This window comes from Delphinapterus leucas, chromosome 3 (genome assembly GCF_059928025.1).
Source record: "Delphinapterus leucas isolate spDelLeu-1000000601 "Yukka" chromosome 3, BTC_Dleu_Yukka2, whole genome shotgun sequence".
In the NCBI taxonomy this organism is placed as follows: Eukaryota; Metazoa; Chordata; class Mammalia; order Artiodactyla; family Monodontidae; genus Delphinapterus; species Delphinapterus leucas.
The window spans coordinates 150,664,634-150,769,446 of NC_143131.1; the positions used below are offsets into that span (position 1 = coordinate 150,664,634).

General features: G+C 42.9%; 1 protein-coding gene and 3 pseudogenes across 1 annotated transcript; 2 read left to right on the top strand and 2 right to left on the bottom strand.

Annotated features, from left to right (window-relative positions):
* Nucleotides 1-37,544: 37,544 nt before the first annotated feature.
* On the bottom strand, nt 37,545-58,632 carry LOC149749740 (2'-5'-oligoadenylate synthase-like protein 2). Its single transcript, XM_089908504.1, has 2 exons — nt 55,895-58,632; nt 37,545-41,288 (listed from the first exon to the last, which is right to left on the bottom strand). Exons 1-2 carry the CDS (start codon nt 55,987-55,989, stop codon nt 41,093-41,095), a joined length of 291 nt encoding a protein of 96 aa, XP_089764630.1. The 5' UTR covers nt 55,990-58,632; the 3' UTR covers nt 37,545-41,092.
* Nucleotides 50,256-52,057, top strand: LOC149749741 (putative POM121-like protein 1; annotated as a pseudogene).
* LOC149749742 (U2 spliceosomal RNA) lies at nt 51,660-51,765 on the top strand (annotated as a pseudogene).
* A 353-nt stretch (nt 58,633-58,985) lies between the features above and the next one.
* Nucleotides 58,986-101,631, bottom strand: LOC149749743 (UDP-N-acetylglucosamine--peptide N-acetylglucosaminyltransferase 110 kDa subunit pseudogene; annotated as a pseudogene).
* Between the last annotated feature and the right edge of the window lie 3,182 nt (nt 101,632-104,813).

The following is a 104,813-nucleotide window of genomic DNA, read 5'->3' on the forward strand; positions in this document are numbered from 1 at the left end:
TGGCCAATGTGTTCCGCGGCATAGGAAGAGGGAAATTGTGAATGTGACTTTCTAAATTGTGGAGGAACTAACCACTGTAAATGTGCCTTGAACTATGTTGTTTAATTTGACCAGTCAGATCAATGACTTTCCCCTTGAATGAAATGCTGCTACGTATATGAGCAGAAAAACAAAACTGGTATAAGGAAGAGATAGCTAGTGGGAAGCAGCCGCATAGCACAGGGAGATGCGCTCGGTGCTTTGTGACCACCTAGAGGGGTGGGATAGGGAGGGTGGGAGGGAGGGAGATGCAAGAGGGAGGAGATATGGGGACATATGTATAACTGATTTACTTTGTTATAAAGCAGAAACTAACACACCATTGTAAAGCAATTATACTCCAATGAAGATGTTTAAAAAAAAAACTGGTATAAGGAGATGGAGAGACTGGGAGTCTTATTTTCCCACCAATTAACTTTGCCTCTGACCATGACCTTCCCTTTGAGTCTCCTAGACCTTGGGGATGATCGCAGCCCCTTGGGTTGGGTGACGGCAACCCCATCTTCACTAGAACCTCTATAGTTAACTTTGATTTTTCCCACTCCGTCTATCCATCCCATGTATGCAGTCAGACATTTGATCTTGGACTTTTCCTGACAAAATATGCTTGAATATAACCATTTCTTTTCACTCCCACTGCTACTGCTATTGTCACTGCCTTAACTAGGGCTTTATCTTTAAGTTCTTTATATAAATATATAAATATCTATATGTAAATATAACATACAAATAAATAAAATATAATATTAATTCTGATGATTTTGAAGTCTTTTCTTGATAAAGACTTTTCCTGATAAAGATACACAATATCTTATATAAATATTTTTGTATTATCTGTTCTTTTCTTAGAATTTTAGCCATATGATTCTATCTCTTGGTTTGTCTAGAACTTTTTGATTGAATGCTGGCTATTTCATTTGGCTTTTTTTGTTTTTCTCAGTGGAAACGTTGTTTTGCTTCAAAATATTTTATTCTACCTGGAAGTAGCAAATCTTCAAATTACAATTTTTTAAATGCTTTCAAATATCAATACTATAGGTGTCACAAAATCTAGAAAAATGACATTTAAAAATTAACTACTGCCAGATGTGTCTCTATAAAACTTTTCCCCCACTCTTTTAGCTATATATTCTTTAACTGCCTCCTCATACGACAGTTTATGTATTTTCGAAATAAAATTTTAAGAAATAAACTTTGCAGTTTTTAGACATAGGTTTCTTGTAACATGGTTGATTAGAATTTGCTTCTAGTTATGAATAGTTTAGAAAAGTTTATTTCAGCTTCACAATTTATTATTGATAATGTCACATTAATTTTCATTGTTAACTTTGAGAAAACCTCTATGGATTACTTCCTCATAAGTATTTACTATTATAAATGCATTACTGATTTCAGTACTGCTATAGGTCTGTGCATTACAGGGATTCTGATAAAATACACCATTCCATTACACACATTGTTGATGGAGTATATTCATTTATTTATTTATTTTTGGCTGTGTTGGGTCTTCGTTGCTGTGCGCAGGCTTTCTCTACTTGCAGGGACTGGGGGCCACTCTTCGTTGCGGTGCACAGGCTTCTCACTGCGGTGGCTTCTCTTGTTGCAGAGCACGGGTGCTAGGCACGGAGGCTTCAGTAGTTGTGGCTCGCAGGCTCAATAGTCGTGGCTCACGGGCTCTAGAGCGCAGGTTCCGTAGTTGTGGCACACCGGCTTAGTTGCTCCGTGGCATGTGGGATCTTCCCGGACCAGGGCTCGAACCCTTGTCCCCTGCATTGGCAGGTGGCTTCTTAACCACTGCGCCATCGGGGAAGCCCCTGGAGTATATTCCTGACAGAAGAAAATTTCCGTTTTGACTAAGCATTGATGAGAGCTGAATCTTTGACTTATCTTTCACATGCCTGATGATTGAAATAATTTTCCACAGAATAGCTTCTGGTTTTGTACTTTTCAGTTGTTTTTTTCTTCTTCAAACGCACATGCTTTGAGAGCTGTGAAGTGCAAGACATGGCTATATTGTAAGGTGGTTTTTGTCCTTATGCTTCTGTGTCTTGTGCTAGGTTAAGTCAGTAGAGTAGTCAGTATGAGTACTGGAAGTTATTCCTGTAATGGGATAGTATATAGTCAATTACATACGGCGGTGTCTGAAAATCACATAATAGCCTCACTTAAAACATCTCCTTAGGGCTTCCCTGGTGGCGCAGCGGTTGAGAGTCCACCTGCCGACGCAGGGGACACGGGTTCGTGTCCCGGTCCGGGAAGATCCCACATGCCGCGGAGCGGCTAGGCCCGTGAGCCATGGCCGCTGAGCCTGTGCGTCCAGAGCCTGTGCTCCACAACGGGAGAGGCCACAACAGTGAGAGGCCCGCGTACCACAGAAAAAAGAAAATCTCCTTAGCCAGATTTCAAAAAAGCCTGTGGCCATTCCAATATGATCCAACATAGCGGAATATGATAGAAGGAAAATTGGCAAAGAAAGAGACGCTGGTCTTACCTGATGGAAGTTAAAATATCTCACTTTTGACAAGTTTGCAAAAACTTATAATTCCATGAACTAATTCCTAGGGTTCTTCATAGGAACTAAAAAGGAACCCATAGAGTTGTGGAACAACAATAGAAGCTGCTGTGATGAGAAGCCCGGGCACCGCAACAAAGAGTAGCCCCCGCTCGCCGCAACTAGAGAAAGTCTGCACGCAGCATTGAAGACCCAACGCAGCCAAAATAAAAATAAATAAAGATAAATAGATTTATTTTTAAAAAAGTAATACTCGGGTTTGAGGCATGAGAAATGTGATGAGGAGAAATTAGCTAATCCTTTCAGAACTTTTAAAATATCAAACTCAGTCTCTAAGATTTGAGCATTATATACAACGTTGGTTACTTATTAGTGGTTTGGGAAGGCCAATTTAAAATTTTCTGATCTTACTGTATTGAAATACACGGCCCTAATGTTTTCCACATTGACTACGTGAATGATGAAGTAAAGTCAATCATGTATTTCCTTTCCAACTGGACAGAAAACAAAAATTTAAAAAGTGTTTGGACTACTGACTTTTGATTTCTTCTAAGGCAAGTGTATAGGTAATTTTTATTCCCTGATTAGGAGAAAAATGGTGGAAGAGGGCAGGGTTAAGAATTAAGATTTCAAGAGCGTGAGAGGTAGATGGCCAACCAGAGTTCCTAAGGTTCGGTGCCTGTAACTGTTGCCGCCGCTTAAGCCTGCCAAAGCAGTGGTACGGCTGCTGCCCTCGTATTTGCTACCTCTGGAAACATTCTTGCCAGTAGTGGCGGCAGCGGGACTCAATTACCCCCTTTTCTCACTCTCTCCAGAAGCTCCAGATGGCGTCTTCTGTGGGCAACGTGGCTGACAGCACAGAACCAACGAAACGTATGCTTTCCTTCCAAGGGTTAGCTGAGTTGGCACATCGAGAATATCAGGCAGGAGATTTTGAGGCAGCTGAGAGACGCTGCATGCAGCTGTGGAGACAAGAGCCTGACAATACTGGAGTACTTTTATTACTTTCATCTCTACACTTCCAGTGTCGAAGGCTGGACAGATCTGCCCACTTTAGTACTCTGGCAATTAAACAGAACCCTCTTCTGGCAGAAGCCTATTCGAATTTGGGGAATGTGTACAAGGAAAGAGGGCAGTTGCAGGAAGCAATGGAGCATTACCGGCATGCATTGCATCTCAAGCCAGATTTCATCGACGGTTATGTTAACCTGGCAGCCGCTTTGGTAGCAGCAGGCGACATGCAAGGGGCAGTACAAGCTTACGTCTCTGCTCTTCAGTGCAATCCTGATTTGTACTGTGTTCGCAGTGACCTGGGGAACCTGCTCAAAGCCCTGGGTCGCTTGGAAGGAGCCAAGGCATGTTATTTGAAAGCAGTGGAGACGCAACCGAACTTTGCAGTAGCTTGGAGTAATCTTGGCTGTGTTTTCAATGCACAAGGGGAGATTTGGCTTGCAATTCATCACTTTGAAAAGGCTGTCACCCTTGACCCCAATTTTCTGGATGCTTATATCAATTTAGGAAATGTCTTGAAAGAGGCACGGATTTTTGACAGAGCTGTGGCAGCTTACCTTTGTGCCCTAAGCTTGAGCCCAAATCATGCAGTGGTACGTGCCAACCTGGCTTGTGTATACTATGAGCAAGGCCTGATGGATCTGGCAATAGACACCTACAGGCGAGCTATTGAATTGCAACCACATTTCCCTGATGCTTACTGCAACCTAGCCAACGCTCTGGAAGAGAAGGGCCGTGTTGCCGAAGCAGAAGATTGTTATAATACAGCTCTGCGGCTGTGCCCCACCCATGCAGACTCTCTGAATAACCTGGCCAATATCAAAGGAGACCAGGGAAACATTGAAGAGGCAGTTCGCTTGTATCGTAAAGCATTAGAAGTCTTCCCAGAGTTTGCTGTTGCCCATTCAAATTTAGCAAGTGTATTGGAGCAGCAGGGAAAACTGCAGGAAGCTCTGATGCATTATAAGGAGGCTGTTCGAATCAGTCCTACCTTTGCTGACGCCTACTGTAACATGGGAAACACTCTAAAGGAGATGCAGGATGTTCAGGGAGCCTTGCAGTGTTATACTCGTGCCATTCAGATTAACCCTGCACTTGCGGATGCCCACAGCAATCTGGCTTCCATTCACAAGGATTCAGGGAATATTCCAGAAGCAATTGCTTCTTATCGCACTGCTCTGAAGCTTGAACCTGACTTTCCTGACGCTTATTGTGATTTGGCTCATTGCCTGCAGATTGTCTGTGATTGGACAGACTATGATGAGCGAATGAAGAAGTTGGTCAGCATTGTGGCTGACCAGCTGGAGAAGAATAGGTTGCCTTCTGTGCAGCCTCATCATAGTATGCTGTATCCTCTTTCTCATGGCTTCAGGAAGGCTATTGCTGAGAGCCATGGGAACCTCTGCTTGGATGAGATCAGTGTCCTTCATAAACCACCGTACGAACATCCAAAAGACTTGAAGCTCAGTGATGGTCGACTGCGTGTAGGATACGTGAGTTCTGACTTTGGGAATCACCCTACTTCTCACCTTATGCAGTCTATTCCAGGCACGCACAATCCTGATAAATTTGAGGTCTTCTGTTATGCCCTGAGCCCAGATGATGGCACAAACTTCCGAGCGAAGGTGATGGCAGAAGCCCATCATTTCATTGATCTTTCTCAGATTCCATGCAATGGGAAAGCAGCTGATCGCATCCATCAAGATGGTATACACATCCTTGTAAATATGAATGGTTATACCAGGGGTGCTCGAAATGAACTCTTTGCTCTCAGGCCAGCTCCTATTCAGGCAATGTGGCTGGGCTACCCTGGGACCAGTGGCGTGCTTTTCATGGATTATATCATCACTGATCAGGAAACTTCACCTGCTGAAGTTGCTGAGCAGTATTCTGAGAAACTGGCTTATATGCCCCATACTTTCTTTATTGGTGATCATGCCAATATGTTCCCCCACCTGAAGAAGAAAGCAGTCATCGATTTTAAGTCCAATGGGCACATTTATGACAATCGGATTGTGCTGAATGGCATCGACCTCAAAGCATTTCTTGATAGTCTCCCAGATGTGCAAATTGTCAAGATGAAATGTCCTGATGGAGGAGACACCGCAGACAGCAGTAATACAGCTCTTAATATGCCTGTCATTCCTATGAATACTATTGCAGAGGCAGTTATTGAAATGATTAACAGAGGACAAATTCAGATAACAATTAATGGATTCAGTCTTAGCAATGGACTGGCAACTACCCAGATCAACATTAAGGCTGCCACTGGAGAGGAGGTTCCCCGTACCATTATTGTAACCACACGTTCTCAGTACGGGTTACCGGAAGATGCCATTGTGTACTGTAACTTCAATCAGTTATATAAAATTGACCCATCTACTTTGCAGATGTGGGCAAATATTCTGAAGCGTGTTCCCAATAGTGTACTGTGGCTGTTGCGTTTTCCAGCAGTAGGAGAACCTAATATTCAACAGCACGCACAAAATATGGGCCTTCCCCAGAACCGTATCATTTTTTCACCTGTTGCTCCTAAAGAGGAACATGTTCGGCGAGGCCAGCTGGCTGATGTCTGCTTGGACACTCCACTCTGTAATGGACACACCACAGGGATGGATGTCCTTTGGTCAGGGACACCCATGGTGACTATGCCAGGAGAGACTCTTGCTTCCCGAGTTGCAGCTTCCCAGCTCACTTGTTTAGGCTGTCTTGAGCTTATTGCTAAAAATAGTCAAGAATATGAAGACATAGCTGTGAAACTGGGAACTGATCTAGAATACCTGAAGAAAATTCGTGGCAAAGTCTGGAAGCAGAGAACATCTAGCCCTCTGTTCAACACCAAACGATACACAATGGACCTAGAGCGGCTCTATCTACAGATGTGGGAGCATTACGCAGCTGGCAACAAACCTGATCACATGATTAAGCCTGTTGAAGTCACTGAGTCGGCCTAAATAATGACTGTGTGCACAGGAGAATTACCCTGTACCTGAGCCTCAACCTTCTGGGGGAAAGGGAACTACTTTTTCCTTATCCGTACAATACCATGTTGCAGATGGGTGACAGACAATGATAAGAAATAGCACAGCCAGACTTGCTTCCTGCATGATCATGATCGTGATAGGGAGAGACACAAGAGATGGGAAACTGCTGTTCCACAAGGAGTCTCCATAGAATTTTGCAGCAGCCAGGTGTCTGGAAGGTCTGGAAGGTAAGTCTGGAAGGTCTGATCTCCCTTGGTCTTCCATGGGATGGATGGTTAGTGTGGAAGGGAGATAGAGATTGCCCAGCCGTTTTGTGATTATCATGGATTGATTGAGTCTTCTGGATTAATATTTTTCTTTATATTTTGGGTATTGGAGCTTTTAAAAATGTTTGGTTTCAGGTATTTTTATTCATGTGAAGTGTATATGATTCTCTTGAGATAAGGTTTTAAGCTAAAATATTCCTTGTTTTAGTTTCTGAACTCTACAGATAAATGGGGACTTTGCTGCTGTAGTCTTTTTATAGGTTTTATAAACCACTTGAGCCTACATCAGTCATTTTAGTTTGTGACATAATGTTTGGAACTATCAGTGCTTTGTTGGTTTATAGATGATGGCTTAAATTCTTTTCCTGGTCCGTTTCCTTCTTCCCTTCCCCCCACTTTAAAAATTCTCCTGTAACTTGGCGAAGAAAAAACCAAGTCTGATTCAAAACCTCCCAGAGTGTTTCTCTTAAACACATCTTCTGATGCCAAATGAAGTTTCTTAGGAGCGATTATTAATTCTGAAGGGCACAGTTGTGGTACTGTCACTGATGATAATAATAATGGATTTTTGGCCTAGAGTTTTGACCTATTTCACCAGTGTTTTACCGTTGACTGCCCCTCTATGCTGCTTCCAAAAGTGATAGTGTGTGTTAAGATTTTTACTTTCATTGCTAAAGTTTGTTTTTTTTTTTAGTGGGTCCTGTCCTTCCTTTTTCTTTCAGCAGAAATGAAATCCCAGGTAAGTATAAGTATTCAAATATTTGATCAGTAAGTCACAGTTATCTCCAGTACATTAAATAACTTTCATCAAAAAACATGTTATAGGTAAAAAGCTCTGAAGGACCAGCTATGTATATGATAATTATGTTTCAGACCTTCTAGGGTATTATATATAATAACTTGTCTTCTGGACGTGGTCTTGAAGTCTTTATGGATTCAGCCTCAGTAGTAGCGAACTGCACTGCTACTTGGTTTGGAGTACAAATTAGACTTTAGCCCTCCTGGAGGCTGAGTTTTTGGTACTGAAAACCATAGGAATGAAATTATTGTATTTCAACAAAGGATCGAGGGCTTGAGGCTTAAACAAGGCAACATATGTTTGGGAAGCAGTCAGCCTTGAGAGCAGGTAAGGACATGCCAGGCATGCGGCCGCTGCTCGAAGGGACTGTCCCTACTTGTTCCCCTCCTTGTTCCATTCCATGGGAGATAAATCACCAGGGCCCAGAGATCAGAAAGAATGTAAAATGAGACAAACAAAGCTGTCTCCCCCCTGCACATGCAGGTTATTTTTGATGCTTCTGGTTTTATGGGTTTTCTCCCAGGGAATTTAACCTTGAGCCGAGACAGTCTGTAGATAATGTAAACCACCATCTGGCCACCTTCCGATTTCTAGTCTATATAATCTGCAACTGTAGCATAATAAAATTTGCCTTGCAACCATCAGTTGTCTTGGTCCTTCTGACCCCATCCGTCGGTGCTACTTCAGTTCCTTACCCCTTCCCTTCTGACCCTGGGCGGTGAGATCCTCTTTCTCCGGCTGGTCCGCGGCAAGTGGCACTCGAACAGGGACCTGAAGCGTGAAGGCAATTAAAAGAAAAAGAAAGTGCAGGTAAGAGAACCCTTATGCAAAATATGTGTGGCCACCAGTAAAAGTGAAACTAATAGAGGCATAAGGCAATAGTCAGAAGTAAAATAAGATGGGGCAGAAGGGCTCAAAGGAGTGTGAATTATTTGCTCAGGTTTTACTTTCGATGCTTAAAGCTCGGGGTAATAAAGTTTCTACCTCACAGTTGACTGAATTTTTACAGCATATCCATGGTGTATCTCCCTGGTTTCCTGATGGCAGCTCTGTTGACATAGAAATCTGGCAGAAAGTTGGAGAAGATTTAAAAAATTATTATGAGTCTCGAGGGCCTACTCATACTCCTGTTGTTACATATAGTTTGTGGACTCTGATAAAAATATGTTTAGATTCTTCTCATGATAGTGTTGATTTGAATGTAAAGTCAGAAAGACATAAGCCTCTGACAGAAGGAGAGACTGTATTATCAGCTACTGTGTCGCCACTTCCTAAACCGAAAGAGCTAATTAATTTAAATATTTTAGATGAAAAGGAACATTTGGACTTAACAGATGAGGCTTTTAAACATAAAAGAGAGAAATATCCTGAGGATGATTTTCTAATGGCTATGATAGATAAGTCAGTGAAAAAGCTGCAGGTTAATAAGGACTGTCTTCCTCAAAAATCTACATCTGTAAAAATGCTCAGTCCCTTGCAGCGCGCTGTACGAGGAGCAATAAAACGAGGAGAAGATCCTATTTTCCGTTGTCCCGTCATAGAAAGACCTGATTCTAATAATCCTCAACAAGCTACTAAGGAGCATCAGTCTCTCCCTTTTAAAGTTTTGAAAGATTGAAAATCTGCCTGTGCTCAATATGGGCCCACTGCTCCTTTTCCTACTGCTATGGTTGACAGGAGAAGCTCTTCCCCCCCGCCGATTGGAAGTCTATTGCACGAGCTTGTTTAAATGGTGGAGATTATTTAATATGGAAGTTTGATTTTTATGAACGGGCTGCTGAACAAGCAGAAAAGAATGCTGCCCATAATATTCCAGTTGATTATCATATGCTGATTGGGGAAGGACAATATCTTTCTTTACAAGATCAATTAACTTATCCCTTTGTTGCTTATCCTCAAATAAATCATTTGGCATTACAAGCCTGGAGGAAATGACCTTCTACACACAAAACTGAGGATCTTTCAACAATTAGACAGGGACCTGATGAACCATATGCTGATTTTGTAGATAGATTGTCACAGGCGGTGGGGAGACTCATTGTGGACGGACTCACTGGTACAATTGTAGTTAAGCAGCTTGCTTTTGAGAATGCTAATAATGCATGTCAGGCTGCGATTCGACCTTGGAGAAAACGGGGAACATTGGAGGATTATATTCGCCTTTGTGCAGACATTGGGCCTACTTACATACAGGGTGCTGCTGTGGCTGCAGCATTAACTAAAGTGGGGTTTAAAAACAGTCAAAAGAAAACAAAGACTTGTTTTAAATGCGGAAAGGCAGGTCATTTTGCTAGAGAATGTAGATCTTTTAATTCTAACCCTAGTCCTTCCTTCCCTACTCAAAAACCTCCAGATGGTCAGAAAATCCCTGGTTTATGCCCTAAATGCAACAGGGGAAAACATTGGGCACAAGATGGTTGCTCAGTGGCCCACAAGGATGGGCCACCACTGTCGGGGAACTCCTCCCGGGGCCTTCCCCGGCCCCAACAAATAATAAGGGCAATGTCTGTGTATCCTCCTCAAATTATCAATCAGACATTAACCAAAAACAAAAACATACAATATCCTCGCTCTCCAGAGCAACACCAGGAAGCGCAGGACTGGAGCTCAGTACCTCCGCCCGATATGTATTAACTCCTGAAATGGGTCCTCAGGCCCTCTCTACGGGCATCTGTGGACCTTTACCCAAGGGTTTGATGGGACTGTTATTGGGAAGAAGTAGTGTCACCATGAAAGGTTTAACTATTATGCCAGGAGTCACAGATTCTGACTACGAAGGAGAAATAAAAGTCATGGCACAAACTATTAAAAATATAATAACTATTTCTCCTGGTGATAAAATTGCACAATTGCTACTTTTGCCCTTTGTACCTCATGGACAAATTTGACAACATCAAAAGAGAGAAACAAAGGCTTTTGGATCGTCTAATGCTGCCTACTGGATTCAGAAGATAGGGAAAGAACGTCCAGAAATGAAATGAACCATTAATGGAAAGGTTTTTTCAGGTTTGTTAGACACTGGAGCTGATGTCTCTGTTATGACGCAGATACACTGGCCTAAACATTGGCCCATTAGTCCTACTATTACAGAACTTCACGTAATAGGACAAAGCTCTTCTCCTATGCAAAGTAGTCAGTTTTTATTATGGCAAGATAGTGAGGGCCATTCAGGATACTTCCAGCCTTATGTTTTGCCTGGGCTGCCTTTAAACCTCTGGGGCCGAGATATATTAAAAGAAATGGGAGTATTACTTTATAGTCCAAACTTTCAAGTCTCTAATATGATGTTGGATCAAGGATTTCTTCCCACAAAAGGGCTGGGAACAAATCAACAAGGAACTGTCTATCCTATTGATGTGATAATAAAAAATGATAGACTAGGTCTGGGTTTTTCTTAGGAGCCTTGGATTCTCCTCCACTCACTGCTGATCCAATTACTTGGCTGACTGATGACCCTGTATGGGTGGACCAGTGGCTCCTCACAAAGGAGAAATTAGAAGCTGCAGAACAATTAGTACTGGAACAATTAGGGCATTTAGAAATTTCCAGTAGTCCTTGGAATACTCCTATTTTTATTATCAAGAAAAAATCTGGAAAATATAGGTTATTACAGGATCTAAGAGCTGTTAATAAAACTATGCTAATAATGGGAGCTCTTCAACCAGGCCTACCCTCTCCAACAGCCATACCACACAATTATCATCTTTTAGTTATAGATTTAAAAGATTGTTTTTTCACTATTCCTTTGTTTCCTGAAGATAGAAAACATTTTGCTTTTAGCTTGCCTTCCTTAAATTTTAAGGAAGCCATGAGGAGATTTCAATGGGAAGTATTGCCTCAGGGCATGGCAAATAGTCCTACATTATGCCAAAAATATGTGGCTCAGGCCTTGACTCCTGTGAGAAAAAGGTTTCCATCGTTATATCTCATACATTATATGGATGATATACTTTTAGCCACTGATAATATTTCTTTATTAGAGACTGCTTTTCAGTTTTTACAACAGTCCTTGCAATCATTTGGCTTGGTCATTGCCTCAAAAAAAATTCAAAGACAATCTCCATTTTTATATTTGGGAAAATACATTGATAAGACTACTATTAGGCCTCAAAAACTGCAAATTCGAGTTGATAATTTAAAAACATTAAATGATTTTCAAAAATTACTTGGAGATATTAATTGGCTAAGGCCTTCCTTAAAACTTACTACTGCTCAATTACAGCCTTTCTTTGATGTTCTTAAAGGTGACTCAGATCCTTCTTCTTCACGCTCTATGACTCCAGAAGGATTTCAAGCTTTACAGATAGTCAATAGATCTATCAGTTCTACACAATTAACTAGGATTCATACTCACCTTCCAATTTTCTTCATAATTTGTCCAACTCCTCATGTGCCTACTGCCGTCTTATGGCAAACTGTTGGAATTATTGAATAGATTCATATGAAAACTACACCCTCTAAAGTTATTAACCCTTATTATGAACTTATTAGTAATTTAATAATGCAAGGTAGAACTAGATGCTTACAACCTATAAGTATAGAACCTTCTCAAATTATTATCCCTTATTCAGTTAGTCAACAAAATTGCCTTTTTCAACATAGTAATGAATGGGGTCTTGCTCTTGCAGGATTTTCAGGTACCTTGGAATGCCATGACCCTGCTGATAAATTGATCCAATTCAGCAAACTTAACTCATATCTTTCCTTCTATAATTAGGCAACAGCCTGTTCCTCATGTACCTTTGGTTTTTACGGACGGTTCTTCTTCAGGAGTGGCTACTGTAATCATTGACGACGGAGCAAACCTCATTAAAGAAACTTCCTTGACTTCAGCTCCACGTGTTGAACTGTATGCTGTCATTATGGCTTTTAAACATTTGCCTTCTATATCTTTTCATTTGTTTTCTGATAGTAAATATCTTATTAGCTTATGATTTCTTCTGGAGACTGCGACATAGGACATACTAATAACCCTGAATTATCATCCTCTTTTCGTTTGCTTCAACAGCTTATTCGTTCCCACGATGGTCCTGTTGCAGGTCTGTATATCCGTGCTCATTCTAACTTGCCTGGTCCATTGACTAAACTTAATGCGACTGCAGATGTTTTAACTCGATGTAAACGTGATCTTTATCCTGTACATTTTCCTCCCAAGAATAGAGTTGAAGTTACTCCTCCTCCTCAATCTCTTTTCCCTAAAGCAGGACATGTCCCAATTTACTGTACTCCTCCTTTCCGTTCGTCATGCTGTCAAGAATGGCTAATGTACTGCATTCATTATCTTCATACTGTTGATACTCATGGTCCATGTCCTGGACACCCTCATATTACGGTAAGTTATGATCAGACTGCTTCCCAAGCAGCACAGCCGTTGCACGCTCTACACCGTCAGTCGACGGCTACATTACACACACAATCTTCCCTTACTCGTGAAGCCGCCCGACAAATTGTTAAGCAATGCCCACAATGCTTACCTCACCTTCCTGTTCCACATTATGTTGTTAATCCTCGTGGATTATTACCTAGACATTTATGGCAAATGGATGTTACTCATATCCCGTCTTTTGGGAAATGACAGTTTGTTCATGTCACTATCGATACTTACTCTGATTTCCTCTGTGCTACAGCACAGACCGGAGGAGCTACTAAACATGTTATCACTCATTTATTACACTGTTTTGCTTTCATGAACCTTCCCAAAATTATTCAAACAGATAATGGGCCCGCTGCTTTTGCAACATTTTGTAATTCATTACAAAATTACCCATATTACAGGCATTCCATATAACCCTCAAGGACAAGGTATTATAGAACGTGCAAATAGATCTTTAAAGCTAACTATTGAAAAAATAAAAAGGGGGGAATTGTCTAGAACAACACCACGTAACCTTATAAATCATGCTCTGTTTATTTTAAATGTTCTCACTGTTGACAAATTTGGCTGCTCTGCAGGGGGAAGGTTTGTGGCTGAGCCAAGATTGGCCTCTTAATCTCCGGAGGTCCTCTGGAAAGATCCGTTAACCAGCACTTGGCGTGGTCCTGATCCTGTGTTGATTTGGGGACGTGGTCACGTGTGTATCTTATCCCAGATCAGCGCCTGGACCTTGCTGGCTTCCTGAGCACTTAGTCAAGCAAATAGATGGCTCGCCACAGCTCACCTAGTTCAGAAGATGAAGAAGCTCTGCACCTCTCCGGAAAATTTGACAGTGTTGATTCAGAAAAAGAAGAAGAAGAGGAGACCACTTGCCAGGACGACTCAAAGGAGTGATGTTCCAACTTGGGGACAAATTAAACAACTGGTTTCACGAGCTCAAGAGTCAGTGAAACAACAGAATAATCCTGTTACACCTGTAACTTTATTTTTGGTTCTGTTGGCAACCATTTCATGTGTTCCCTCTGTTAATGCAGCAACTTACTGGGCCTATGTACCTGATCCTCCACTATTACAACCCATATCTTGGTCTGAAGCACAGTTTCCTGTATTTTACAATGATAACTGTTTATGGGCCTCTTATTGGGAATATAAAACAAATCAATATGTAAATTATACTAACTGGTTTAGTACCTATCCTGTCTGTCTTAGCCCATTGCATCTGGAAACTGGATGTGTAAAGGCTATTAGTTATGAGCATACAGATGTTTATGAGGGAACGGATCAATCAATTAGTTTGTCAGGCTCTCCAGGCATCCTTCGTTTTACAGGAACCAACATTACTCTTACATGCCCGGCTACCAGCCGACGAGAGGATCTTAAGGATACCATCATTTGGTATAAAATGGGCAAGCTATTAATATTAGAGGTCAAATCTCATACGCCTCACCACTTAGGGATTCCGCTATTACTATAGCCAAGGTTACAGGTGAAGATTCAGGAAATTATTTCTGTATGAAGCGTTTACTTGGAGGACAAGGGATACTTATAGCTGGACATAAGGTTACTATGCTTAACAGAAAATCAAAAAACCAATTGCCTCCTTTTATGACTGTTAACTTTCCTGGATCCAGTTTTGAACGTTGCAATGCATCTTGGAATAATAACCAAATATGGTATACTATAGATTATACCAAGGTGTCAATTCTTATCTCTTCTTTTCCCATCATAGATAGGTTTATCACATTTCAAAAGAACAGGGATATATGGAAACTAGCTCTAACTTATTCCAGTACACCTGTTAAAACTTGTGTTGCTCCTCCATATACACGTTTGTGTGGTTCTATTAACATTGGTAATTCTTCCAAAGGAGGATATAATATTAGCTGTGTTAATTGTACTTTTAGCAGTTGTATGTTCCCTTCTGCAGGAACGCAATCTGTGCTTATACTAAAGCAACCCATGTATGTTATGGTGCCTGTACATCTGAGAGAACCTTGGTATGAAGATACTGGAGTACAGGCATGGGTGGAACTCTCTAAAGCCTTGCAGAGAAGGAGACGCTTTCTTGGGTGGCTAATAGTAAGTTTACTTGCCTCGGCTGCTCTGTCTGCTACCGTGGCTACTGCCGGTCTTGCTCTTTCACAGAGTATTCATCATGCTCACTTTGCTAATCCGTTATCTCAACATACCAGTCTTGCTTTATCTTTACAAAGTCACATAGATTTACAGATTAATAACAAGTTAGGTGAATTTAAAAAGGCAATTTTGGGGATTGGAGATCAGATGGCAGCATTAAAATTGAGGATGCGTGTAGCTTGTCATGCAAAGTATACATGGATGTGTGTTACTCCTTAAAAGTACAGTGACTGTATTTGGGAATGGGAAAAAGTAAAAATGCATCTGCTGAGTGTTTGGTCAGATAATAATATTAGTCTTGATCTTAAGAAATTAAATGCTGAAATTCAGGATATACAAAATACACATCTTGTTGATGTTTCGCCAGAAGATGTAATTCAAACTTTACTGGATCATTTAAAGTGGTTAAACCCTCAGTCTTGGATTACCGGAAGGTTGTCAGGATTTATTACCCTGGCCATAATTTGCCTATTATTGATAATAATCTTCTCATGGCTGTTTCGTATCCTCATGCAACAGTATACTACTCTCGGCACTAAACTTCATGGAATTATTTTGCAGCAAAAGTTAAAACATAAAAAAGGGGGACCTGTGGGAAGCAGTCAGCCTTGAGAGCAGGTAAGGACATGCCAGGCATGCGGCCGCCGCTCGAAGGGACTGTCCCTACTTGTTCCCCTCCTTGTTCCATTCCATGGGAGATAAATCACCAGGGCCCAGAGATCAGAAAGAATGTAAAATGAGACAAACAAAGCTGTCTCCCCCCTGCACATGCAGGTTATTTTTGATGATTCTGGGTTTATGGGTTTTCTCCCAGGGAAGTTAACCTTGAGCCGAGACAGTCTGTAGATAATGTAAACCACCATCTGGCAACCTTCCTTTTTCTAGTCTATATTATCTGCAACTGTAGCATAATAAAATTTGCCTTGCAACCGTCAGTTGTCTTGGTCCTTCTGACCCCATTCGTCGGTGCTACTTCAGTTCCTTACCCCTTCCCTTCTGACCCTGGGCGGTGAGATCCTCTTTCTCCGGCTGGTCCGCGGCACACATGAATATATGGTTTTGTCTTGCTGTACTGCACCTGTGCTGTCTAGTAACAGATGTTTTGTCTGCTAGTAGCGTTCTGGATTATGTCTCTCCACAGCGCTGAGGCAGTGCACCTATTCTGTAGTTGCAGCTGATGCCTGAATGTATCCTAGCTGACAAATTATTGATTAATAAGAACTTGAATTTCTGAAAGATTTGTACTGTTAACCAAAATCTGAGCAAGGAGTCTCAAATGTAATTCTTAGCCAGAATTACATGTTAATGAACCATTTAACAGTGTGAATCAAGGAACATCAGTGTAAGGATTTCTTTTAATTTATTTTTTACCTGCTTGAAATATCAGTTAAAGTTTGCCAGCTTGGTTGCAGATGAACGGACGTTTGAAGTTCACCAAACTACTTAATGTGGGATAGGATAATAGACTTCCAGCGCCCTCAAGGCTGTGACCTTGCAGCCATTTTACATAGCACATCCTCCTCCTATAGGGATGAACCTTTCCCTGGCCCGAAAAGTAGCAGCTCTGTTGAAGCTTTGCTTATTGTAACAGGCTTTTGTTTCCAGGTTACATGTCTGTGGAAGACTTAATTCTGCATAGAGATATAGATATTACTGGAAACTAATTGTTTTCTCTATTATACTCTGATTTATCAAAAAAGTAAAACATTTAAATTGTGCTACATAAATTCAGAAGTTGTCTTGCAATCTTTAAACAATAAATGAATGAGTTGCCCTTAAAAAAAAAAAAAGAATTAAGCAGTTAGGCTTTGTGGGCCTTATACAGTTTCTGTAACTTCTACGCTTTTTTCTTCAGCAACCTTTCTAAACGTGAGAACCATTATTAGCTCACAGTCCCACAGATCCAGGCTGAGAGCCTGATTTGATTTGTGGCCATTTTTTGCCGATTTCTGCTCTGCGTCCTTACTGATGCAGAGGAGGGGGACCATGTTTGAGTAATCACTTCTTTGAATCAACTATTGGTCTTCTGGGGCTTGTCCTTACTCTCCTACAGTCTCTAATCAACATGGCGTCCAGAGAAATCTTGTTAAAACATAAGTGAGATCATGTCACTTAAGTCTCTTCAATGGCTCCTTCACAGGAAAAGCAAAGTCCTCAAAGTGCGTCCACAGCCCTAGAAATGTGGGCCTCTGTTTCCTGTCTGACTGTTTCCTTCTCCTCTCCACTTTGCTCCCTCTGTTTTCCACACACTGACATCCTTTCTGCTCCTTGGATACTCCAAACCCACTCTTGCCTCATTGCCTTTCCATCTGACTGTTCCCTCTGCTTGTACTATTCACTTCCCAGATATGCACCTTGCTCCCTCTCACAACCTTAAGTTCCCTCTTATATTTTATCTTCCCCAGAAAGCCCTCATCGACCACTTAGTTTCAGATTGCAGCCTCCTCCTACCAGCTAACAATCTCCATCTCCCTTCCCTGCTTGCTGTTTTTCTCCAACACTTACCTGATATACTATTCTATCCATTTATTTAATTTTTATTTACATATTTATACTTATGATTTTTTTTTTTTTTTTTTTTTTTTTTGCGGTACGCAGGCCTCTCACTGTTGTGGCCTCTCCCATTGTGGAGCACAGGCTCCGGACACACAGGCTCAGCGGCCATGGCTCACGGGGCTAGCCGCTCCGCGGCATGTGGGATCTACCAGGACCGGGGCACGAACCCGTGTCCCCTGCATCGGCAGGGGGAATTTCAACCACTGTGCCACCAGGGAAGCCCTATACTTACGATTTTATATTTGCTTATTTACTTTTCTCTCCCCTCTCAGCTCAAGAGAGACTATATTCATCTGTGTTAATCACTGCTGTGTTTCCTGAATATGCCTATAAATCATACTGAAGAATGGTGCCTGAAATTTGGTAAGGGATCAATCAATTTTCTTGGCTGGATGAAGAAATGTGTTCATAAATTAATGAACAGATCTTCGGGGCTTCTGACTTGAGGACTAATGGGAAGAGGATGGCAAATGGTTGGGACAGGGTACTGCAAGAAGTAATATTTGGAGTACTCTGATAGCTATCCTAACAGATAAGATTGTGTTCATTTAAGTAGTTTTAATGAGAGAGCTGGGAACTAGGGACACACAGCATTAAGGTTTTTATAATGCATTCTGTAGAGTTCTTTTTAAGTCTGTACAAATATCATTGAAAATATATGCATACATATACACCGCTGTTACTTTACTTAGTGCTTTACGAGAGCCCCTCAAGGAAGGGGTAGTAGCAACTCTCAGCATCCTTCCTTTATGATGAGCTTAATTTATTCAAAGTTACATCATAATTTATTTGTAACTGTGAAACTAGACTTAGTTATTTAATAGACCCTCCCTTGAAACGTATGACATTAATAAAACCAACAAAACTTTGTTCTGTTTCCAATGATAGACACACTACAGACTCAATTATGGGCCATCCAGTTTAATGAAGGGAAGAAGTGATTTAACAAATATAGAGCAAACAGAATATGAAGTTTTATCCTCCATTAATATTAGTAATGGATAGTGTGGGCTCCAATGCCTTCAAGATAGCGTGAGACCATCATCTCTGTGTCATGGGCAGGGGGATGTTCAGCCAGGATGTCTTTCACTGTCACTGAGAAAAATTTCCATAGTATATAATGATACCTACTGAAACTGATATGGGGCATTTGGGTAATAAGGAATCCATTAGCATATTTTTCCGGAAGCGTTGACTACAAAATGAAGACAGTAGATTTGGACACTTTCAGCCATGAAGAAGTTGTTTGGATATTCATCTTTATGCCTAGTGAAATAAGCTTATTTCATCTCTGCAGCTTCCCGTATTCCATTTTCCCACCTCTGTTTTATGTTTGGCAAGACTTTTAGAAATTGAAAGTCAAGTTAAAAAGTGAGTGACAACTTAAATGATATATGGAATATTTTGCTGACTTACAAGAGCATGCAGAATTAAATATGACCCAGTTCAAATGTTTATTTTAACGTGTATGTTGAGGTGGAGTTTTCAAGGTGCCAGAAAACGAGAATTCACCTTCCAGTGTGTGTTACCAGTTCTGTTCATTGCACAGAATCATCTTCATAAAACATACTGTTTTCTATGTACCTGGTATATATCTCAATTAGTTTGAAGAATTTCTCAGATACCTCTTAATATGTAGTGCTCCAATTCCAATCTTGCCATGCCCTGTACCAGTGACACAGCACACAGGAGTTTTGTTTCTCTTTATTTCTCTGGGTTGTTCAGAACCCAATGAAAGAACAATGGAATGGGATCCAAGAGATCAGGGTTCGTGTCCCAGATTTACCATAAAATAATTGTGTCCTCTTGGGAAAATTATAGTCATTCTAGGTCCCTTTTCTTTACTTTGACAGAGCTGCACTAGATGACCCCAAATAATATAGCACTCTTTCAGTAGTAGCTTAGATGTCATTGGTATTCTGAAACAAAGGAAGACAATGACACATGGAGCTGTGCAACATCTCTGTAACTCTGTTGTCTTAGAGTTGCCTCCATTTTACAGATGATAAGATGACTGTGCATAGAAGTAGATGTTTGGAACCAGCGGTTCCAAAGTAAGTGGAGGTAAACCACAAATTTCCTTCCTTCCTGAAGCTCACTTAGCCAAAACATAGGCTTCTGAATATTAAGCTGTAAAGCATATTATCAGTACATTTTAAAAGAAGCTATTCTTCTAGAATTTCCAATTAATAGCAGGAGGTTTTGAAATTATTAAAAGATCATTTAATTTTGTGAGATTTACGGTTCTATTTTCCTGTCAGGCAAGTTGTATTAGTGCCAGACAATCATCTGAGCTTCTGGATGCTTCTCTGAACCTCTTGAAGTTTTCTTCTTGCTATCTGAAATTCATGCCAGATAAGCCTTTTTCTAGAGCGTATGTACAGACTTGTGTATTTTTATATAGGAAAGCGATGCAGTGAGTCAAGTCGGGGGTTCAGCCCTCATTCTCAGAGTGGTATTGAGCTCCTGGTGAAATATCATCATCATTTCGTCAGAATCGAAAAGCAGTTATCTCAGGTGTATAATCCCATTAACTAGTTATACATTTACGTATGACACATGTATTCATTGTACCTACGAGGTGTGTTCTCTCTGGGAAGTACAAAGCTCTTAGAGACATAGGTTGTTCATTTTTTGGTTTCCCACAAATATTGTGACCCTTTGAGCAGGAAGGTCTATATTTTACTAACATCTAGAACCAGCAGTTAACACGGTGTCTAAGATGTAGTCAATAAATATGAAATAGATAAATGAACACATTTTTATGTAAGGGCCAGGACATGGACAAATAGAAATTTTTCATTTTCAGTCACAAAGCAACAACAGACATAAAAACGATACAGACAACAAGTGCTACGGTCGTTCAAAGAAGGCATAGAACAGATAGAAGGATCTCCTCTATGGCACAGGGAACTATACTCAATATTTTGTAATAACATCTGTATGGGGCACCTGCTCCCCACCAGGCCCTATGACAGGTGCTTACATACTTTCCCTCTCCCCCATCCTATGGGGAAAGTACCTCTGCTATAGATTTAACATTTCCCTCCCCCAAAATCCATATGTTGAAATCCTAACCCCCAAAGTGATGGTACCAGGAGGTGTGGCATTTGGGAGGTGATAAGGTCATGAGGGTAGAGCCCTCATGCACAAAATTAGTGCCCTCATAAAAGAGACCCCGCAGAGGTCCCTCGACTTTTCTGCCATGGGAGGTTACAGAGAAAACACGCCAACTGTGACCCAGGAAGAGGATACTCACCGGACTGTGAATCTGCTCGCACCCTGATCTTAGACTTCCAACCTCCAGAACTATGAGAAATAAACTTCTGTTGTTCATAAGCTACCCAGACTCTGGTATTTTGTTATAGCAGCCCAAATGGATTACGATAACCTCTGTCCTTCGGTTTCAGACCCAGAAACTCAACACTGTAGAGGTTAGGAGGACTCTAAAGCCACTCAACCAGGCAGAGGCAGATTTGAAATTTAAGCCTCCAATTCCACATGTAAGTCTATCAGACCCTGTCTCCAGACATGATGTCATGAACAAGAGCTAATGCAACAAAGAGTTTACATGCAGCAAAACAATTAGCAAACAAAGTAAGAATATAGTAGACCGACTGTTTTGGTCACCCAATAGCCATTCACCACTCTTCCAGTTGAACAGAAGCCATGCCCCGTGGGCACATTCAGCCCTGCTGTTTTCACTTCCCAGATTTGAGGGGTAGGAAATTATTATCCCTCCTGGCCATCAGCACCCTGACCTCTACCACCCACCGGGCCAGCTTCAAGAACAGCTGGATCCACCTGTTCAAATGAAACAGGTCTGCTCTCTGTGGTGTTGGCTTCTAGTTCAAGCAGCTCTCCCCACATGATAGCAAAGCTGGCTCCCAGCGGTTGCAAGCATGAATCCTACCAGCCTAGCAGTCCCAAAGCTCCAGTTAAAAGTCCTAGGCTGATTCCAATTTGATCTGCTCTGGACATTTTCTTTAGAACCTAGAAGGCTGCCAGACAAAACACAGGATGCCCGCCTCGTTAAAGCTGAACTTCAGATAAACAGTAATTTTTTTTATAGAAGTATGTTGCATGCAATGTTGAAGACACCCTAAAAAGTCGTGGTTTTCACCTAAGGTTCAGCTTTAACTGAGCGCCCCGTGTGGGCTTTGCCGGCTGTGGTGGGCGCCGAGCGGGGTCGGCGGGGACGGGGGTGTGGGGGTGGGGTGGGGGTGGGGGGACTGTGGCCCGAGCCGTGTTGCACACCCAGCCCACAGCGTGCAGGGAGAGAGGGGCAGCCTCGTCTCCGCTGCAGGAGCTGAGACGGGGAGAAGGGGAGCGCCCCAAAAGGAAACCAGCTGCCCCTCCCAGGAGAGAGGAGATGGCTGTTAAGCAGCCAGAAACAGCAGAGGAGCCCGAGCACCGAAGCGGCGGCCTCTGAGGACGCGGCGCACATATTTCAGGTGGGCGAGCGGCACGCGGGCCGGTCCGTGGGAAAGAGGGGAGCCCGCGCCGGCCCCTCCGCCTCCCGAGCCTGTGCGTTTCCCTAAAAGAGCAGCAGCTGTGCAAGCTGACGGTTCACAGTTGTGATAAATCTCCTTAGGAAAGCACTTCGATTAAAGTCACATCTAACTAGAACGCAAGAAGTCACCCCTGAACAAATCAATTGCGAGAGGGGCAGCTCTGGGCGCGCACCCACCCCGCTGCTGTTTTGCTTTCCCCGCAGGACGAGGGCCGCTCACTGGGTCGCGGGGACAGCGCGCTGTCTCAGCTGGGGAAGAGGCGCTTTCTCAGGACACATGCAAAACCCAAAGTGTGAAAGGAGGCCTTTATTCCATTCCTTTGGGGGATTTCTTAATGATGTAAAGCCCAACTTGGTTTCAGATCTGCCTGTCGTTTCCGTGACAGGACCTTCCTGGGGCGTCCACCAGCAGCGGGGTGGCCAGGCGCCACAGGGCTGTGCTCTCCTTCCCAAGCCAGTTCATCTCCATCTGTAGCATTTTCAGAGAAACTCTCGGATAGGTTTTCTCCAACAGGTTCTTTTTCCTTCACTTTATGAAGTCATTCTCCTGCACAAAATGAACGGCCTGAAGACATCACTGAGCCTCTTTTTCTCCCAGGGTCAGGGCCAGCACGGCCCCCAGACCACAGGGGCGCAGGACCTCACAATGGGCTTCAGGCCTTCCCCTCCCCTCCCGCCCCTCCCACCCTGCCCTACCCCTCCCCTCCTCCCCTGCAGAAATCACATCCCTTTCTCCAGACTCCCCACTTCAGCTTGAATTCCAGCAGATCTTTACCCTGCCAGTTAGTAATTCAGGACTAATTAGGTGATTGCTTTCATTTATGGTTGCAGTTGGGGCGGGGGGGGGGGGATGAAATGGCTTTGCCCCTATTCTTGTTGGAAAAATAAATCACACCCACTGTCACTTGAGATCTTATTTTTGCCCCCAATCAAGCAAATTAGCAGCGTGGTTCATTTTCCCAGCATTCACTCCTGAACAGACGGCAGTGCCCTGGAACGTGGCTTAGAGCTGTGTGGTCAGTGCAATTGTTTGGGGCTGTTTGTGCCGACAATGACAGGAGACGCCTGCCTCCCAAAAGTAGAGTGGCCCTTGTCTTGATCAGGCCAACGAGCTGCCCGGAGCGCTGCCCGCCCGGCTTCTGAGGAAGATGTACTCCGCCATCTAGTGGACATGGGGGCTCACTGCAGTGTGCTCTCTCTCCCGCCTTTCCTTCTGGCCGGTAAGGACAAGCAATAATGCTTCTTGTAAATTCCTAAAAATAGGGAGGTCTCATTATATCACCAGGAGTGAAATGTTTGCCTCAACGTCTGTAATGAAAGTGCAACCCCATGCTTGCACAACGTCTGTCTTGTCAGTAGCCCTCTTTCATCCCGATGTTTAGGTCCAAGACAGGATCGTCATTGTCTGAGCAATGGCTATCTCTGTGAAGCTGGGTAATTCTTCCCTGTCCCAAGTAGTGTGGGAGGAGACAGTGAGCACCTTCAGAGGCGCCTTCATCTCTGCAGCCTCGCCATCACTCCTCATCTCGCCCACAGCAAGCCCGATTCCAAAGTGCACAGGGTAGAGGCGTTCGAAAGTTGGCTTGTTCAACCAGGGGCATTGCCACTTCCCAGCCGGAGCCACAAACACACCCACATCCTAAGACTCTTTTCACTCTTGGCGTTGAGGAGGTTCCCACTCTGTCCCCTGACTACACGCAAGTCAGTGTCTTTTTCCTTTCCGCTCATTCTACCTACATGAAGAGCACGTTGATCTCCCCAGTTTTAACACAGGAACCATGATTTTCTTGGGTTTTGTGTACTGGGGAGGGGGGGAAGAGATTGGGAGAGAGAGCAAGTACATCCCAATATGCAAGGGCTTGGGGCCGTGGTTCTCAACCAGGGGCAATTTTGCACCCAGGAGACATTTGAAAGTGTCTTGGGACACTTTGGATGGTCACAGCTTACGCGAGGCTAAATGTTCTTCCATCACAGGACAGGCCCACAGCAAAGAAGCATCCAACCCCACCCAGCAGTCGTGCTGAGGCTGAGAAAGCCTGGTTTAGGCTCTCAGATATCACCCTCCAGCAAGCCGGTGAGAGCACTGATTGTCCTCAAATGGGCCACACTGCAGAGGCTGTGGATAGATAATTCATCCTCTCCCAAGTCAGTACTGACCACCGTTTTTCTTCTTTTAGACTCTTCCATTTTAAACATAATTTAGCTGTCTCTTTTTTGTCCCTCTGCTCTGCTGGGAAGAGAAAGGATTGGAAAGGGAGAGGGGAAGGTGACAGAAAAGGGGGATTAGAGGCCTCACCTGTTTCTCCTGGAGAAGCTGGGCACATTCCTCCCTCACAAGCTTTGTGACACAGCAGGGTACAATTAAAAGCACAACAATTTGCTTGTTATTCAAGTCAGGCATTAGTCTGGGTAATGGCATGCTTGGTAGAGAGATGGATTTCCTTGTTTGGAGCTAAGCACAGGACTAGCTGAATTCTCCATGGAGAAATCTTGATTTGTTCAGGTCTTTCATGTTTTCTACAGAGAAGGGATTATGTCTTCCTAAAGAGGGGCCTTGCTTAAAAAGCTACAAAAGTATAAGAAAAGGATTTAGGGCAGAGGGGGCTGTGGTTACGTAGCTGAGGGTTTTTTTAAAGCCAAGGATTATTTAAAGCCATAAAGTTAAAAAAATAATTGGTTTAGGGACTCCCCTGGTGGTGCAGTTGTTAAGAATCCACCTGCCAGTGCAGGGGACATCGGCTCGAGCCCTGGTCCGGGAAGATCCCACATGCCACGGAGCAACTAAGCCCGTGCGCCACAACTACGGAGCTTGCACTCTAGAGCCCGCGAGCTACAACTACTGAGCCCAAGTGTCACAACTACTGAAGCCCACGCGCCTAAAGCCCGTGCTCTGCAACAAGAGAAGCCACCCAATGAGAAGCCCGCGAACCGCAACGAAGAGTAGCCCCCGCTCACCGCAACTAGAGAAAGCCCGCGCGCAGCAGCAAAGACCTAAGGCAGGCAAAAATAAAAATAAATAATTTTTTTTAATTTATTAAAAAAATTAGTTTAGCACTACTGCATCCGTGCTGGCGAGTACGCTGTAAAGGCAATTAAGCATGAGCTAAAATTCATTTTACTTTGGCTAATTACTGCATGGATCCAGGAGAGGGAGCGGCAAGAAAACATGCCCCCTCCCTGGCAATCAGGGAGGACGTTGGTTTTGGTTTCTTTGCCTTATAGGCACGCTTATTAGTTGGGGTGCCCAGAATCCAGCCATCACAAGGGCCTTATTAGTTAAAACACAGGAAAATTGTTCTCTCAAGGCAGAACAGTGAATGCTCTGCTGTCCCAGTGACCAAGCAGAAGCCACTACTAGTTTTAACTCCATCAATTATTGTTAGCCAGAGAGGACATGACATACACAGTCCAGACTTCACCCATGTGCCTGCTGAGCCTGGGTCAGGGGCTCTCAACCCAGAGCAACTCTGCCCCCCTCCCCCCAGCTCCCCGCCCCCCGGACAATTGACAAGTTCAGGAGGCATTTCTGCTGTCACAGCTGGGGAAGGACTGCTGGCGTCCGCTGGGCAGAGGCCAGGGATACTGTAGGAGCATCCCACAATGCCCAGGACAGCCCACAGCAAAGAATTATCGGACACAAAATGTCACCAGTGGCAAAAGTAAGAGGTCCTGGTGTAGACAGAGGCAATTTCCTCTCCTTGAGTAGGTGAAGGTCTTCAGAATCTCCACTTCCTCAAATACATAATGGACAAGTCATCAGATGACCATATTTCATGCTAACACGCTTTTCTTCCCCCTTTTCTACACTGGGTATTCATTCTCCCACTTCAGGAAATCGAGTGACACTAAGAAAAACTTGCCCTGGAAGGATGGTCCGCGGGGGCGAACCGACACCCAAGTCGCTGCCTGCCCTCTCCTTCTCCGATTCACACACACACAGCCAAGAGAAAAGACAGCGAGCTTCTCTGCAATCCCCTGGTTCGGAGTTTTGAGAAGTTTTATTCCCTTCTCTGAGATTACCCATTCTTCCCTGCATGAAGCATGTTCAGCGAAGTCATTTGTCCTGCAGCTTTACAGGAGTTCAGATCCCGCAGCAGTGAGATATCAATTTCCTCCCTGGAGAATGAGGACTCCCCCTGAGGGAGGTTAATGCTCAGGACAGGAGCATCCCTGGAGCTGGTGACAGCCAAGGGGCTGTGACTCAGGACTGTCCCAGGCAGGCCATCAACTCTCTGGGAGAGCCTCAAGGATGTACTTAGCCTCCCTTTACAGGAGGTGAGGAGGGCAGAGTGCTGCAGACGGGAGCGGGGCGGCCACACCCAGACTAAACCCTAGCTGGCACCCTGCAAGAGACAGAAAACCTCTCTCCTCAGGTCCCACCAGCCCTGCTCTCCCCTTCTGTGCACCCCTTTCAAATGCGTTTTCCTGCGTTGCCCCCTCCCATTCAATCCGTTCTAGGTACAGCAGTCAGGGTGATCCTGGTGAGTCCCAAGTCAGATCGTGTTGCTCAGAGCTCAAAACCCTTCAGAGGCTCCCATCTGGATTCGAACAAAAGCAGTCTTCTCCCCCTCTCCCCCTCCCCATTCCTCTCTCTCTCTGTCTCTCTGTCTCTGTCTCTCTGTCTCTCTGACACACACACACACACACACACACACACACACACACACACACACCGTCCCTCCCCTTCCCTCAAGCCCTTCCAGACACACTGGCACGCTGACCTTGGCTGTTCCTAGCAGCTCCCTCCCCATAGCCTCCTGCACTTACTATTCTCTCTGCCTAGAATGTTCTTTCTCTCCATAACTACAGGGGCTGCTCTCTCCGGTCTGTCCACATGTCCCCTTCAAATTAGGGCAGCCCTCTTTCCCTTTGATGCTTTATTGTTCCCGTAACCTACATCATCTGGTAACATGCTAAAAACTTCCATGCTTTTATTTGCGGGTCCTTCCCTACCCCACCTCTCACTCCCAGATTGCAAGGATCTCTGTATAATTTTTTCACAGCCGTCTATCTCGAGGACCAAGTACAGTGCCCGGCTCCAGCAAGCACTCAGATATTCGCTAAAGAAATTAGGAAATGGACCAGGCTACTTAGCTTCAGAAGCTCTTTCATGGAAGTTCCCATCCCCTCCGTACCAGTTCTCAGCTAGTTGACTGAAGACTAGCACCCTGACAATGAGGCAGCTCTAAACTGTGAACGACAAAAATATTTACTGTGTCTCCGAGGGGCACTTTTGTTTGGTATTTTAGTTTTTAAATAATTTTGTAAATTAATTGTTAAATTTATTTATTTATTTATTTATTTTTGGCTGTGTTGGGTCTTCGTTGCTGTGCGCGGGCTTTCTCTAGTTGCGGCGAGCGGGGGCTACTCCTCGTCGCGGTGTGCGGGCTTCTCACAGTGGTGGCTTCTCTTGTTGCGGAGCACGGGCTCTAGGTGCATGCAGTTCAGTAGTTGTGGCACACGGGCTTCAGTAGCTGTGGCTCGCAGGCTCTAGAGTGCAGGCTCAGTAGTTGTGGTGCACGGGCTTAGTTGTTCCGCGGCATGTGGGATCTTCTCGGACCAGGGCTCGAACCCGTGTCTCCTGCATTGGCAGGCGGATTCTTAACCACTGCGCCACCAGGGAAGTCCATGTTTGGTTTTTATTTGTAGTGAAATGCACATAAAATTGTATCATCGTATCACTTATGAGTGTAGAGTTTAGACACGTTCAGGACATTCACGTTGTGCGGCAGCCAAACTCCAGAACTCTTTTCTTCTGGAAAAACTGGAACTCTCTGCCCTCCAGCAACCGCTACCCCCAGCCCCTGGCACCCACCATTCGACTTTCTGTCCGTATGAACTTGACCACTCTAGGTGCCTCATACAAGTGGAATTGACAGCATTTGTCTTTCTGTGACTGGTAGATTAGCATCATGTCCTCAAGATTCATCCATGTTGTAGCCTGTGTCAGAACTTCCTCTTCAAGGCTGAATAATATTCTGTTGTGTATATACCCCGTTTTGCTCATCTATTCATCTGTCAGTGGGCAGTTGGGTTCCTTCCACATTTTAGTTATTGTGAACAATGCTGCTATGAACAGAGGTATACAAAGTATCTTGCAAAACCTGCTTTCAGTTATGTTGGGTATATACCCAGAAGTGGAATTGGACCATATGGTAATCCTACTTTTAATTTTGAGGAACCACCATGATATTTTGCACAATGGCTGTACCATTTTACATTCTCACCAGTAGTGCACAGGGTTCCAATTTCCTACATCCTCATTAACCCTTGTTATTTTTTGTTTTCACAGTAGCCACCCTAATGTGTGTAAGGTGGTATCTCACTGTAGTCTTGACTTGTACTCTCCTAATGATCGCTGATGCTGAGCATCTTTTGAGGTGTTTATGGGCCATTTATGTATCTTCTTAGCAGAAATGTCTAATCAAGTCCTTTGCCCGTTTTCTAGCCAGGTTGTTTGCTTTGTGGTTGAGTTTTAGGAGTTCTCTGTACACTCTAGATATTAATCCCTTATCAGATATGTGATTTCCAAACATCTCCTCTCATTCTGCGATTGCCCTTTTCCTCTGTTGATAGGGTCTGGATGCACAGATTTTTTAAAATTTTCATGAAGTCCAATTTCTCTATTTTCCTTTTGTTGCCTGTGCCTTCGGTGTCATATTCAAGAAATCATTGCCAAAATCTAATGCCATTAAACTTTGGGGCACTTGTGCTTTTTAAAAGACCTTTTAATGACAAGTTCCCCAGTTTGGGGAGTTCAGAGCCCTGAAACCTAACTATAAGTGTTCCCAATGCAGAAAGTACATAAGAACCAGAGTGCTTAATCAACATTTCTGTTGGCAAGCGAGGTCCCAAGGAGCCTGTGGAAGCACAGCAGAAGTAACATGGAGGAATTTTAGGCATGTTCTCTGCCACCTTAGTTTCCTCCCTCTTTCTCCATATATCCCTCCCATTTTTCATTCCTTCCTTCCTTTCAGATAACATGTCTGGGGAAGGATATGGTGAGGAAAATGCTTTTACCTCACTCCCCTATAACAACACTGACCACCCCATGAGCCTTGGAGAAACAATTTGCCTAATTTGGAGAGAAAAACTCCATTCAAGCCCTGCTGGGATGCACGTTCAAATCTGCGTGACCACAAAACCCACGTTCATGGACCCACTTGCCTCTATTGCTTTTTTAAGCTATAGGAATGCTGGATGAGGAATGTTGTCTGTTATTAACTAGCAAAACACGATCCCCCTTTGAGCCTTCATGTCATTATCTATAAGATGAAAATGGACAAGAACATCTCCAGTGTTACTTTTGAAATTTTCAGTGCTATCTTACATGAAAATAACATGAAGACACAGAAGCAAACCTGCCTTATTCCCCCTTATGCCTTGACTTCTTGGCCTGCAGAGAGGCCTCCAAGACCCTCCTTGGACGATCCAGGGTTCAGCCCAGCACTGAGCTAGACGACCATGGGCTCCCCTTCCGTGAGTGAGTCTTTGCATGACTGTTTTGGGTTTCTTTCCCTAGACTCCCATTTCTTAAACGTTTAACAGGAGAGCCAGTCACAGATCTCCCTTTCACCCGAGGGCTGGCAGGTCACGAGGTCGCCAATATTTGTTTTATGTACTGCTAAGAGATTAAGGGGCAGTATAATTTCAGAGAAAAGTTAGGTTCTCTGGAAGTCAGGAACCCCAGCATCCTGCCCTTAAACACTCGAATGACCTTGAGCAATGAAAGGTCCCCAGACCTTCATTTCTCATCTTCAAATGAGAAGACAAATTGGACAACATCACTGTTTCCTGAAGTGTGGTGTGGACACCGCTGTGGAAAGTAAGCAATAGGTAGAAACAAGTTAGGTGCTTTTATCTTATGTATATATCTATAAATACTTAAATAGCCTCTCAGCTCTACAGTATCTTAGCTATTATTGCTACAGCAAGGCTGAAGTCGGTGACACACACACAAGCAAGACCCAATGCTAGTACATGCGGTGAAGGTATCGCACCTTCAGGAATTGTCCTTTCCACCCAAACTCTCCAAAAAGATTGACACCGATGAAATGGATCGCTATTGTGGATCCTCATGTACCAAATTCCCATGAGCTTTGCTGAGAAGACCTCAGCAGTGCATCAAAGCATCCCTTTGATGCAATGTGAATAAGGTTTAAAAAAGTTATTAATGTGGTTAGTAACTGACTGCAGTTTGGGAAATCCTACACTTGATTTCTTGGTTTCTTCCACGTCTAGCTGTCTTTGACGTGTGACGTGCTTAGACAAAAGTCAGTGTGCTCTCTTCAGGTCAGTCTTAATCTATAACCTGTGTTATACATGTGCCTCATTAAGGACAAATTTCTAGTTCCAGATGGGGAATTTGGAGCGGGCTCTTTTTTCTCTAAATGAATGGGGCTCTACTCCAAGAACACAGACTTCACATATATGGGTATAAACACATACATACACCAGTCAAGTCACTTTCTATCCCTCTATTCACTGTTTAGGCCCTGAAGGTATTGTTTACAGCCGGACACTTGGCTTGCAGGGAAGAATCTCATCCACCTGAGATCTTAGGCCCAGTGCTTCCAATCCCCTCCTCTCTTTCTGTTAAATTTCTGCAAAGGCAGGAAGTACCAGAGTGATGCAGAGGTTGGCTGGAAGGTTGAGAAGAGGCCACAAAGATGTAAGGCTTAGGATGACCCTGAAGAACAGATGGGGTTTGGGCAGTCGGCATGGAAGCTAGAGAAAATTCCAACTGGGCAAGGAAGGAGTGGGCACTATAAATGGGGGACAGGGAAAAGACTGGAACACAGGGTTTGGACTGGGAAGTAAAGAGGATGCTATAAGGCAGGTTCGAGGGGTGGGTTAGAGAGAGCATGATGGCCTGCTAAATCTTTTAAGCTCCACTCTGTGCCACTCACGTGCTACAAAAGGATTTATTTCAGTGTGAGGTAAGATGTAAGTGCTACTTTAAGAATTTAACTGAACCAAAATGACCTGGGGACCAGGATGCCAGTCTACTGTTCTAGGTACCGTTCTCCTGGGGAAAAAAGCCAACGTACAATGGTGCATTAGTCTGTTTGGGCTGCCATAATAGAATACTAGAGACTGGAGGCTTAAACAACAGAAATTTCCTTTCTCGCAGTTCTGGAATTCTGCAGTCTAAAATCAAGATGCCAGCAGAGTTGCTTCCTTCTGAGGCCTCTCTTCCTGGCTTGCAGGCAGCTGCCTTCTCACTGAGTCCTCACATGGTCTTACCTGTGTGTGTGCATGGACAGAGAGAGGCCGCTGATGTCTCTATCTTCTTATAAGGACACGAGTCCAGTCTGATTAGGGCTTCACCATTATGACTTTATTTAACCTTAATTACCTCCTTAAAGACCCTATTTCCTAATACAGTCACATTAGAGGTGAGGGCTTTAACTCAGGAATTGGCGGGGGTGGGGCGTTTCTGCCCTATGTGAGAGGGCTGGGAATGGCACAGAGCACATCCCGCTGAAGGCTGTGCCTGTGCTGCCCTTCCCACCTTTTCCAGTGGTAAGATATAGGCAGAGAGGGAAGAGCGTTCTAGAACAGGCTTCATGACTTGCTTCAGTTCAAACCTATTCAAACCCAAGGACAAGCATTCACTCTTATGGACCAGCACAGCTTACCAGATTTTCAGGGGTTGGGGGAGAGTTTAAAGCCCAAATAAAGTGTTAATTTCTCGTTGGCCGGGGCCACAAGCCGCCCACACAGTGTGGGCAGGTAGCTCCCTCAGCATCCAAACTCCCTCTGTGGGGAAATGAAACCCCCGGGGTCATTTGGAGGAAAGGTGCAGTTTCAATACACCCATACAAAGGGAGTAGAGTCATAAGATTTATTACTTTCAAAAATAGATAACTAATGAGAACCTACTGTATAGCACAGGGAACTCTACTCAATGCTCTGTGGTGGCCTAAATGAGAAAGAAATCTAAAAAGGAGGGGATATACGTACACGTGTAACTGATTCACTCTGCTGTACAGCAGAGACTAACGCAACACTGTAAAGCGGCTGTGCTCCAACAAAAATTAATTAAAAAAAAATGATTTCTTACTTATATATCCCAGAAGCAAAGGGACACAGTGAGCCGGGGGAAGGGCAGTCTTCCGCCCCAGGTCACAAGCCAGCAGGAGATAGAGCAGGGTAGCAAGCACCTAGTCCTTACAAGGTGATTGGGGCAGAGGCTACTAACTTTTCACAGGCTTAACTCTAAGTGGTTATTTTTTTTTTAACATCTTTATTGGAGTATAATTGCTTTACAATGGTGTGTTAGTTTCTGCTTTATAACAAAGTGAATCAGTTATACATATACATATGTTCCCATATCTCTTCTCTCTTGCGTCTCCCTCCCGCCCTCCGTATCCCACCCCTCTAGAGGGTCACAAAGCCCCGAGCTGATCTCCCTGTGCTATGCGGCTGCTTCCCACTAGCTAGTTTACGTTTGGTAGTGTATATACGTCCATGCCACTCTCTCACTTTGTCACAGCTTACCCTTCCCCCTCCCCATATCCTCAAGTCCATTCTCTAGTAGGTTTGTGTCTTTATTCCTGTCTTACCCCTACGTTCTTCATGACCTTCTTTTTTTTTCCCTTAGATTCCATATATATGTGTTAGCATACGGTATTTGTTTTTCTCTTTCTGACTTACTTCACACTGTATGACAGACTCTAGGTCCATCCACCTCACTACAAATAACTCAATTTCGTTTCTTTTTATGGCTGAGTAATACTCCATTGTATATATGTGCCACATCTTCTTTATCCATTCATCTGTTGATGGACACTTAGGTTGCTTCCATGTCTTGGCTATTGTAAATAGAGCTGCAATGAACATTTTGGTACATGACTCTTTTTGAATTATGGTTTTCTCAGGGTATATGCCCAGTAGTGGGATTGCTGGGTCGTATGGTAGTTCTATCTGTAGTTTTTTAAGGAACCTCCATACTGTTCTCCATAGTGGCTGTATCAATTTACATTAAAAAATTTTATTTTATACCCGCTTAGCTCTAAATGTTTTTAAACTTTTATTTATTTATGTTTTCTGGCCACACAGTGTGGCATGCAGAACTTCCCTGACCAGGGGTCAAACCCATGCCCGCTGCAGTGGAAGCTCAGAGTCTTAACCACTGGACCACCAGGGAAGCCCACTCAGTGGTTATATTAAAAGGTTCCACCAGGGAAGGCAAAGCAGGAACCTGTGGGGATACCCTAAACCTATCTAAAAGTCCAGACTCTGAACTTTTGGTGTTAGTAGGGTCACCATACTGTAAAATGCCTAGGCAGCCACTCAGAAAAACAAAATCGTTTTCCTCAAAGTTGTTTTCCTCATCACCCCTTTCTAGTTTTGACCCTCTTGCATTATGATCCCAGCTAGGACAGCAGGTGACATGACGCAGCTGCAGGAAGGGCTTGGGGAAAAAAGCTCAGTGAGGGCAGCCTGGAGTGGAGTAAGATAGATCCTGGGTGAAATCCCAGCTTCACCACTAGCTGTGTGACCTTGGGCAAGTGACCTCACCTCTCTGAGCTTCCATTAAAAAAAAATTTCCATTATCAAAAATTTTAAACAGAAAAATAGAAAGAGAATACAATGAACACTTATACATCCGCCCAGATTCAACAAGTCTAAACTCTGCCATATTTGCTTCAACTAAGCCACTTTAAAGTAAATTACAAACGCTAAGGACCATCGTCCCTAAATACTTTAGCATTTGTGTCCAACGAAAGAGAACATTTCCCCCCATAACCACAAAACTATTACGCCTCAATAAAACAGTTCCCTGGGGCTTCCCTGGTGGTCCGGTGGTAAAGAATCCACCTTCCAATGCAGGGGACTCGGGTTCGATCCCTGGTCAGGGAACGAAGATCCCACATGCTGCAGGGCAACTAAGTCCACGTGCCACAACTACTGAGCTCCCACGCCTCAACTAGAGAGCCCGTGTGCCGCAAACTACAAAGCCCACACACCCTGGAACCCACGCGCCACAACTAGGGAGAGAAAATCCGCACGCCACAACTAGAGAGAAGCCCGAGCCCGCACGCTGCAACAAAAGATCCCGCATTGCCACAACTAAGACCTGACGCAGCCAAGAAAATAAATAAATATTAAAAAAACAATTCCCTTATATATATATATTATTTAATATTCTGGCCACATTGAAATTTCCGCAACTGTTCCCAAATTATATTTTACAGATGGTCCATTCACACCAAGATCCAATCAGAGACCTTGCATTGCATTTGGTCATTATGGATCTTAAATCACTGAGTTTCCATTCTGCTCATCTGCAAAATGGGAAAAGAATAATACATACCTCACAGGGTACACAAATTAGACATAATACATGTTAAGGGGTTAGGCTAGTGCATCCAAAAATGTACACTATTATTATTAGCTTCCTTACTGGACTTGCTCTGCTCAAGGCAGCAGTGCATTGGGATGGAGTGTCTTGAGATGTCAGTAGCATGGGCTAGAGATAATGAGGCAACAGGTCCCAGCATCCTCAGGGATGTAGACCCACAAGCTGCATTTTGCCCAGCCCTGGCCTGGGGATGGAGGGAACCAGTCTCACCTTGACCACCTTCAGCACCCCCGATTCCTGGTCCAGCCCATGCTCCCCCTGGAAGCTCTGCTCCCTCAGGAACTGCTCCACAGCCTGCACAGTCTCCAACACCTCTTTTTTCCACTTCTGGCTGGGATGCAGGCAGTGAGCCACGAAGGAGTTCAGCCTGGAAGCTGGGGTGACAAAGAGCTTCGGGGGCACTGCCATCTCTGTCTTGAGAGTACCACTGGTGGCTAGATATATACCCACACACCTACCCAGCTCCTGGCACACACACTCTTCTTTAAGGGGACTCCTCCTCAGCTGACCTCCAGCACCCTGTGGAATAAAGGACCAGAGTGCAGAGGAAACAAGGGGTGTCTGGCTGACCAGGGGATCCTCTTCCTGGAGGCCATTCACTGCAGCTGGGGTATCGAGGGACACTGGGTGAAACCACATTAACAGGCGGGGCTTTTAGTCACCCTTTCTGCTGTAGGTTTCATTTCTCACCTCTTAATTTTCCTTTTACAACTTGGAAACTGAAACTGGCTTGAGGATGGCTCTGGGAAAGGCAACTCCCCCAGGAGATGGGAGCTGGATGGTATCCACCAATCCCATCCCCACAACCTTGTCACCCAAAACAGGCTCAGTAAGAGCAGGCACTCGCTGGAGGTTGGGCTGAACAGTGGGAATTCTAGGGTTCCGCAGAACAAACTCTGGAATTCCAGTCTGCCCTTTGCCAGACTCTTAACCTCTCTGACCCTCACAGAAATAATCCTTAAAATGGGTTTAAGAATAATACCTACCCCATAGGTTGTGTGGATTAAGCAAGAGACCATTTAGCAGAGAAAACATTAAGTAAATGCAAGTATTGTTATTCGTTCACTGGACATCTATTGAGTGCTGGCTGGGTGCCAGACATTGTGCTAAGAAGACAATGTAAGACGTGGTTCCTGCCCCAGGGGCTCCCAGAGCAGTGGGGGAGACGCAGGAGACACAGAGAGTCCAGTGTCCTGTGTACTAGGAGAAAAGAGGGCACAGAAACTTGGTGGAAATTCAGGCAGAAGAGTTTCTTTGGGGTCACCTGTGGTGTCAGTGAACACCTGCTTGAGATGAGTCTTAAAAGACTGGGAACGCGGCCAGGAGACAGAGGGCACAAGACAGGATAAGGCTGAGAAGTGTGAATCATCCTGGTATGTGCCAGGACTCGGCTGTCAGATCCACGTTGGCATGGAGGGCAGGGAGGGGAGAGGTGAGAGCTGTGCCTGGACAGGTGGGCAGGGATTGAAACTCGGAATGCCATTCATTCATTCATTCAACAAACATTTGTTGCGTGCCTGCTATGTGCCAGGCAGGTGTCCTGGGGATACGGCAGTGAATAGGCAAAATTCTCGGACTGCAGAGAGCTAACCCTCTAATGGTGGAGACAGATAATAAACAGGATAAATAAGTAACATTATAATAATTAAGACGGTGATAAGTGCTAATCAGGAAAATAAAGCAGGGAAAGAGGTTAAAAGATACTGACTACGTGTGTGGGGGGGGTGAGAAGTGGCAATGTTCAGGGGTTCAGTCTCAAGAAAGGTGGCTAGGGAAGGTCTGAAAAGGAGACATTTGAGCAAAGACATGAAGGAGGCGAAGAGTGAGCGGTATGTATGTCAGAGGGAAGAATGAGAGAAAGTGGGACTTCCCTGGTGGTCCAGTGGGTAAGATTCCACTCTCCCAATGCAGGGGGCCCAGGTTCGATCCCCGATCGGGGAACTAAATTCCACACGCATGCCGCAGCTAAGAGTCTGTATGCGGCAACTAAGAAGTCCACACGCCCCAACGAAAGATCCCGTGTGCCGTGACTGAGAGCCGGCTCAGCCAAAAATTAAAAAAAAATAAAATAAATTAAAAAAATTAAAGAAGAATGGGAGAAGGAACAGCAAGTGCAAAGGCCCTGTGGCAGCAGTATGCCTGGTGGGATTGAGGAATAGCAGTGTGACTGGAATGGAATGATCAAAGGGGGAGAGTGGGAGGGGATGAGGTTTGAGTACAAGTGTAGGGGGCAAATTGTGTAGGATCTTGAAGACTACTAAGACTTTGGCTTTTACTCTGATTGAAATGGGGAACCACTGGGGAGTTCCAAGCAGAAGAGGGACATGGATGGACTTTCATTTTAACGGTATCACACTGGCTGTTCGTGGGAAGATTGGATTAAAAGCAGAGGGTGGGGAGTGGAGGTGAGAGCAGAAGCAGGAATTCAGTTAAGAAGCTACTACAACAGTCCAGGCAAGAGATGTGGCGCCTTGGATCAGAATGGTAGCAGTGAAAGGTAGGGAGAAGTGGTATGATTCAATTTTCTTATTATGGAAAATTTCAAACAGGAACAAAAGTAGAATAATACAATGAACCTCCATGTACCATCCCCCATCTTCAACAATTATCAACCTGTAGACAGTTTTTTAAATGTTTATTCAGGTCTTCTGCCCATTTTTATTTTTATTGGCCACCCGGCACGCGGGATCTTAGTTCCCCAACCAGGGATTGAACCCATGCCCCCTGCAGTAGAAGCACAGAGTCCTAACCACTGGACCACCAGGGAAGTCCCAACCTACAGACAATCTTGTTTCAATGATATCTCCATCCACATCTCCCCTCCTGTATTATTTGGAAGTGAATCCCAGACCTCATATCATTTCACTGGCTATATTTTGAGTATAAACAGGTCTTGCTAAAGGATAGAGTGTGATGTGAGAGAAAAATTAGAGTCAAGGACCACTCTAAGGCTTTTGGCCTTAGCACTGGAAGGATAGAATTGTCCTTAACTGAGAAGGGAAAGACTGGGCCAGGGCACAGTGTAGGCATGAAGGTCGGGAGCTCGGCTTTGGAAGCAAACTTGAGTGTCTAGTGAGAGAGATCCAAGTTGGCTAGGGAGTTGCATATTTGAGTCTGGATTTCAGGGACGAAGTCTGGGGTTGAGATACAAATTACCAGCATAGATATATTTAAAGCCATGAGGCTGGATGGGTTCACCAAGGGAGTGAGTATAGAGCAAGACAAGAAAAGGACCAGTGACTGGGCCCTGAAACACTTAATAGTATTAAGTGATTGGGGAGAGGCAAGCATCCGGCAAACAAGAATGCGAAGGAGTAGCCAGGGAGGTGGAAGAAAAATCAGCAGTGTGTTTTGATAGCCAAGTGGAAACATTGTTCTAGGAAAGAGAAAGTGATCCACTGGGTCACATATCAGGTGAATCTGCGCTGACTTTGTCCTGAGGGCAGTGGCAAATCAGAGGAGCGACCAGAGGTGAAATGACCATTCTGGAAAGATTGGTCTGGCTGCTTCTGTGGGGAGGATGGATTGCAGGGGCCAGGGGTAGATATGTAGGGAAACGTGTCAGGACACTGTACAGTGATCCAGGTGAGAGGGAAGGTGACCCGGACTTGGCCGGAGAAGGGATGGGATTCTAGGTCTACCTTGGGGGGAGGGTGAACAGGACTTGGTGACTACAGGTAGGAGGTGAGGGAAAAGACAGGATGGCTATCAGCTCTCTGGCTTGGGTACCTGGGTAATGGATGGAGGGTACTGTTAACAAAGGGAGGAGGATAAAAGGAGGAGTGGGAAGTGGGGAGGTCTACAAGGGTAGCTGTTTAAGCCAGAGAGCTTAAAAAAGTTGTCCACATTGCCTAATGCTTCCGATAAGTTCAGGAATATAGGTCTGAGAAGCACCCAAGAGGCTACTGGTGATCATTGTGGGTGAAATGTAAGGGAGAGCTGGGAGCAGAAGCCAGATTTTAGGTGCGGGGTTGAAGAGTAAGTTGGGTGAGGAGGATGGAGACCAGGAGTGTAGATAACACTTTCAAGAACTTTGTCGTGAAAGGGAGGAGAAAGACCAGGTGTTAGCTGGAGGAAGTGGTGGGGTGGAGGGTGTTTGTTGTCTTAAATACCATTTGGGGGAAAAAAAAAACCCTCAATCATGACACGTTTCAATTTAAACTTTCCAACTGGCTAACCCCAAACGGAAAGAATCACATTTTTAATTACATAAATTCTAAAAGTCTCCATATTTTCAAAGTTTGGTAGTGCCTGGTCCTTAAACAGTCCTATATTATAACTGTTTAAAGAGCAGTGGCAATTTCGCAAACCAAAGTCAACAATAAAGTGAGATTCCAAACATTTGTCCTATGTTTATAATGACAGATAATGAGCTTCAAGGCAATATAAAAGTTATTCAAACAAACGTTATTCAAACATTCAGACCTTACGTCTTAGTTTAAAACTTTTTTTGAAGTATAATTGATTTACAACACTATATCGGTTTCAGGTGTACAACATAGTTATTCAATATTTTTACAGGTTGTACTCCATTTGAAGTTATTATAGGCACTTCCCTGGTGATCCAGTGGTAAAGAATCTGCCTTCCAATTCAGGGGACACAGGTCTGATCCCTGGTCGGGGAACTAAGATCCTACAGGCGGCAGGGCAACTAAGCCCGCGTGCCACAACTACTGAGCCCATGTGCCCTGAAGCATGCAGGCCACAACTAGAGAGAAACCTCCACACCCCAACGAAGAGCCCACGTCCTGCAATGAAAGATCCCGCACGCCTCAGTGAAGATCCTGCGTCTCGCAACTAAGACCCAATGCAGCCAAAAATAAATTAAATAAATAATAAACCTTTGAAAAACTAAAGTTATTATAATATATTGGCTCTATTCCCTGTGCTGTACAATATGTCCTTGTAGCTTATCTATTTTATACACAGTAGTTTGTACCTCTTAATCCCGTCCTCCTATTTTGCCTCTCCCCACTGGTAGCCACCACTTTGCTCAATAGACTTTACATATTAGTTTTGATTCATTTCATTATTCATTTTCATGAGATATCTGGGAGTTCAGCAGCTTTCAAGATTTCGAAAGGGGGAATTCCCTGGCAGTCCAGCGGTTGGGACTCTGGGCTTTCACTGCCAGGGACCAGGGTTCAATCCCTGGTCTGGTATTTAGGAACCTGCAGGCCTTGCAGAGTGGCCAAAATAAGGAAAAAAAAAAACGATTTAAAAAGGGAACATGGGGCTTCCCTGGTGGCGCAGTGTTTAGGAGTCCGCCTGCCGATGCAGGGGACATGGGTTCGTGCCCCGGTCTGGGAAGATCCTACACGCCGCTGAGCGGCTAGGCCCGTGAGCCATGGCCGCTGAGACTGCGCGTCCGGAGCCTGTGCTCTGCAACAGGAGAGGCCACAACAGTGAGAGGTCCGCGTACCGCAAAAAAAAAAAAAAAAAAAAAAAAAAGGGAACATGCAGTCGATTGTGTATTGGTTTTATGGTTTGTAGAAATGCCACGTAGTTGGGCACATTTCTATGGCGGTGGGGGAAGAGCTAGTAGTTAGGAAGGGTGTGGGCTGGGTTTTAGGAAGAGGAAGATACATAAAGATGGGTTTTCTCTTAGCTTGTGTTCCTCCAAATGCAGAGCCTGAGACAAGGAGTTGCATGAGACTTGTTTTGGGAAATGATCCCAAGGGACAGGTGTGGGGGATTGAGAAGGAGGAAAAAACAGTCCAAGAAATATCATGAAATTGATCACTACTGTGGGCAGCTGAGCTTTGATCCCACTGGGGACCCTCTAAGGAGCAATGCAGAACGTGCCTCAAAATTATCCACCTGAGAGGTGGAGGAGGGGAGTATGCACTCGCTGCACTCACTGGTTGCTGTCTTTCAATGCGCCAAGGCTTACCCCCTGGGGTGTTAACTCCCTGGAACTTCCATATTTGCTCAGAATTACTTGGAAGGCTTGTTAAGACACAGATTGCTGAGTCCCACTACCAGAGAACCTAACTCAGGTAATTCTGGGCTAGTTGCTGAGAAGTTTTATTTCAAAGAGGTTCCAGATGATGTTGATTCTGCTGGTCTGGGGTCCTTACTTTTGAGAATCAATAACTTAGAGGTTTGAGCTTTGAAAGGTGACAACATGGGGGAGAAGGAAAGTTGACTCAAAGTCATGGAGTTGTGAGCCAGCATTCAGTGTTCTGGAATTGCAAGTGTTTGGCCACGTCTGGTATGTTCTGAGAGTGACGAGGAGAGACTGAGAGGTCAGCAAGAGCTAAATGGTCAAGAACCCTGAATGCCAAGCAAAGGAACTTCAACTTGATTCTGTAGGTAATAGGAGCCATTGGAGAATTTTAAGCAGGGGAGGATTCTGTTTCTATTTATGCTTCAGAAAGAGCACAGTGGTCTGGGTAGAAAGGGGTGAGCTAGGGGGACATGACCATAGAAGTCTACAAAATGAACAGCCTGATCTTGGCACTCGTGGGGATGTGGGGCCTCTCTTAACGAGCATGATGGTGTCACAATCCTTGATGTGCAGTCTGAGAAGCTATTGATTCCACAGTTTCTGGCCCCGGAACCTGACTATCTGATCCTCCATGTAAGGTCCTCCAGCCTCTTCAATCTTCTCTTTCAAGTCGTGGATGGAGTCATCAGGGTCAATGGTGTAAGGCTTGCCCTGGCCACTGGAGTCCTTCATGAAGACCTGGATCTCAGGGGGGAAGGTCTCCAGCACCTGGAGGCTCCTGAAAGGAGAGACAGTGGTGTCCACTGGGGCCACATGTCCTCTTGTTTTCATAGTTTTGCCTTTCCCAGAATGTCATATGGTTGGAATCATCCAGTGTGTAGTCTTTTCAGACTGGTTTCTTTCAACTAGCAATATGAATTTAAGCTTCTTCCATGGCTTTTCATACATCACCACTCACAGTAACAAATTATTTTTTTCTTGTGATGAGAGCTTTTAAGATCTACTCTCTTAGCAACTTTCAAATACACAGCAATATTGTTAGCTATAGTCACTACATTATACATGACATCCCCAGGACTTATTTATCTTATAACTTGAAGTTTGTACCTTTGGTCCACCTTCAGCTATTTCACCCACCTCCCACCTCTGGCAACCAGTCTATTCTATGTATCTGTGAGTTGTTTCTTCTTTGCTTTTAAAGATTCCACATATAAGTGATCTCATACAGTATTTATGTTTCGCCCTCTGACTTAATGCACTTAGCATAATGCCCTCAAGGTCTATCTGTGTTGTCACAAATGGCAGATTTCCTTCTTTTCATGTGGCTGAATAAAATTCCATTATCTATCTATCTATCTATATCTATCTATCTATCTATCTATATCTATATGTCACATTTTCTTTATCCATTCACCTGTTGGACACTTAGTTGTTTCCTAGTCTTGATTTGCCTATTTTATTTTATTTTTTTACACACACTGCATGACATGCGGGCCTTAATTCCCTGACCAGGGATCAAACCCATGCCCCCTGCAGTGGAAGTGTGGAGTCTTAACCACTGGACCACCAGGGAAGTCCCCTGCTTTGCCAATTTTAGAATCAGGTTATTTGTTTTGGTTTGTTTGTTTGTTTGTTTTTTGCTATGGAGTTGTTTGAATTCCTTATAGATTTTGGATATTAACCTCTTATCATACATGTGGTTTGCAAATATTTTTTCCCATTCCTAGGTTGCCTTTTCATTTTGTTGATTGTTTCTTTTGCTCTGCAGGAGCTTTTTAGTTTGATGTAGTCCCATTGGTTGCTTTTTGTTTTTGTTGCTTGTGGTTTTGTTGTCATACCCAAAAAATCATCACCAAGACCAATGTTAAAGAGCTTTCTCTTTATGTTCTCTTCTAGGAGTTTTACAGTTTCAGGTCTTACATTTAAGTCTTTAATCCATTTCAAGTTAATTTCTACAAATGGTGTAAGATAGGGGTCCACTTTCTTTGTTTTGCATGTGGATATCCAGTTTTCCCAACACCATTTACTGAAGAGACTATCTTTTCCCTGTTGAGTATTCTTGGATCCCTGTCAGTTAGTTGCCTGTATGTGTGTGGATTTATTTCTCGGCTCTTGATTCTGTTGCATTGGTGTATGTGTCTGTTTTCATGCCAGTACCATACTATTTTGATTACTCTAGCTTTGTAGTATAATTTGAAATCAGGAAAAGTGTTGCCTCCAGCTTTGTTCTTCTTTCTCAGGATTGCTGTGGCTTTTGAAGTCTATTGCAGTTCCATACCAATTTTAGGATTGTTCTTCCTATTTATATAAAAAATGTCATTGGAATTTTGATAGGGATTGCACTGGATCTGTAGATTGCTTTAGGTTGTATGGACATATACTCTCTGCGTGAGATGTGCATGTAAATGATTTGCCTAAGACTTATTAAAGCAAAACAAAAAAAGTCAAAGAAACTGCTACATTAGAAAATACTAAACATGTAGAGTATGGGCGGCTGGTGTGTGCTCGGGATGACCCAGCCCCCTCCAGGCCAGAGAGGTGGGTGGGAAGCAGCAATTACAACAGACAAGGATGACCCTCCCTGTTTACCCCTCCCTCTGGGCCCATTTTCTTCCGGGCTGCATCGTTTAAACTCAAAACACACTTTTAATATAGGGCCCTTGTAGCCATCTTGTTGTGCTACTCTTCACAACCCATGAGCAGGGTCACAGGAAACTGTAAACAGGTCTGGCTTTCCATGTTACCACTCATACAAGCCAGTGCTTTTCCCACTTGATCTACAGATCACAGACACGTGAGGATTATGCAAAAGAACAAGAACAAAGCTTTATTATAAGTTTCACATCGAAACAGGGTCCACACGAGGCCCAGCCTGGGAGGAGGTGGACACTGATGGCCTCGCCACAAAATTATTGGCTCAGGCCAACTTCCTCCTCTTAAACCCCAAGGTAATGAATCGTGACCCGGAGGAGAATGACTTGGTCGATGGCCCAGCGGTTTGTTGTCCAGCCAAGCGCTTGGCAGGTGATGAGGGGGCCCTAAGAGCAAGGCTGCACCTTGCTGTGCCCACTGCGGAGCTGGGGCTGATAGTAGTAGAGGCCGGAACCGACACACCCCTAAAGTCAGTCTTGGCTGGGCATGGGTTGCGCCCTCCGCTGGAAGTAGGGGGGCCCTGCCTGGGTGCGCCCACGGGGATGTGACCTAAGATGGGCCCTCCCGTAACACTGAGAGCTGCAAACATGCAGCTCAGATCTCGGGCAGCTGCTCTGCTCCCAAAACCCAGCTGTGTGCTGGCATGGGTGCCCACGGTGGAACTTGTGGATGATGAACCCACAGAAGATGTTTGTGCGGGGCCGCCCGAAGCTGGGGGGCCTGGAGCAGAGGCAAAGGCTGAAGCTTTCCTTTTCCTATGCTGGGGAGAGCTGCCACAGGCGGTGGTTCCTCGCTGCTGCCAATCAGGGCCCCCAGGGATGTGACTTAAGATGGAGGCAGTAGTGCCTCCAAACCCAGGCTTCTTCTTAGGGCTGGGTCCCGTGGTCACCATGGGGTGGCTCTGGTGAGGAGGGCCCCAGGAGTTCAGGCCCACGCTGCCCCCTTTGCTGTGTGTGGTGCTCGGGGGTCCCCTCGTTGCTGTTGTAAGGCTGAGAGCTGCAAACATGCAGCTCAGATCTCGGGCAGCCGCTCTGCTCCCAAAACCCAGCTGTGTGCTGGCATGGGTGCCCACGGTGGAATTTGTAAATGATGAACACCCAGAAGATGCTTGTGCGGGGCCGTCCGAAGCTGCGGGGCCTGGAGCAGAGGCAAAGCCTGGAGCTTTCCGCTTCCTATGCTGGGGAGAGCTGCCACAGGCGGTGGTTCCTCGCTGCTGCCAATCAGGGGCCCCAGAGATGGGCTGGGTAGTGGCTCCAGGCTGCAGAGGAAATCTCAGAGTTTGGGTGCGGGACCTGAGTGCAAGCAAGCTGGTGGTGACTGTGACTGAGGATGTGCTGTCACTGGGGGGCGTCTGCCGGGCCTGGGTCGAGGAGAAGAGGCTCCCACTGGAGCCAGGGGCGGACCCCAAGAGGAGAGGATGGGAGGGTGGAGTGGTGTCCATGGGGGTGACCTCAGGGTCAGAAGCGGCCTGGGGTGCCAGGCCCGCAGATGTGCCGGGTGAGGGTCTGGAACTGACAGTACACGTAACGGGCAGGCTTGGGGAGGGGGCAGTAGGGCTGGTGACGGGAGGGAGGTTCTGTGGGGTGAAGACAGGAGAGTCCACACACATGGGTTTCCTATGCTGGGGAGAAATGCCCAGGTCCCCGATGGCATAGGTCTCACCCCGCAGCGCACTGTTGATGCGCCTGAAGGCTGCTTGCTTCTCTGAGTCTAGGTCTTCAGCGGTGACCCGGAAACCCGGCTCAGGGGCTGGGGGCAGCCTCAGAGGCTCCCCTCGCCGGTGCGGCAGCAGAGGAATCCTGCGTTTTCGGGGCCTGGGACTGTCAGATGTGCGGGAGCCCTTCCTCCAGGGTCCTTTCTGCCCTCTTGCTGTCTCTGCATTTTTGTCAGGCTGGCTTTTCCTCCGGGAAACCACCGGAGCTGCAGAGGGCGATGGAGGGCCCTCCTCGCCCCCTGTCTTTGTAGACTTCTGGGGCAGCCCTTGCGGTATAGCGGGACCCCTCCTTCTTTCCACTGGCAGGAAACCTCGGGTGGAGCTATATGAGCTCGTGATGGCGTTTCTTTGGGGGCAGGAGCTCATACAAGAGGTCTGCTGTTTCCTGGCGGATCTGTCCTCTGCCCACTTGGCGTGGAGGTCTCTCTGCAGAGGTCCAGACCTGGGCACGAAGAAAGAGCCCCCCAGGGGCCTAAATGCAGATCGTGCGTCCCCGGTGTCATTGGGGCCGCTTCTCTGGTCATCGTTCCTCACTGTGACTGTGGGGACTTCCTCCTGCTTGGCCATCCCTTGCCCCCTCTCTCCCAGGGCCCTCAACACCGTCTTCTCGGTGCTGTAGTTCGGGACACAGCTGGGTGTCATGGCCGGCACTGGCTGCCCCTGCGCCACACTGGCAGTGACTGTGTCCACTGCGGACGCTGAGCTGCGGGACGTCGTGGAGGTGCGAGCACCCATCACTGCCTTCTTCCGATGGCCTCGCCTGAAGATGGAGATAAGGATCCCCATAAGGAGTGCAGCGTCTGCGGGATGGTAGAATGGGGTCTCAGAGACTCTGTGGCAAAGCGCAGATGCAGAGTCACTGGACACTTGTGGGCTGGCCTGCGAGTGGATAGCCGGCCATAGACAGCTGGGTGGCCCGGGCCGGCCACGGGAAGTCGGTGGGCGCGGGGAGCGGGCTGGGGGCAGCCGAGCCCTCCTGGCAGGTGCTGGTCCCCCAGTGCCCGGGGCGGGGGTGAGGGGCAGGGCCTACCTAAGTAACTGCTCCTAGAGAACTTAGGTGAGGTCGGTCCGTGGATACAGAGCTGGGCTCTGAGCACTCTCCTTCAGCTGCCAACTCGGCCAAAAGTGGAGTGCGCTCTCTTTGGCCTGTTGCCTTTTTATACTCTGAAACCTGTGAGCGAACAATGGGCGTGCGTTGGTGGGGCGCAACAATTTAGGGAGGGGTGGCGCATGCGCAGAGTACACGTCAGGCCCTGGGGCGCACAGGTGAGGATGCGCGCCCCTGGACCGTCTAGCGCTTCTGAATCTCCCCAGGGGTCTGAGGGCTGGAGGTGTTTGCCTTGAGGGTGATGAGCTTCTTGGCAGGACAGCTGGCCCTTCTCCCCTGGCCGCGCCCCAGTGCTGTCGGGGTAACTAACTGTACTGGACGGGATCCCCGCCCAGCAACGTGGAGCAAGGTTGCTGGCTGTGCAGCTCCCACAAGAGGCGGCAGCTTTGGCAGCAGCGCCTCTGCGTTCCCCTGGCGCCACTGGAGGGGAGAGCCGCTAAGAACGGAAGTGCCCACACCATCCAGATCCTGCTGGGGTGACACCTGAAGTGGTGGCCAGGGCTGGCTGAGAGGGCCATACTTACCATATGACCCAAAAACCCACTCCTAGGCAGTTAACCAAGAGAAAAACTTTTCACAAAACACAAATGTGAATGTTTTAGCTATCTTGTCCACAATTCCTAAATATAGGACTATTGAGGTTATCCAATTTTCTTGAGTTTGTCATTTTTTAATTGTTCTTGGAATAACACTATGTATACGTATTGTTTCACAGTCTAGAGTTAATATTTTACCAATTAAATAAAATTCAGAAGGCTTACATCCATATAGATTCTTTTACCTTCCACTCTTTGTTATAGCTGTCATATGTGTCACCTTTATATGACTTCAACGCCACCCTCTGAGACTGTGGTATCCTTTTTTCATACATATACAGGGAACTCCCTGGCGGTCCAGTGGTTAGGACTCAACACTTTCACTGCTGGGGCCCCGGCTTCAGTCCCTGGTAGGGGAACTAAGATCCCGCAGGCCACGCAGGCGTGGCCAAAAAAAAAAAAAAGTCATACATATATAAAATAATGTAAGAGGATAATTTTTCCAGATACTTGCCATTTTTGTTGCCCTTCCTTTGTTCCTGAAGTTGCAAGCTTACTTCTTTCTTGTGTCATTTCACTTCAGCCTGAAGAAGTTCCTTTCATGTAATGTTTTTATAGCAAATTGTCTGGTGATGAATTCTCTTAGTTTTCTCTCATCTCCATCAGACTTCATTTTGGCTTTTGTTTGGCTTTCAGTCTTTAAGGATATCCTTGCTTTAAGGATATCATATCCTGGTTTGGTCTTTTCCTTTAATACTTTAAAGATGTTATTCCATTCTTTTCTGGTCTCTGTTTTCTGATGAGAAATCACAGTCCTTCAAGTTGACATTCTGTGATGTATAACAGGTCGGTTTCCTTGACTGCTTTCAAGATTATTCTTCACCTTGGCTTTTTTATCAGATTGTGTGTCAGGGTGAGGCTTTCTGAGCTTAGGTCTGTGTCTCGAAATCAGTGCCGTTTTCAACTATTCTTTTCCTCATATATTTTCTTCTGCACCTTTCCTTCAGACCCTCCAACGGCACAAAAGGTAGAACTTGCAATATTGTTTCACATGTCTCTGAGACTTAATTTTTGTTCAGTCATGTATCCTCTTTGTTTTTCAGATTGTGCCATTTCTATTGATCCATAAGTTTTCTGAATCTTTCCTCTGTTTTCTCTGTTCTGTTATTCAGCCCATCCAGTGAATGTTTGCTTTTGGATATTGCATGTTAAGTTCTAAACTTTCCATTTGCTTCTTTTTCATAGTTTGTACTTCTCAGTGAAGAACTTCTTTCCATTAATTTCAAGAGGATTTACCTTTAACTCATGGAGCATGGTTGTAATGGATGCTTTGTCTGCTAATTCCTCCATGTGGGTTATTTCAGGGCTGGGTCTGTTGATTGCATTTTTCTCTTGAGAATTTGTCACATTTTCCTAGTTCTTTGTATGCTCCGTTGTGTGATTTTGGGTGGTATCCTGGAAAGTTTGCCTATTATGTTTCGAGACTCTGGTTCCTATTAAAATCCTCGGGAGATTGATACTTTTCCTTTTTCTGTGGTTTTTATTAAGCAATTCATGAACCTATGGTCAAACAGGTATTGTGCCTTGTCTTCTGAGTTGTTCCAGTCTTGGTGCAGTTTTCAGGACACTGCTGTGCTGTTTGTGTCCACATGGTGCACGTACCACTCAGGGGTTAATCTCGGAATTGAGTGGCAGTTTATACTGTAGTTCACTTCCGCAAGCCTCTATTCTGCCTCGTTGGCTCTGTCTGTGCATGAGGCTCAGGGGGATCCCAGGACTTATGTGGGCTCGTACACAGACCTAAATAATCTCCTCCTATAGCTCTCTCCTCTTTGGAATTCTACCCACATTCTCAGGCTTCAGGGGCCCCTCCTACATGTTCCTTAAAGTGTTTAAGCCGCCATGCTGTCATGCAGTTCCCTATGACCAGGTTGACCTTTCAGGTGAAATAGCAAGAGAAAAGAAAGGAAAATAATGGCATGCCCCCACACTCTTCAGACAATAGGAGCCTCTTAACCTGTTCCTTTGTCCAGAGACACAGGCCATTTCTCAGTGAAGGCCTCTGCCATCACTGAGGTTGCAGGGGAGATGTGGTAACTGGGGAGAAAAAGACCAATGGGGATGACCCCCCTCACTCCTCAACATCCAAGCCCCCCACTTTCTCACTTGTCTGGCTAGAAATAAAAGGTTGATCCCATGGTTTTAACTTTCAGCTGTTGCTGGACTTTGCGTGCCTTGCGTAAGCTGGGAGACAGAGGCAGGAAAAAAACCCACCATAATCACCCTGTTACGGGCTGTTATTCAACTTTGGACTTCCAGGCCCCATCTGCCTGTTAGCGTTCACTTCTTAGAGTTTCAAGTGCATGCTGTTTGTCCTCTATCTTGCTCCATGCGGCTCTCAAGCCCTCGTAATATGACCACAGTTCTCGTGCCACATGTAAACATTCGAACACTTTGCAGATACTGAATTAAAAATCTATTATTTACATTGACTCCACCATTTTTATTTTCCTGGTGTGTTCATTAGAAAATTCAAAATTACATATGTGCCTGGCATTATGTATTTTTTGGTGAGCAGTGATCCAGAGGATGGAAATGTATGCCTCCTTCGACTCCTTCAACTTAACCCCACTCTGGGGCAATGTCCCAGCCAGGCAGAAACTGCAGGTGGAGCTGGAGACCTTGAAGAGTTTGGCTATACTTCCAGCTCAGCCCAAAGCCCAAGGATGATTCTGGACTTTCATTCTGACTCGTGCATTTCAGATCTTTCTGGGTTTGGACCTGGTATATATGTCCCTCCCAGCCCGCCCTGCCTGCCCCTTCAGTTGTCACCCCAGCAGGATCCGGTTGGCTTGGGCACTTCTGCGTTTTTTTTCTTTTTTTTGCACTTCTGTTCTTAGTGGCTCTCTCCTCCAATGTTACCAGGTGGGAGGGCAGGTGGACGCACAGGCGCTGACGCCAAATCTGCCACCTCGGGCGGCGGCTGCTGAGCCAGGTACCCTGCTCTCCAGCTTTCCTGCTCTGGTGGCCGGGGACCCATCCTGTACAGTTAGAGCCGGCCGGGGGAGAAGGGGCAGCTGCCCTGCCAAGAAGCTCATCACCCTCAAGGCAAACACCTCCAGCCCTCAGACCCCCGGGGAGATTCAGAAGCGCTAGACGGTCCAGGGGCGCGCATCCTCACCTGTGCGCCCCAGGGCCTGACGTGTACTCTGCGCATGCGCCACCCCTCCCTAAACTTTTGCGCCCCGCCAACGCACGCCCATTGTTCGCTCACAGGTTCCAGAGCTGCATCCCAGCAACAGGCCAAAGAGAGCGCACTCCGATTTTGGCCGAGTTGGCAGCTGAAGGAGAGTGCTCGGAGCCCAGCTCTCTATCCAAGGACCGACCTCACCCAAGTTCTCTAGGGGCAGTTACTTAGGTAGGCCCTGCCCCTCACCCCCGCCCCGGGCACTGGGGGATCAGCACCTGCCAGGAGGGTTCATCTGCCCCCGGCCCGCTCCCCACGCCCACCAACTTACCGTGGCCGGCCCGGGTCACCCAGCTGTCTATGGCCGGCTACCCACTCGCAGGCCAGCCCACAAGTGTCCAGTGACTCTGCATCTGCGCTTTGCCACAGAGTCTCTGAGGCCACATTCTACCATCCCGCAGACCCTGCGCTCCTTTCTGGGGGTCCTTATCTCCATCTGCAGGCGAGGCCATCGGAAGAAGGCAGTGATGGGTGCTCGCACCTCCACGATGTCCCGCAGCTCAGTGTCCGCAGTGGACACAGTCACTGTCAGTGTGGCGCGGGGGCAGCCAGTGCCGGCCACGACACCCAGCTGTGTCCCGAACTACAGCACCGAGAAGACGGTGTTGAGGGCCCTGGGAGAGAGCGGGCAAGGGATGGCCAAGCAGGAGGAAGTCCCCACAGTCACAGGGAGGAACGAAGACCAGAGAAGCGGCCCCGATGACACCGGGGGCGCACGATCTGCATTTAGGCCCCTGGGAGGCTCTTTCTTCGTGCCCAGGCCTGGACCTCTGCAGAGAGACCTCCACGCCAAGTGGGCAGAAGACAGATCCACCAGGAAACTGTAGACCACTTGTATGAGCTCCTGCCCCCAAAGAAACGCCATCACGAGCTCATATAGCTCCACCCGAGGTTTCCCGCCAGTGAAGAGAAGGAGGGGTCCCGCCATACCGCAAGGGCTGCCCCAGAAGTCTGCAAAGAAAGGGAGCGAGGAGGGCCCTCCGTCGCCCTCTGCAGCTCCGGTGGTTTCCCGGAGGAAAAGCCAGCCTGACAAAGATGCAGAGGCAGCAAGAGGGCAGAAAGGGCCCTGGAGGAAGGGCTCCCGCACATCTGACAGTCCCAGGCCCCGAAAACGCAGGATTCCTCTGCTGCCGCACCGGCGAGGGGAGCCTCTGAGGCTGCCCCCAGGCCCTGAGCTGGGTTTCCCTGTCGCCACTGAAGACCTAGACTCCGAGAAGGAAGCAGCGTTCCGGCACATCAACAGTGCGCTGCAGGGTGAGACCTAGGCCATTGGGGACCTGGGCGCCATGCAGCCTTCCTGTCCCTTTCTGCTGCCTGCCGCAGGGGCTGCTTCTCCGCAGAAAATGTTTCATAGTTATTTCTATTTTAATATGATCATGGTACATTAAAATGTATTAGTGCTTGCCTGTGAACACTAAGGTCACTTGACTTGTAATTGTCTATGTTGTTCTATATTTTTGTGACTAAAGGCATTACTTGGGGGAATGAAAAGAATATCTTGAAGCGATTTTGGCTTTTGATCTGCCACTAACTCCTATTTAACCTTAATTCAGGCGTCGGATTCTTTGACCCAAGGAAACAGAATAGTATAAAAAGAAAGAATGTGAGTGTCAGATGGTGGCAGTGATTAAGTATAGCAAGAGACGCCTTTGCAAAAGTTACTCTTGGTCCCAGAAGACTCTCACTTAGCTGTGTGACCGTGGGCAAGTCACTTCACCTAAATCTCTGAATTATAGGGCTGTGCTGATGATTTAAAAGTGACTGAGCACGGTGGACACTCGGAAATCCTGGGTTCTCAATAAAGCCACTGCCCTGCTCTTTGGTCCTTTGGCATTACTATATTAGTAAAATTTATACTTGACAGTAATTTTAGCTTAAAGTTTATTTTGTCTATTTCATCTCAGGCTTTTGGCTAAGATCAAGTGTAGTATCTGTTCTTGTCAATTTAAATAGCAAGAGAAAAGAAAGGAAAATAACGGGCATGCCCCCACACTCTTCAAACAATAGGAGTCTCTTAACCTGTTCCTTTGTCCAGAGACACAGGCCACTTCTCAGTGAAGGCCTCTGCCATCACTGAGGTTGCAGGGGAGATGTGGTAACTGGGGAGAAAAAGACCAATGGGGATGACCCCCTCACTCCTCAACATCCAAGCCCCCCACTTTCTCACCTGTCTGGCTAGAAATAAAAGGTTGATCCCATGGTTTTAACTTTCAGCTGTTGCTGGACTTTGCGTGCCTTGCGTAAGCTGGGAGACAGAGGCAGGAAAAAAACCCACCATAATCACCCTGTTACGGGCTGTTATTCAACTTTGGACTTCCAGGCCCCATCTGCCTGTTAGCGTTCACTTCTTAGAGTTTCAAGTGCATGCTGTTTGTCTTCTATCTTGCTCCATGCGGCTCTCAAGCCCTCGTAATATGACCACAGTTCTCGTGCCACATGTAAACATTCGAACACTTTGCAGATACTGAATTAAAAATCTATTATTTACATTGACTCCACCATTTTTATTTTCCTGGTGTGTTCATTAGAAAATTCAAAACTACATATGTGCCTGGCATTATGTATTTTTTGGTGAGCAGTGATCCAGAGGATGGAAATGTATGCCTCCTTCGACTCCTTCAACTTAACCGCACTCTGGGGCAATGTCCCAGCCAGGCAGAAACTGCAGTGTGTCTTGGAGAAGGTCTTTTGCATTGAGATAGTAGGATGCTCTTTTAGCTTCAAGAACTTGGATGTTGTTGAGTTTAACCTGGTATAAGTTCAAATTAGAGTGTTTTAATTTTAGGATGTTAAAGGTAATCCCCATGGTAAACACAAAGAAAAGAGCTATAGAATATTCCCAAAAGGAAGTGAGAAAGTAATTTAAATATTGTATTGTAAGAAATCAGCTAAACACACACAACGAAAGAGAGGAATGCAGGAAATGAGGGGCAAAAAAGCTTTGGGCAGATGGAAAAGAAACAGCACAATAGCAGAAATAAGTCTTTTTTTTGTCAGCAATTACTTTAAATGTAAATGCATTAAACTCTCCAATCAAAATACAGAGATTGGCGGAATAGGTAAAAACATATGATCCAACTATATGCTGTCTACAAGAGACTTACTTGAGATCAAAAGACTCAAGCAGGTTGAAAGTTAAAGGATAGAAAAGGGAATTCCAAACTCAGCGAGAAAACTCAAATAGTAACCAAGAGAGCAGGAGTGTCTATACCAATATCAGACAAAATAGACTTTGAATTTAAAATGGATCAAAGAGTTAAATATAAGAGCTAAACTATACAAATTTCTGAAGAAAAAAAGGGATAAATCTTCATAGTCTTGGATTTGGCAATGAACTCTTAAATATGATAGCAAAGGCACAGACAACAAAAGGAAAAAGAAATTGGACTTTATCAAAATTAAAATCCTTTGTGTTTCAAAGAACACCATCAAGAAAGACATAATACAACCTTCAGAATGAAGGAAAATGTTTGCAAGTCATATATCTGATAAAGCCTAGTATTCAGAATATGTAAAGAACACTGGCAACTCAACAATAAAATGTCAAATAACCAAATTTTAAAAACGAGAAAAAGAACCTGCACAGATACTGCTCCAAAGAAGACACAAATTGCCAATAAGCACATGAAAACATGTGCAAAATTATAAGTCAAAATTATGCAAACTGAAACCACAGTGAGACACCACTTCATACCCACTATTGTGCCATATAATTTTTTTAAAAACAAGCACTTTCAATCATTGCTGGTGCAAATACGAAAAAGAAAATAGTTTGGCCGTTCCTCAAAAAGTTCAACACAGAGATACAATATGGCCCAGGAACTCCACTCTCAGGTATATGTCCAGGAGAAATAAAAAACATACGTTCACACAAAAACTTGTACATGAGTGTTATATTGTCGTATCATTATTCATAATGGCCAAAGAGTGGAAACAACCCAACTATTCGCCAACTGAGGAATGGAAAAATAAAATGTGTTATATCCATACAATGAATATTATTCAGCCATTAAAAGGGTGAAGGACAGATACATGCTACAACCTGGATGCACCTTGAATACATTTTGCTTACTGCAAAAGTCAGACACAGAAGTCCGCACATTGTGTGGTTCTATTCATATGAAAGGTCCAGCATAGGAAAATCAATAGAGACAGAAAGACCCAGGGCTGGGGTGAAAGGGGTGGACAGAATGAGAATGACTGATACTAGGTATGAGGTTTCTCTTGGGGATGATGAAAATGTACTGGAATTAGAGATGTTGATTGCAAAACCTGAGTACACTAAAAGCAGCTGAATCACACAGTTAAAAAAAATGTGAATTATATCTCAATCAAAAGATAATATGACAACCTTTTTATAGTCATTACTCTTGATCAGTTTCAGGATGGAATTCTCACAGTGACTTCAATGGAGTGGCTTGTATGGGATGATATTTGAGGCTCAACCCTTTGGGACTAGATGTTCATTTTGAGCTGTTGAATGACGGTGAGGGCCAGCCAGTATATTTTCTTCACGGAGGATCAATCCCCATATGGTATCCTTGGTTTGAATCCTTGTCTTTTTCTCTTCATATTCCTGAAACAAGCTCCTAGGAAATACATTCACAATAGTGAGAGGTGTTGACATCTTCCTGGCAAAAGTCTTATTCACAGGTGAAACTTCAGAGCTCCTTATTACTAGCTGCCCGGGGAGTCCTCTGAATCAAAGTAGGGCTTATGAAGATGGACCTTGCATTTTAGCGTGCACTTAAAATACCCAACAGGCTGATCACATGGGGAAAATAACTTTATTTACATGAGACAAGTACAAAGTCAGCACAACACAATGAGGGAGAGTATGGGTGCTGGTGCCTGATGGCCTGAAATCAAATCCTATTCGAACGCCATGTGTACCTGGGAAGGTTAGTTACTTAGCTCTTCTGTTTCTCAGTTCCCTGGCCAGGGATATGGAAATATTAGTAGGACCTGCTTATTCGTATTATGTTCTGAGGCTAAAAATTAGTAAATACAAAGCCTGAAGAAAAATGATGGGTACTTCATAAGTGCTACCTACATAAATGTTCAAGTATTAAATGCCTGGAAGAATAAGTAGGTTGTCTCCAGAAAGGGCACCTAGGAGGCTACAAATAGGAGGATAGAGCCTACTTTTTCACATTGATGACACGAGTAAGAAGTTTTAGAGCTCATGGAAAGAATATTATTTCTTGTGATGCACTGTGGGGTGGGCAGAGTAGGGGCTGTGACCCATATTTTATGGTTCAGGGCACTGAAATTTAGGCAGATTGAGTAACTTGTCTAGCGTCACAACACTGATGAGTGATGGGTCTGAGGCAGGGGAGGGACAGAGATTCCGGAACACATGGACATGAGATCATACCCTGGATACACAAACCAAGAGCTCTCCTCACTCCCTTTCCCACATCCTCCTGCCCCAAGAATGCTGCAGGGAGACAGCTGGTACTCGGAGGAGGTGCCTGGCCCAAGAGAATGGCTCAAACCTGGACCCACCTCCTGGCTCTACGTTTCAATCCCTGACCCCAAATACAGTGTCTTTCCCCCAAATGCAGACCCCCTGATGGACCAGGGTATCCAAATATGTGTGCATCTCCCCTCCCTTCCCCCTCAGCACTTGATTCTAGCAGCTGATTTGCAGTGAGACTTCCTGGTGGTCAGGTGACCACCCTGAATGACCAGTAGTCTACTTGACTCCCTAACTGACTCAAAACCCAGGACATTCCAAACCAACTGCCCACATGACAGTTGCACAGAGAATTAGCATCATCTTCAACTGATCAAACCCGGATGATGAGCAGTTAATATTCATTAGCTGGGAACAGGGTCTACTGGGCTCGTGTTTTGGTGGCTTAACACATGAAGGTTACAGGCCCCCAGGGTCTCACTGACTAGAAACTGACCAATCGTCTGAGCAGCTTGGACTAAGGCCTGGCTAAGAGCGGGCAGTGGCTGCACGGGCTCTGAGTGGGCACCTTCCCTGCCCAATCCTCCCTCAGCCAGATCCAGGCTCTGCTGTACAAACTACAGCCATTGCTCCTGAATCTACTTGCTGGTATTAGTTCCACAGTACCTTCAATGGAGTGGTCAGTGGGGGTGCTATTTGGGTCCCTACCCTGTTGTTTGGCCAGATGCTGATTCTGATGTGCCTGAACCACCGCTGCGGATGGCCAGCAGATTATCTTGATCACAGATGATATTCTTGTGCATCCTGTGTTTGATTCCTTTATAATCTTCCTTTTCTTCTTGGTACCCGAGTCATGATCCTGGAAAACACAACAAAAACTGAGAGAACTATTGATATGTTGCTGGGAGAAGACCATGCAGAGGTGTCAATTCATTCCCAGGTCACACGTCTGTTCTCTTTGTTCACCAGCCTCCTAGGGGAGTCTAGGGGAGTCACGTGAATCGAAGCTGGGCTGAGAAGAGGGTGTTGCAATGTGGTGTGCACTTAAAATAGCCAGCAGGCTGACTGCACGGGACATGACTTTATTTAGTGAGATAATATAGAAAGGGAGCACAGCACAGTGACCGACAGAGTGGGAGCTGGTGCCTGATGGTCTGGATTCAAATCATACCAGAAGCCACATGAACCTGGGAAAGTTATGCAGACCCTCTGTCCTCAGTTCCTTGTTCTGTGATAGTGGAAATGTTAATAGGGTCCACTTATTAGTATTACATGATGAAGCTTAATACAGCAAATCAGGTAGACCCTGATGAAAAATGATGCTTACTTCATAAGTGCTACCTAAGTGTTCAAATATTAAATGTCTGGAAGAATAAGCAAGAAATGTGGTAGTGCTGCCTCCAGAGAGGGGACCTGGATGCCACAGGGCAGGGGAGTGGGGAAGGTTATGGGTGTGATGCTTTAGAGCTTGTGAAGAATATCTGTCATCATCTCCTGTGATCCCCACATCAGCCCCGTGGGGAACTCATGGCAGGTGCTGTGAACCATATTTTATGGTACATGGCACTAAAATGTTGAGATTTTAAGTGACTTTCCCGGAGTCGCAAAGCTGATGACAGATGGATGTGGGACAGGAATGTAGTTGGTTCCCTGGGACAGAAATCCCTGAACCCCTGAATCCTCTAGATGGTGCTCTGGACTCCTGAGCCCAGGGCTCCCCTCCCTCCATCCCCCCAAGCCTCCTGCCTGCCCCATGGTTGCTCCAAGGACAGGAAGGGTCTGAGCCAACAGGAGGGCCCAAGCCTGACCCACTGCCTCCCTTACATGTTGATCCCTGACCCCACAGCTCTTAAATATCCCTGAAAGAAGGTCCCTTGAAGGATCAGGGGGTCCCATCTACGTCCCTCCTCCCTCAGCGTCCTCACACACTGGGTGAGCCTCCTGGTGGTCTGACCAGTGGTCGGCTTGTCTCCACGTGGCTCAGAGCCCTGGTCTCTCCAAGCCAGTTGCCCACATGGCACGTCTCTAACAAATTAGCTTGGTCTTCAACAACCAGCCCTGGATGCACAGTTAGTGCTGATTAATCAGGACAGTGGCCTGCTGGGCTGTGCTTGGTGGTTTAGTGGGTGAAGCTGGCGTGCCCCACTGTCGCCTATTGATGTGAGCAACTGTCTGAGTAGCCTGGGCTACGGCCTGGCTGGGGAGGGGCCGTGGCCGCACTGGCTCTGAGGGCGCACCTTCCCTGCTCATCCTTCCTCATCAAAATCCAGCCCCTACAAACTCCTCATCCATCCCTAGGCCCTGCAGTGGCACAGGAGAGAGGCCCATGCCCTTCTAGAGGGACCCCTCCATAGCCACAGCCTAGAGACCCCATCCCAGGACTGTCTCTGAGGATGACCCAGGCCCTCCTAATCTCTGTCACCAAATGTTCATTCCACTAACCCGATGGCATTGTCCCTTCTCTCCACGTTCCCAGGCAGCGCCCAAACACCCAGTGATCCTGTCCACATCAACCACTGGAAATACCGCCACGAAATCCCAGTTTCCTTCCTTTCTGAAAACCTCTAGGTTTAGACTGCTAATATTTGCTTTTGGATTTTGACATCGACATTCAGAAGTGTTTAGCCTGGAATTTCTCCTGTCCTGTAATATCTACTGCTGGTATGACATCAGTATTCTCCTGGTCCGATGAAAGCAGTGTGGGTGTGTTCCCTCTGTATCTGTTCTCTGGAAGAGTGTGTAGGAGACGGGCATCGTTTCTGTCTTAAATGTTTGGTAGAAATCAGAGGAAGCCACCTGGCCCTGAAGTTTGTTTTGTGGGGAAATTTTTTTGGCATCTCTTTCTAATTGAAGTTTACTTGGTGTATTGTACAGGGCACAGATCTTAAGCATAGAGCTTTATGGTTTCTTGTAAATATAAACACATCTGTTACCAACACCCAGTTCAATATACAGGACGTCCCCAGCACTCTGGCCGCCCCCTGTCGAAGAATAAGTGCTAACTTATTCGGTTATAAGAATGAAGTCAGTTACTCCATGTATATTCCAAGTGCAGTGATTTACACACAAATAACTCAAAATGAGTGTGGCAGCACAATGAGAAAGTAGTGGAGGGTGCTGGAGGGCTGGGAGAATCCAGTCCCTTTGGGATTTCCGCTGTGGAGGTGGGGCCAGAGTAAGGAAGCTGAGAGGAGCTTCTCTGAAGCATCTGGGCTTTTACAGAGGGAAGAACTACTGCTCCCCAGAGTGCAGCGCCCATTGTAATTCACTGAGCCCTCCCTTTGCGGAGGGTGCTTTCTATACTTGTGTGTTATTTTACATAGAAATGTTTAAAAAAATAAAGAGGAGATCAATTTTGTTTGATGTAACAGCCTTTCACTGTTAAAAGTAAGACATATATCTAAAATTATGCTAAATATGTACAGCTCCGACAGGAAGTAACCGGCACTCACTACCTGACTCAGGAGCGGAGGCGGAGCAGAGAGGCGGCCCTCCTTCCTTGGCCTCGTGTCTCATTTAAGCTGCCAGACGCTGCACAAGCTCCATCCCCTCTGAGTCTCAGGCTGAGGCCTCCAGGTCACAGTCTTCACAGGAGTCAGACGAGAACCTGCCACACAAAGGCAGGGACTGGAGTCAGTGGGGAGGTGGGCTCCCTGGGGTCGCTGTGTGGGACCCAGGGGGCTACTCAGACCCTGCAAGTGACTTTGGGCCCTGACATCCCCAGGGCTCACATCCCCAGGGCACTGGGGCCTGTTTGCTGCTCTTTGCCAAGTGTGTTCTGGTAGCAGAGAGACCTGTCCTACAGGGGCGATTTAACCTGGGCATTTGGCCGGGCGGCGTTCGAGCGACTGGTCCCCTGAACAGTGAAAGTGATGCAGAGGAAAGGGGAGGCACTGGGGCTCCAGGTTGAAAAGTGTGGGTCCCTCCCACCTGGGCGCTGTGAGGAGTGGGAGGTCTGATGACACAGGTGGGAGTAGTGACCCTGTCCCTCCAGCCCACACGCAACACGGCCCATCATGAGACCAGCACAGTGGAAGTGGGCAGAGAACCGCAATGTTCCCTTTTCCCCTAATAATCGTTTTTCTTTCTTTAACACCCCAGCCAAACTTGCCTGTGCTTTTTAATTTAAAAATATCCTGATGCTGTGGTCACAGAATCATAAATTCTATAGCTTTGCTGTATCCCAACATGAAAAGTTTGTAGAAGACACTGCTTTTCAGCATGTAATAAAACCAGATGTATTTGTTATCTAATTTTAAGGTCATAATTAATTTGGAATCCTGGCCCTTTAACTCATCCTAAATTAGCATTGCTTTGAATTGCCTTCATTTTGTGTGTGTGTTGTATTCAATTTTTACACATCTATGAAAAATCTATAGAACCTCAGGTTGAGAAATGGTGCCATGAGGTGACCCAGGCCCTTCAGTGGGGCTCCACAGAGGCTGAGGGGTCCCCAGGGGTTGGGCAAATCCCAGCCAGGTGTGGATCCTGCAGTGTCCCCTACCGGATGACAGGGCTACTGTGTGCCCACAGGGATGCAGCAGCGCTGGGCCAGGTGAGCTGTCTGCTTGCATGAGAAGAAGCCCCGGTTCCTCTGTCCTCCTCACCCTTTCCCCAGGACGCCTGAACTGGGGGGTACCAGGGCCACTCCAGATATCTCACCACACCTGGGGATTAACTGGGGATGTTGTCTGCTGACCTTGGCGGGTTGGGAGGGCAAGGCTGGGTCCTGCAGAGGGAGATGTTGAACCTCACCAGGGACACTCTTTACAAAGAACACAATGTGAACAACACCTCCAGGAGTGATGTACGTGATGACCCCACAGACACCTTCGGCCCCCCATCTAAACATAAGAGCCTGGCATCTTCAGGGATTCTATGGAACGGGGACTGTTCCCTGGCGAGATGCACTCAGGTCATCCTCCAGTTGCCTGCGCAGATTACCACCATTCTCTTCTCTCCACCTTTTTGTTCACATGCAGTGGTGAGCACCTCTGTGCTCTTCTCTGGCTTTTGGGTTTTCCTGAAGCGCCAAAAAAAAAAAAAAAAAAAAAAGTCAGGGATGGCAAGAGAAGCACATACACTTATTTGCCTTCTGCTCTTCCTCCTACCCTCTCCACGCTCACATTTCCTCTTCTTGTTCTTCCTCATCCTTTTACTTCATCCCTTCTCTTGAATCCAGGATGAGAGAATTTCTTTTTTTTTTTAATTGGATGAGTCAGTCTTCTTTTACTTATTTATTTATTTTTAACGTCTTTATTGGAGTATAATTGCTTTACAATGGTGTGTTACTTTCTGCCTTATAACAAAGTGAATCACCTATACATATACATACATCCCCATAACCCCTCCCTCTTTTGTCTCCCTCCCACCCTCCCTATCCCACCCATCCAGGTGGTCACAAAGCACCGAACTGATCTCCCTGTGCTAAGTGGCTGCTTCCCACTAGCTATCTATTTTACGTTTGGTAGTGTATATATGTCCATGCCACTCTCTTTGTCACAGCTTAACCTTCCCCCTCCCCATATCCTCAAACCCATACCGTTTTTATGCTAAGTTATATTCTACATGTACCTGGAAAAATGTTAAAAAGATTTTTAAAGAACTGCGCATCTATTTTTGCAGCTGATTTGCCTGTTCAAGGCTCGCTAGCACTTTATCCATCTCAGTACTATTTCACTTAGTAAACAAATGCAGTTACCATAATTGCTGCATATGTGTCTGTGTTCCCTTCTAGGTTATATGTTTTTGAAGTTAGAAACTATATTTATATCACAGCCCCTATGTATGGCACAATATCCATTGCTAATTCAGATTGTGTTTTAAGATATGAGACAAAATTTAAGACTTTTATTATAGTCATAAACATCTAGCAAATCAACCAGAAAATAAAAACTAATTTTCAATTGGTTGGCCAAGAACAAAAAAGGGAGGAATACCTAGTGCAAAATCATATCTCTAATAACTACTGTTGGATTTAGAGCACACACATGCTAAACTTATTTTAAAATATCTTCTTATCAAAGATTTGAGGTTGGACCGGAAAAAATTATATCAGAAGTGAAAATAATTATGTGGTCTGACCAGCGTGGATCACAGAAAGTAAGGGTATACTATATATAAAGTAGATAAACTACGAGGTCCTGCTGTATAGCACAGGCAACTATATTCAATACCTTGTAATAACCTATAAAGGAAAAGGATCTGGAAAAGAAATATATATATATCTGAATCACTTAGCTGTACACCTGAAACACAACATTGTCAATCAACTAGTCTTCAAGGGAAACAAAACAAAACAAAGTAAGTGTAAAGGGAAGTATAGTTTTATAAATTCACCTCTGATATCCAATGGACCAACTGAAAGAAAACAGAAAGTACAACTTTCTAGGAGACAGGACATGGCCAGCAAACCAGGCCGTTACCCTCGGTAACGGTCATACCTGCCAAAAAATATACAGACTAGCCTGCATTCAGGAATACATAGGAATTCTTCATTTATCTGGCATTGTTAGGCAATGAGGTATTGCATGTTAGGAGAAGTATTTTTAAAATGACAAAATGAAGAGGAGTTGTTTTAACCTTCACTCGGTAATTTTTTTCTAAAATTAAGAAATGTATCCACTGGTGTATTTAATGTTTCCGTGATAACTCGGGGTCATCAGTTCAATCAACGTTTGCATGAATAATGCAAATGGAAACAAGACAGGCATGCTTACTTACTGAAACTGAAAATGACATGGCACTGGCTGGAATAACTGATGAGAGAGCACGAAAAAAGCAAAAATGAAAACAAACCGTGATCAAGAAACAATCAGTCAAGTTCTGACTTTCTGTACTTAGTTTCAAAATGAGATACCACAAATCCCAGCGAGAGACTCCAGCATCATCAGCTGTCTTTCTCCTTTGTTTCCACCTTCCTTTCCTTCTCCTTCTATCCTAGACTGTTCCAGGCAGTGCTTATGGCTGCTTGCAAGAGAAATTCTAATACTTGCTTTCTCTCACACAAACTTCACAATATGTCCATGTGATAACTAGTGTGGAGGTAAAAGACAATTCATCACAGAGACATCTCCTATGAAAATAAAATTAGAAACTAGCTTTTAAACATGCAGAGAGAAGGGCGTGGAGTCAGGCACTAATTTCCTTGCGAATTCCTCTCCATTTCTAATAGACGTTCTTCTTTACCAAGATCCCTTTTTATTGGTGTCCTATTCCAGACTGCTCCACCCCGCCCATCCTCATTCTGTAAAATACATTCACACTCTTTTGTGACCCTACTTATTTGCCCATTAAATAATCAATCATAGAACTGTCGGAATTATTTACAGAGTGAAATTAAAATGCTGGAGTCACTTGGAGGGTTTAAGCAACTCCACCAGAAAATACTGGGCATGGATTTAAAAGAGGCTGCGTGGGACTTGCTCTTGTCCAAGTTCTTTCTCAAGAAGTATCTGAAATAAGCCTAAATTCAGAGTTAATCAGACTGGCCTGCTTTCTCAGGTGGACTGGAACTCATTGCTCTTTCCCCTCAACTCCCTGATGTCAGCGGCACTTTCCGGAGAGGAGGTGGACTTCTCTGCCTACTGCAGAAGCTCAGTTCCCCCCGGGCCCACTCCGTGTCTGAATCCCACACTTGAGGCCACATGCCAGCCTTCCCAGAACATTCGTCGTCTCATTTCAGTTTTTGACCTGCTCAGATTGAGTCCCTCTAGACTCTTCCTCAGCTTGAAACCTGATCTTCCACCACTTTCCCTGACCTCGATGGTAACCTGCCTACTTTAGGCCTCAGGTGCTTTAGCTATAAATTGATATATTTGCCCTTAATTCTAAAGTCTTCTTTCTAAAGCTCTACAATGTGGTGGCTCCTTGAAAATGTTTCTCTTTGCTGGTTGTAATTTTGTACAGAATTAAAAGCACAGCTACTCTAAAAGACAGTAAGTTGCATTGGATAAGGAAAGTGTGCTCTTGTAGTTAGAGTAACAGGGATGGAAGACGACTTAGTATGTTTTAAGATACTCATGATCCATTCTCGTGAGAGTCGGGGGAAGAAGGGGAAGAGAGTTAATAAAATACCAAATGTTTGTGACAAATTAAGTTCAAGATGTAGCTGATAAGTTACTACTTGAATAAGCCACACAAATCCAATTCAAGTTTTGCTTTATTTTTCTAAGAAGGGATCCCAGTGAACTGAGTCCCATGTTCAGTAACTCCACGTTCAATGGCTTAGTCTTTAAACACTGTTATGTTGCTGGAAGAAGAAATATTGCCCACCATTCCTAACTGATGTTTAGCTATCACGCACATTTGAAATAAATTTATTACTTTGCCTGATCTCAGGGTAATACATTTCAAAGGGGCAAAGCACACACGAAAAGTTATGGAGTCTCCATCTTCTACACTAAAGTGTGCAATAAATTACATATTATTTGGCCGTTAAGTTCACAAGCCATAGAAACCATTCCATTTGCAATGTATACAGTGGTAATCAGCAGGTAATGAGAATGATATAAAACCAAACAGACCATGTATGATGGCACTGCTGCCAATAAAGCAATCATTAAATGCATTCATATGCATCTACGATAGGTAAGCTCTTTGAGGGCAATTGCTATGAATTCTACATACCTGTCAGGATACTATATAGAGCCCACTTTCTATGGCCTTTATTCAAAGACGCTGAGAAAGGGTTACTCTGGGTAAATTCAGACCTTTTCTCAATATAGAATTTGGTCAACATGCATTCTGAACAGCAAAATTTCACAGTATTTTCCTACACTAAGTGCCACCTCAGCAAATGCAGGATTAAGTATAATGGATTATAAGAAGTGAGAAAGGAAAGATGGAAGAAAAGAAGGAAGGTAGGAAAACGGTGGGTATGGAGTACTTCAACATTTATGTAAAGAGTGGAACTAAAACTAACCTGAGGTTACCCTGAATTATTAGCATACGCTATAGAAACTTAAATGAAAAAATAAAAAAAACCCAGCAAGGGAAACCCAAAGATTCTCTGTTTTTTCACTTTACTGCATATACACGTCCATCTTAAACAATCTATATGCTTATATCCAATAAGAGAGCATTGTTTTGCAAGGCTATTTGGCTTCTATCAGCATGTAAAGGTCGGACAACTCAACTTTAGCAGAGTCAGCCTTCAGGTGAATAACTGCTTCTTTCAGGTTGTGAACATTTGAATTTTCCAGAAATGTTTCCCAAAAAATGAAAACTAAAAGAGTCCTAGGACAGCGTCCTTTAGAAGTTTTATAGTACCAAGGTTTTTGGAAGAAGAGTATTCTTGTCAATTATCAACACAATGATTCCAAGCAGGTCAATTTTTGCTGAGAATATTATATAACAGAACCCACTTCACCTCCATTATACTGACAATGATCTTCCTTACTTCAACCTTGTGCTGCTTAGTAAAGTTGAAAATACGGAGCCAAGAACAGACACTGACAATGCCAGAGACTCAGATGTACCTATAAGTGCCTTCAGACAACATCAGCCACCCAGGCTAAAGTCCTGGTTTAAAACATCCCAACATGAATGAATCTCAAAAACTATATGCTGAGCAAGTGAAGCCAGATCAAAAGGGCACCTACTGTATTATTCAACTTACATGAAATTCTAAACTGGGCAAAAGTCATCTCTAAAGATAAAAAACAGATCCGTGGTTGCCTTGGGGTGGGAGATGGGGATACTTTTGCAAAAGCCTAGGAGGAAACTTTCTAGGGTTTTAGAATTGTTATCTATCTTTATGGGGGTGGTAGTTATACAAATGTATACATTAATTAAAAGTCACTGAACTATTGACTAAAAATGTCTGCATTTTATTGTATGTAAATGATACCTTAATAAGGTTGATTACAAAATGAACCAAAACCAAAACAAAGCAGAAGAGAAACCTCTCAAGACTTCAAAGGAAATACACTGTTTTCTTCCAGGGTACCAGATTGGAAATGAGGCATTGGTCTGTTCTACCCTCAGCTTATCCCTAGGGTTATCTAGTCTATTTTAAAGCACTAGAGTCCCCTATCAGGAAAACTCACCCCATGTTTAATTACTTTGATTTCTTCTCTGCCTCTTCTCCCAACACACTGAAGTCATTCACGGAAGAAAAACCAGCTTTTTCCAACTTTGCATCATGACACATTCTTTCCAAAGCTATTAGCTATAGAATAAAATTTGGGTACACTTTGTAAAAAATCTAGCTTTTTGAGCCTTACAAATCTTAACAGTTAACCTATTGCCTCCACTGGAATTTGGAAAAAAATTATTTTGAAAAGGAATAGCTGAGACTTGACATTTTTTTGTGTGTGATTTTCTCTTCCCCTAAGAGAGAAGTGAGTAGGAATGAGAAACACATACATAAAGAAAAAAAATTATCTTGCTGCCTTTGCATGGTTATAATTTATAGGAGGCCCTTTTCAACAATAATCTATTATCAGAATCAATAAAATATAATCTCCATGAAGGCCAGGCCAGGATACTTGTCTCTTTTTCAGCAGATTGCAATACAAACCACATTCATGGATATGCTTCTTGATGATCTTTGTAATACTGTAACAGTTGACCATTTCCTCATGCCTCTTCACCTTAACTTCAACCTGGTTTTTCACTAATGACTTCACATTTCCTTCTCTAACACTTGGTTGTGGGCCTCTTTTCCAACTCCAACTCCAACTCGCATTTCACTCTGGAACCAAAGGAAGACTCACACCTTCCTGCTACAGTTGCAGATTATATAGACTAGAAAAAGGAAGGTGGCCAGATGGTGGTTTACATTATCTACAGACTGTCTCGGCTCAAGGTTAACTTCCCTGGGAGAAAACCCATAAACCCAGAAGCATCAAAAATAACCTGCATGTGCAGGGGGGAGACAGCTTTGCTTGTCTCATTTTACATTCTTTCTGATTTCTGGGCCCTGGTGATTTATCTCCCATGGAATGGAACAAGGAGGGGAACAAGTAGGGACAGTCCCTTCGAGCTAAGAGAAACACTCCGGGAGGTTTTGAATCAGACTTGGTGTTTTGTTAGCCAAGTTACAGGAGAATTTTTAAAGTGGGGGAAAGGGAAGAAGGAAGCGGACCAGGAAAAGAATTTAAGCCATCATCTATAAACCAACAAAGCACTGATAGTTCCAAACATTATGTCACAAACTAAAATGACTGATGTAGGCTCAAGTGGTTTATAAAACCTATAAAAAGACTACAGCAGCAAAGTCCCCATTTATCTGTAGAGTTCAGAAACTAAAACAAGGAATATTTTAGCTTAAAACCTTATCTCAAGAGAATCATATACACTTCACATGAATAAAAATACCTGAAACCAAACATTTTTAAAAGCTCCAATACCCAAAATATAAAGAAAAATATTAATCCAGAAGACTCAATCAATCCATGATAATCACAAAACGGCTGGGCAATCTCTATCTCCCTTCCACACTAACCATCCATCCCATGGAAGACCAAGGGAGATCAGACCTTCCAGACTTACCTTCCAGACCTTCCAGACACCTGGATGCTGCAAAATTCTATGGAGACTCCTTGTGGAGCAGCAGTTTCCCATCTCTTGTGTCTCTCCCTATCGTGATCATGATCATGCAGGAAGCAAGTCTGGCTGTGCTATCTTATCATTGTCTGTCACCCATCTGCAACATGGTATTGTACAGATAAGGAGAAAGTAGTTGCCTTTCCCCCGGAAGGTTGAGGCTCAGGTACAGGGTAATTCTCCTGTGCACACAGTCATTATTTAGGCCGACTCAGTGACTTCAACAGGCTTAATCATGTGATCAGGTTTGTTGCCAGCTGCGTAATGCTCCCACATCTGTAGATAGAGCCGCTCTAGGTCCATTGTGTATTGTCTGGTGTTGAACAGAGGGCTAGATGTTCTCTGCTTCCAGACTTTGCCACGAATTTTCTTCAGGTATTCTAGATCAGTTCCCAGTTTCACAGCTATGTCTTCATATTCTTGACTATTTTTAGCAATAAGCTCAAGACAGCCTAAACAAGTGAGCTGGGAAGCTGCAACTCGGGAAGCAAGAGTCTCTCCTGGCATAGTCACCATGGGTGTCCCTGACCAAAGGACATCCATCCCTGTGGTGTGTCCATTACAGAGTGGAGTGTCCAAGCAGACATCAGCCAGCTGGCCTCGCCGAACATGTTCCTCTTTAGGAGCAACAGGTGAAAAAATGATACGGTTCTGGGGAAGGCCCATATTTTGTGCATACTGTTGAATATTAGGTTCTCCTACTGCTGGAAAACGCAACAGCCACAGTACACTATTGGGAACACGCTTCAGAATATTTGCCCACATCTGCAAAGTAGATGGGTCAATTTTATATAACTGATTGAAGTTACAGTACACAATGGCATCTTCCGGTAACCCGTACTGAGAACGTGTGGTTACAATAATGGTACGGGGAACCTCCTCTCCAGTGGCAGCCTTAATGTTGATCTGGGTAGTTGCCAGTCCATTGCTAAGACTGAATCCATTAATTGTTATCTGAATTTGTCCTCTGTTAATCATTTCAATAACTGCCTCTGCAATAGTATTCATAGGAATGACAGGCATATTAAGAGCTCTATTACTGCTGTCTGCGGTGTCTCCTCCCTCAGGACATTTCATCTTGACAATTTGCACATCTGGGAGACTATCAAGAAATGCTTTGAGGTCGATGCCATTCAGCACAATCCGATTGTCATAAATGTGCCCATTGGACTTAAAATCGATGACTGCTTTCTTCTTCAGGTGAGGGAACATATTGGCATGATCACCAATAAAGAAAGTATGGGGCATATAAGCCAGTTTCTCAGAATACTGCTCAGCAACTTCAGCAGGTGAAGTTTCCTGATCAGTGATGATGTAATCCATGAAAAGCACGCCACTTGTTCCAGGGTAGCCCAGCCACATTGCCTGAATAGGAGCTGGCCTGAGAGCAAAGAGTTCATTTCGAGCACCCCTGGTATAACCATTCATATTTACAAGGATGTGTATACCATCTTGATGGATGCGATCAGCTGCTTTCCCATTGCATGGAATCTGAGAAAGATCAATGAAATGATGGGCTTCTGCCATCACCTTCGCTCGGAAGTTTCTGCCGTCATCTGGGCTCAGGGCATAATAGAATACCTCAAATTTATCAGGATTGTGCGTGCCTGGAATAGACTGCATAAGATGAGAAGTAGGATGATTCCCAAAGTCAGAACTCACGTATCCTACACGCAGTCGACCATCACTGAGCTTCAAGTCTTTTGGATGTTCATACGGTGGTTTACGAAGGACACTGATCTCATCCAAGGAGAGGTTCCCAAGGATCTCAGCAATAGCCTTCCTGAAGCCATGAGAAAGAGGATACAGCATACTATGATGAGGCTGCACAGAAGGCAACCTATTCTTCTCCAACTGGTCAGCCACAATGCTGACCAACTTCTTCATTCGCTCATCATAGTCTGTCCAATCACAGACAATCTGCAGGCAATGAGCCAAATCACAATAACCGTCAGGAAAGTCAGGTTCAAGCTTCAGAGCAGTGCGATAAGAAGCAATTGCTTCTGGAATATTCCCTGAATCCTTGTGAATGGAAGCCAGATTGCTGTGGGCATCTGCAAATGCAGGGTTAATCTGAATGGCAGGAGTATAACACTGCAAGGCTCCCTGAACATCCTGCATCTCCTTTAGAGTGTTTCCCATATTACAGTAGGCGTCAGCCGAGGTAGGACTGATTCGAACAGCCTCCTTATAATGCATCGGAGCTTCCTGCAGTTTTCCCTGCTGCTCCAATACACTTGCTAAATTTGAATGGGCAACAGCAAACTCTGGGAAGACTTCTAATGCTTTACGATACAAGCGAACTGCCTCTTCAATGTTTCCCTGGTCTCCTTTGATATTGGCTAGAGAGTCTGCATGGGTGGGGCACAGCCGCAGAGCTGTATTATAACAATCTTCTGCTTTGGCAACACGGCCCTTCTCTTCCAGAGCGTTGGCTAGGTTGCAGTAAGCATCACGGAAATGTGGTTGCAATCTAATAGCTCACCAATAGGTGTCTATTGCCAGATCTATCAGGCCTTGCTCGCAGTGTACACAAGCCAGGTTGGCACGTACCACTGCATGATTTGGACTCAAGCTTAGGGCACAAAGGTAAGCTGCCACAGCTCTGTCAAAAATCCGTGCCTCTTTCAAGATATTTCCTAAATTGATATAAGCATCCAGAAAATTGGGGTCAAGGGTGACAGCCTTTTCAAAGTGATGAATTGCAAGCCAAATCTCCCCTTGTGCATTGAAAACACAGCCAAGATTACTCCAAGCTACTGCAAAGTTCGGTTGCGTCCCCATTGCTTTCAAATAACATGCCTTGGCTCCTTCCAAGCGACCCAGGGCTTTGAGCAGGTTCCCCAGGTCACTGCGAACACAGTACAAATCAGGATTGTACTGAACAGCAGAGACGTAAGCTTATACTGCCCCTTCCATGTCACCTGCTGCTACCAAAGCAGCTTCCAGGTTAATATAACCATCGATGAAATCTGGTTTGAGACGTAATGCATGCCGGTAATGCTCAATTGCTTCCTGCAACTGCCCTCTTTCCTTGTACACATTCCCCAAATTCGACTAGGCTTCTGCCAGAAGAGGGTTCTGTTTAATTGCCAGAGTACTAAAGTGGGCAGATGTGTCCAGCCTTCGACACTGGAAGTGTAGAGATGAAAGTAGAAAATAAAAGAATAGGATGTGATTTGTAGTCGATACTACTTTTGCAAAAATTAGAAAATACAAAACAATTCGGTATTTCAAATATATACATATGTTTAAAATAACTATAAAGGTGAGTTGGGAGATTACATATTAAATGGCCCAAATGGTGCTACATAGGGGAAAATAAAGGAAATAAATCTGGCAGAGGAACGTTGGGGCCAAAACCAATCTTAAAAGTATTAGAAAATAGAGTGACCATACACACTGATGATAGAGTGACATGAACTGAGGCATATGGTCCCTTTTGAGTAAATGCCTTAAATACAAACTAAAAAAATAATGTCATAAGATTTACAAGCACTATAAAAATATTTAGCAGTATTGCAGTAGACAGTAGAAATATATAACCTTTCAACTTAAATAAAAACAAGACTGATGAAATATCATCTTTGTTTCCATGTCATCCATGCTAAGGAAGAAATAATAAATCAGCTTTCAAGATAGAATTTTTTACAATGAGAGATACAAAAACAAAGAAAAAGAAACCCTAACTGTTTATCCCATGAAGGGAGAAAAAAACAATTTGAAAAGTCAGAGTAGAACTCTATGAGGATAATATTTAACATCAATTTTTTTTTGTAAAACAGAATTTTAAGCTGGTTTTGAATTGTTTATAGAGTTTCTAATTAGCATGCTGAGGAAATACAGGGTCCATCTTAATCCAGAAGCAAGTAAAAAGTTCTGACTCTTAAAATTCTAGGCTCTAGAGTAGGTGTGTGCTGGTGTGTATGTGTGTGTGTGTGCACATTTGCTGTGTGTTTTCAATAAACTCAAGAGTACATAAGGGTGTATGTTACTACATTGTAACAATTCTTGAGCAAGTCTAACTGAAGGTCAGTAGCAAACAAGTAGATGCCGCTTGGGTGGCCCCCCAAACTCTCAGGTAATGCGCAGATCTGCCTTGGCAATCATGTTCTGCTTTTAGACATAATGCATTTTTATGTTCTTGTTAGCACTGAAAGGCTAACTTGAATATTCTGCAACTGATGAAATGGACAACAGAGCAGTAACCTAGAGTTTACAAGTATTTGGGGCAGTAAAACTTTAGTTCTAGATTTAACTTGGATTTGAGTCCTAATTTAACTTGGATTTTCTACAACGCATTTTTTTTTCTATAAACTGGAGGTATATACCACCATAATCCTAAAAAACCTGTGACTTTGGGCTTCAGGGGTCTAAGCCTTCTCTCTAAGTGACTGAAAGGTACAACTGGATATTAGACCTGTCTAAAAATTGTCCTTTTCTGTCCTCACATACAAGGGAACGCTTGATTTTTGGATAGCTGTCATTAAAAAAAAAAAAAAAAATGTGCAAAGAGCTAATGTCTTTTGCTACAAGACAAAACAATTTCTCCTGGACATGCAGTAATAGGAGGCAATGCCATGTGTTGGAAGCACGCACATATTTTATGACAGATATTAATCTGGAGGTTAACAGCTAGGTGCTCCGGTTGAAGCAGTTTATTTCAAACATACATATAATGTTAGTCCACTTTGTAACAAAGCCTTCAACATTTCATATGCAAATTCGTTTTTCTTTCTAGTTTAAGCCCAAGGAAATCCCTATAAATCTTGTCTCCAAAGAGAAAATATAAAGAATTCATAAGATTAAAGAGTTCTTATCAATTGTATAAAAAACTAAAAAGGTACTAACTAGATAAAAATGTAGATGTCTAAGAGAACGTCCAACAAATAGAAAAGTAGAGGACTGCACTGAGATTGCAATCCTGAGAAAAATACATTATTTCTAAATGAAGAAGTAAAAGGAGATAGCATAAATTAAAGCCAGAAGAAAAATTTAAAACCTACAAAAGTACGAGTCGATACAAAGTTAAAAACCCATTAATTTTACTATATACCCAAAGGCTTCACAAAAGATCTCATGAATATCACAAATTAAAATAAACAAAAGCCAGAAATATTGTTTTCCCCAAATTGTACTACTACCTGCTTATTGCTTCAGTGGTAAGAAGAAAAATTATCTTCAAATAGTTGAATTGTATACCTACTTATATTTTAACTCTTAGGTGGATCTTGTTATATAATATATATGATCTTTAAAGAAAACTTGTTGATTGTTTATTTTGGCATCTGTTAGGAAATTCCTATTTAATTAGATAAATCTCCTTAGATAACTCTTAAATAAAAATAGATGCAAATATAGTATGTTTCCTATCATTCATTTTAGACCTCTAAGAGTTGGAAAAGTTCAACCTGGAGAAGAAACTAGTTTTACTGAGGGAAGAAACTACTTTCCAGTTTAGAAGAGGAGGGATTATCCCATTTCTGTAGAGGAAGCAATCAGGAAGATACAAAAAGAATGATCCTTGGCTAGTGCTAAGGCCAGAACTACTGTGAATATTGTACCAGATCTTGTAAAAACAGCCACTGTGCTGGCACTCACAGGCCTGGGTCATGGTGTGTTCAACAATAAAACTTTGTTCCAAAGGATGGAACTCCTTCGGGCCAAAAAGCTTTCACCTGCATGATTCCATTAACCTCACTGTTTTGTTATGGGAAATGCGTTTATTTTTTGAAATGACATTGAAATATATCCTTAAAAGAACACTTTAGGTCTCAACAAGATTCTCTTCTCTTTCAGCCAACACATTACCTTTTAGAAATCAACAGTCTACTTCTTTCTTTAAATCATCACATTTCAAAGCTGTAGCAGCTAATAAATGTTAATATGATTTTTCCAAAACTGCAATCTCCCTAAATTTCTATGCTGTCTTCTTTATCCTGTCTTTTCAAGGTAAAGGTATCTTTCCAGTTTTCTTAGCATTATCAGGATTATGGATTTTGTTCATTGTTAAAGTTCGTTATTTATGGACATAAGTTAATGTAAATGCAAAAATATCTCGTATTATTCACAAGCTGGCTGACTTAAATCACTCGCTCTTAAAACAACTTTACTGCTCTCCAATCTGTTCAAATGCACGGAAATATAAATTCAGGATGATGTGGCTTTTCTGCAATGCTTTCTTTTCAGGCTGCAGTCTACATGACAGCGTTATATCTTATCCTTGCTGCTGTTGTTGTTCTATCTATAAAACCTCTCTTGAAGACCCCCAAAACAGCTTGTAATTTAAACTTTTACTTTTGGTGACTCACTGTTTTCAAATTGCCATCTCTGACCATATCCCCCTTCCAGGGGAATTTATGCAGACTCTTAACCCATAATTGCTTTACTCTTTACCTCTATTTCTGGGTTCTTAAATTAAAGTAACTGTTACATCAGTGTTCTTCATTACTCAAATTATTTTTTCTTAAGAACTTTTCCTGGAAGTAAGTTCATGCTCTTTTTGACAAGCAAACATTTGACTTCTGAAAGAATTCTTATGGAAATGGGTTTATATCCCAAATGCACCACCAAAAATCTTGGTGACCTTGCATAAACGTCCCTTACCATTTCAGGTGCTATCTTTGCTTGACTCCAAAGGGAACTGATTAAAACTATGAGCATCTAGCTGTTATGCACTTTTGTCTCAGTTTGGTCAATGAAACTCTTAAAAATCCATCAGATTTGCATTATTTTTATCATTAGCCTGTTTGTGTAAAATAAGTTACCATTTATGGAGCCAGTGTTCTCCTTTATTCCGGCATCCAATCATTGTAAATATTTCTCATGGACACATTCTTAGAAGGCCTATGAATAACCTGGCCTCTTACTGATTCTCCCTTTTGGAGTCTTACTAGCCAGACTTCCCCAATAACTTTCAGAGAGAGTTCTCCCAATTTCCGGGTCTTCTTTTTGACTTCTATACGCCATAGAACTTTCAAAAGTCATCACACCAATACTAAGATTACCACATACCCTCCAAAAAGCTCCAAGCTGTTTATGCCTATTCATTAAGTTAATACTTTATCAAAACTTGCCCAATTGAGTAGTTTTAGCACAGATATTTTATACATTTTAGCACAGACATGCTCTGTTTAAGGCTGACAGATCCATTAGGAATTAACTTTCTGGTACATTTTCCCTCTGACATTTTCCTCACAACTGCATTTCCTCATAACTGAGCCATCAGTTATCTCTTGCCTATAGAAAGGCAGATAAAAGAAAGCTAAGTGAGAAAAGATATGTAAATAGACTAGCACAATATTGGACACATAATAAGTATTCAATAAATGATAGCAAGTATTCTTACCCTTATCCTCACATTAGTTTATATGTATTAAAAACTGATTACTGGACTCAACTCTTACTTCCATTTCTCATTAGATCCTCACAGAAACCTTGGAGGAAGCGAGGTTTTATCCCCATTTTACAGGTTGGGAGACTGCAGCCTAGAGGGCTTAAGTACCTTAACTGAAGTCATATAGTCAAGAAATAAGCCTATATTTGTCACAATCACTTGCCCATGCTTTGACGTGACACCACCACCCATCATTTACCCAGCTTCACCAAGGTACTACTAAATTTTTTACTCTTATTCTCCTCTCTTTGCTTCATACTGCCATTGCCACCAACCCAGTCAAATTCACTTTTAATTTTCCAATGTTAGTGAAGGGAGTAGAAGGTGGAAATTGAGGTTAAAGGAGGAAACTTTAATGTTATTCAAGGATGACTTCATCTTAACTTCCAGCCTTTGTCTACCCATTCTCTGCTCCAGTCACACGCAGAGTATTTGCTATCTCTTCCGTAAGTCTTGACTTTTCTTGTCTTTATGCCACTTTTCTTTTCTCCATTTGCAATGAATCTCCCTTTCCCTTGGTTCTTCACCATTTCTTACTCCATACTCTCCATTAAAATTCAAATCTACCTTTAAAGCCCAACTCATATACCAGTTCTGTCCTACAGTCTCCTGGATCTGCCAAGTCAGAACTAACCACTTGCTCCTCCGTGCTCCTGCAATGGCAATGATGTTAGAAGGGCGAGTGATTTTACAGCTCGCTCACCACCTGCGGGAAATATGTCCTATTTGCCCTTCCACATCCTTTCTCCACCCAACTCTATATGGATGGCTTGCATGGCCTATCTTAGTAAGTGTCCTTGCTCTGGCTTCTGTTTGGCTCACCAATGAAGAGTACCAATAGAAGATTGTAGGGAATGAAGGAGGGGAGTGAAGTTAGGGTATTAATTCTTGCCAAATTGCTGGGAGTTGGCTGCATCCCCCAACTAACGTATAGTGCTTCTCTGTGGGGCATCACAGCATCTTTGGGGAGGACTCTCTCTCCAGCAAGGCTTCCTTTCTCTTTCATCTCCTATAAAGTAGCCACACTTTTACTGAACCCAGGGCACTACACTATCTCTTGATTCTCTACATTGGGCTCAATTTATCCCTATTGATGTACCCCTGATTTCCTGCTGAGACCCTGTCTGATGAACTTCGTAATATGCTCTTCTAAGCTGTTAATTTTACAAACCACATTATTACACTTATTAGAAGAATGTCTTCAGGATGTGTCAGTAAGCTCTGATTGATGATAATGGTAAACAGCTAGAATTTATGGAACATAACGTATGCTTTGGTTACTCTCTTGAGTACACCGTGTGCATTATTCTAATTAATTAAAATCACTATTAGCTAAGCAAGGCACACAGATGCTAAGAGGTTCCCAGAAGTAACTTGCTCATGGTCACTCCAGTGTCTCAGTAGTGTTTAGGACTCAGATCTGTCCAAAGCCTAAACCTTAAGCTCTAGGTCTAAGCAGTGGCTCTCACACTTGAGTATGCATCGGCATCACCCAGAGAGCTTCCTGAAACAGGTAGTGGGCCCCACCCCCAGAGTGTCCGAGTCTGCAGGTCTGGAGCAGGACCCAAGACTTTCACTTCTAAAAATTCCTACGTGCAGCTGATGTGCTGGTCTGGGTACCAGACTTTGAGAACCACTAGTCCAGGCATTTTAGGTCCAGAATTTCAGGTGCTAGAATAATTTTCTGGTGATAAATTGTCGAAAAAAAAAAAAAAGCACTGCATTTTCCTGTTTGTAAGGAGGTAATACATTCAGTCTTAAAGAGTCAATAATGGGGCTAAGTATTTCAGAAAGAAGAGTTATTCTCCAGGAAGATGGGAGGAGATGGACATTCTAAGGACAGGAATGCCCTTTCAGGAATCTTGCAAAGGGAACAGAAAAATAACAGTAAGATTCTGCTATCCAGTGTTCACAGAACAAGAGTGGGATACTCTTGACTGTAAAATGGGAAGCCAACTTTTGCTCACCATATACATACCTTATTCAGTACAAATGTTTATTAAGAATCTCCAAAAGCTAGACACTAGGCATCAGGGCTACACTGATAGAGCAGATAAAGTGCCTGGCCTCAGGGAGCTTGTGCTTCAGAGGATGTACATCAGCTAGATAGACTGAATGATGGATACTATATTGGGTTCACACTTCGTCTCAAGAAAAAAATATATCCATAGACGTGATCCAGGAGTCAAATGGCAAAAGACCGAGCCTCAAAGTGAGTGTTAATTTCATTAAATGGTAGGTAAAAATTATTTTACATGCCGAGATAGGCTCTGCTTAAAAGACACACTATTCCTCCAAACGTATTATACAAGCCAGCTTATAAACCTGTGACTTTTTCTAGGAGACATGTTGCCTTCTTTCCCAAGAAGGGAGCAGTAGGGGTCGGGGTGGAAATAGTTTCATCATCAGAGGCACAGTGTCACTACTACTGCTCAGCTCCAATTCGCAACCTTCTGAATGGTTTCCAGACTAAGAAATTTAGCAAAGTGATGAAGAAAACATGGCCCATTAATCTTATGATGCGTGTTATAACTTAACTCTGGGTTTAGCATAGGAAAAATATTATTTGCATTGATTAGAAATATGCTTTATGGCTGCATATATTATTCACTCTGAACATTCTAAAATTATTAGCTGGGTTGACATGATGAACTGCACAGGAGTACTTCTAGACGACATCTCAATGTCATCTGTTACTCACATCATATAGGTTTAGGAATCAATACGTATTTTACTCAATACGAGATCTTATTCCAAACACCAAAATATGCCTGTTTTTATTCGATGGTTATCATCATGAAACTACCAGCTAAACATCATTTAGAAAATTCAAAGCAAGTAAATTACTGTATTAACTGTCCAACTATGATTATGACTTTCCTCCACTTATAGCTGAACCTAATATAATGATCTGGTCAGTCTGACTAGGAGGATTTATTCATTAATTTACTCAAAGGTTCTGAGGTATATTTTGAAGGACTTAAATTATGGTCTGGTTGGTAGGATCCAACAGTAAGGGTGCAGGTTTATCTCCTACAAGCTCTGTGACCTTGCCCAAGTGACTTAGCATCTCTGAGACTCACTTTCCTAATCTGTAAAATGGAAACAATAGTAGAACCCAAGTTGTAAAGCTGAAGGAAAAAAAGGAATATGGTAACGTATTTTGGCACAAAAGAGCAGTTACGCTGACGGTCATTATTTGTGAATACTGTTGCTAAGATTATTGAAAACCTGTTGTGTGTTAGGTGCTGTTCAAGGACTAGAATTTTAAGACTGTTCTTCACCTTTATCCCAGTTTTACCTGCAAAGTTCTGCCATGCACTGGAAAAACATACTGGTATTTCTAGGGAAGGGGACCACTCAGGTGACATTTTTGTTTCACCAGGTATATAAAGTATACAGAGGTTATAGTGTATCTTTTAAGTCCTTTGGACGTCTAGTTACCTTTCACTAGAATGATTCTAGTAGATCCTGATAGATACCTGAGACAAGGTCACGTCAGTGATGTTGGTACCTTTTCTGGCTTAAGAGCATAGGGCAGAAACACAGGAAGGGAGGTCTTCCTTTTCCACTCCTGTTACTAAGAACCCTCTCGAATAATGACAATGTGAAACAGATCACTACATTGTTGTATGTTGTAGAATCAAAGCAGTGTACAAAGCAAAGAGCACTGGCCTCCATTATACGTCCATTTCACTTGAGATTCACTTTTCTAGACCGTGGAGAAAGCAGATGTTCCAACACTTTCCAGGCACTGGAATATTACAATCTGGCAATCTCTACCACTGCATGTTTGATCACACTATTCCCTGCAAATGGAATGCTGTTCCATCAAGGTCAGATTGACCAGTGCAAATACCTGATTTTATCGTACGGTCAGAACCAAATTAACTTACTGAAATTCTGCCCAGCTCAGGGTCTACCTTCTCTGTGAAACCTCCTGTGAGATCCCAAGTTACAAACAACTCTATCTTCTTCAGAAGACATTGTATACTATATAAATAGTAATTTACATATAAATATATGTATATGTGTGTGTATTTTTTTGTTACATTAAGTTATAACTCCTGTGGTTTGTTTCTCTTCTTAACTAAACTGGACCCCCTTATCATCACAGTGGCCATGTACATCATTGTATCCTCCAAAAAATCCAGATAATAATATCATGGATTCAGTATATAGTTGTTTAATAGAAAACAATTAACTAACCACTGCAGAATACTAACTAGTGTGTCTCAAGTGTGTTCAGTGGATCATAAATCCTATGAGACAGTCCATGAAGGAAAAGATTTCAAATAAATTTGGGATCTGTTGTCCACTACATCTCCTTATCAGAGACTCATAATTCACAAGACTGGTAAAAAGCTCTGTAGCAAAGAAACTGTTGACTTAGTTTGACCCAGTATTTCTCTTACAAGAGTATCAGTTCTGGAGGTCAAGGACATTTTCCACCTCTAATACAACAGCTCTACTGCCTAGTAGAGTGCCTGGCACTTAGTAGACACCTAATAAATATTTGAATAAGTTTCAACATACATTCCCCTTTTAAGCTATAGAAGAAAAACACAGTATATAGATTTTGATTTACTTGGAGAGAATAATAATATGAATAGATAAATTTACACAAATCATTTTAAAGTATATGTATTTGATAATACTTTTTTCCACAAATCTACACAATTGCACATTTAGTGGTGATAGTAAACGAACTACATTTGCTTCTGAAAACTTGCTAAGAAGGATGGCTACTAAAAACTACAACTTGAACCCAAAACAATTGATTTAGTTCATGGGTCCCCACTCCTTAGCAGTTTTAATATAGAAGAAAATAGACGCATATATTTCTTTTCTACCATAATATGACATCATATAAGGAATGCTATTTTATTAGCTAGAAATAAGATTTGCTTTTGTTATTTTAGTACATTTGATCACATAAGAATAATTCTAGATTTTGTCCTAGACTGCTTACTATGTGCTTTCACTATAGATTTTAATGTCAATAGAGAAAGGAGAAGGAAAAGTCAGAGGGAAATGAAACAGGTGTATGCAACACCCCTCTCTACTACCGACATTTCTCAGAATTCTGGGGGAAGTTGCATCTATAAGGGGAAAGTTTTTCACCATGGAACTCACGGTGGTTGAACTTCTCATGAAGAATTTTTTTCACTACTGAAGAAAAATATGTTTGATTTTACCATAACTGAAAAGTTCTCCAGTTTCTACTTCTGAGGTTTGCCCTCAAGACTACTGTTTACCTAATGGAAGTGACTCCTATGCATGGAGGAAAAAGTGCACCATTTGAAGGAAAAGCTAAAGGAGTGATATTCAGGTAGCTCCTCATTCCACCAATGAAAACGTACACATAGATTTTCCACTTTACACCTCATTTTCCACCTTATTTTCATGATTTTGAAATGAATATGTAGGGTCTGATGAGTTTGTCAATAGTCTATAATTATTAGTGTTATTAAAATAGAATACAAATGATAAGCCATATGTAAAAATGCTGTGTGAATAAACTGCTATACCCCAAATAATACAAATGAGTGAATGGCAGTAAATGCTAAGAGGGATTAACAACATAAAGGATATTAAAAAAATGATGACCGTATTTCATATTTATGTGTCTTTTTCTCTCTCACTCTTTTTTTTTTTTGCGGTACGCGGGCCTCTCACTGTTGTGGCCTCTCCCGTTGCGGAGCACAGGCTCCGGACGCGCAAGCTCAGCGGCCACGGCTCACGGGCCCAGCCGCTCCGCGGCATGTGGGATCTTCCCGGACTGGGGCACGAACCCGCGTCCCCTGCATCGGCAGGCAGAACACTCAACCACTGCGCCACCAGGGAAGCCCTTCTCTCTCACTCTTACTCAACTCCTAAATAACTAAGAGAATATGCTCACAAATGGTAAGCATGTTTTGGATGTTCGATGTGTGTTTGTGGGAAAGAACAAAAAAAATACTGCCTCAATTAGGTCAAATATACAAGAGATGAATGAGATTAGAGATGGGATTGGGATTTGTGTTAGTTACTCAATAGCTAACCAATCACAGACATGAGAGTGTAGTGCAATATGCAAATATACTTTTAAACAACTTCTCTTAAGTTATCTACTGTCTGTAAAGACAATCACACTCAACTGCTCTGCACTTAAACCCCAGAGCTTCTGAGTTAGAATCTCTTAGAAATAGGTACACGTTTCATTGCTTTGGCAACATTTACATGGCTCTGCATCAGGCAATACAACTGCTAAGATCACACTCTGGGAATTCAGGAAAGGCTAGTGTCCAGTTCTGGTTGTTCTACCACCCAACTGTGATCTAGGGTAAATTCCTGATTAAAAAAAAAAAAAGAAAGAAAAACTCTGAAGATGCTGAAACAGTATTTCCTACTTCACAGGGTCGTCATGGGGATAAAAGGTCATTAGGATAAAGTGCCTCTCACCCAGGAAACACTGATAAATGCTACTGCTGCTACCATCATCATCATCGTGACCGATCAAGAACATATGGCCACATGGAAATTCAACATTCCCTGGGCCATTCACAACTTTCCTTTAAAGGACTCATATTCTATGTGGGGTCTTAACACCTTCAAATAACAGAAAATACAAGTCTTTACACCTTTTTTTCTGTAGCTAATTTTGGCATCTTTCACCTCTGTCCACTTAAGTGTTGGTTTAGCATATTCTTGTCACACAAAGAAGCTACTTCCCAAAGAGAGGAACAATATGTCAAGTGACAAAGACACTGAGTGAAGTCTTTCACATCCTAGATTGTCCACGGTACAGCTCAGCTGGTCTCTGGGTTGGAAGGCCTGGGTCTACTTTGCTCGTCTGTTACAGGGGAAGGGACACGGTCCTTAGCATGTGGTCTGTGAAACAGAGGCAGCTGCGGGTAGAATTATAACACAAGCAGAACTGGCTTCAATTCTTCCTTCTTAGGTCTTTTTCTTCTTGTTCAGCTGTTCAAGGAACTTGCCTGCCCTCTGTCCCCGCCAGGACGATGTTACATCTGCCTGGATAAGTAGGTCACCATTGTATATCAGGAAAGGTCTTATTTGTAATCATCAGGAACCAGATACGGCTAATTTGAGCAGAAAAGGAAACTTCTGGAAGTTTATGGTTAGGTCTCAGTAACTAGAAGCAGACTAAACAACCGAAAGCCAAGCCTATGCTATTGCAATTATAGGATCAGGCCAAAGTGATGTTATAAGTCCTAGCTGGCCTTGCTACCAAGCAGGAACAGGAAACAGGAGGTTGACCCAGCACTGCTGGCCTTGCTTCTTTACATCATTTATTTGTAATTCAAAATCCAAGAGAAGGGTGCAGTTGGCCAACCCGAGGTCGCCCGACTGTTTTCCATCTGTAAGGGAGACTGAGCATGTGAGTAAACAGTGTATCTGACATGTTCAGCTTGTATAACGAGAGGAAGGCTCTGTTTCTCACCAAGACCCACAAAGTGGAAAATTCCCCAAAGAGAAAGGAATTTCACATCAGATGCTTGGAAAGTTAAAAACAACAACAACAAACAAATGCAGATGTGGAATTAAAGACATGGAGTCATTAAGAACCTATATGTGGAGTGATTCAGACCTGAGTTCACATCTGGAGCAAGCTACTCAATCTTGCTGAGCTTCAATTTTCTTTAAAGGAAACAATGTGGAAGATGATATCCACATGTAACTTGTGGTGCACATGAAGGAGGATAGTACAGTATATGATGCCTGGCACATCCTATGCATTTTCTAAAACTACTAGTAGTACTATTATTATTGTTACTTATTATACAATTTATTGTAGAAATTAACAGGGAGAGTATTAATAAATGTTAATACAGTGCTAAGTGTCACATTTATGATCTCAACTAATTATCTGTTTATTCAACAAACATTCCACATATCAGAAAATAACCTGTGTGTATATATATATATATATATATTTTTTTTTTTTTTTTTTTACAGAAGAAAAGAAACCCTGAGGCTTAGAAAGTGTAAACAATGTACCAAAAGTCACCCATTTAAGAGGTAATGGAATATTATTCAGCCTTAAAAAAATGAAGGAGATCCTTTCATTTGTGACAATATAGATGAAACAGGAGTGCATTATGCTGATGAAATAAGCCAGACAGGATAAATACGAATGATATCATTTATATATGGAATCTAAAAAGAAAAAAAGCCACACTCATAGAAACAGAGTAGAAAACTGGTTGCCAGGGGCTGGGGTGTGGGTGGGGAAAAGAGGGGAAGACTGGTAAAAGGGTACAAACTTTCAGCTGCAGTATTGTATAACTAACATTTTCGGAGAGAATAGAACTTAAGTGTTCTCACAAAAAAAAGAAAAAAAGCAAAAAGGTGTCATGAGCTGTTAGATGTATTAATTAACGTGATGGGAAGGATCCTTTTACAACGCATATGTATAGCAAATCATCATGATATACTCTTTGACTACCTTACAATTCTGTCAATTATACCTCAATAAAACAGAAAAAAAAAGAGGTAATAAATATGAGACTCCAATCCAGGATTATCCAGCTCAAAAAACTACACTCTTAACCATTACAATATAGTATCCATCCATATGTTGTAACTGTAAAATGCTTAACACAAAGGAAACGTTAAATAAATGGTATCTATTCTAACTCTAATGCTTACTAGGTATTAGTTATGTGGTATGCTTTACTTCTAACTACAAGGGTATAAGGTGCAAATTCTTGCTACAGAACATAAAAGCCCCTGTGGTACCCTGTAGGATAAACACAGTACCTGTAAATCTCTCATCTCTCAACCCAGAGTCTCCTCAAGTTGGAGGTCTTTACCCCCTTTATAATGTGGGAATAATGCCTTTCCCACATTTGCACTGGGCATGAAAATCCATACTTCCAGGTGTATACTGAACATCTGCTTAGCTCCTCGTCACCTTGGAATCACCAGACCAAAGATCATTTATTCCATTAAGATAAATGATGTAGGGATAGAAGTACAGAATATACAGAGAGTGTTGGAGGAATCCAAACAACAAGTCCTCCACTCTCAAAACAAATTTTACAGTTCCAAAAGTAAAGAGCAATGTTTGGAAATAAAACTAAAAATGAAACTAACATCTACAATTAGCCAAGTATTTATTATGGGCCAGGCTACTTACTAGGCACTTGATAAACATTACAGCTCATCTTCCTGCAGCCCTTCAAAGCATATAATATTGTTTCTATTTCATAGAGAAGAAAATTGTATCTCTAAGCAGGTTAGTGATTAGCCCAAGACCACAGGGCTAGGCTGTAAGAAAAGAAGGCCAAGTTTCAGTGGTCAAAATGGTGATGGATGTTAGAACTAGAAGATTATGGCTAATCAAATAAAAATATTCAAAACGGTCCTAATGTATTATTAGGATTTCTTTAGAATAACTTGGGTGCCTTAGTGAATACAGTAGTGGTAGGCACTACAGTCTCTTTAATTTGCTAATCATACAAATCTACTTTAATATTCTTGGTGACAAGGAGCTAACTATTGATAAGACAGCTTCTTCAGTTTTGGGGCTACTCCAGGGTGAAATGCCGAACGTCTTACTGCCTGCAACGTCACCTAGTTCTACCAGGGGGAATAAAGCAGAACAAGTAGCCACTGTTCTTGACAAATGGATACAGTTTCAGTTTTTCAAACTATGAGTGTCAGATTCATTCATTGTATCAGATAGATCTGTCAAATGGCTTTGCCCATTTACTAATGGATGGCACACTGCAGACACACGTTGGGTCAAAGGACTCAATGTCACCTCATTGATACTGTCATCAATATAATTTGTATTGGCATTTTGTCTCACCCTGACTTTAAGGACTATGTGAGGAGATCCAAGTCTCCAGACCATGGACTGATCACCTCTGCTTGACACAGTATTCTCTGCTCATTTCCAGAGGGGACCAAGGATGAGCTCTTGTACTTCTGAGTCTATTCACCCTACCTGGCAACACATACTAGCTGGGCTGATTGGATCAAGCAGGAGCCCCACAGTTTAAATTTCCAGCTGCGTTGGAGGAAACAGAGGCTATGCCCCAATCCCATAACCCCTCACTTCTTACCGCTAGCCTATCCTAGGCTGTTCTTGCTGATAGGAGTACTTCATGCTAAAAATTAATTTTGCTTACCTGATGGCAGTCACACAACCTCAAATGCCATTTTTATAAATAAGGCAACCACCAATGGAGTGTGATTTAGGGTTTTTTCTTCTGTAGACCCTGCCTACCCTATAAAATCTCCCATTACTGCATCATGGAGACTATAATCCCTTTCCGAGGGAATAGATTCTTTCCAACCATAAGATGAAATAAGAACTTACATTTCCATACTGCCCAAAAGGAAATACATTGATTACAAAATGCAGGAGAGTGACTGATTTTCCACATTTGTTGTGTTCATTAAAGGGTTTTTGAATAGACTTGACAGTATTAAAGAAGTTCAACACACACAAAATAAAAATTAATAAATGAAGAGAAAAAAATTGCATTTACAACAAACAAAATAAACACATTGATATATAAAAGGTTGTTATACATCGATGAAAAATGGATGTCATAAAGTCACAAACTAAAAAGTATTAACAGCCAATTAAGATAGGAAAATATGTTCAACCTTGCTATTATTAATCAAAGAAATACAAATAAAATAATTCAGGTGTCATATTTTACTGACTAGAATGACAAAGTTTTAAAAAACGTGATAATACTGGTATTGATATTGATAATACTGGTACTGATGAGTGTGTGTAAGAAACCACACTGGATGTTAAATTCCTGGTAGAAATAAAAAGCACGGTAACCTTTCTGGAAGACAATACGTCAGTATGTACCAGAACTGACAACCAGCCATTCAAGTTCTAGAAGTCCATTCTAAGGAAATAAACAAATGCTCAAAGACATATGAACAAGGATGCTTGTCTCATTGTTTAGCAAAGCAAAACAGGAATAATCTAAATGCTGAACAGTAGGGACTGGTTAAATAAATAATAGAATGCTGTTCAACCATTAAAAATGATGCTGCAGATTTTTATTAGGTGATGAGTAATCATACTTATATTACTAAATAAAAATGTCATAGAACTGTTTTGTAGTTGGATATAATAATTAAAGGTATTTTATACTTGCATTGTATTTATATGCACCCCGTCACAAAAAAGTTTCAAAAGATACCCTCAAAAATGTTACAGAGATGATTTATCAGAAATGGGATTTTGAGTTATTTTTCCTTTTTTCTTTAAATCCTTTCAATTTTGGAGTTTCTGCAATGAGCCTGTATTATTTTTACAATTAAAAATATTTAAATTTACAATAAAAGGATCTAAATTCCTCCAGTTTTCCATTTATTTTCCACCCTGGCTCAGGGCATTTGTGTAAAAAAAAAAAAAAATCAGCTTATTTTCTCTTTTGTATCAATCTAAATTTACTTTTCATAAGTTAACTATTTTAGTCTGGCAAAAGTTTCACACAGGAAAATTGTTAAGGTCTGAGTATTCTATTACCTTTAAAAGCACTGGAAACTTTGAAATTATTTCTTTCAGAATTTTCATATAATACTGAAAGGTGGGGGGGAGGTAGCAAAATGAAGGGAAATAGATAGTAGTAGTCAACTTCAATTAAGAAAAAGCAACAAGAGGCAGTTTGTACTCTTTTGATACGGCAGAAGCCCCCTGTGTCAACTCATGCTAAAAAATGTATATATACACACACGTATATATGTTTGTGTGTATTATATGTATATGTGACACACACACATAATTAATCCACAGTCTTAGGCTAATCACTCATTGTGGCAGAAACAACGAGCTGTTGACTACACTTTAATTAGCTCCTCCAGCCTGTAGAGGCATCACTAGGACCAAGATAGGAACAACATTCTCCATCTCCGCTTGCATCTGGGTATGGTTCTATCCCAAAGAATGTGACCAGAGGTGACCTGAAGAGTTTATGTCTGAAGGATAACGAGTTGATAATTGTAGCTTGCAGCTTCCTCTCTCCTTTCCTTTTTAGGACAAACGTAGAGCCACTTGATGAAGGTGGTGGGTCCCTGAATAACTGAGCAGAAAACTGACCCTCAGACCACCAAAGTCCATACTACACTCCTGAGTGAGTGAGAAATGAACTGTCCATGTGTTGCTCCACTGAGGTTTAAGGTTTATTATTTAGTGTTTAACTAACGCATTTTTTCTTTAAACCTCAGTTGCCTTCTCTGTAAAATAAAGTCTTTGAAAAGGATCCACTGTAAGTTTTTTCCATTGCTTATGTTTTTATCTTAGTTTTTAATTCTCAGAAACACTGCGCACATTTTACCTTTTAAGTTAGTAAGTCTACTTTTTTTCCCACAAAGACAGGTTCTTCAAGTTATGGAGAAGTCATAGCAGACTGTTGCTTCAGTTTAAGATACGCATTCACATATGAGATGAGAAGGGTGAGGACCCAGAGAAACGCCTTTGACAGAGGGGAGTGAGAGCATACTGAAGAACGTTTAGTAATAAAGAATTCAGATGGGAGAAACGGATGGGTTACATCTAACAGATTTGCTCAAAGGAATTCTGGAAAGGCAAATATGTGAAAATGTATAGCAAAGACGTGAAATGCCTTTTGGTCCCTAAATGGATTTCATTTCAAAGACGTGCATATTGCAAATACATGTACCATAACACTTCTCTGTCCACTTCTAGAATTTTCTAAAGCCTGACAGAACATCTGCAGAGAGAGGATGTCATTCCAAGATAATCGACAGCAAGTTACTAAATTAAGATAAAAATGTCCTTAACCTTGAACAGTTTTTAAAGAGATTTTAGAAGAAAGGAGCCCTCCAGGGGGTTGTATAACTATATAATTGTACCCTTTCTAAAAGGCTATTTACAGATACATAATGTTTCCCCTCCATTCTTTAAAGTAAAATATAGGATAAAAAAAAATAGTTTGGGGATAATATTTGTTTGGGACAGCAGGCACTGCTAATCAGTACCACTCTCTCCTTATTCCTTACTATCAGAGCCCTGGTTTAGGAGACCCCATTATCCTTAAGGCTAAGGTGGCCAGTTTAGAATCCGAGCTGATGAGATCTAAGTGCAAGTCTGCTGACCATCTGTGGTAAAAAATTTGCTCTCTGAGTTAGACACTGCCTTTTTTTTCTTACTTAATTTCTTTTTTTTTTCCTTTTCTTTCTTCCTGCCCAAACTGTTGGAACACTATTGGAGATTCTGGGGTCACTTTGAAGCTATGTGGACGTGCTAGAGATGTGGAAGCTGGAAGAGCGAAGCAACCCAGTCCCCTGGTGATGCCCTTCAGCAGCTGGACTAACGCTAGAGGGACTATCTCCAAACTTCCTGCTACCCGTGGAAAGTAAGGTAAATCACTCATTCACTTTCTGTTACCTACTAACTGATCCAGAACTCTAACCTCAGGGTTCTAGAACCCTTCTCAGTATCCCATAGTCATACTCATGTTCCGGACTCCTGATCATCAGACTTGCTTATAGCAGATGTATGGGGAGGGCGGGCTCTTCTGGAAGCCCTCATACTTCCTCCCCGACCCCCACCACACACAAATAATGATCTTTATGTCCACTCATCCTTCTATCTACACTCAGAGGCCAGGGCCCCCAGGAAGGCTTCACTGACAACCCTTTACTCCTCTCTACATGCAGAAAGGGTAGAGGTGTGGGCTCTGGAATCACACTTCCTAGACTTGAATTCTTAATCTGTTACTTACCAGTTTAGGACGTGGGCAAAGTAGTTACCTTCTCTGGACACCCCTGTAAAAGAGGAACACTAAGTAGCACCTATGTACCTTACTGAAAGGATTAAATGAGCAAATGCAGGTAAAGTTCTTATAATTTTTTCTTGGGTCAATCAATTCTAGCTGCTATTGCTACCTTTGACTAATTTAGGGCAGTCCCTTTGCCCTCCTTTGGTTCTCTGGGCCCGTCTCATTCACAAAACACACAACCGCATACTGCATTCACAACACACACAACTGCATACTGCAGAGTTTTGAAAGGTGGTTCTCAAAATGTGGTCCCTGGGCCAGCAATATCAGCCACACCTGGGAACTGGTTAGAACTCTGGCACTGGAGCCCTGCAATCTGTGTTTTAACAATATTCTCAGGCAAATCTGATGCACACTAAAGGTTGACGACAACTGAGAACATCTGTCTCAGACTCTCCTGGAGGCATTCACCAAAAATACAGATACAGGACTTACACCTGACCAGCTGGAGAAGGGGTCTAGTAATTGCTCTGGTTATCATGCTTGTCATGATTTTTCAGCACATAAATGTTTGAGAATCACTGCCATTTTGAATGTGTGTTTCACTTGTCTGTTTTTCCAGTGGACTTTACTTCCTTGCAAGGAAGGTTTGTGAAGATCTGTTGTTGTTGTTTGCATTATTAGTTTTAGTATGCTAATTCTAGAATCTCTGGCGCATAGTGCAATCTCAGGCAGGAAGTAGTGGCTCATTAAAACAGGTATCCCAAAAGTCTTAGTAGAACTTCAAGATTAATTCCTTCGGGAAGAGGTAAAATTGTCATTAGATGCAGATGATATGATACTATATATAGAAAACCCTAAAGACTCTACATGAAAACTACTACAACTGATAAACGAATTCAGCAAGGTAGCAGAATACAAGATTAACATACAGAAATTGGTTGCATTTCTTTATACCAACAATGAAATATCGGAAAGGGAATGTAAAAAAACAATGCCTTTTAAAATCACAACCCCAAAAATAAAATACTTAGGAATAAACCTCACCAAGAAGGCAAAAGACTTATACGCTGAGAACTGTAAGACATTAACAAAGAAAAGTGAAGATGATTCAAACAAATGGAAAGACATCTCATGTTCTTGGGTTGGAGGAATTAATATTGTTAAAATGCCCATACTACCCAAAGCAATCTACAGATTTAATGCGATCCCTATCAAATTACCCATGACATTTTTCACACAATTACAACAAATAATCCTAAAATTCATACAGAACCATAAAAGACCCAGAATTGCCAAAGCAATCCTGAAGAAAAAGAACAAGGTTGGAGGCATAGCCACCCCAGACTCAGACAGTACTCCAAAGTCACAGTAATCAAAACAGCGTGGTATTGGCACAAAAACAGACATATGGATCAATGGAACAGAATACAGAGCCCAGAAATAAACCCACACACCTCAGTTAATCTTTGACAATTAATCTTTGACAAAGGAGGCAAGAATATATAATGGGAAAGATACAGTCTCTTCCGCAAGTGGTGTTGGTAAAGTTGGACAGCCTTATATAAACCAGTGAAGTTAGAACACATCCTTTCACCATACACGAAAATAAACTCAAAATGTCTTAAAGACTTAAACATAAGACCTGACACCATAAAACTTCTAGAAGAGAACACAGGCAAAATATTCTCTGACATAAATCATACCAATATTTTCTTAGGTCAGTCTCCCAAGACAATAGAAATCAAAATGAAAATAAACAAAGGGGACCGAATCAAACTTACAAGCTTTTGCACAGCAAAGGAAACCATAAACAAAATGAAAAGACAACCTACAGAATGGGAGAAAATATTTGCAAATGATGCGGCCAGCAAGGGCTTAATTTCCAAAATATACAAACAGCTCATACAACTTGATGACAATAAAAGCAAACAACCCAATCAAAAAAATAGGCAGAAGACTTAAAGAGACATTTCTCCAAAGAAGAAATACAGATGGCCAATAGGCACATGAAAAGATGCTCAACACTGCCAATTATTAAAGAAATGCAAATCAAAACTACCATGAGGTACCACCTCACACCAGTCAGAATGGCCATCATTAAAAAGTCTACAAATAACATATGCTGGAGAGGGTGTGGAGAAAAGGGAACCCTCCTACAACACTGTTGGTGGGAATGTAAGTTGGTGCAGCCACTGTGGAAAACAGTATGGAGGTTCCTCAGAAAACTAAAAATAGACCCACCATATGATCCAGCAATCCCACTCCTGGGCATATATCCAGACCAAACTATAATTCAAAAAGACACATTCACCCTGATCTTCACAGCAGCAATATTCACAATAGCCAAGACATGGAAACAACCTAAATGTCCATCAACATATGAATGGATAAAGACGATGTGGTACATATATACAATGAAATACTACTCAGCCATAAAAAAAGAATGAAATAATGCCATTTGCAGCAGCAACATGGATGCAACTAGAGATTATCATACTAAGCAAAGTAAGTCAGAAAGAGAAAGACAAATACCATGATACCACTTATATGTGGAATCTAAAATATGACACAAATGAACCTATCTATGAAACAGGAACAGAATCAGAGACATAGAGAATAGACTGGTGGCTGTCAAGGGGGAAGCAGGTGGGAGAGGGATGAACTGGGAGTTTGGGATTAGCAGATGCAAACTGGTATATATAGATTGGCTAAACAACAAGGTCCTACTATATAGCACAGGGAACTATATTCAATATCCTGTGATAAACCATAATGGAAAAGAATATGAAAAAGAATGTATATACATATGTATAACAGAGTCACTTTGCTGTACAGCAGTAATTAACACAATGCTGTAAACCAAGTATACTTCAATAAAAAATAAGTTAATTAAATTTTTAAAAAGATTAATTCCTTCAGAAGAACAAGTACTACACATTCACAAAAAAAGCACCCTTTGAAAGTTTAAATTTTTGAATTTCTTTGCCACTTCCTTAGTTTTGATCATCTTGGACAATATATTTTTAATACTGACTTTTAAAAAGAATTGTGTTTCAGTGTTTGCTATCCTTAGAGAGACAGAAACAGATAAGTACAACTAAATACTTATTTTTCAAAAGTCTCAAAAGTATAAGGGAAATGAAAGTAATTTATCTTCAAATGATTTTGGGGTACGTTTCTAATTTCATACTTCTGATGGGATTCAAGATTAAAACTGTATTAAGACATTTGAGACATGCCGCATTGGTATTAAATGAATGTAATTTTGTGTAAAGTGGTAGAAATATTTTCTTCAGCAAACATACCTGCAGATATAAAATCACAACCATAAATCTACAAAAAAGCAAGCTACTGAATGAAATCTGATTGGTTATTTCCCTGCAGTATGGATCTGCTAATAATTTAATTTACTACTTGCTAACACAAGCCAAAATTTAAATATACATATATATATGTGTGTGTGTGTATATATATATCTCTTCAATTTTAAATCATTCATATATATGAACAAGTATACATACACATATATAATAATTGTTCATATATATATATATATATATATATATATATAAACAATTTAAATTAAAGAAAGTACATCTGGTGGCCTATTTTTTCCCCCCGATTTCTAAAGAACACCATATTCTATTCTAGGCAGTGGAATGTCAATCCACCTTAAGGGTTGTTCAATGAGCATATCTGAGAAACCACTGGTTTAGCCAATGATGTACTTATTCAGGGAGGTCCTAGTGCCACTGTCAAGAGCTTATCCACAGGACAGATAAGAAGGTACTTGTTTGGTTTGTGAAAAGAAGGAGTAGTGAGGAATGGCAGGTAGCTGCAGGCTGATGACACGTGATGTCCATATATATGTAGAACCAACACGCCCATAATTGCACCCATTTTCCATACCCAAATCCAAAGCCTTTATATCATTAATCCCAGGCAAAAATGGTAAGATTCATGTGTGTTACTATCCCACGGCTTCAAGATGCCTATAAACTCATATGAGTATGTCTTAGTTTTATCAGTGGAGGACAAACCAGGCTTCTATCACCAAGCCCCATTCCATAACAGGCAAACCAGTCCAACACTTCTCTGAGTGCTGCAGGAGAGTCTATGGAAGGGGCGCTCACTCCACTGTGATGCCTAAAATGCCTTTGCTCAGAGCAAACATTCAAACCATGCTGAGTGAATGAATGAGTGAACTGGTGTCATAAAACAGGCTTATTTCAGGGAAATTCCATTCAACAGGCTGGCATTCCTTCCTACCCATCTTAACTGTTAAGCTTGCCATCAGACAAAAAATTAATTATAAAACGTTAGAGCTGAGGAAATTTTAGAAACTATCTACTCTCCAGAGGTATACAACTTTAATTTAGTGGTAAAAATCACTAGGAGTGATTTAGGAGTCTATCAGACCTGAGTCCAAATTCCACATCTACCATATTTTTGTGAGCAAATAACCACTTCTGAGGCTCTGTTCCATGTATGCATTATGGGATATCATAATAATACATACATTAATTGTATGACTATCAGGGGATGAAATGACACAATCCATTTGCCATGGTCGGCTAAGTAATTGGCACCAAGTAAGCACTCAAGACATTAGCCAATATTAATAGCGGAGAGATGATAACAAAACTCTGGGACTGATGCCCACCCTAGTGGCCCCAGTGGTCATAATGACTTTCTTCCATTCAGCCTGCTCTCTTCTCACTAAGACTAAGGAAGAGAAGATGAACAAATTAGGAATAACAATTTGAAAATGGTTTTATACTCCCTGAATGAATGGAATTATAATAAAATGATTCATGAGTTCTGCAGAAATATGATGAGACTTTAGATCTTTATGTTAGTTCTCTGCAAAACCAATTTATGGCCCTAAGATGTACCTTCCCACCCAGCCCCATCCTTACCAGGATCAAATATCATTGTAAATGGAAAAGTCAACAACACATAATCAACAAGCTAAGTTACAAGCCAGTGAAGTCTCGGAGCTTTGATAGAGAAAATTCAGATTTATCATTATATGTAAAAATAAGATGATATGAAGAACTCAATCTAAAAAATATTACCTGGAGATCTATAATTCTACAATAGTGCTATAAAAAGTAAAGAGCTAGAAATCTATTTAGATGGTTTTCCTTATAAGAAAGCACTTTCTGTATAACTTTTAATGTACTATTGATGAGAACAATTCAACAAAATTCAAATAAATACCTGCAGATGTCCTACAAGAAGAAAAGAACAGAGTTAGATGTGACGGGATAACTGGACTTCAGGATGAGTAAGACCCTATACTTGACCTCAATAAATTACCATGAAATACAGTGGATGAGTCATGTACAGAATGTCAGAATTCCAAAAGGCCAAGCTGAGTACCAAAAGGAACATGTGGGGACTCTTAAGAAGGAAATAAAATATTGGTTAGTTGATTACGAAAAGGCAGAAGGGAGTAGGTTCCCTTTGGCTGCTCTTTGAAGAGATCACTTCCTTTCCCCTCTAGTCCTGAGGCTAGGGTGGCATGGGCAATAGAGGAATGTGGGGACTGAGAATCATTTCTACTCTCACCAGAGTGGCTGGAAGCAGATTTTCTTACCAGGATGTAGTAGTATGCTAATATTTAAGGGTTCTTGAGGTCAGAGAGAAGGGTTTGAACACTCCGGCTCCATCTCTTGCTGTGGGTCAACTTTCTTACCTTTCCAACACCTCAGCGTCTTTATCTGAAAATTGGGGATGATGATAATGTCTCCCACCTGAGTGTGAGAACTACATGATATAGTGCATACGCAGGGCTAAATTTGGTGCCTGGCAAACAGAAAGTGCTCAGTACGGCAGGCGAGTGTAGTGACAATAAAGGCAAAGATGACGGGGGTAGTGCCGGTGTTGCTTCTGCCCCCAGAACAGGCTCTGACTGGGAGAGAGTTAAAGCACCTTTGGGTTCATGGGGGTTTATATATAAGCAACGGTTGATCAATGGGAGCTGGTTGTCCAAATGATTATGTGCAATCTAAGAAAAAAATGGGCCTCGGATCTGCTCAGCTACTTAATATTAGCAGCGGTAGTAGTCAAAGAAGCTAAATTTTATTACGTGTTTATATGCCAAACAACGTGCTGAACGTTTTAAAAGGATTTACTCACTTATTACAAGGAGGCTATACGCTAGGTCCTGATAATGTTATTCGTCTCTTTCAGATGTTGACTGAGCCTCAGACGGGTTACAAAAGCACCCAAGATCCCGTTGTCAGTACATGACGGAAATGAGTTCAAATCCAGCCTGTCTGACTTGTTCTTAATCACTAAGGTATGAAATTAAGCATGTTGCCCTTTGCCTGATTCTCCTTCTGAGGCCTGAATATTTCACTTAGCTCTCTGTGTGCAGAAGAGAGAAAATTCTCTCTCCTTCACCCAACTTGGCATCAATATCCAGCTCCCCTTCTCAAAATGGGTTGCTTCAACGAGCAGCAATGAATGCCGGGTCGTGGACCAGTCACCTTGATGACTAAGAGTCAGACACTAGGGAAAGAAAATGCTCTGTGACAAACCTACCCCTGTACAGAAACAAGACAGAAATGGGGGGACAGGGCAGAAGATAATGGAATAAGGCATAGGAAAAATAGCACCTGGCATCGTGATAGTAATAATAATAATAGTAGTAGTAGTGGTAATAGTAATAATAATAGACTTTACTATGCTCTAGGCATTGTATTAAGTGCTTGGTGTAAGTGACTTCATTTTAACATTGAAAACAAGTCTATGAGGATGAAATATTATTAACATCATTTTATAGGCAGGAGTATTGAGGTTCAGGTAATCAGGTAAATTGCCCAAGCTCATATGGTTAGCAAGTGGAAAGCAGAGATTTGAACCAGCACCTACACTCCTAACCATTATGCTATAACCATTATGCTGAAGACATAAGAATTCCAATGGTCTTTCCCCATAACCCACTCCTGCACTCCAGACCTCAACAGTCCAAGATCAAGAGAGAGCAAGCTTGGAGTTGCCACTCTTCAGTGAGTGTCAATCATTTCAAAACACTGTGTTTGCTAACATGATGTAGTTCCTGTGATAATCTTCTCAACCAGGTATCAAGAAACAGGAAGCAAAGATTCAAGTAACAGTATGCTCGTACTTACGAGGAAGGTGGGACAGCATAGTTGACACTGGGCTTAACTGTTCTGGAAAACGTGGTCCCAGTAGGCATACACGCTGGTACATTTTCCCCACCTACCAAATACAAAAGAAGTATTTCATTTCCATGTTGCTCTTCCAAGTTCCACCTCATTCGTGCCTGTCATTCATCCTCTGGCCTCTTCCTGTCTCCATTTCTGTACAGAAAGGTGCTGAGTCTCTGCTCTCGGATACGAAAGGGTGTGTTAAGGAGAGGGAGCCATGGTACCTCAGTCTTTTGTTTTTCTTCTTAATTCTATTATGCCAACTCCACTGAACTTAATTAGAGTGAATACAGAATTACACAATTACCCTCTGTTCTATTCTTCGGATGTTATATTTTGATAAAATTTACGACATGCTGCTCTCCCCTTGAACACCAGATGAACACTAGAAATGGATGTGTGTTGACATAAAATCTGTTATAATTACAACTAAAGTATAGCTTACATAATGATAGTGTTAACATAAAATTATAGATGTGTAGAGACAACGTGGTCATGCATTTTTTAGTATAAGTACATGCTTAGACCAATATCTGTTAGCGGAATGAAGATGGAAGAGAATTTTGGTTAAGCCACAAAGGCTGTTTAAGGACTTGCAGATAGCTAAGGGGAACTCAAAGACCAGTAAGATAGTACTTCCCCTGCCATGTTTTCAATTGCAAAGTGAAGGGAAGATGTGAAAGTAAGTACCCCTATGGAAATGACAAGACAAGTACCTTTTTTTCCTTGAATACCGGGGTAAATGCTTAAATTCTAATGTATATCAGTGATGCAAATTTTCAACTGAGTTTGATAAATCATAAAATAATAATTATACATATATGTATATAAAACTGCATGGAACTAGACAGTTCAGAATTACTTCTAATTAAAGAGGTACCCTATGACAACTAACTTAAACCTTACAAAATATGGTTCCAAGTACCCTATCAGAGTGAAAAGTAGGAGACTGAAAGGTTTATTGTAAATGTTTGTAGTCATGGTGTCTTACCTAAAACTACTCTGTCACAAATACTATTAAAATAATTGTGACATTTTATTCACTTTTACTGCAAACAACAAAACAAACTATAGGTATTTTTTCATTTCAGGTAATTATTTTAGCTAACAGTTACTAAATGTTTTGAGAAAGCAGAGTGCTAACTGCATGACTTCATTTTATCTTTAAAATAGCGCTTCCATGTCATTATTCTTAATATCTCCATTGTATTAAAGTGTATCTCTAGTTCAGACCTTTCTTCAGAACTGCAGACTTGTGTGTCCAACTGTGTACTCAGCATCTCTGCTTGGACGTCACGAAAACATCTCAAATCTTACACCTCCAAAACTGGTCTTTAATCCACCAAACACGCTCTACCCCAAACTTTTTCCATCTTAGGTGACAGTAACCACACCTTTCCAGTTCCCCAGGCCCTAAATCTCGAATTCACCCTTGACCCCCTCTTCCTTTCCATTCTTGCATTCAATCTACCACAAAGTGCTGTCACAACCTTCCCAATGTGCCACTTCTGAGAACTACCAGCCGCTAGCAGCCTGGTGCAGGCCACCAACATAGACCTCGAGGATCCTGTCGTCGCCTCCCGAGATTCTCCCTGACTCCACTCTCTCCCCACATCCTCAAGACCACAGATAGAGTTATGCTTTTCAAACAAGAGACAGTTCATGCCACACCTCGGCTAAAATCCTGCCCCTGGCTGCCTACATTTAGAGTAAAAGACACAATGCATGTGATGGCCTCCCAGGACTTACCCAATCCATCCCATCACATATCCGACCTCCAGCCCTCCTGCTGTCTCTTCCTCCCCACTGACTAAGTCAGCCAGGGTGGCCTCCTTGATATTCCTCCAAGCTGCCCGGCATATTTCTGCCTTAGAGTTTTGGGACTGGTTATTCTTGCTCCCAGGGAGTGGTCTCCCCATCATACATTCTGACAACGCCCTCACTTCAAGTCTTTGCTCAAATGTCAACTTATAAAATCCACCCTGACTACCCTATCTAAAATCAGAACCTACCTGTACACTCCTCCAGCACTCCCAACCCAAGCCTCTTCAGTGAGCTTCACATCCTTTTCCTTATCCCGTAGTGCCCATCAACCTGTGACAAAGCATAGAATTTATTTATAACATCCGTTTCCACACGAGAGTGTAAGGAGGGAGAAAGCATGCAAGAAGGAGCACGCAGGCAAAGGCTCTTGTCTAATCTATTCATTGATACGTCCAAGCATAGAGAACAGGAAGATGCTTGATAAATAGTCCTGAAAAAGATACAGATGAGGAAACCAGTAGTAAAGCTCAGAAAGTTTAAGAAACTTCCTCAAGGTTCCAGAGCTAGAAGAGGGTCACAGTAGAATTCACACTTGGGGATGTCTAACTTCAAATCTCTTAGCCTCTCTGCTATCTTTTTTTTCTTCTTTGCGGTACGCGGGCCTCTCACTGTTGCAGCTTCTCCCGTTGCGGAGCACAGGCTCCGGACGCGCAGGCTCAGCAGCCATGGCTCACAGGCCCAGCTGCTCCGCAGCATGTGGGATCTTCCCGGATCGGGTCACGAACTCTCAACCACTGCGCCACCAGGGAAGCCCCTCTCTGCTATCTTAAGTCCATGAAATTCAGGATTTGTTTTAATCAGTGCCATGGAAATTCTCACTCCACTGAATAGGATCACTAAAGTGTTCTCTGTCTAGATTTATATATATATTTTCCATTTAAACAAAGGAAACAGAAGAGGGGAATTCATCATGGGTTATTGCGGTAATTTTACAGCAATTTTAGCAATAATGACATTTAAGTAATAGTGATATTTAATGATAGCATAATAATAATAAAACAATAGCTCTTAAATGTATTGAAGATGAATCGCATGCTAAACTCGGTGCTAAAATATTTCCATGTATATTTTGTGCAAAATCCTTATGAATATTCTATCGGATGAGCTTTATGTGTAACTCCACCAGGCATACTTCTCTTATTCCGCTTTCAAAGATAAGGAAATTGATGAGAAGTGTGGTAACCGTTTGATCAAGATGAGACTGGTAATAAGTTGTGAGTATGAATTTAAATTCAGGTCTAACTCCAGAATTTGATTCTCAATCCATACATGAAAATTCTGATAACTCTTTTGATAAGCGTATGTTCTCTCCTGGAAAACATCCCCCATTATGTCTGCCTGTGCTCATACCTTCAGAACACAGTCAAGTTTGAAACATGATAAAAATGTTTAAATAGTGTGCTTTAATAAATGGAAATATCTTCATCTAAACAATAACACAAAAAGGCAGGCTGAGCCCTTTGAAGTGGCTTCGTTGCTATCTTCCATCCAGAACAAGAGAAGGAATCAACAGCTGCAGAGTAAAGAAAGCATGAAACCCAGAGATGGAGGATTCTGTAAATGACCAATTACAAGACTATTAAGCCACACTTTCATAGCAAGAGGCAAAATATTCCGTTAAACTGAAAATTCTTCGACCCCTCACTCCAAGGCCCACACAAACATTAATGTTGCATTTATTAGGATGTATTTCCTGTGCTCTATCAACTTGACTTTCAGCAACTGTATTAATACAGTCCTTTCGCTTTGCACATATATCTGAATGACGGATTCCATTACTGGAGTTTTGTAGAAAGAGTGGAGTGAATGAAGTAAAGTTTGGGAAGAGCCATCATAATCCATAATGATGGGCACTGAATCAGGACAAGAAGAAACCTCTCTTCTCATTTATTTGAATGAAAATTCTACTATATATTTATTGCCTCTGTACAGGGCCATCTGTTGAATAATGGAAAACAAGCATCTTTCATTTGGAGGTAGGATTTGTGTGCTCAAGTTTCGATGGGCCTGCAGAATTAATCTTGTTTTAGAAATGAAATAAAATGTAATTTCTTACTGTAAGTAGATGTGCTTAAGCAACTGGCAACTTTGATGTCTTTAAATCACTGCAGTTTCAGGGTAGGCAAATCTATAATTATTTCAAGCACTTCTTTATTGGTGCAACAATTGAGCAGTGTACATAGTGGTCAACAACCTGGGCATTGTCAGAGGACTCTAAGTTTGAATCTAGACTTTGCCACTCACCAGCTATGTGACTTTCAGCTATGAGAATCACTTTCTTCAGCGTTACAGTGTGGATTATTATATGCCCTTTGCAGAACTACTGTAAGAACTAAATGTATATGGGCACAGTGGCTCATAGTAAGGGCTCAAATTAGTACTGTGGTCACTACTAGTAGTATTGAAAAGAAATTACAACTTCTATTCTCATAAAGTGGGATATGTGTCCCTTTATCATTGTAATTTCATATCATTTTACTTTTGACCTTATAATTTAATAGCTTGATCCAGGAAACATTTAGCAGTAAATATAATTGAAAGAAGGTTACTTGTCAAACATGAAATACTGTAGTATCAAGTGTGCTGGCACAATACTCTGCTCAGATAATTAACCTGTAAAAATATGTTATTGTCTTCTTTTTAATTAAGCACATTGAACATATATATTTACTGTGCCAATTGGCGAAAGGTCCATTAATTAATCAGTCTAACTATATGTTGCATAAATGTCTTCTAAACATAATCGTATATGTATTTTATTTGTTGGGAAAATGTGTTTGAGATTGTTCTTTTCTGCCTATTTAAAGTAAAAGAGGGTGAGAAGTAGAGTTAGGCTTAATGTACTTTGTACTCCATTATGCCATGAAAATGCTTCTGTGCCCCGGAGACAACAACAAAAGATCTGCTTTAATGACAAGAATCAAGTATGTTCTAAAGCTTCCAGGTAGGAGGCGTATAGGTTGCAGTTTATATCAGAAGTCTTTGCTCTCTCTCTCAACTGCGTCTAGATGGGAAAGATGTGGTCACAAATGCTTCAAGGTGATAGAGTAAATGTTGGAAAAGAGGGGGGTAGGAGGCAGAGTTTTGAATATCTCAAACCTGAGCTAGAAGGATTTTATTTAAAGAAAATAGCGGATATGATTTTTCACTTAAGGAATGCCAGTCAGCAAACCTGACACTAATGTAGGAAATTAGCTCTTTTAGCTATGATGCTTTCAAATGCACATGGCTGAAAACAAATTCAAAATAGTCCAAGGAAATTTCAAAACAAAAACCAAACAACAACAACAACCTCAACAAACAAGTACTAGAAATTCAGGGATGCAGCCATATTCAGATACAGCTGGATCTGGAAATTCCAGAGTATCAGCAGGGTTCCAGCTCTCTCTCCATCGCTCAGCCCTGCTTACCTCTGCAAGACTTTATTTTACAGAAAGTCTCTTCTGGTGCTGGATGGTCACTGGGAGTCCCAGAGTCATATCTCCCCAGCTTAGAAATTCCAGAGAGAAAAGACAATTCTTCCATTTTGCTCTGAGAGAAAAGTCCTGGGGAGGAGTCTGATAGACTTAGCCGAGGTCAGATGCCTACCCATGAGCCAATCACCTGCTTTACTGGAGTTCAGTCCCTGGGCGACTCATCCCCGGGGCCCGTGAGGAGGCAGGATGGCATTATCTGGCAGTTCTCCAAGAAAAGCCTGCTGTTTTTGTAAGATGAAAGGGGAGAGGACATGGATAATGAAACCTGTATCTGCTTCTGTAAAATCCACAGAATCTTACTCCCTGCCCTGTGTCGATGACCATGCAGTAAGCTGACCCAGGAGGTCATTTTTCCCACAACAGTCTTTATATATATGACTAAGGAACACACTGGTAAAAGAATATGGGAGAAAGTCTGAGTATGACAAGTCAGCTAGACTGATATTAACTAAAAAAGCTGTGTGAAAATATCCTTAAAAAGTTGCCCCCAACTCACTCAAAGTCCAAAGTTGGAGCTGGAAATACAATGTCATGGAGTTTGGATAAGAACAGGTTTTCTCCAAGTTGAACTATGACACAGAGATTAGAGACTTCTAGAAACTACACTTTTTCAAAGAAAAAACATCACAGGAGAAAAATGAGGCCTAGAAAAATTAAATGACTTAAGATAACATAGCTAATTAATAGCAGGACTGAGACTAGAGTATATACTTTGTGTAATTGGCTATGGTTTAGTTAGTTAGTTTGTTTGTTTTGTTATCACTTCAAAACGAGACAAACTTAAAGAAAGGAAACACAACCAAAACTCAGTGGTTGGAAAAGAGATGGATGTGAACGCCCACTTGTTTCTTACGTATAAAGTTACCCCTCGCAGTGTTCTGGAGGAGAAAACGCTGGCTCTTCCCAACGTTGGTTACATACACAAAGATTCCAAAGACAAGACAAGTGCTTTGCAAACGAAGTAACTAGAACCAGCTCAGGCTTCCCCGCGCCGGGTCCTACGTTCCACGGTCAGAACCACCAACTGTATCCCCCCGGGTAACAAGGTGATTCAGAAAAGCTGGCGTCTTCAGAGAAGGGAGAAAACTTAGCCGGGAAGAGAGGAGAAAACTTGCTCAGCTTCTTGCTGGGGTCTGAAACGATCCCAACAGAGTCCTTAAACCCCTCAGGTTTCCCCAATCAAGCACCCTCGCCTCCAACCTGGGCCACCCCAGATCTGACTATCAGACGACAGAAGTATGCGGACGCACGAAGAGCTGACCACCCCACGAGAGGAACCTACGCGCGGCCGCACCCACTCACCCGCCGCTCCCCGGGAGACGGGAGACGAGTCCGGGGTCCAAGTCCTGGGCGTGGCACACTCGCCCCTCTCCGGGCCCAGCTCCAGCTCACCTCGGCGCAGCCCGCCTGGGCGCCGCCATCTTGACCACAAAGGGGGCCTCGCGCCGGAGGCCCCTGAGCGGGCGCCCTGAGCGGAGCCGGAGCTCCGGGGAGCCCCAGGTCGGCGCCCTACGTCCCCCGCGCGCTCGCGCAGCGTCCACGCGCGACGAGAATCCCTCACGCAGCCCCCGACCTAGGCTTCCGCGGACCCGGCGCCCCGCGCAGCCCGCACCGCGGCTCAGGCGGCGCCGAGGGCGGCCCGGGCGGAAGAGCGGGCGCGGGGCACGCGCTCGGTAACCTGGCAACGCGGAGCAACCCGGCGTCTCTGGCGAACCCCTGCCTTCCACCGTGAGGAAGCACGGACCCCCCCCGCACCCGCTGCCCAGCCCTCGCCGCCCCTCGGTCGCTCCGCCCGCCGCTGCCCGCTGGCTATGGTCTTTTAAATCCATGATACAACGTCTATATGTAACAAATCTGTTAAACCCTAAATGTTTATGATATTCAAGTAATCCAGTATCTGAATTATTCTTGAAGATAAAACATCCAAAGACTTCTTAATTGTATGGGTATACATACATAAAATACACGTGGAGGTAACTTCAAATATAGTATGTGCCTGTCTCTATTCCTTCCCTCTCCGCTCTTTTAAAAAATGCCCCTTTAAAAATTGCCCACTCACCATCTGTTAGGTAAATTTGCTGAAACACAGTAAATGTGGAGACAGAAATTGTTATAGAGACTATTCCAAATGGCACTGACACCTGTATTTATGAAAGAGTTACTATTTTTATTATTATCCTAATTTTAGACAAGAAATTATTGTAATAGCTAACACTTATCTGGAACTTACTATGCCCCAGGTACTGCTTGAATGGTTTACACATGTTAATTTATTTAATCCTCATAATAAACTAAGGATTTATCTCATCCCCAACACATAAAGGGCAGGTATTATTATTCATCACCCCTATTTTTCAAGATGAAGAAATTGAGGTACAGTGTTCTTAAGAGACTTGCCAAGGACATAAAGCTAGGAAGCACAGAGCTCAATTTGAAGTCAGGAACCATCTTCAAGATCTATGTTTCAACCCCTCTGCCACCTAGCTCTTGGGTGCAGAAACAGAGCTCATACCCATGTCTAATCTCAGCAACAACACTTTTAACTATTGTACTCTGTTGTCTGTCTATGTATTAGACAGTAATCCCTATCAGCAGTGTTTCCAGAACTATTCCTCTTGGATGAATCACGTTCTGGGTATGTCCAGTGAACAACTGAACATAAAATGTTTAAATTATTGGAAAGTTCTCTCTGGGGAATGTCTTACGAGACCATCTACCATACTTAATTCCACTAATCGAATTAAATGGAATTTTAGACCATCTATCATTTTTTAATATTCACATCTCATTTAATATTCAAACAATATTCCTTAGGGTAATTACTCATATTCTTTGCATATCTTGATTCTTTGTGATGTGGGCCCATTTCTCATGATCGTATCTGCTTTGAAATTATTTAACGTAAGTTGATACTAGTATCTTCCCCATGCAAGTTATTTATCTTACAATGATTAAAAAAATTTTTTATCATTGTGTTGTGAATTCACAGCATTTTAAAAATTATTTTATTTATTTTTGACTGTGTTGGGTCTTCGTTGCTGTGTGCAGGCTTTCTCTAGTTACGGCAAGCAGGGGCTACTCTCCATTGCAGTGTGCTGGCTTCTCACTGCGGTGGCTTCTTCCGTTGTGGAGCACGGGCTCTACGCGTGCAGGCTTCAGTAGTTGTGGCTCACGGGCTCTAGAGCACAGGCTCAGTAGTTGTGGCGCACGGGCTTAGTTGCTCCAGGGCATGTGGGATCTTCCTGGACCAGGGATGGAACCCGTGTCCCCTGCATTGGCAGGTGGATTCTTAACCACTGCACCACCAGGGAAGTCCCTATCCTATAATGATTTTGATTCTTCAGTTCCTCAACCCTCCACCCCATTAAAATAAAATCAGAAGTGGGATCAAGTCTCATTTCTGTGGGGAGAAGGTAGCAGGTAAGCTCTTGTAGACATTCATTCAGTCAATCAATCTCAGTTGAGGACTCCTGCTTCTAGCCATTATGGAGTAATTGGCCCCAGAATTTTCCTCTCAAAGCTAATCATTAGAAAATTAGAATAACTTAAACAACCCTTTTAAGACACTGGGCAGCTAAGAGCTCAGGACTGTGTTCCCCAAAGGAGGGGGAACAAATGAGGCAAGCCCTATGAATGTTCCTGCCTGGTGCCACTTTTCAGACCCAAGCTGAGCATGGTCAATGGGCTAATTTGAGAAAACAGAGATCAGAGTTCAGAGAGACTCAGGAAGCTGCAACTTGCAGGCAAGAGTACAAGATAGACAGGAGGTACACAGAGAAAGAGGGCTAGAAATATGTATGGTAGTCCCTTGAATTTTGGCTCAACACTAAACTGGGAAAACATAGGATGAGGATATGGGACCCTAGGAAAATAACAACTATTAGGGAACTGTAACAGAGCTCACGCAGCACTGGGAGACACTGAAGTGCTAACCCTCTGGAGGGGAGAAATCTTTCTGAAGACTCGGACAAATTAGTAGAGACCCAGAAAGACTTTAATAGCAGGGCTAAATACCCACTGGAAAAAGTCTTAAAAACCAACCTGGAAAGGCTCTAGCTGACCTGCAAGTAACCTAACATCTGCTAAAACAAGATTCAATGCTTTTTAAAGGAAGACAGTGAAATGAAGACACAACCACATTATTTTTACACTGTACAGAATCCAATAAAAATTATAAGGCATGTGAAAAGGCAGGAGGAAAAACTAGTCAATAAAAACAGATCTAGAAATGACAGATTTTAGAATCAGCACAAATACAAAAAAAAACAGTGTGACAGAATTCTAAAATAGCCCCCATAATTATATAGTGAATGGGATTTTGCAGGTGTAGTTGAGGTTATTAATCGGTTGGCTTTGAGAGAGATTCTCCAGGTGAGCCTAACCTAATCACGTAAGTCCTTAAAATAAGACTTTTCTTTGGCTGGTCACAAAAGAGTATGTCAGAGAGATCCTAAGTGTGAGAAGGATTCA

What these genes read in the sequence shown, in the direction of transcription:
- LOC149749740 (XM_089908504.1), bottom strand. Translation starts at nt 55,989, where the DNA reads ATGCACAAGAATATCATCTGTGATCAAGATAATCTGCTGGCCATCCGC. An exon ending in GCATCTGGCCAAACAACAGG is followed by an intron (nt 41,289 to 55,894) that starts GTAGGGACCCAA and finishes CTCTCCTTTCAG; the next exon opens with GAGCCTCCAGGTGCTGGAGA.